The sequence below is a fragment of the Stenella coeruleoalba genome (assembly GCF_951394435.1).
Source record: "Stenella coeruleoalba genome assembly, chromosome: 19".
NCBI classification, from domain to species: domain Eukaryota; kingdom Metazoa; phylum Chordata; class Mammalia; order Artiodactyla; family Delphinidae; genus Stenella; species Stenella coeruleoalba.
In genome coordinates, this window is record NC_137165.1 from 53038988 (window position 1) to 53165233 (window position 126246).

At 48.0% G+C, this 126246-nt stretch overlaps 6 protein-coding genes across 23 annotated transcripts; 4 read left to right on the forward strand and 2 right to left on the reverse strand.

Moving 5' to 3' along the window:
- Nucleotides 1-4357: 4357 nt before the first annotated feature.
- Nucleotides 4358-42254, reverse strand: MFSD11 (major facilitator superfamily domain containing 11). Of its 6 annotated transcripts, none has more exons than XM_079904587.1 (14): nucleotides 41276-41710; nucleotides 40713-40768; nucleotides 39109-39216; nucleotides 38121-38200; nucleotides 37902-37998; nucleotides 36793-36851; nucleotides 36101-36245; nucleotides 32379-32419; nucleotides 26992-27057; nucleotides 25383-25508; nucleotides 20460-20634; nucleotides 19605-19740; nucleotides 5182-5287; nucleotides 4358-4735 (listed from the first exon to the last, which is right to left on the reverse strand). In XM_079904587.1, exons 1-13 carry the CDS (start codon nucleotides 41369-41371, stop codon nucleotides 5219-5221), a joined length of 1254 nt encoding a protein of 417 aa, XP_079760713.1. In that variant the 5' UTR covers nucleotides 41372-41710; the 3' UTR covers nucleotides 4358-4735; nucleotides 5182-5218. The 6 variants fall into 6 exon arrangements, with proteins under 6 accessions (XP_079760713.1, XP_079760712.1, XP_079760711.1 ...); XM_079904586.1 differs by lacking the exons at nucleotides 4358-4735; nucleotides 5182-5287 and adding exons at nucleotides 17525-18729; nucleotides 41731-42254 and having other exon boundaries at nucleotides 41276-41446; XM_079904585.1 differs by lacking the exons at nucleotides 4358-4735; nucleotides 5182-5287 and adding an exon at nucleotides 17525-18729.
- Nucleotides 42255-42384: 130 nt separating this feature from the next.
- On the forward strand, nucleotides 42385-45674 carry SRSF2 (serine and arginine rich splicing factor 2). Of its 5 annotated transcripts, none has more exons than XR_013825042.1 (4): nucleotides 42385-42958; nucleotides 43175-43485; nucleotides 43764-43867; nucleotides 44498-45674. XR_013825042.1 is itself a non-coding variant. In XM_079904592.1 (3 exons), exons 1-2 carry the CDS (start codon nucleotides 42597-42599, stop codon nucleotides 43476-43478), a joined length of 666 nt encoding a protein of 221 aa, XP_079760718.1. In that variant the 5' UTR covers nucleotides 42385-42596; the 3' UTR covers nucleotides 43479-43485; nucleotides 43764-45674. The 5 variants fall into 5 exon arrangements, 2 of the variants coding, with proteins under 2 accessions (XP_079760718.1, XP_079760717.1); XR_013825043.1 differs by having other exon boundaries at nucleotides 42386-42958; nucleotides 43175-43867; nucleotides 44498-44606; nucleotides 45114-45674; XR_013825044.1 differs by lacking the exon at nucleotides 43764-43867 and having other exon boundaries at nucleotides 42387-42958; nucleotides 44498-44606; nucleotides 45114-45674.
- Nucleotides 45675-45828: 154 nt separating this feature from the next.
- METTL23 (methyltransferase 23, arginine) lies at nucleotides 45829-51562 on the reverse strand. Of its 3 annotated transcripts, none has more exons than XM_079904595.1 (5): nucleotides 51187-51562; nucleotides 47769-47856; nucleotides 46505-46742; nucleotides 46335-46419; nucleotides 45829-46175 (listed from the first exon to the last, which is right to left on the reverse strand). In XM_079904595.1, the coding sequence occupies exons 1-5, from the start codon at nucleotides 51270-51272 to the stop codon at nucleotides 46010-46012; spliced, it is 663 nt and encodes a 220-aa protein (XP_079760721.1). In that variant the 5' UTR covers nucleotides 51273-51562; the 3' UTR covers nucleotides 45829-46009. The 3 variants fall into 3 exon arrangements, with proteins under 3 accessions (XP_079760721.1, XP_079760719.1, XP_079760720.1); XM_079904593.1 differs by having other exon boundaries at nucleotides 47752-47856; XM_079904594.1 differs by lacking the exon at nucleotides 51187-51562 and having other exon boundaries at nucleotides 47752-47999.
- A 128-nt stretch (nucleotides 51563-51690) lies between these two features.
- JMJD6 (jumonji domain containing 6, arginine demethylase and lysine hydroxylase) lies at nucleotides 51691-61870 on the forward strand. 5 transcript variants are annotated; one of them, XR_013825055.1, is made up of 7 exons: nucleotides 51691-52075; nucleotides 52590-52978; nucleotides 53431-53717; nucleotides 54601-54736; nucleotides 55204-55297; nucleotides 56004-56142; nucleotides 56927-56937. XR_013825055.1 is itself a non-coding variant. In XM_079904696.1 (7 exons), exons 1-7 carry the CDS (start codon nucleotides 51947-51949, stop codon nucleotides 58687-58689), a joined length of 1224 nt encoding a protein of 407 aa, XP_079760822.1. In that variant the 5' UTR covers nucleotides 51691-51946; the 3' UTR covers nucleotides 58690-61870. The 5 variants fall into 5 exon arrangements, 4 of the variants coding, with proteins under 4 accessions (XP_079760822.1, XP_079760821.1, XP_079760824.1 ...); XM_079904696.1 differs by lacking the exon at nucleotides 55204-55297 and adding an exon at nucleotides 58674-61870 and having other exon boundaries at nucleotides 56927-57054; XM_079904695.1 differs by lacking the exon at nucleotides 55204-55297 and adding an exon at nucleotides 58463-58514 and having other exon boundaries at nucleotides 56927-57054.
- A 1561-nt stretch (nucleotides 61871-63431) lies between these two features.
- MXRA7 (matrix remodeling associated 7) lies at nucleotides 63432-93938 on the forward strand. Of its 3 annotated transcripts, XM_079904297.1 has the most exons (5): nucleotides 63433-63816; nucleotides 79490-79547; nucleotides 84118-84214; nucleotides 85296-85376; nucleotides 88965-90582. In XM_079904297.1, the coding sequence occupies exons 1-4, from the start codon at nucleotides 63490-63492 to the stop codon at nucleotides 85327-85329; spliced, it is 516 nt and encodes a 171-aa protein (XP_079760423.1). In that variant the 5' UTR covers nucleotides 63433-63489; the 3' UTR covers nucleotides 85330-85376; nucleotides 88965-90582. The 3 variants fall into 3 exon arrangements, with proteins under 3 accessions (XP_079760422.1, XP_079760423.1, XP_079760424.1); XM_079904296.1 differs by lacking the exons at nucleotides 85296-85376; nucleotides 88965-90582 and adding an exon at nucleotides 91938-93938 and having other exon boundaries at nucleotides 63432-63816; XM_079904298.1 differs by lacking the exon at nucleotides 85296-85376 and having other exon boundaries at nucleotides 63436-63816; nucleotides 88965-90559.
- Nucleotides 93939-112241: 18303 nt separating this feature from the next.
- On the forward strand, nucleotides 112242-114234 carry ST6GALNAC1 (ST6 N-acetylgalactosaminide alpha-2,6-sialyltransferase 1; the record flags this gene model as incomplete). Its single annotated transcript, XM_079905241.1, is given in 9 exon segments — nucleotides 112242-112310; nucleotides 112728-112772; nucleotides 112776-112785; nucleotides 112788-112819; nucleotides 113331-113496; nucleotides 113659-113690; nucleotides 113692-113823; nucleotides 113827-113834; nucleotides 114054-114234. Coding segments are annotated over 9 exon segments (675 nt in total).
- Nucleotides 114235-126246: the final 12012 nt, after the last annotated feature.

The window sequence follows — 126246 nt, forward strand, 5'->3', positions numbered from 1 at the left end:
TTTTTTTTTTGTGGTACGCGGGCCTCTCACTGTGTGGCCTCTCCCGTTGCGGAGCACAGGCTCCGGACGCGCAGGCTCAGCGGCCATGGCTCACGGGCCCAGCCGCTCCGCGGCATGTGGGATCTTCCCGGACCGGGGCACGAACCCGTGTCCCCTGCATCGGCAGGCTCAACCACTGCGCCACCAGGGAAGCCCACGTTGAAATATTTTTAATCTCGTTTTTCTTTGCATGGAATGAAAGTCACTCTGCCGCCCTACAGGCCATTTTTAATCTCTTCACCCCCGGTGGCACTGGTGAACAGTGCGATGAGACCTTCCTGCAGCAGGCTCTATCATTTTCTCCGTTTTCGAGCATAAGTGTTAATGCTTGCAGACTCTACTGCGTTTAAATTGGCTTTACTGTGGATACCATGACGCTTCCAATAACACAGAGAGACAAGTGGTGAGAAATCTGTATGGAGGAGCATAATATTGGAGAGAGAGACAAATGAGATGGAGTCAGCAAGAGCTGGGACCCACAGGCCCACTTTACCCACTTAGCATCTCAGACCTGTGCTTCAATTTCAGAGGCACATGGGATATTTAAACAATTTACTCCCTCCTAGAGGCTTCTGAGATCTTCCTAACCCACTCTCCTCACCTGGTAATAAATATCCCAAACACTACTGGAACTTCAGTAAACCCAGGCTGCACAATGGGACACATTCCCTATGTCCCGATAAAGCAATGCTTCCACAAGCTGCTCCGATGCACTAACTAAATTCTCTTCGACTGGATCAAAGAAAAAAGATGCCATATGCTCTTAATTCAGTTTGGAGAATTCTAGTTAATCCAAGTGTTGCAGGCAGGGGGACCCCTTCCAGGGCCCGAGAGTGGGTTCTTGTCTAACACTCGGAAATGAATTGTGCGAGGAGACACACGTGCTGACAAAGCAAGAGACTTTATTGGGAAGGGGCGCCTGGGCGGAGAGCAGGAGGGTAAGGGAACCCAGGAGAACTGCTCTGCCACGTGGCTCGCAGTCTCGGGTTTTATGGTAATGAAGTTAGTTTCCGGGTTGTCTCTGGCCAATCATCTTGCTTGGCCCATAGTCTGACTCAGAGTCCTTCCTGGTGGCACATGCATCACTCAGCCAAGATGGATTCCAGCCAGAAGGATTCTGGGAGGTTGGTAGGACATATGGACTGGAGTCTCCTCTCTCCTTTTTTTTTTTTTTTTTTTTTTGCGGTACACAGGCCTCTCACTGTTGTGGCCTCTCCCGTTGTGGAGCCTGTGCTCCGGACGTGCAGGCTCAGCATCCATGGCTCACGGGCTCAGCTGCTCTGCAGCATGTGGGATCTTCCCAGACCGGGGCACGAACCCGTGTCCCCTGCATTGGCAGGCGGACTCTCAACCACTGCGCCACCAGGGAAGCCCTCCCTATAGATTTTAAAGTCAACCTGTCGATTTCCCCACACACAAAAAAATTCAGCTGGGATTTTGTTAGAGATTGCATTGATTTTATAATCAATGAGGTGAGAATTACCGTTTGACAATACTGAGTCTTCCAGTTCATGACCATGGAACTTCCCTCCATTTATTTAGAACTTTAATTTCTCTCAGCAATGCTTTGTACTTTCCAGCAAACAAAAATTGCATTTTTTGGTTAAATCTATTACTAAATATTTTATTCCTTTTGATGCTATTGTGAATGGAATTGTATTAATTTTATTTGCAGATTGCTCAGTACTAGTATATAGAAATACAATTGATTTCTGTATGTTGAGCTTGTGTCTTGCCACTTTGCTTAACCTGTTAGTTCTAGTAGGTTTGTGTGTGTATATTCTTGGGATTATTTACATACAAGAGATCATGTCATCTGTGATTGACAGTTTTATTTTTTATCAATCTGGATGACTTTTTTTTTTTTGTCTTACTACAGAAGTGGCGAAAGTGTACGTTTTGCCTTTCTTTTGCTCCTGATCTGAGGGAAAGAACATTCATTTTTTCACCACTAAGCACGTTAGCTGTGGGCTTTTCCATAGATGCTCCTGTTACGTTGAAGAAGTTCTCTGTTCCTACTTTAATGAGAGGTGTTTATATTTTTGTTTGTTTATTTTTTCTTTTCTTTTTTTTTTTTTTTTTTTTTGCCTTACCACTTGGCTTGCGGGATCTTAGTTCCCCGACCAGGGATCGAACCCGAGGCCCCTGCAGTGAAAGCAAAGAGTCCTAACCACTGGACCACCAGGGAATTCTGTTTGTTTTCAATCATGAATGGTTTTGGATTTTGTGAGGGGCTTTTTCTGTGACGTGAGTGATCATGTAGCTTTGTCCTTAATTCTATTAATATGATGCATTACTGCAGTAGAATAAAAAATATATATATATATACACACACCTGGTCTTTGTCCTGGATTCCTGGCACAGAGCTCCTAAAATCCTTGGAATTTCCTGAGCGCTAGGAGTGTCTTTATTCTTAATGAGTCCCTTTGGACCCTACCTGAGTTTATGCTAATGAGGTGATCCTTGGGGCCCCTAAATAGCTTCAGGATGGGGGCTGGTTGCCAGAGGAACCAAGCATGTAATTAGACAGTTAGAACTTCAGCCCCTGCTCCGGGAGGGGTGAGGAACTGGACATTGAATCAATCACTAATGCCAGTGATTTGATGAACTACGCTTACATAACTAAATCTTTTTTTTTTTTAACAAATTTATTTATTTTTGGCTGCGTTGGGTCTTCGTTGCTGCGCGCAGGCTGTTTCTAGTTGCGGCGAGCGGGGGCTGTTCTTCATCACTGTGTGCAGGCTTCTCATTGCAGTGGCTTCTCTTGTGGCACACAGGCTCTAGACACGCGGGCTTCAGTAGTTGTGGCACGTGGGCTCAGTAGTTGTGGCTCGCGGGCTTAGTTGCTCCGCGGCATGTGGGATCTTCCCGGACCCAGGCTCGAACCCGTGTCCCCTGCATTGGCAGGCGGATTCTTAACCACTGCACCACGAGGGAAGTCCTACATAACTAAATCTTCATAAAAACTCTTGAACAGGGTTCAGGGAGCTTCCATGGCAGTGAACACCTCAATGTGCTGGGAGAGTGGCATATTCAGATGGGACATGGAAGCTCTGTGCCCCAGCCCACCTTGCCCGTGCATCTCTTCCATTCGGCTGTTCCTGAGTTGCATCCTTTATAATAAAGCTGCTAAAGTATGTATAGTGCTTTTCTGATTCTGTGAGTTGTTCTAGAGAATTATCAGATCTGAAGGAGGAATGTGGGAGCCCCTGAATTTGTGGTCAGCCAGCCAGAAGTGCCAGAGCCTTGGGGAGAGCCGAGATTTGTGGCTGTGGCAACAGAACTGAGGGCTGTCTTGTGAGACAGGCTTCAAAGTAAGGGGTCTGTGCTAACTCTGGGTAATTAGTGTCAGAATTGAATTTACTTGTAGGATAACCAGTGGGTGTTGAAGAATAACTGGTGCTGGAAAATGACACAATTATATTAATTGATTTTTGGATGTTAAACCGTGAAAGGAGAATCAAAATTCAGTTGGTATTGCTAAGAGAGCACTCTTAAGTGGAGCCTGGAGACTATTAAGGAAGTGTGACTTATGCACGTCTCAGGCTGGATGGAATGTAACCTTTGACCTGATGGAGTCATCCAGAATGCCTGCCAGAAACTCAAAATACTTATCGGACACTTACCCTAAAATAACTCATGACAGCGTATCTACTAATTAGACCCCTACCCTGAAACAACTTGTGATTCCTTAAGGACAAATATTTTCTGACTCGGTCAGAGTGAATCACAATTCTCGCCAGGCAACCTTTAACAACTTCATGGCTTTTTGTCTTCATAAGTCCCTGACTCCTTCTGTTCCCTGGAACACTCTTTCCGGATTACCCGAATGTGTGTCTCCCGAACTGCAATTCTTTTTTTTTTTTAAATAGATTTATTTATTTTATTTTTGGCTGCTTTGGGCCTTCATTGCTGCATGTGGGCTTTCTCTAGTTGTGGTGAGCAGGGGCTACTCTTTGCTGCGGTGCACGGGCTTCTCATTGTGGTGGCTTCTCTTGTTGCGGAGCACGGACTCTAGGCTAATGGGCTTCAGTAGTTGTGGCTCGCGGGCTCTAGAGTGCAGGCTCAGTAGTTGTGGCACACGGGCTTAGTTGCTCCGCGGCATGTGGGATCTTCCCGGACCAGGGCTTGAACCTGTGTCCCCTGCATTGGCATGCGGATTCTTAACCACTGCACCACCAGGAAAGCCCCCGAACTGCAATTCTTAAGACCCCTCCCCCAAATAAACTCTTTTTTTTTTTTTTTTTTGTGGTACACGGGCCTCTCACTGCTGTGGCCTCTCCCGTTGCGGAGCACAGGCTCTGGACGCACAGGCTCAGCAGCCATGGCTCACCGGCCCAGCCACTCCACGGCATGTGGGATCTTCCCGGACTGGGGCACGAACCCATGTCCCCTGCATCAGCAGGCGGACTCTCAACCACTGCGCCACCGGGGAAGCCCTAAACTCTTTTCTTATTTGCAACCTCCTGCATAAGTTTTTGGATGACAAAACTGATCTTGCATTCCTGGGATAAATCCTGCTGGGTCACGGTGTACCATCCTTTTTATACGTCCGTTTTCTCTGGAGTCAGTTTCCTAATATTTTGGCCTCTATGTTGACTGTGGTTTTCTTTTCTGTGATGTCTTTAACTTTGGTATCAGAGTCATACTGGCCTCATGGAATGAGTTGGAAAGTGTTTCTCTCCTTCTCTATCTTCTGAAAGAATTTGTGAAGGATAAGTATTATTTCTTCTTTAAATATTTGATAAAATTCACCAGTGAAGCCATTTGGGCCTGGATTTGTTTGTGGGGGGAGGGAAGATTTTAAATTACTAATTAAATTTTTTATTTGTTATAGGTCTTTCCAGGTTTCCTATTTCTTCTTGAGTCAGTTTCAGTGTCTTCCTAGAACAGTGTCTTCCTGTCATTTTCACCTGAGTAGTTTAATTCTCTTCCTTTTGAGGTTAACTTTCACTAATATGGAAGGTATTTAATATTGGAAGAGGCAATACTTCCTTATTTATGCTTGCTCACCACTAAATTTAAACTCATAATTCTCACTGGTCGTCGCAGAGCATGACCATACCCATCATCCTGTCATACATTTGAGGTGGGGATGGTATTTATACACGTACAAATGCAGGAGATTCTAAGTATGAGTACCTTCTGCTCTGATGCATAGAACACGTCTCAGGTTCTTTCACTGCAGCCAATCAGTCCGGTAGCATTCGGGGAAGCGTACAGACAGCTGTGCACTGCATTCATTGTTCTGCAGCCAGAAAACAAATCATGATGTCCCCGTAAGCGGCTTTTTCAAACAGGTTATTATGTGTGTGATTTTCTTTCTTAAAAAAAAAGATTACTAGCAGCAACAATCCATTGCGAGCTGGCTATTACCCACAGAGGAGTGACCTGGCCAATTTAAAGACCACAGCACAGAGGAGAAGGCTGTTTAATTGGAGAGAATTTCGTAAAGACCATTTATGGCGTTTTTGGCATTATTAAGGCAATTCTCCCCTCTCTTTGCCAGAATCAGTGATTTCTTACTGGACACATAAGCCAGCTTTTGAACTTTTTACCTCCCTTAAGGATATTACCTCAGCGCGTTGACTCCAAGAAAAGCCTTTTAGCCAGATATTTATTAAAAAGAGCAAACAAAACTTAAGGCTACAAGAGTGGCTAGAAAAGCAAGAAGGAAAGCAAGAAAATTCATGGAGGAAGATTTTGGTGATTTTTAAGCTTTGGACAGACAGGTTTGAGGTGGGATAAGTTTATACCAAAATTTAGGCCACAGAGGTGTGGTTGTGTGCTCTAATTGGAAATGATGAAGACTTTTATATTCTGTATCTGTGTTCTAGGTTTTAAGTATTCTCTGAGGTTCCTTCCATGTCCAAACCTTAAGATCTCAGGGCTGCCTGTCTGAATCTATTATGTTTTCATATTTTCAGAATCATAACAGAGCAATAATTATTTACTTGCTACCTACTTCCCAAGGGTCACCATGTAGCTCAGATCTATACTGGTTGTGATATAATAAAAAATATAGGGCTTCCCTGGTGGTGCAGTGGTTAAGAATCTGCCTACCAATGCAGGGGACACGGGTTCGAGCCCTGGTCCAGGAAGATCCCACATGCCGCGGAGCAACTAAGTCCATGCATCACAACTACTGAGCCTGCGCTCTAGAGCCCACGAGCCACAACTACTGAGCCTGCGTGCTACAACTACTGAAGCCTGCGCGCCTACAGCCCGTGCTCCACAACAAGAGAAACCACCGCAAGGAGAAGCCCACGCACCGCAACGAAGAGTAGCCCCCGCTCGCTGCAACTAGAGAAAGCCCGCATGCAGCAACGTAGACCCAACACAGCCAAAAAATAAAATAAATACATAAAGATATAGAAAAAATAATAATAATAATCATGCCCTGTATTGGGCTCTTCACTTTTTTGCTAGTTTCAATGATTACACAGATCCAGAAAGGAGTAAGATGATAGAGCTGATCTCTCAGGAAGGAAAACTGACTGTATACCAAACACAATCTACCTTATCCTGCAAAATTATGGGACAGGCCAAAAAAAATGGACAAAGAGCGTGGCCATCAAGCCATCAGCCACGGCAGACATCCCATGGCGCAGGGGAACTGAGGGGAACTCAGGATGGAGAACTCAGGGGAACTCAGGATGGAGATAAACAGGATACTGGCCCAGATAGTTAAGGTGCACATCAAAGGAAAAGTTGCAGTAAGCCCCAGACTCTTGCATCTTCCCAGACAGAGAAAAGTGCTAAATTCATTAACTTGAGACATCTGGTTTTCTTAATTAACAGTAATCTTTTGATGTTCTGACTACCTGCGTTTTTTTGCAAAAACTCCTCTGTATCCTGGCTCCTCCCTGACCTCTTCAGAACCATCCCTCAGTTCTATCTGAGAGGCTGCATCCCAGGCTTAAGACCTGAGAAAGTCCACCAAATAAAACATAATTCTCAACTTTTAGGTTGTACATTTTTTTTTCAGTCAACACTAAGTCAAAGTGAAATGGAGCGGGACCCTGCAGGGCCCTTCTGGGTACAAAGGCCTTTCTGTGTCCCCCGTTTCTTATTTGTAGAAAAAGACTTTAGTCTCCTGGGCCTTTCCGGAGTTCCAAAGAGCAGATTCAAGCATCTACTAATTAGGGAAGTGAGGAAATGCAGGAATAAAGGAAAAGCAGTCATGAAACAATAGCTCAGGGGTTTCCCTGGTGGCGCAGTGGTTAAGAATCTGCCTGCCAATGCAGGGGACACAGGTTCGAGCCCTGGTCCTGGAAGATCCCACATGCCGCGGAGCAACTAAGCCCGTGTGCCACAACTACTGAGCCTGCGCTCTAGAGCCCGCGAGCCACAACTACTGAAGCCCGCACACCACAGTTACTGAAGCCTGCGGCCTAGAGCCCGTGCTCCACGACGAGAAGCCACCGCAATGAGAAGTCCACACACCACAATGAAGAGTAGCCCCCGCTCGCTGCAACTAGAGAAAGCCCACACGCAGCAACGAAGACCCAATGCAGCCAAAAATGAATGAATGAATGAATTTAAAAGATAAATAAAGTTCTGGACACAAAACAAATCATTTCCTGCAGAGTCGGGCACACACAGCATGGTTATAGGTGCAACCAGCTGCAGGAGCAGACCCACTTGCAGGAGACCCAGCCCAGACCCCCAGCGTGGCTCTCTCTGTCAGCAGCATTTATCCGACAGTCCCCTTACCCAGCACAACACACTGACTGAAAAGATTTACTGGCTCCTCTCTTATTTGAATGGTTGTAACCACACAAAATTAGAGGGAAAAAAAAAAATCTGCTTTTTCCCTCCCAGTGTCTGTGAGATGAGTCATCCAAAGACTCTGCTTTTCAGTTCACGTGACAGTTATCCCAAAAGATCCCTTTTAAAATGTGAAATAGAATGAAACCAATTTTAAAAAGAAGTCAAACAGGCTTAGAATATAAACAAAGAAGACTGAAGAACTGGGAATATCTGACAATGTTTTAAGTAAGAAAAGAAAAAAGGAAGACCAATGAATTGAAATGAAGTCAAAAAAGAAATGCCCAAATGAGCCTCTTTTGGATGTGACGTCTCTAAAATGGCAATCAGGTTTTCCTTTAAATTACCCATCTCAGTTCACACAGAATTAGGGCAGAACTACTCGCGATAAAAACATCAAACCTTCCAGATTTAATAGCAGTTCAGAAAACCAACAGTCACAACCAGATGCACCAGGGAAGAGCTGATGGCATATTCAGACCATTTGTACACAAAGTTGAAAATAGTCTCAAGTTTGAAAGCCACTGTGAAACGTAGTTTCTTGGCTTACCAGATTAACAAAAATATACTTCGTAATGTACTTAGTAATTAAAATTTAGTATGTTATGGATCAACAAAAAGAAATCACACTCAAGAGAGTGACAAGATAAGCCATGGGCTGGGAGAAAATATTTGCAAAAGGTACATCTGATAAAGGACTGTTATCCAAAATATAAAAAGAATAAGGAATTTAATAGACACCTCACCAATGAAGGTATACAGATGGCAAATAAGCACATAAAAAGATACTCCACATCATATGTCATCAAGGAAATGCAACTGTGAAATAAAATTTATATTTTATGGCAAGACAAGAAAAATTTAAACACAAAAAATTTCCTCTGCCCTTGGGCCTCCTCTCTCCCCACTACTTTGCATTGTGTATCTGCATTAGGCATCGAGCAAACCTCCCCCAGCAGCAGAAATACCTGCTCGATAAAAAAAAAAAAAAAAGCAGCATTCTCCTAGCATCAACAAGGCAATTCCTTAAAAGATAACATTCCGTCTTTATCTTGTAAGAGGCCACATGACCCACCGCCATGATGACGCTCAGATCTGGATTGTGTAAACTGTCAACAATACGTCATTAAATGTACAGCTGTCTTGTCTCAAAAAACTCATATACCTGTGCCTTGACTTCTAACAGGCAATTTTTCTCAGAGCTTTCTGAGATGCTCTTCCCGGGTTTTATAAAATCTTCAAATTTGGCTTAAATAAAATTTTCCATTTTCTTTCTTAGATTGACTAATTTTTTGTTGACATAACTTAAAACAATGAGATACCAATACACACCTATTAAAATGACCCGAATCTGGAACACTGACGACACCAAATGCTGGCTAGGACATGAAGAAGAGGAGCTCTCTCATTCATTGCTGGCGGGAAGGCAAATGGCAGGGCTGCTGTGGAAGATGGTTTGGCAGCTTCTTGCAAAACTAAGCATACTCTTACCATACGATGCAGCAATTGTGCTCTTTGGTAATTATCCGAGGGAAATGAAACTTATGTCCACACAAAACCTTGCACACAGATGTTTATAGCACCTTTATTCATAATTGTCAAAACCCGGAAGCAACCAAGATGTCCTTCAACTGGTGAATGGATAAACTGTGTACATCCTGTTAAAAGGTAAACTAAGGCATATTAAAATTTTTAAACGTTTGGGCAAACATCGATTCGAATCAGGCAGCATCCAATCTAGCAGATAGAAAGGAGGTCTGAGGAGCTGTACAAAATGAAAGACTTGGGAATTCCCTGGTGGTCCAGTGGTTAGGACTAGGCACTTTCACTGCTGAGGGTTCAGGTTCAATCCCTGGTTGGGGAACTAAGATCCCACAAGCCATGTGGCATGGCCAAAAAAAGTCTGCTTTTAAAAAATTCAATAAAATAAAAAGTTTCTAAAGAAACAAACAAAAAAATAAATCACACAAAATTTCAAGAGTCAGACTATTTCCACGGACATTTCCTTATTTCTTTTTTATAATTTTTTTTAATTTTTTATTATTTTTTTTCATTTCCTTATTTCTTAAGAAAATATAGACAATTCTTTTCTTAAGAAGTATGAGTTATAAGTTGTTTAACTGTGTTTTACTTGCTGGAAACCAAACCAAAAGAAGCCAACCAAACAAGCCAAAGTAGTTATGTTAATAAGACATTTTGACTAATTATGTAATGAGACATTACATTTTAATGAGACATTAACTTTTCAAATCTAATTATCTTTTTTTAATTAAAATTTTTTGAAGTATAGTTGATTTACAATGTATTTTTTTGTTTTTTGTTTTTTTAATTTATTTAGTTTTGGCTGCATTGGGTCTTCATTGCTGCGCACGGGCTTTCTCTAGTTGCGGCGAGCAGGGTCTAGTCTTCATTGCGGTGCGTGGGCTTCTCATTGTGGTGGCTTCTCTTGTTGCAGAGCACGGGCTCTAGGTGCGTGGGCTTCAGTAGTTGTGGCACATGGGCTCAGTAGTTGTAGCTCACGGGCTCTAAAGCGTAGGCTCAGTAGTTGTGGCGCACGGGTGCTCCAAGACATGTGGGATCTTCCCAGACCAGGGCTCAAACCCGTGTCCCCTGCATTGGCAGGTGGATTCTTAACCACTGCACCACAAGGGAAGCCCCTACAATGTTATATTAGTTTCTGGTGTACAGCAAAGTGATTCAGTTATACATATATAATTCTTTTTTATATTCTTTTCCATCGTGGTTTATTACAAGATATTGCATATAGTTCCCTATGCTATACAGTAGGACCTTGTTGTTAATCTTTTTTTTTTTTTTTGGCTGGTGCAGCTTGCAGGATCTTGGTTCCCCAGCCAGGGATCGAACCTGGTCCCCTGCAGTGAAACTGCCAAGTCCTAACCACTGGACCACCAGGGAATTCCCATGTTTATCTATTTTATATATAGTAATTTGTATCTGCTAATCCCAAACTCCTAATTTATCCCTCCCTCACCCCCTTTCCCCTTTGGTAACCATAAATTTGTTTTCTATGTCTGTGAGTCTGTTTCTGGTTTGTAAATAAGTTCACTTGTGTCATATATATATATTTTTTTAAATTATTTTTGGCTGCGTTGGGTCTTCGTTGTTGCACGCGGGCTTTCTCTAGTTGCAGCGAGCGGGGGTTACTCTTTATTGTCGTGCGTGGGCTTCTCATTGCGGTGGCTTCTCTTGTTGCAGAGCATGGGCTCTAGGCACACGGGCTTCAGTAGTTGTGGCTCGTGGGCTCAGTAGTTGTGGCTCGTGGGCTCTAGAGTATAGGCTCAGGAATTGCGGCACACGGGCTTTGCTGCTCCGCGGCATGTGGGATCTTCCCAGACCAGGGCTCGAACCCTTGTCCCCTGCATTGGCAGGCGGATTCTTAACCACTGCGCCACCAGGGAAGTCCTTTGTGTCATATTTTAGATTCCACATATAAGTGATATCATATGGTATTTGCCTTTCTCTGACTTACTTCACTTAGTATGATAATCTCTAGGTCCATCTATGTTGCTGCAAATGGCTTTATTTCATTCTTTTTTATGGCTGAGTAGTAATCCACTGTGTGCGTGTGCGTGTGTGTGTGTGTGTGTGTGTGTGTGTGTGTATTTATATGTATATATACCATATCTTCTTTACCCAGTCATCTGTTGATGGACATTTAGGTTGCTTCCGTGTCTTAGCTGTAGTAAGTAGTGCGGCTATGAACACTGGGGTGCATGTAATCTTTTCGAATTAAAGTTTTCTCCAGATATATGCCCAGGAGTGGGATTGCTGGATCATACAGCAACTCTATTTTTAGTTTTTTTTAAGGAAACTCCATCCTGTTCTCCATAGTGGCTGCACGAATTAACACTCCCACCAACAGTGTAGGAGGGTTTCCTTTTCTCCAGGCCCTCTCCAGCTGTTCTTTATCAAATCTGTCTCCTAATCAATAGCCATAATCCATATTCATAATAATTTCACTGCTGATTATAAAACAAAGGCTCACAGTATCACATTTATCCCCTCATATGGCTGGAATTTGATCCAGTCTTCCCAAGACTTCTATTTTCTTGAAAGACCAGAAGTAACAGAAGTGGGGGACTTCCCTGGTGGCGCGGTGGTTAAGACTCCACGCTCCCCACGCAGGGGGCCCAGGTTCAATCCCTGGTCAGGGAACTAGATCCTACATGCATGCCACAGTTAAAGAGTTCACATGCCACGACTAAGGAGCCCTCCTGCCACAAGTAAGATCCAGAGCAACCAAATAATTAAGTATTTATTTTTAAAAAAAGTAACAGAAGTGGACACTTAGGCCATATTGTAAAGAATGTTTGCTTTCAATTAGTCTCTCAATTTGAGAAAACAAGGATATACACATATTCTATTTAGATGACTTAATTCACCTAAAATTTCATAAAATTCGTTCCAAGAACAGCAATGACAGTTTCTAGAATCACTTGCTATCCTGGTCTTTGACACTGGTACAGGAGTCACACCTAACAACAGGGGTTTCGGAAATACCATCATCCTTGAGAACAATTCTAAGATTCCCTGATACAAAGCACCCCAGGGAAGCCTCAGAACACGCGAAACTGGAGATTCCCATCTGTGAAAGTCACATACATCTAGCTCACAAGAACAAGCCAGAACAGTTCCAAGGATTGTGGCCCTGAAGGAAAAGCCTGACAACGATAAACCCAGGGCTAGTTCACTTCAAGGCCTCTCCCTCTATAGGATTCTCTGTGCCATTGGTGATGCAGAAGAAATATTCTAACCTTGTTTGTAAGATGCTCCTTTAACACTGCCTTGGCCTTGTGCATGAAAGGGTAAGTACAGCAGGCAGGGTTGATCATCGGTTCTAGCCAACAGTTAACGGGCAAGAGTATCTCACCGTGTCTAGACTGTGCAAAAAAATGCGGTTTGTGCTGAATAATTGCCTGCTTTCTCTCTGCAAGTCTAGAATCTTGGTAAATGCCAGGCAGAGGGTGCCTGCCACCAGCCCCTGTAAAACCCTTGGGTGCTGTGTCTTTAGTGGGCTTTCCTGGATAGAAACATCCCACACGTGCTGCTGCATCTTCAGTGCTGGGGCAAGAGGAAGCTCCAGGTGACCCCTCAGGGAAGGGAGGGAGCATAGGGTAGCCTTGCACCTGGATTCCTCTAGACTCCCCCGGGTCTTTGTCCCTGATGACCTGGTTGTATATCCTCACCATGTCACTGTAGTGAACCCTAGCTGGGAGTACCCTGATTCCTGCTAGCAAATCTTTCAATTTAGGAGAAGTCCTGGGGTCCCCTGAGACATACCATGCAGCGCCACAAAATTTTATTGTTATTTTTAAGTGGTAAAATACATGAAAATTTTATCCATAAAATTTACCACCTTAACCATTTTTAAGTGTACGGTTCAGTGGCATTAAGTACGTTTACATTGTTGTGCGACCATCACCACCATCTCCAGAACTTTCATCCTCCAAAACTGACACTCTACTCCCACTAAACAATACCTCTGTTTCCCCCCAGCCCCCCAGGCCCTGGCAACCACCATTCTACTTTCTGTCTCTATGAGTTTGGCTCTTCTAGGGATCTCACATAAGTGAAATCATACAGTATTTGTCCTTTTGTGACGGGCTGATTTCACTTAGCATAATGTCCTCAAGGCTCATCCATGTTGTAGTGTTATCGAACCAAGTCCGGCCAAACAATACCAAAACGCTGGAGTTTGGAGCAGAGAAAGGAGACGGGTGAATCATGCCTTAAAACACTCCCAACTTGGGAGTTCCCTGGCAGTCCAGTGGTTAGGACTCGGCGCTTTCACTGCGGTGGCCCAGGTTGGATCCCTGGTCAAGGAACTAAGATGCTGCAAGCCGTGTGGGGCGGGCAAAAACAAACAAACAAAGAAAACCACCACCCCAACTCCCAAAAAGCTTTCAGCAAAGCCCTTTTACAGGAAAGGTGAGGGAGGGGCGTGGTTAGTTGTTGCAGACTTCTTGGTGTCAGATCCTTTGTTCCTGAGGCCAGGGCATGGTCAGATCACAGGTTCCTGTAACCCTCCACCAAAACAAATGTTATTCTCTGTTCTGACGAGAAAGGGCAAGGTCCCAAGGCTCAACTTTCACCCTCTGAGATCCAGGCCCTGGCTAAAAGTAGGGGGTCCCTGCACAGGCCGGTCACCCTGCTTGGGAGCGTTCGTCCAGCACCCCAGTCTGGGTCCTCCCGCCAGTGCCCAGGCCCGGCTGAGAAGGCAAATCTGGTAGTGCCCTCGGGACCAGGTCCCCAGACCCTGCCCAGCCGTCATCACTGAGGGAGCCAGGGGCCCAGGACCAGCCGGACTCAGGCTTCTCATTTAAACTGGAGGGGATCCGTTGTATAGGATCGATAGGAATACATGTTGTAGCAAATACCCATCAGGTGAAGTCCCAGGTCACAAACAATTGCCCTTGAGAATAGCCCCAGCCACAGAAGTGGACCTGAAGTAATGATGTGCAGTGTCCTTGCAACTGAACCCTGACCTCTGGCCACCTCCTAGCGGGAGACAACGGATCTAAGCTGGACCAATTTTTGAAACTTGAACTGAGAGACTGAAGCTGGTTGAAGCTGTTACCTTTTTTTTTTTCTGGTGCGGCTTGCGGGATCTCAGTTCCCCAACCAGAGATCCAACCTGGGCCACTGCAGTGAAAGCGCCAAGTCCTAACCACTGGACCACCAGGGAATTCCCTGAAGCTGTTACCTTAATGGCAATGTCCACATACTCCAGGTGCTGAGGCCTCCATGGTCTGTGACCCATGGAGACTGCCGCCGCCATCAGGTTGCCGAGGGAGGGATGGGGAGAGGTTCGCTGCTGCTTCAAGGCCTGGTCCCAGCCAGCGGGCAGCCGAGGGGAGGGCTCTGGAGCTCTGTGGGACACAGCCCTCAGCCCGTCCTCAGGCCCCCACCTCACCCGCCCATCCCAAGGCCGGAGGGCCCCAGGGAGAAGGCCTCCATCAGCTCTCATTGTACTCTCCGCTCGAGGACCCCAACGAGGCTGACTGAGCGGGACCTCTAACCCTGGTCTCGCACTCAGGGTCTCGCGTTAACTGCCGCGTGCTAAGCGTGCGGCGGCTCTGCCCCCATTAAATAGCATGCAGGATACTATTGTATGTATGGACCACACCTTGTTTACCCATTCATCCACTGATGGACACTTGGGCCGTTGTGAATAATGCTGCTACCAGCAAGATTGTACAAATCTCTCTTCAAGTCCCTGCTTTCATTCTTTGGGGTACACATCCAAACATGGAATTGATGGATCATACGGTGATTCTAGTGTTAGCTTTTTTTTTCCATAAAGGCTGCACCATTTTATCTTCCTACCTCCCAAGGATTCCAATTTCTCTATATCCTCACCAACACTTTTTTTTCTGTTTCATTGGCAACTTTTCTGTATTCTGAGAACTTAAAAATTTCCAAGGGATTTTTCTGTATTAAATCAACAACCAACCAACCAGCCAAAACTCCCAGAGGAAAGAAACCCTCGGGATAAAGAGCCAAAGCCTAGGTTCTGAGGTTTCCAAGCCTTTGGGTATGGGAAGAAAATAGGGCGTGGGAGGGGAACCTCTTCACACAGACAGAAACATCTGTGACTCAGTAAAGGCTGCGCAAGGGCTAAGCCAAATTTCCATACACACCGTATGAAATTTGTAGCAAAAGAGCGGCACACCCATATTTACACACACACACACCCATGTGAGACAAAGCGAAGACTTTTACTTACCTAGAGGCATGAAGATAGATTATTTGACAGAGTCCATAAGATGAGCATAAAAATTAAACTCTTTATTTCATCATATTCCATTTTAAACTCAAATAATGATGCAAATTTAAAAGATGAGCTTACTGTTACCAGTCAAATAAAGAGCTCACCAAGGTCAACACTATTTATAGGCACAAAAACTGAGTAAAAAACAAAACCAAACCCTCAAAACACAAAATGTGAGTACAGAACATAACGTGAATACCATCACACACAGCAGGGGAGGGAGGCAGCCCAGAAGTTGTGTTTCTGACCCACTTACCTCACTCCATTTCATTTCCCTTTTGACAAGTTACCAGGAATCCTAGCAGTGGAGATGAGAGGCTACAGCTGCCTTGGGTGGATGTACTCAGCGGCATTAACAGAGGCTATTTAACCTCTGCCGCCTAGTTTTGCAGATCCATCAGGGGCAAAGGGAGCCCGAGCCTGGGAGAATGAGCGACACGGGAGTGCAGGACCCAGTTCCCAGCTGACACGTGAGACAGGCAGCCTTGTGAGACGGTGCTGGGGATCCACTACTGGTCCTACTCACTCCCTGGTGTAACCCCCGCCCCCTCCCTTGAGTGTGGCCAGGAACTAGTGACTTGCATCTAGTAAAGAGAATACAGCAGAAGTGAGGAGATGTCACTTTCAAGATTAAGTTATAAAAGATGGTGACTTCTGGCCTGCTGGCACCTGCCTTTGGCTTTCCTCACTTGCTTTCTTTGTTGAGGACAGCTGCCTGAGGACAACCGTGAGAAACTAAGACCCTTAGTCCAACAGGCTGCGAGGAACTGCCTCCTGTCCAGGACCACACGAGTGAGCTGAGAAGCAGGTCCTCCCCCCGGGGGGCACCCGGCCAACACCTTGACCTCAGCCTCGTGACAGACCCTGAGCTGGAGGACTTGGCTCAGCCACGCCCAGATTCCAGACCCACAGAAACTGTGAGAAAATACATAGGCGCTGTTTTAAGTGGCTAAGTTCTGGGGTGATGTGTCATATGGTGGTGATAGAAAACTAACACAACTGGGTAAACAATGATGTGCTTAAGGAGATAATAAAATCATTTGTTATTAATTCTGAAATAGCATTTACAAATTATTTATATAAAATCAACTAACAACTGAGTTTATCTCAACTTCAAGAAAGAAAACCAAAACTTTACAACTTGGGGCAAAAGAGTTTAGTGTTGCATACAAATGAAACTTCTCTAAGGGTCCCAGCTAACTACAGAGCTTTCCGACCCCCTGCAATTGTCATCAAGTCTGAACATCACACTCCATAAAATTTCTAAGCTGGCTTTTAAAAACAATGGAAAACAAAATATTCTATGTCTTCTTGGTTAAATTTACTTTGCCATAAAAGTCTTCATTTGTACAGTTAAGCATGACTTTCAAAAGTGAGCTTTCCCACTTATATGAAATGTCCACGATAGGCAAATCCACAGAGATAGAAAGTAGATGAGTAACTGCCAGTGCCAGGCCAGAGAACGGGGAATGACTACTAACAGGCACGGGGCTTCTTTTTGGGATGATGAAAATGTTCGGAAAAGATAATGGTGACAGGGGCTTCCCTGGTGGCGCAGTGGTTGGGAGTCCACCTGCCGATGCAGGGGACACGGGTTCGTGCCCCGGTCCGGGAAGATCCCACATGCCGCAGAGCGGCTAGGCCCGTGAGCCATGGCCGCTGAGCCTGCGCGTCCGGAGCCTGTGCTCCGCAACGGGAGAGGCCACAACAGTGAGAGGCCCGCGTACCACCAAAAAAAAAAAAAAAAAAAAAAAAAAAGATAATGGTGACAGTTGTACAACCTTGTGACTGTACTAAAAAAACACTAAATTGTATACTTTACAATGGTGAATTTTATGGTGTCTGAACTATACCTCAATTAAAATAATTGTTTTAAGCTCTTATGGATTAAAGTTAACATTTCCGGGCTTCCCCGGTGGCGCAGTGGTTGAGAGTCCGCCTGCCGATGCAGGGAACACGGGTTCGTGCCCCGGTCCGGGAAGATCCCACATGCCGCAGAGCAGCTGGGCCCGTGAGCCATGGCCGCTGAGCCTGTGCGTCCGGAGCCTGTGCTCCGCAACAGGAGAGGCCATGGCAGTGAGAGGCCCGTATACAGCAAAAAAAAAAAAAAAGTTAACATTTCCATTTAAACATCTCCCCAGATAGTTACATTCCATTCCCAGACACACTTATGGAATGGTGTCTGCTGTAAAAAGATATATAAGTGACGGCAGCCTGCCACCATAGCTTAGACCTCACTACATGTTTTGGGGTTTTTTTTTTTAATGCGTTGCATCCTCCAGGAAAATTACTAGCAAAATCCTCCCCCAGTAAGTGTGTTTTTGTTCATCTACAAATGTTAGACTCCTGTTTTTAAAACTTAAGACAATTTTTACCCCATTTCATAATACTTGATTAGCGCCCCCCCTTGCTATGAACTACAAGGTAAGAAAACTTTATCAAACAAAAACATTTAAAGAGAAAGAATGTGCAAATCTTTTCAAAGATTCCATTTCAGCATCACATGATTTATTTAAATGTCATTCCCAGACACGTGTGGGGTGGCATATGCTCCCTTTTATTACATAGTAACACATACGCCATACCCAGCAGGAGTCTTTATATGACGTATGGCCTAGTAGTTTCAATCAAAGCACGATCGTTCAAAGAGAACAGGGGGAGAAGAAAACACCTACACGTTTATAACATGATCAAAAGGAACGCGAGACAGATGAACTGAAAAAACAACATCTTTGAACAATCATAATCGACAGTACAAGTCTCCCTTATTCCACTAGTTTTAAACAACTAACATCTGTAAACTTGAATACCAACTCTGGCAGATTTAGCAGTCTTAAATCTCTGATTTTCCATCCTAAACATCCTCCAATGTACTGTGAAGATGAGAGCGGGCCTCCTCCACCGAGCCCTACCGCCCAGCCGAGCTGTCTGAAGAGGCAGCCTCCTCTCGTGCGCACCCTTCATCAAATACTTCGGTAGTCAGAGCCCCGGGCTACAATGGCAGCAGCTTCCCACTCCACAGTGAAGAAGGAAACAGTTCCAAAAAACCCAAACATCACCATGACCAGGAGTTGCCAATGAAGGAGAAGGTAGTTACTGTAGAAAAATGCCACGGCTGCGCAAATGGACTAAAAATAAACAAGACAAAACAGATCACAAAATGCACACAGGTGACCCAGCCGCTCCACAAAGAGCCCCACCGCTCTCTGACCCAAGGCTTCCTGTGCCTTGCACGGCTCCCTGCTCTTTCTGCATCTACACGGCACTTCCTTGGTCACTAGCTCACAAACATGCACCACAAACTCCTGCTGAGAGCTGGGAACAATCAAGTAAGCTACTGTTTAAAATGGTATTTTGTAAAAAACAGGAGTTATAAAATAATGTGCATGAACAGTGTGAAACACTCCTGTTACATGTGTGTACTATGAGTTCTGGTATCTAAGGAAGTCTGAGCCACAGAGAGACCAGAACATAAAATCTCTTATACAAGTGATGCGGCAAAAAAGATCACACTACTCATTGCTTCCTAACTCTAATCACAAATGCTTTTTTTTTTTTTTTTTTGCGGTACGCAGGCCTCTCACTATTGTGGCCTCTCCCGTTGCGGAGCACAGGCTCCGGACGCGCAGGCTCAGCGGCCATGGGTCATGGGCCCAGCCGCTCTGCGGCATGTGGGATCCTCCCGGACCGGGGCACAAACCCGCGTCCCCTGCATCGGCAGGCGGACTCTCAACCACTGCACCACCAGGGAAGCCCTATTATTTATTTTATTTTTTATTTTTGGCCGCGCCATGCAGCATGTGGGACCTTAGTTCCTTGACCAGGGATCAAACCTGCGCCCCCTGCAGTGGAAGTGCAGAGTCTTAACCACTGGACCTCCAGGGAAGTCCCATAAATCCTTTTAAAGGTTGTCCTTGACTTTCATTTAAGAAATATTAAGAAAACAAAGTTTGCTAAAAAAAAAATAGACCCTGCTTTAAACACAATCTGAAGAAGAGGTTACCTGCACAAATTTAAAGACTGCAAAAGCCGGTGCACTGTCTTCAGAATAGAGAAAACCTAGAATACTAAGCAGCTGGGTGTTGAAGCAGCTGTCTCCAAGCCCCAACAGGAAGCTGCAGAAGATGGCAACTTCTTTGCTGAATAAAACAAAATTAATTTAGAGTGAGCGTTAACAATATTTGTTAGAGTTGATTAAAATGTAGAAACAACTCACCCACAAAAGCATTTTACTTTCAAGTTTTAAACACTATGAAACAAGTATGAATAAATACTGGAATTTACAAAGTCAGAATTTATGCTCAAACGCACTCACCTTCGCAGTCTAGCAAACTCTGGTCTACTAACTATTGGGGAAGCAAACACTGTGTTTGGGGCAGAGCTGCTCTTGGACTGTGGATCTAGACATAAACACTCACATCTACAATGACTCTGAGAGTTGAGTGCAAAAAAATGACACCCTCAAAGCTCCTGTGGACACTGTGAGAGAACAGGGTGGCCGGCTCAGCTGGCAGATCACCCCTCGCTCCTCATTGCTCTTCCTCGGGGCCCAAATTTCTAGACATTTCACTGATTGAAAGGCAGAGATATAAAGTTCAAATCAGATACTTATGTGCTCCTTCACAGGTCAAGAAAAAGATTTAGTGGGGAGAAAGGTTAAAACCAGCAATTAGAAAAATACCTTGGGATTCTCTATGGATTCCTATTTAAACTCATTCTGGCTTCATTAACACTTGACAGATGACCTTTTAAAGATAACAGACTTGCAGAAAAGGATTAACTGCTCCATTCTAAATTCCTAGCCATCCTCTACCTCCCACTCTTCCTTAAATTACTAGAAAAAGGAGAGTCACTGTACCTGGGTTTGATGTAAGCACTGCTATCAGTTCCTTCAACAGGAGCAATAGGGGCATCCCCCGGCATGTTGAGAAATATTAAATAAAAAGCTATAAAATGCACCAGGATGCCCAACAGCACAACTGGATTCCTACCAAAACGATTATTCTTGCTCAGCAGGCCAAAGAGGCTTCCACCTATAAAATGAATGAAGTAGAGAACAGAAAAACCCAAGGCCAAGTTACTATATCAAAATCTTAGTTCTTTGAAAAAATAAATTAAACGGACAAAACAATAGCTAATTTAATCAAAAAAGAGAGAAAGAAAGAAGGCACAAATATAGAAAGTAAGAAATAACTGTTGAAACAGAGTTATTAACAGAGCCCCGGGCTACAATGGCAGCAGCTTCCCACTCCACAGTGAAGAAGGAAACAGTTCCAAAAAACCCAAACATCACCATGACCAGGAGTTGCCAATGAAGAAGAAGGTAGTTACTGTAGAAAAATGCCACGGCTGCGCAAATGGACTAAAAATAAACAAGACAAAACAGATCACAAAATGCACACAGGTGACCCACTCCCCCACATGCCAAAAAAAGTACCAGAAATATGACACAATGGTTTTGAAGACGCGACAAAGGGCAGTGATCTTTGAGAGTCAGGAAACAAATGAGGTGAGGCCCACACCTGCCCCAGCTGACTGAGAGGCTGTGGGCTGCAGGGAGGGAGAGGGAGGAGAGGAGGGAAGGCAGGTGGAGGCCCGCAGCCTCTCTGAGTTGAGGAGACAGAGCTGAGAGTCTGGGGAGATAAGGTGCCTGAGTCCCCAAGACAGAGTATAAGAAAGGACAGCTGATCAGCACAGGATGTGAGTAAATGAGCAGAGGCCTGGAAAGAAACTTCCAAGAGGATTAGAGGTGTTAGTGCCCTGCCCTGGGCAGGGAAGAGTGCCTGGCCCCACCAGCCAGACTGGAAATCTTATTATTCACGGGCACTGGGTGTACACAGAAGCGTCTTCCATCAGGGGTGAGGGATAATTAGCCCTAGTCTGAGCAGTGCCCTGATCCCGTCCAACAAATTTTAAAAGCAAGACCTAAAAAAAATCACACTGTTTCCAAGTAAATGAACCACATCCAAGAACAAAGCTCAAGAACGTTAACAGGAATATAAAGAACATCCTGCACCCAACAAGGTACGGTTCACAATGGCTCGTATCCACAACACTACCAGGCATGCAAAGAGACAGGAAGACAGGACCCATCGTAAGCAGACAAATCAGTCAAACACAGAGTTAGCACATGGCCCAGCAATTCTAGTGCTGGGTTTACATGCAAGAGAAATGAAAACGTAAGCTCACACAAAAAGTATACACCAATGTTCACAGCAGCGTTATTCATAATGGCCAAAAAGCGAAAACAGGGCTTCCCTGGTGGCGCAGTGGTTGAGAGTCTGCCTGCCGATGCAGGGGACGCGGGTTCGTGCCCTGGTCCGGGAAGATCCCACATGCCGCGGAGCGACTGGGCCTGTGAGCCATGGCTGCTGAGCCTGCGCGTCCGGAGCCTGTGCTCCGCAACGGGAGAGGCCACAACAGTGAGAGGCCTGCGTACCGCAAAAAAAAAAAAAAAAAAGCAAAAACCACCCAGATGTCTGTGACATGATAAATGGATAAATAAAATGTAGTAGATCCATACAACTAAATATTATTTGATAATAAAAAGGAATGAAGTAAAAAATAAATAAAGAAAAAGAAATGAAGTACTGATACATGCTACACCATGGGAAAATCTTGAAAACATTGTCCTAAGTGAAAGAAGCCAGACACAAGAAATTATATATATTGTATGATTCCATTTACACAAGATGTCCAGAATAAACAAATCTATAGAGAAAGTAGATTAGCAGTTTCCTGGAGAAGGGTGATGACAATGTTCTATAATTAGATTGCAGTGATGGCGGTACAACCCTGTGAATATACTAAAAAACACTCATCTGTATACTTTAAACGGGTGAACTACACGTCCTGTGAATTATGTCTCGATAAAGTTGTAAAGGATAAAACAACACTACCCCAGAGCTGTTGCAGATGTTAGAATGAGCAAAGACATTAAAACAAGTTCTGTAACTGTATTAACATGTTTACACACACACACACACACACGCACACACACACACGTGCCAGGTGTTGGCAATAAATTAGGGGAGGGGTACCGGTGCCCTGCTAGGAACCGGGCCCCACAGCAGGAGGGGAGCAGCAGGCCAGCCGCTTCTTCCATATTTACAGCCGCTCCCCATAGCTCGCATTACTGCCTGAGCTCCGCCTCTTGTCAGGTCAGCAGCAGCATTAGATTCTCATAGGAGCATGAGCCCTACTGTGAACTGTGCATTCGAGGGATCTGGGTCGCATGCTCCTTTTGAGAATCTAATGCCTGATGATCTGAGGGGGAGCTGAGGCGGTGATGCTAGCGCTGGGGAGTGGCTGCAAATACAGGTTATCATTAGCAGAGAGGTTTGTCTGCACAGAGACCATAATAAACCAGTTGCTTGAAGACTCATATCAAAACCCTATCAGTGGGGCTTCCCTGGTGGCACAGTGGTTAAGAATCCACCTACCAATGCAGGGGACATGGGTTCGAGCCCTGGTCTGGGAAGATCCCACATGCCGCGGAGCAAGTAGGCCCGTGAGCCACAACTACTGAGCCTGCACGTCTGGAGCTTGTGCTCCGCAACAACAGAGGCCGCGACAGTGAGAGGCCCGCGCACCGCGATGAAGAGTGGCCCCCACTCGCCGCAACTAGAGAAAGCCCATGCACAGAAATGAAGACCCAACACAGCCAAAAATAAATAAATAAATAAATAATGAGTTAGGATTTGAACAAGACACCTGGCCAAAAAAGATATACAGATAGTAAAAATCATACAAAAATATCATATACTATTAGGGAATTACAAATTAAAATCATACCACAGCACACCTATTAGGATTGCTAAACTCCAAAAATATGACAATATCAATTGCTAAAAAAAAAAAAAACCCTATCAGTGAGTGCCACGTGACAATTAAGCTGCATCTTATGGAGTAGACTGGACATAAGCAACACATGTCAGGTGCCACTGTCTCCCATCACCCCCAACGGGACCATCGAGTTGCAGGAAAACAAGCTCAGGGCTCCCATTGATTCTGCATTATGGTGAGTTGTATAATTATTTCATCATATATTACAATGTAATAATAATGGAAATAAAGTGCACAGTAAATGTAATGTGCTTGAGTTATCCCGAAACCATGCCCCCCGCCCCCATCCATGGAAAAACTGTCTTCCATGAAACTGTTCTTGGTGCCAAAAAGGTTGGGGACTGCTGAATTAGGGAACAAAAATACACCCAAGTCTGCTTTCTCCATAGTGCTTATCACTGTCTGACATTCTAAGTTTCCAATGTTTTTTATTGTCTGTGTTCTTCCCCAAGAATATAAGCTCCATGTTTTGTTCATACAATGGATTCCCAACAAATACGTGCTGAATTGGTAAGTTCCTCATATGTGACACAACACCCAATATACTGCAAGTACTGAACGGATCATTGCTGAATAAGGAATACCTGGTGGTATAATAAAAGAGATTTGGTCTTTGCCTTGTCCTCTCCTCCTCTCCACTTTCCAGCATGGAGCTCTTAAAACCCTAGGAATTTCTCAGTGAAAGGAATGTCTCTAGTTATCTTAACTAATCCCTTCCAATGACACCAGAGTTTATGATGATGAGGTGATCCTTGAGGGGGTATGGAGGTGGCCCTAGATAGTCAGGATGGGGGGGCTGGTTGTCAGAAGGACCCAGCCTTGATTAGAGGGTTGGAACTTTCAGCCCCACCCCCCAATCTCAGGGGAGGGGAGAGGGGGTAGAAGCTGAGTCTAATCACCAATGGTGGATGATTTAATCAACCATGTGACATAATGAGATCTCCCTAAATCCCTACAAAACAGGTTTGGGAAAGCTTCCTGGTGATGACTGCATCCACATGACGGGAGGGTACCACACCCAGCCTCCATCGGGACAGAGCTTCCTACACTAGGGGCCCTTCTGGACTTTGCCCTATGTACCTCTTCATCCGGCTGTTCGTTTGCATCCTTTATAATAAACTTTAACAGTAAGTATAGCATTTTCCAGGGGTGTGGTGGGAACCCTTGAATGTGTAGCCAAGCTGGACAGAAGGGAAGATAGCCTGGGACCCAGGACTTAATGACTGATGTCTCAAGTGAGGCTGGTCTTGCAGGACTACACCCTTGAACTTGTGGAGTCCGATGCTAACTCTAGGAGTGTCAGAATTGAACTGTATTGTCGCACATCCAACTGGTGTCAGAGATTCAGAGAATAAGAAATTCAGGAATTCTAAAGATGCAGATGTAGAGAATGGACTTGAGGACATGGGGAGTGGGAAGGGTAAGCTGGGACAAAGTGAGAGAGTGGCATGGACATATATACACTACCAAATGTAAAACAGATAGCTAGTGGGAAGCAGCCGCATAGCACAGGGAGATCAGCTCAGTGCTTTGTGACCACCTAGAGGGGTGGGATAGGGAGGGTGGGAGAGACACAAGAGGGAGGAGATATGGGGATATATGTATAGCTGATTCACTCTGCTATAAAGCAGAAACTAACACACTAAAAAATAAAAAATAAATTTAAAAAAATTCAGGAATTCTAATACACCTTCCCTAAGTATTTTAAGAGGAAAAGCTGGGAGAGACCATGTTTTCTTACTTATGGTTTTGTCTTGAATTATTTGGCAAATGTTTTGTAATTTAGTTTTAGAACAGTGATAACAACAAAAAAAACAAAGACATACCCATTTGTATAAAAGCAAGGAAACAGAAATTCAAGGATAGAGAGGTGAAGTACATTTAAAATTTCTGTAACAAACTGATTTAGTGCAAAAACTTTTTTTCTTAAACCAACCTAAAATTTCTCCAATGCCAATGAAAATGCCAGAAAGTCCAATGAGGCTTTTCTCTTCTGTTCCAAATTTATTTATAGCGCCGATACAGGTTCCATATACACCAGAGAAGAAAGTCAATTCCAGACCTTCAGAAAAAAATGAGATTTAAATTACAGTTGTCCCTAGGTATAAAACTCCATAGATACTCAAGTCCCATAGTCAGCCCTCCATATCCAAGACTCTGCAGCCTCAGATGCAACCAACCATGGATTGGGAAGCGCTGGATTTAGTATTGAAAAAAATGCACAGTCTCCCTTTCCTGGTTTTTCTTCGTGACTAGTAGTATTTGAGCTATACACGCATAAAACAAAATGCACACAGGCTGAAATGCTACTCCCCAAGCACAGCATAATTTTACGTGACCTAACTGATGACATGGAACTAGCCACAAGACGGCAGTTGTCACACATTTCAGATAAAAGCATACAACTCAAATAAGCGAAGACACCCTTATGTTAAAAATGGTCACTCTGTGCGCAGACAGGGGATGAACAGAGAACATAATTAACATAAACTTGTAACAGTGAAACTAAAGTGCTCATTATCCTTATTAATAGCTTCCCAAGGGAACAGGGATATACATTTGTAAGACCAATACCTACTATCCACTTTTGCTTAAAGTCAAAAGTTTTAATTAAACACACTGTCCTAGGAAAAGAAATTCCAAAAATTCGGGTAGAAAATTAGAGCAAATGAGTAGAAAACCTGATTCCTTAACGCTACAAAACCTTAACTGAATTCTGAGGATGTTTAATATTTATTCTGTTTGACCTAAAAATAAGACGTTTATACCGATGAGGCACATACAGTTGAACCTTGGACAACACGGGTTTGAACGGGTTTGAACTACAGGATCCACAGCTAGTTCAATCAGCAGATAAGGAAGCACGGACACAAAGGGTGGACTAAAGTTATATGAAGATTTTAACTGCGGGGGAGGTCAGCACCCCTAATCCATCCCTTCACTGTTCAAGGGTCAACTGTAACAGCAAAAGTAATCATTGACACATTAGAGCAATTTTTACAAGGAAACTGATTTCCTTAAGACCTAAGAGTATTCCACCTATTATCACATCACATTATCACTGTAAGCCACAGAACTCATTCCATTTCATTAAAAATTATCTTAATTCACGCCAAGTTACACAGATTTACTCATGATTATTTTCTGTAGTGTTCTATTTTGCCCTAAAATCACTGGTTGGGATGAACCAGGCCTCCCAGTTTTCAAACTCTTGTGTAGAATCATCCCACACTGAATTTGGGCTGGCCCTATGATTTGCTTTCACCAGTGTGGGAGGGGGTCACATAGCTGGCTGAGACACAAGGAGAAATCTGAGACCCAGCTAGCATCAGACCCGTTCAGACATGCAAATGAAACTTCCTTGGAAGTTTTAGCCTCAGCCACCCTGTAACAGCAGCCACAAGAGACCCCGAGACCATCAGAAAAACCATTTAGCCGAGACCAGTCAATGCACAGAATTGTGAGAAAGTAACACAGTTGCTGTTTTCAACCCTTACTGTAATTATGCAGCCACAGAAAACCAAAACCATAATTAATCCCATTACCTGTATAAGCAGTTGTAATGCTAAGAAGGAGCATCTCCTTGGTGACACATAACTTAAGCGACTTTTCTATAAAAAAGGGAAAAAAAATTTAGGAGTACTTAACTACATTTTAATCAATCAAACAAAACTTATAAAACATTCATTCAACCAAAACACCTCTTGTCAATAATGCCAATAAACAAATACATTGGGACAGAGGTTAATGATTCAGATTCAAATGGTTAAGGTATGAACTAAATCTGCCCTATAAAAAAAATGTTGATTTCAACTGTGTAAATACAGTCTAGAGTTGTGCTTTCTCTAACACATTCTCCAGCTCTCATGAAAACAAACAAAACATGAAACAGAGAAAAGAAATAGAACCAAACAGAACAACAGAATATTCCAACAGACTTGATTAAAGGCTAGGCTATTAAGAGAGCCAGCAGTTGGCAAAGTGCTGACTTCCCTAAGGAACTGTCACAGGGCAGCTTTAACACTGGACTCTAGGTCAGAATCAGCAGCGGAGCTCTTTGACCACCAGAAGCTGGGATGCTGCCTCCTGAGATTCTCTCTCTGGATCTGAGGACTGAAACTTCAGTTCTGCCTATTTGTTTCTGATCCCCTTAATGTTTATTTTTATGTTGTTCAACTTAGTTGAAATCTGCAATGGAAAATGCATTTCTAAAAACTGCACATTTTAACTTTCTTGAACCTGCTCACATTTCATAATTTAAGGCCACTTATCTAGGATCCTACTAATAGCAGATCCAGATTTTTTAAAAAGGTGGCGGGGGAAAACAAAACCAAAATCCACCCCAAATCAGAACCAGCCTGGAAATAAATGAAAGCTCTCCAGTCTCACAGAGACATTATTTGGTGCGGCCAGCTCTGCAGCAGGAGCGCTCAGGCCTCAGTTAGCCCTGGAGGCGGTGGTGTGGCCCCTACAGCTCACCCTTGGCCTGAGGATCCAGATTTTAGTTCCTATTCAACGGATGACCAGGAAACGCACATAAATCACACTCTGTCCTGAATTTCTCCATATACAAAAGAAGATAGTTTTTTTTTCTTCTTCAATTTCACGAAAATAAAGTGAAACTAAACGCAATATATTCACCAATCATTTTCACATACTTCCAGAAAAAAAATACATGATCAACAAAGTTTAAAACAATATTTTTAATTAAAAACATTACATTAGCAAAGCATATCTGCTTTTGACTAATCAGAAGATTTAGGTAACGAAAAGAAATTTTAAAACATAATCTAGTATGATCCTATAATGGTGAATTCACATCATTATACATTTGTCCAAACCCATAAAATGTACACCACCAAGAGTGAACCCTAATGTATGTAATCTATGGCCTCTAGGTGATAATGATGTGTCACTGTAGGTCCACTGATTGTAATAAATGTACCACTATGGTGAGGGACAATGATAATGGGGAAGGTTATGTGCGGGTGAGGGCAGGGCATATATGGGAAATCTCTGTATCTTCTTCTCAATTTTGCTGTGAACCTAAAATTTCTCTGAAAAATTGTTTATCAAAAAAAAAAAAAACCAATATAATCTATTTGCAGAAACCAACAAACTGATCCTAAAATTCATATGCAAATTCAAGGGACCAATAATAGCCAAAACAATCCTGAAAAAGAACAAAGCTGAAAATTCATGCTTTCCAATTTCAGAATTTACAATAATCAACACAGCATTGTACTGGCATAAGGACAGACATATATCTAGAAATAAACTCTTACATTCACAGTCAATTGATTTTCAACAAGGGTGCCAACACAATTCAATGGGAGAAAGAATAGCCTTTCCAGCAAATGGTGCTAGGACAACTGATCTCCACGTGCAAAAGAATGAAGCTGGACTCCTACATCCCAACATCCATAAAAATTAACTCAAAATGGGGCTTCCCTGGTGGCGCAGTGGTTGAGAGGCCGCCTGCCGATGCAGGGGACACGGGTTCGCGCCCCGGTCTGGGAAGATCCCACATGCCGCAGAGCGGCTGGGCCCGTGAGCCATGGCCGCTGAGCCTGCGTGTCCGCAGCCTGTGCTCCGCAACGGGAGAGGCCACAATACTGAGAGGCCCGCGTACCGCAAAAACAAACAAAACAAACAAACAAACAAAAAATTAACTCAAAATGGATCACAGACCAAAATGTAAAAGCTAAAACTATAAAAGTCTTAGAAAAAAATACAGGAGTAAATCTTTGTGACCTGGAGTTAGGCAAAGCCTTCTAGGACACCAAAAGCACACACAACAAAAGATAAAATAGCTAAATCAGACTTCATCAAAAATTTAAACTTCTGTGATTCAAGAGATACCATCAAGAAAATGAAAAATCAACCCAGAGTCGGGGAACTAAGATCCCATGAGCAGCATGGCGTGGCCAAAATAATTTTTTTTTTTTAACTTAATTTTGGCCACACGCACAGGGGCTGCACCTGGGCCATGGCAGTGAAAGCACCAAATCCTAACCACTAGACCACCAGGGAACTCCCTGAATAGGTTATTGATTGTGGTGACAGTTGCACAACTCTGTGAATATACTAAACACCACTGAATTATACACTTTCAATGGGTGAACTGTATACTACTATGAACCACATCTCAATGAAGTTATTCTATTAAGGAAAATAATCTAACACCTTAATGGGTCTCTTCCCAGACTCTCTATGCTTTTTTTATTAAAAAGAAATTCCACTATTTATACTATTTCATAATTTATTTTCACATAACAAACATTTTCTAATATTCGTAGTGATCATTTTAATGGCTACAGTAATCTGTTGGATAGATGGCTTGTAGCTGAATATTTAAATTATTTCCATTTCTCACTAATATAAACAGTAGTTAAATCTTGGCCAAAATTCTTAATTATTTCCTGAGGATAATCCTATTAGTGGAATTGCTGGGGTAAAAGTATAAACATTTTTAAGGCTTTTGATACTTACTGACAAATCACAGAAAGTAATACAAGTGTATATTTTTAGCGTTGTGGTCTTACGCATGTACCTATGCCCCATATACTGAGAATTATTTTTTATCTTTTGAAATTTGATAGAAAACTTAATTTGCATTTCTTATACTTAGCTTATAATAATTCTCCTTTGTTTATAAAATAAATATTTTCTACTGGGGTGTTTATGCTTTTCTTATTGGTTCATAACTATCATATACTGTAAATATTTTCCCTGCCATTTTAACTCATTAGATTTTGAGAGACTGAAATTTTATATTTTAGGTAACCAAAGAGCATTTTTTTTTAATTTAATATTATTTTTAAATTTTATTTATTTATTAATTTATTTCTCTTTGGCTGCATTGGGTCTTCGTTGCTGTGCGCGGGCTTTCTCTAGTTGCGGCGAGCGAGGTCTACTCTTCGTTGTGGTGCGCAGGCTTCTCATTGCGGTGGCTTCTCTTGTTGCAGAGCACGGGCTCAAGGCGTGCAAGCTTCAATAGTTGTGGCTCACGGGCTCTAGAGCACAGGCTCAGTAGTTGTGGTGCATGGGCTTAGTTGCTCCCGTGGCATGTGGGATCTTCCCGGACCAGGGCTCGAACCTGTGTCCCCTGCATTCACAGGCGCATTCTTAACCACTGCACCACCAGGTAAGTCCCCCAAAGAGCATTCTTTTCCCTGTTTGACAGACCTGCGTGAAGGGCTTTCCTCTACCAAATTAATTTCTTACGGTTACTATTATGGCTTCATTTTTTTTTTTTTTTGCGGTACGCGGGCCTCTCACTGTTGTGGCCTCTCCCGCCGCGGAGCACAGGCTCCAGACGCGCAGGCTCAGCAGCCATGGCTTACGGGCCCAGCCGCTCCGCGGCATGTGGGATCTTCCCGGACCGGGCACGAACCCGTGTCCCCTGCATCGGCAGGCGGACTCTCAACCACTGCGCCACCAGGGAAGCCCTATGGCTTCATTTTTACATTTAATCTACCTGGAATGTTAGTGTAAGACTCCATTTTTTCCCATGCAGTCAACTGTCTGGCCTTGCTTTTCTAAGACTACTTTACCGTATTCCGAATTCCATTGTGGGTCTAGACTTCAGTTCCACTGCTCTTTGTATTCCAATGTTTTCAAATGGATGCATAACAGGTTTTGATATTTATTAGGGAAAGTTCTTTTTAAAAATTATATTGGCTATTGACAGACGTTTATTCTTCCAGGTGAACTTTAGGAACCTTTCATCAGGACCAAAAAATAGATTTAAGAAAATTTTATTGCAATTTTCTAGAATCGCATTACACATATACATTCAACTGAGGAATGAAGCGCCTTCTAGATAAGCGAGAACCCTTTCTGTACAATACCTACCACGGCACCAACTGAAGGAAAGTCACGATTAAATAATAAATGAACCACCGGCTCACAGACAGAAAAGCTTGGACATTCCTTTTCCTTTCTCTCTTTGCCTTCGGCTTCCTTGCCACCTCATAACGTCACACTGCTCCCTAGCTGCCAGGAATCGTCACGTAAATTTAAATGTTCTTGCCCTATAGCACCTCATATGTCTTGTCCTTTTTGGCCGCTGCCTTCTTTCTCTCCATTCAAACCTGACAGCCCAGTTTCTTATTACTACTGAACCCTACACCAAGTAACCAACCAGCTCTGTGATAAAAGGCGTGAGGCCCTAACTGTGTTAGTGTCTCATTTTACAGAGGAGTTGAGGCAAAGTTTGTACAACTGCCTAGGAAGGACATCCTGAAACTGGTTAATATCAAGAGACATCCAGAGAGGGGTTCAGTAATAGAGCAGGGAGGCTGGACGAACCATCCCATAAGCCTGAAGGCCATCAGCCTCCCTCTGCCTGACTCCATGTTCACCAAAGAAGCCAACGTGGCTTTCTAAGCCTCTGATAACAAGAAAGGAATGCCCTGTTTGACCCTGGGTAAACGATTTCTCTAAGCCTCAGTTTTCTCTTCTGTAAAATGGAGATAATAATACGTGTGTGTTATATGATACTCACAGAACTGTCGTGAGAACAAAACAACATAAAGCACATCGAGAGGTTTAGTCAGGAAGAACCCTCAACAGATGAGCGTGATTGGCCTTACACGCTACTGGGTCACCCAAGCTCCTGCGTGGCTCTGAGGAGTGACAAGCGATGCACGAAGAAATGGTCTGTGTCCTCACTTCCTCGGGTAAACTCCTAACCTCAGGCCCCCCTCACACACGTGCTCAGGTAGGGCACGGAATTACCCTCCATCCCTCACATCCCCCACGTTACAGAGATACTTACTGAGAAGACTAGCATATTTCAGAGCGGCATACCTGGAAGCATGAAAATACTGGGGTATCATCAATCCAAAGTTACCAGGGAAAGGGGGAAAGGCAAATGCTGAAGTTGTTCCTGAACAGTTCCTGCATTTCAGACACAGAAAATACTTACTAAATGCATCTACTGCCTTTGTCATATTGTTCTGGGCAGACCTGAAAAGATAAAAAGAGAAAAGTTTTTCCCCTGAAAATGGAGAAAGAGAACAAGAATACTATCACATTTTCACTTAAATCTGTAAAAGCGCTGTCCTCTACGTGGTCTGGCAAACACTTTCAGTGGCCTCAACGCTCCCTGCTCCAGGGTGTCCCATCACGACCCAGGTCCTTGCTTCAGAGAACGATGTGGTTAAAGCGCCACCGTGGAGCACGATTCCCTCACATTAAATTTAGGGCACGGAGTCCTGCATGTCTTTTTCACAAATGATACTTCAGGCAGGACAGAAATCTCCTCTACGCTGTTTCCAAACTGTAAAAACAATTTGTGAGGGCTCAATCTTCCACCACTCCAACTATGTAAGAACTACTCGGTGGTTCTTCAGTGTTAGAACTCTTGAAAAGCATCGCCATCGTTGGCGGTAGGGGGTTGGGTGCGATGTCATCTATGGGTTAAAAACATGGGCTTTGAGGCTGAGGCCTGCTTTGCCACTTATTAGTTGTGTGGTTTTAGACAAGTGACTTCATTTCTCTAACTTTCATTTCCTCATTTATAAAACAGGGACACTATCACTTACCTGTGAGAATTAATTGAGATAAAGTAACTTAAGTGTAATTATTTACAAGATTAGGGTAAGAAAGTTTTTAAGAAATTACATTTCTTACCCTACCAGCCAAGTCTACTCCTCTTAGATCTTTAAAGGATATCATTTACAAACAAACAAACCGAAAATAACAAGAACAGCAAAAAAAAAAACCTAAAGGAGATCTAGTTGACTTAAATAAATAAATTACTAACACAAAAATGGTAGTATCTTCTAACCAACAGGAAAACGTTTTCCCCCACCATAAAAGCTCATGCCTTCCCTGGAAGCAAATACTATGTGAATGCCATTTAATGACAGTTCCCTCATCTAGTACTTGGGCAGGATCAGGTGTGGCTTATACTATTTCACACTCAAGGCCCCAAATAAGTAGAAACTGATTTGTACTCTACAGACTATTAAAATATAATCAACTCAGCTACTATCAGCTGCAAATCATTCAAAGTGGATTCCACAAAGTGGAATCCTTTAAAATCAGATCCTACTTATTTCCTCAATGGCTTCTAATCACACCAAGAAGAAAATCCAAACTCCTGCTGTATCCTTATGTAATCAACTCTCTGTCTGCTGCACTACTCTCACAGTGCACTCCTACTTGCACTGTGAGAGGCCCAGGCGCCTCTGGCATTCCTGGTGCCCACCACACTCCTTTCCACCCCTGGCATCTGCTGCAATGGCCATCAGTAGATCTTCACACCTTTTCACCTCCCAGCTCTCCACCACCTCCCCCTTTCTCACTGCCTTGTAGCACTTACTCTGCTATTTTCTTATGGGGTATCGTCTACCAGCCCCTCTACAATTAAGTTACATAAAAACAGGGAATTCTCTGTCTTGTTCGTTACTCCTTCCCTCCCCTTTAGAAGATGGCTGGCACATGGTGCTATTTACAGAATAAAGACACAAGTTTCAAGTTTGGAAGACAATTCAGAAACAGAGAATGCTAAAAAAGGCTAAGTGGTACCCCTCAGCATTGCACCTTATGACAGTTACATGACCCCTTGTCTATCAGAAAAGTTCCTTGAAAACAGGGACAGGTTGTATTTGTCTTCACAGTACCAACACCTAACATTTGCTGACTGAATGGGTGTTTAATTTTTGTTGAATCTGTGGCATTCATCTTCACAGACCCCTTCTCCAATATCCATTGGTTTGTGCTTAAAAAAACATGTATGTGGTACATATACACATTAACGTTCGTATACTTATATAAACATGTCTTTTTTGCTCTGAACAGTGCAAATTTTGAATGCTTAATGATCCTATGACTGGAGAATTTTATGCCCTTTTTGGGCTTTAAAAAGGCAGCACAGAAAGTTCGATGCAAAATTTTTAACAATAGGTAAAATGCTTATAAGGCAAGCTTCATAATTTTATCAATTCACAAAGCAGAACAAGAGTGGCGAAGATTTCTCATTCCCCTTTCTTCAAATCTAGATGATAACCTGCAGAGAAATCATCTGTGATGTTTCAAACAGTTTTAGTTATAATTGAAATAGGTCCCTGCTTCCGGTGGCAGCGTCTGGGGAAGGGGAGGAAGGAGCCATGTCTTGCCTCGAACGTGGCAAGAAGCAGCCCCTGAAGCAGCCCAAGGACCAGGACAAGGAGATGGATGAGGAAGATAAGACATTTAAGCAGAAACAGAGAGAGGAGGCCTCAGAGAAGGGCCCCTGGCCAGAGGTGGAATTAAGAAATATGGCCAAAAGTAAGCTGTTCTTTGTGCCTGAGGCAATGATGGTCCTTAATTCCATTCCTGTTTAACCATCTGGATTTCCCAGTCATAACATCTGTTGCCACCTACAGCTAGAATGAAGTGCTGTTTGGGAGCCTATTGTACATTTAAAAATAAACTTTTGTTGGGACTTCCCTGGCAGTCCAGTGGTTAAGCCTCCGTGCTTCCACAGCACGGGGCGCGGGTTCCATCCCTGGTCGGGGAACTAAGATCCTGTGTGCCATGCAGCTCAGCCAAAACAAAACAACAACAACAACAAAAAGTTTTGTTAAAAAAAAAGAAAAGAAAAGAAATATGCTCAAGGTAATTCACAATTTTTAGAAAAACAGGACTGTGTAATTGTTTCCCAGTAAGGACTACATTGGGGAAAACTACCTGCACAGGTTACTGCAAAATCCAGAGCATGGGGCTTCCCTGGTGGCGCAGTGGTTGAGAGTCCGCCTGCCGATGCAGGGGACACGGGATCGTGCCCCGGTCCGGGAAGATCCCACATTCCGCAGAGCGGCTGGGCCTGGGACCCATGGCCGCTGAGCCTGCGCGTCCGGAGCCTGTGCTCCGCAACAGGAGAGGCCACAACACTGAGAGGCCCACATGCCGCAAAAGAAAAAAAAAAAAAAAAATCCAGAGCATGGGTGTAACCACAGCTCATCTGTAACGTCTGCTGATGGCCCTGCCACTCACTTGTACCACATGATGGGAAAATTTTAGGGCTGGATCCAAGAAATAGTAACTGAGGACTGTTTGCTATATAACTTTTTTTTTTTTTTTTGCGGTACACGGGCCTCTCACTGTTGTGGCCTCTCCTGTTGCGGAGCACAGGCTCCAGACGCGCAGGCTCAGCGGCCACGGCTCACGGGCCCAGCCGCTCCGTGGCATGTGGGATCTTCCCGGACCGGGGCACGAACCCGCGTCCCCTGCATCGGCAGGCGGACCCTCAACCACTGCGCCACCAGGGAAGCCCTGTTTTCTATATAACTTTATGAGCCTATATCCTCACACATTAAAACACAGGAAATGTCTGCTGAATTGAATGAGGAAACTGAGGCCTAGAGAAACTCAGGGGAACATTGCTACTGTCCACGGTCACACAGCTGGTGACCTGGGATTAGACTTAAATCCCCCACAAACCTTTTCACTATCTTCCCCGCCTCTGTCTACCTTCCTTTCCCTTCCTCCTCCCTGGCAGCTCCCCTTTATCTTCTTTCTCTGCTTATTTGCTTTAAAACTTGTCCCTCATTTCTGCCCAGCACTGGATTATCAGTTAGGGCTATAAAAGGCTGGTAATTCCTAGACTAGACCTACTCAAAATATAGTTTAAAATAGAAAGGAATGTTTCCAACTTCTTACTCGTTGACATCCAGGTCCTGGTCATCAGAAGATTCATCTTCTCCCAGGACATTTTCGGAATCTGGTTTCCGAATGAGAAAGAAGAGAACTGTCCCCACAAGGCTAATCACTGTCAGGGCGATAAACACTGTTCTTCGGTCACTCTCTAGGGAGAAAAACAAAGACGAAAGTAGATAGTACTGGTCATACAAACAATTCCAGAGTTAGCATTATGTTCAGTTCTATGTTTGTTTATAACCATCAACACACTTTGTCATTAAATCTTACTTTACTGCATCAGTAAAAACCTAGGACAAGGAGAAAAATAGGATACATCCCCCTTTGTCTTTCAGTCAGAGAAATACTAATAAGCCGAAAGAAAAACAGCACAAGAACTTAATCTTATTCTTTTAATCAAAGAAGGGAACAGACAAAACAACTGAATTAAAAAGTCTTCTGACAACTGACTAGTCTCCTCACACAGAGCATAACCTTCTCCCGCACTTTGAGATGCTGCCTGAAGTGCAGTCATAAACTGTAGTCTTAGTATAATAACATAATCCAAGGGAAAAGATGACTAAAAGCTAAAATGTGAGAGGACTGAGGGTACCACGGTTCACTAGAACAATGTGAACAAAGCAATATGGGGCATTTCCGTGGAACAGCTATTTTGCGCTGAACTTACTGAATGAGGCACAGTGAATAAGACAAACCTGATATGTGAGTTTTCCCTTGCCAAGCAAAATATATGTAGAGATTTCCAAAGAACAAGCTGGGGGAAGAAAAGGAGGGAGAGGATGTTGGGAAGTTATTTTCATATTTATGGGTTTTGAAATAATTTTTCCATTACCTGTAAAAGAAGAGAAAGAGAGGCCTACATGATTAAAGAAGTTATCTACCTGCCCTAAGTCATTGAAAACATCAACTTCACCTTCTTTCTGAAAAACTCAACTGAGCCAGATGGAACTGTCTCCTTCCCCATGAGAGAAGCCTGATTCAGACTGTCCTCCAAAGACCTGACTCACTGTGAAACATGCGACTTATTGAAGGTCTGGAAATGACTCCTTGGAAACAAGTTTACCCTTCCTCTAAAATCCTATATTTTAAAGAATTGGTGAAAAAAAAATCCATGATTTAGTTATCTGCATCTAATGAGATACTTTATTTAGTATTTTCCTAGGGAAGAAATCATTCACTTACACTCCAGTTTCAGAATATACAATCTCTTAAAACAACATCTGCATTTGTTAAGTCTTATCATGGCCAAAATTTTAGGCGTTTAGGATTCATGAGGGTAAATCGTCAGGACAGATTCCATGACAGAATGACTGTTGTTGCTTTTTACTTAGGAAATATATAATATGCTGTATCATTATAGAGTTAGTCTCACTTTAGAAATTTAACTGTTAACAGCTACCAGGTGGCATAGCTGGGTGGGAAGGACATGGCCTTTGGAATCCAGATGATTGGATCAGTTAACTTTTAACTAAGCCTTTGTTATCTCATCTGTAGAATGGAGCTAATACCTTCTTATTGCAGGGGGTTGTGAGGATTATTGAAATTCAAGAGCCCAGTAGTACCTAAAGTATAGCAGGTGCTAAATACATTATGGTTAATATTATTTTCCATTTACGAGTCATAAATTCCAATGAGGTAGGTCCATGCATTTGTAAGTAATCCCATAAAATTTTAAATCTCCATCACAAGTACCTAGGAACTTAACTCATGAAACAAGAAGATCTGAGTTTTCAACACAACCAGGGTCTAAAAAATGGTGTGACAAAAAAAATTATAGGAACGATTGAGCCATAAGAATTATTACCTGGATTGTAGGAGTGCCCAGAAAATGCCACTGTTTCTCCCAATAGTGTGCTCATCTGAATTTATTGTCAGGCAGTTTCCTTGTGCTGTCCAAAGTACTAAAATTCAAATCAAAAGTTTATCAAGGGAATGAAATCATTTAGCTTTATATACTAAACATATAAATAATATTCTTAGATAAGACCTGGAAAATAGGGAAAATGAACATCAAAATACTTACCAGCAGCTGCAATTCCAATGAAAACAGAGGCTGTGTAGAAGGACCACGGGAAAGGCTGGATAAAAACGGCAATGTACATGCTAAAATATAACAGGTCAACGTATTATAGTCAAACAATACCTGAAACAGAATGCCAATTATGCCTTCTAGGAATCAATTCTGAGGGATCTCTTCTTTTAAAATTCAGACTGTAGGACTTCCTTGGTGGCACAGTGTTTAAGAATCTGCCTGCCAATGCTGGGGACACGGGTTCAAGCCCTAGTCCAGGAAGATCCCACATGCCGCGGAGCAACTAAGCCCGCGAGCCACAACTACTGAGCCCATGCACTGCAATTACTGAAGCCTGCACGCCTAGAGCCCGTGCTCCGCAACAAGAGAAGCCACCGTGATGCGAAGCCCGTGCACCACAATGAAGAGTAGCCTCTGCTCGCCACAACTAGAGAAAGTCTGCGTGCAGCAAGGAAGACCCAACGCAGCCAAAAAAAAAGAAAAGAAAAAAATTCAACCTGTAAAGGGCTTCTCTGGTACTGGCAAAAAGGGGACAAATGTGACCTATCCATTTCTTAACGTACTATTTCAAATTTGTGAACTGAGACATTGAATAAAGGTCTGCAATTGGCCTCTGCCAACAGCTCAGTACATAGTGGGACTGCAGTTCTATAGCCCAGAAGAAAAGTTCAGTTATTTCGTTTTAATTCCCATTAGTCAACTTGATACAAAATAAGATTACTTCATGAGTTCTTTTCAACTCTTGTAGAGAAAGGTTTTTGGATGCTATTTTTATTGGTGGTAAAATGAAAGCAAATATACACAAATTCCATCACATTAAAACAATGGTGTCCCTGAGCATCAAGTAGAGAACCAAATCCCTGAAATACTTCCTATAATCTATTCAATCCGAGTCAGCAAGTTCTTGTTAAAAGTTTACTGTGTGCTTGAAAGAAGCTGAAGGTGTTCTCATTAAATGAAAGAAAATTGGACTACTCACCTGTAAAATAAACCACTAGCAAACATAGAGAGCTGAGGTCCTACAATGGCAACCACTGACGGCGTAATCAAATTTGAAGCAGAGAACACTCCATAAATAATTGCCATGCTGCACACACAACACACAAAAGGAAAAAACAACTCTTGAAAGACTGTCAAAAGATCACTTTTTCAAACCCACTTAGTCTATAGTTTGTTTTGCAATAAGCACTCATATTCTTTAATCAGGATTTATAATTATATCCTTACACTGAATGTCATATTAAAGTTTTCACTTGTACAAAACACTGAAGTCTTGTCAAATGTTTCTTTGAATCAGTCTGCCTTAGACAATATGGTTTTTAATGTACCAGTAAATTATAATAGCAGCTAACACAGCTCTATGAAAAACGTATCATTATCCTCATTTTATAGAAAAGAGAACTGAAACACAGAGGGGTGAGTAACGTGTCAAAAGTCCAGCCTCATAGCTGGTCAGTGGTGGAGCCAGAATCCCATCCCTGGTAATCTGACTCCAGAGGCCCTAGTCAACCAATCTGCCCTACAAATTTAGCCTACAACTCCTGGCAACAGCATGAAATTTCACTGCTATAAATAATCACATAGTTAAAACTTGCTTAAACCAGAATTTATTTAACTCAACCTAACGGTCTCACTTGAACATTATTCAGCTACTGTAGACCTGGCCCCAGTATATATGTCTTGTGGCAAAGTGTGACTAAAATCATTTCAAGAGTCATTTATAAGCCACTATTTATAAAACCAAGTCAATTATTCTTTGGCTTTTATGAATCTCTCAAATATCAAATGTTCTTTCATTTGTTCTTTACAGTATACATGAAGACAAAACATTACAAAAAATTGTGGTATTATTATTAATCACTTCAAAAAATGGACATTAGCATTCTTTTACTCTCAATTATCATATATAAGGTCAGATTTAGGTTAGGTAACACAGAGCCAAATAAGAACATTTGGGGAGGAAGCGGGTAAGGGGTTGGCCGCAATCTAGTATTTAACCATACAGAAAGTAAGAAATCTGTAAGTGTTTACATACAGGTATGTATTACATTCCCAACTTCAACCACAACGTACTAGTGACTTATGAAGATCTTTTCATTTCATTTTCTCCACCTGTAAAATTGGCCCTAAACACCTTAACAAAAAGCTAAAAACTCCTGATGACAATATATTAATAATTACGAAATCACAAAAACAGGAAGACCAAATATTTCGAGAGTCATATAAAACATCCTCTGTTTAGGATTTGGAAGATGTAATTATGACAATACCTGAGTGCTTATTAAATGCCAGCCACTGTGCCAAGCGCTTTACACGCATTGATCTGAGCAAGGAAACTGGGCTCATAGAAGCAATTTCCTAAGATATCGCAGTAATTAAGTTTTGAAGCCAGTATTTCAAACCCAGTGTCTAATTCTATATGAAACCTAAACTCATCACCTTCATCCTATTATGTTCTCCTAACTAGTCTAGATAAAGGAAAAAAATCAGTAATAATCTAATTACAATACGTTGTCTGTGATTTTGATGAAATTAAGCAACATCTGTGATATACAAAGTAAAACCAATCATACAGTACAATACCTGGTATAGCCACTGCCGTGAAAATCTGTGCTATTTAAGCTCCTGATGACAGTTTGCTGTGTGGAAGATAAAACTAATCAATGAAAACCTTTTGTAATTGCCCTCACCCCAGAAAGTCGCTCTCCAAATACTTGGAATAGAGTAAAAATTCAAGATGCCGAATACTTAATACTGAAATTCTAACACGAGAGAAGAGAACGGACTACAGAACAGAAGGCAAACCATTGAGGGGCGTGTGGGGGCGGGGTGGGGAAGGGTGAAGACCATCTGAAACTAGGCCTTAGGTTTAGTCCCTCAACTCTCCAAGTACTAATGTAGTCCTTAATATAAATAAAAAATATAAATGGGTCAGCATACAAACCCCAAATCAAGTAAGAGAAATAAACGACCCCAACAAGAAACGTCTGCCACATGAAATCAAACCTAATCATGGAAAACGAGGAAGCGTAGGTGACAAAATAAAAGGTGCGACTTAAGCGCATTATTAGACATAACGTTGATTATCATTTTTGGAATGCATTATGATAAGCACTTCAAAGGAAGGAGATCAAATTCCAACTCACCGCTACATTTCCACAAGTTTGAAAGGCGGTGAACATAAACATAAAGGCAATTCCTAAAATAATGATGTTGAAAAGCTTTTTAGATTCCGGGGACATTTTGGCTTAACTCTGCCAAAAGGTCGGCAGCAGCAGAGGGCAGTCAGCTCTCCTCGGGGGGAACCCACTGCAATCCTGGGAGAAGAAATGAGATGGTGAGAGGAGGCGGCAAATCCAGGAGCGGGGCAGCCAAGGTGTCAACTTCCAGGTCTTGGAGTGGAATCCCGGGCTTAGGGTGAAGTTCTCCCCACGGGTACAGTTAGGACATTCCTAGGACACGATCCGAGTAGGGAAGAGCCCAACACCCGGAGAAACGCCAAGAACGTTGTAGCTGCAACTTAAGGGGCCCGAGAGGGGGATTAGGGCCAAGGGCCAGAGGCAGCGGCCAGCACGGCCCCGCCCTCCCTGCCCTGACTCACCGCAGGTCAGGCGACCCGGTCACCTGACCGCAGCCGCGGCGCCGGCCGCTGGGCCTGCTGGGGAATGTAGTCCTGGGCGACCCGGGACGTGCAAGCGCGCCGCTAGGGCTCCCTCACCCGCTCCGGGGGAGCGGGGCCGACCTCGTGGGCTCTGGCAAGGGTGGGGTTGCTAAAAAGCGGAACGCAGCGAAGGAGACAGGAACTGCGGAAGGGGGCCTGGAGACGCGGTCTGAGGAGGCCGCAAACACAGACGGGCAAGGTGAAGGAGTACGCCCCCCGACAGAGGCGGGGCGGACGTCCGAGCCGAAAACCTGCGTGGAGCTTAGAAATTGGCATGAAAAGAAGGCGGAGCCCAGTAGGGGAGCACCTCCCTTTCCTGCCGTCACAGCGCGCTTCGCAGCCGGAAGGAGCGTTTCGCGGGCTTTCCAACTGCCGGCAAATCCCGCTCCCCCTCCCATCGGCAGTGACTGCGCGCTTTTCGACCCGCCCGCGGGGCTCTGCGCAGGCGCGCCGGACAAGGGCGGGGCGCGCGGCAGGGACGTTACGGGGCGGGGCGAGACGAGCCAATCAGAGGTTTCATTTCCGGGTGGCGCGGGCGCCATTTTGTGAGGAGGGATATAAACGGGCACTGGAGCCGGCCGCCGGCCCAGTTGCTTCTCTGGTGGAGCCAGGTGCGTAGCGCTTTATCAGTTGTCCTAGTCAGGCCTTTCCAAACGTTTCCACGCGGAAACCAACCGCCAGGGGAGAGGCGCGGCGTCGAGCCGAGCTAGGCTGACGAGACCGCCGCCGCAGCCAAGCGCGCGAGCCCGCCGGGGCGTTAGTCCGTCGGCGCGCAGTCACGGGCCCCGGCCCGACTCTTCAGAGCCATGAGTTACGGCCGCCCGCCTCCCGATGTGGAGGGCATGACCTCCCTCAAGGTGGACAACCTGACCTACCGCACCTCGCCAGACACCCTGAGGCGCGTGTTCGAGAAGTACGGACGCGTCGGCGACGTGTACATCCCGCGGGACCGCTACACCAAGGAGTCCCGCGGCTTTGCCTTCGTCCGCTTCCACGACAAGCGCGACGCTGAGGACGCCATGGACGCCATGGACGGGGCCGTGCTGGACGGCCGCGAGTTGCGGGTGCAGATGGCGCGCTACGGCCGCCCCCCGGACTCGCACCATAGCCGCCGGGGACCCCCGCCCCGCAGGTACGGGGGCGGTGGCTACGGACGTCGGAGCCGCAGGTAAGCGGGTGGGCGTCGCGGCCGGGGTTCCGGGAGGGCTGGGTGACTCACAAAGGCCTGCCGGGGACACGTGGTGGCGGCCGGGCAGAGCCGGCGAGCCGCGAGAGGGCGGGGGCCCTCTTCTCGCGACCAGGGAAATGGCGTCTGGCGGCGAGATAATGGCGGGCGGGCGGGCGGGGCCGCGGAACCCTAACGCGCCGCTGTCCCTGCCCGCAGCCCTAGGCGGCGTCGCCGCAGCCGATCCCGGAGTCGGAGCCGGTCCAGGTCCCGGAGTCGATCTCGCTACAGCCGCTCCAAGTCTCGGTCCCGTACTCGGTCAAGATCGCGATCAACCTCCAAGTCCAGATCGGCGCGAAGGTCCAAGTCGAAGTCCTCGTCTGTCTCCAGATCTCGCTCGCGGTCCAGGTCCAGGTCTAGGTCCAGGAGTCCTCCGCCCGTGTCCAAGAGGGAATCCAAGTCCAGGTCGCGATCCAAGAGTCCTCCCAAGTCTCCTGAAGAGGAAGGAGCGGTGTCCTCTTAAGCAAATGGTAATGTCTGCGGGGCTCCGAGACTCATGGCCCGAATTCAGAAATGGGGTTTGGAGTAGTTGTTTTGATCCGATTAATATAAAAGTGACTCCTCATGTTAGGAGTGCTGCTCTGAGCTAACTCAGCTTTGGGAGTAAAACTGAAGAGAGGGGTCTGCAGAAAGGATGTGTATGAAGCTTAGATAATAATGGCTGTTTCGTAAACTGTTTTGAGACCTATTAATGAAAATGACTATTTCTTGCTGTTTTTATCCAACGTCTGCATTTTCCCCTTTAAAGCTGCGGTCTCCTGTTTGATAAAAGAATATTGGCCAGTATTGCAGATTTTAACTGATTTGGCTGATCCTCCAGGGACCAGTTTCTGTGGGCGTGTATTGGAGCAGGTTTGTCTTTAAATGTTAAAGATGCACTATCCTCTTAGAGAAAACAATCAGTTCAACTATTGTTGTGCTGACTCTGGGACTTCATATTCTAATGGATGTGGCGCAAACGAATTGCAAAAACGAAGCAATGAACTTTTGGAACCAAAAGTTTACAGGTATTGATTGCACTGGGTGGGGAAAGGATAGTGTGTCTTTAACTCTCAAATTGTTTGGTCCTATTTTTTAAAAGGAAAGGGCCCTAAGTAGCTCAGATGTTAAAGCATTCTGAAATGCCAAATGTGTTTCATTTGAACACTAAAAACTTAAAATGTAGACTAATTGTCTGATCTCGAGTTGCTTTTGTTTGGATACAGCCCTCTTTTTTTTTCTTTTCTTTTTTCCCCCCTTACCATTTTTCACTTGGGTTATTTGGCCAAGAATACATAAACACAAACTTCTAATGCTGATGGTAGCCTTTGTGAAATTTTCCTAATTGGGCCTTTAAAAAACTGATTAGTGGCTGGTTGGAACCTTTCTGTAACCTACTGGTTTCACCAGACCCTTAGTAAGTACTGAAATTAAAACCATGTGCACCTTTGGTGATTTCATAATAATGGAAGGTAAACTGAACTTATTTTTTTTCAAACCTAGATGTGTCGACAAGCAACATAAAGGAAGACTTGGGGGAAAAGGACCCACGTACTCAGTAGTACTCAGTCCACTGAAGAGTCCTTGGAACAAGCAACTGGCTATTGAAAAGGTTATTTTGTAACATTTTGTCTAACTTTTTACTTGTTTTAAGCTTTGCCTCAGGTGGCAAACTCATTTTATGTGCCATTTTGTTGCTGTTATTCAAATTTCTTGTAATTTAGTGAGGTGAACGACTTCAGATTTCATTATTGGCTTGGATATTTGAGGTAAAATTTCCTTTTTGTTTATATAGTGCTGACTTTTTTTGTTTGAAATTAAACAGATTGGTAACCTAATTTGTGGCCTCCTGACTTTTAAGGAAACGTGTGCAGCCATTACACACAGCCTAAAGCTGTCAAGAGATTGACTCAACATTGCCTTCATACCTTAAAATTAAAAACCTACGAAAGTTGGTGTAAATTGTTTGTATATGTTATTTACCTTCAGGTCTAAATGGTAAACTGAACCCAAATTTGTATAAAGACTTTTCAGGTGAAAAGACTTGATTTTTTTTAAAAAAAGGATTGTTTACCAAACACAATTCTAATCTCTTCTCTTATGTATTTTTGTGCACTAGGCGCAGTTGTGTAGCAGTTGAGTAATGCTGGTTAGCTGTTAAGGTGGCGTGTTGCAGTGCAGAGTGCTTGGCTGTTTCCTGTTTTCTCCTGATTGCTCCTGTGTAAAGATGCCTTGTCGTGCAGAAACAAATGGCTGTCCAGTTTATTAAAATGCCTGACAACTGCACTTCCAGTCACCCGGGCCTTGCATATAAATAACGGAGCATACAGTGAGCACATCTAGCGATGATAAATACACCTTTTTTTTTCTTCCTCTCCCCCCCCCCCCAAAAAAATGGTAAATCCGATCATCTTCATGTATGAACTTAAAATGTGGAAAATGTTAAGGAAACAAATGGTTTGTAACTTTGTAAGTACTTATAACATGGTGTATCTTTTTGCTCATGAATATTCTGTACTATAACCATTGTTTCTGTAGTTTAATTAAAACGTTTTCTTGGTGTTAGCTTTTCTCAGAATATGTCTTGGTCTTTTTTCCCCCGTTTATTTGAAAGACCTGTGCAATTATCTTGTGAATGTTACTGACTGTATAGAATTAAAATGAAATGTTTAGTAGTTGATTTTTTTCCCCCTAAGTTATAAAGTGGAAATGCCAGTTAAGTACCTACTATCCTCAATGCTCTAAGGTAGCACTTTGTTAAGGTTTTGAGTAACCCTCTTCTCATAACCTAATTTATGCCCTATTTTAATGACTTAGGAACAATCGAAGTTCTCTTTCTTATAGGAGTTTTAATTTTTGTTTTAATGGTTATGTGACCCATCACAATCTAAAGTCAACCGATCTGACCATCTTCAGATCCACTGTACTCAAGCTGAAGTGGTCTGAGTCACACAGTTGGCTTGCCAGGTTGCTAATCAGTATTGACATTGTCCCAAAACAGCTTTTAGGTATAATTCAGAGACTGTCCTTTGCAAAGGAAATGACCAGCATTTCAACAGTATGTCTTCCTGGAAGGGCAGATTCTGCTATATCTTCTTTGTCTGCACCAAAAGACTCCAGAGGAATGTGGACACATTTCATGTCCCACTTGTAGAGCAAAGCTTCAAGTGACCAGTCAGCACTGAAAAAAATAAATTATTTTTAAAAAACCAAGCTTTTCCTGTTTTGCTTTAGATATATTGTCATTATATCCTTAAACTACACACTGAATGAGTAGAGTAGTAAGGCTTGGGTTAACTTTTAATAAAATTGGGAGTAAAGCAGGATTGTTCAGGCTTACCTTCTTACCTGGTAAGTAGACCACAATTGGACCTTGGGGTTCTTCTGCATCAAAAAGTAAACTGTAGTTAAAATGTCTTCAAAGTCTGGGAAGAAAAAACTTCTTAATAGACTTTAATTCCATTGTATCTCTGACTAAATTTACTACTGAGAAGAGCAAAAAAGGTTTACCTTCTGGTTCAAAGAACACATCGGATGCAAGAATAATGTCTTGCGGTGGTAGAGCCAGAAGATCCCGAGATACATGACCCCATGTGAGTCCCACAACATGCACCTGAGGCAGGTTATTCATTTGGCAGCTTTGCCGACAGATCTCTAGACAGTGAGGCAGCTCTGAACTGTCTGACAGTGTTACTTCAGCACCGCATTTTGCAGCCATAATTCCTGGAAGGCTCACTCCAGCTCCAATCTAATGACAAGGTTAAAGGTTTTGCTTAGAACTGCAAAGAATTAATGATCTTGGCAAATGATTTCTCATTTCTTGCTTGCATTGGTCAATGTGTAAAGATAGTTTGCCATATCTATAAAACATGCCATAATTTAACACTGCTTTACTATGTGGCACTTCCTCCAGATTTGTCATGGCAGTTCTAATTGGGTCAAAGGAGTTACAGCCCATTTCAACATTTTAAAGGGCCCTCAATTCTGACAACCCTTAAACAGGGGTTTGAACTGTGAGGGTCTGTGATCTATAAGAAGCTAATTATAAAGGACACCAGCTCTCTAAAAGCTCAGTGGGTGATGTGGATACACAACCAGCCATTCAGTTGTTACTACCAATTATAAATAGCCTTCATGTGACTAAAACCTGACAGGTCTGCAACATGACTTTCTTATATTTAACGGGATTTTCCAGTTGGGTCTTGAGAGCAGTAAGGAGCTTAAACATACTAAGGAATAATACCAAGGAGTGCCTTCATAAATATTACTATTTGCATCAGTTGAAACACACGCTTCCTGTTTGAGGATGGGCATAGAGATTCCTGACCCTTACCGAATTGCTGACAATCATCACTACTTTGGGCCAGAAGTAAGCACCAAATGCCTTCATTTCAGTTACATGGTTTTGCAAAAGTTAAGAGATGTTCTTAAGCTTCTGTATTTAGTCTTTGGGTTTAAGCATAGTATTTCTGCTGTAAGCCTTCAGCAGTTGAGCCAGATGGAGTGGTGAGAAAGCATGGGATACATTTTAAGACTAAAAGGCTAGACAGTAAATATTAGTGTTTGTGGACCACATATGGTCTCTGGTGCATACTTTCTTTTTAAACACTTTTAAAAACATTTCTTAGCTCACCTGCCTCACAAGCTGGCCAGATCATCCCTAACTTAAAAAATACCTAACAAAACCCAATAACCAGCATATAGACTTAAATTGGAAAATAATCTAGGATTTTCGCAAACCTCAAGGGCACTTGTACCTCTAAGACAGCCTTTCCTGGCAGAGATCCTCTGTGAAACCACAGGTACTGGGCCAGGACCACAGCACAGGGCCAAACATACATTCCATATTGAAGATGCAGGACCTGAAAAGAATTTTTTTGTATGCCATAAATAACTCATGCTGGAAGTCAGAATATTTATACAGGGCTTCCCTGGTGGCGCAGTGGTTAAGAATCCGCCTGCCAGGGCTAGGGGACACGGGTTCGAGCCCTGGTCCAGGAAGATCCCACATGCTGTGGAGCAACTAAGCCTGTGCACCACAACTACCGAGCTTGCGTGCTGCAACTACTGAAGCCCACAAGCCTAGAGCCCGTGCTCCGCAACAAGAAGTCACCGCAATGAGAAGCCCGAGCACCGCAACAAAGAGTAGCCCCCACTTGCCGCAACTAGAGAAAGCCCGTGCGCAGCAATGAAGACCCAATGCGGCCAAAAATAAATTTGTTTTTTAAAAAAATATTTATACAGCAATTACTGAGCGCTTGGCACTGGCATCCATTACAAAAACAACAGTTCCCTCTCTCCAGTTTGCATCCTATGGTGGGGGGAGCGTCGGGGTATAAAATTGCAATACCATGTGATAGGCATTCTTCATACCTTCATTTACTCAACAAGAGTTTATCCAGGGCCTGAGTGGCTTAGTGGCTATTATAGGCTGAGGATGTAACTCTCTTGGAATATGAACTACATACACATATATTTATCTCCTACTGGGGAGAGACAAGCAACAAGTAAGCAAGTGGGTATTTTTGGTTGCAACAAGCACAATACAACAGGGTAATTAATGTGAGAGAAATGGGAGTGGGCAGTGACCACAAGGGGTCTGCTCGAGATGGGGAGAGAATGATTCAGGCAAAGGCCCTGAAGCAGGAACTGAAAAACCTCTCACTGGGCACAGAGAGCCCTGGCAGTGTGGGCCTGCAGGCTGGAGGCAGGGCTGCGCAGTACAAGCACAGGTCAGAGGCAAGGCAGAGGCCAGACTTGTGAGGTCTTGTAGGGCACGGGAAGCTTTGCTTTTATTTAAGTGCAGTGAGAAAATAACTGGAGGATTTTAAGCACAGGCATAACCTGGTAATGCTAAGGAGGAACAGTGGGGTTCTAGGATGACATCCTAGAAGAGGTTTGAGTGAGAGCTGAATCCTGCAGTTAGGAAGGTAGGCAACTTACAAAGCCTTTGGGGAGGCACTGAATGATGAGAGCATGGTATTTAGGGAGGCAAGGTAACATAGCCCAGGACTCCGGAATGAGACTGCCTGAGTTCAAACTTGAGATCTATAATTTACTAGCTGTGTGACCTCACTCAAGTTATTTAAGCTGTCTGTGCTTCAGTTTCCTCAACTGCAAAATACTATCTTCATAGAAAGGTTAGGAAGATTCGATGAAAACTACCTAGTACAAAGGAAGTATACAAAGTTAGCGATTGCTAAACTGCAAAATCGCAAGACTTTGTTTGCTAGAGCAAAGGGTGCCCCTCCTGGGGAGGTAGGAAAGGAGGCTGAAGAGGTAAAAATATCAAAGGTGAAGGAACTGAAGGTCTGAACCTAATCATTCAATACACTCAACAAAAATATTGGTGCCTAAAATATGCTAGGCATGATTAAAATGCCTGCCCTGCTGGATTTTACCAGGAGTACAATGAAGGATTTCTGACCTGAGGAGTGAGTTATGCAGATTTAGGTGTTAAAAAAAAAAAGTGTATCTGTTTTCACAAGGCCTATCTTCACCCACTCCCTAAATTTGGGAAGAAATCCAAAGGAGGTCGGGAGGGCTTTCCTGGCAGTCCAGTGGTTAAGACTCCACACTTCCACTGCAAGGGGCACGGGTTGGATCCTTGGTCGGGGAACTAAGATCCCATACACCGCGTGGCGCAGCAAAAAAAAATCCAAAGGGGTATTTCAACGTGCAGGCATTTAGAAACTGCCAGAAATGGGTTCCACTCCAGCCTTCAACTCCTTTTAAGCTGTTTCTCATATTTAAACTGCTACTGCCAATACCTACACCACCAGCTGCTGTTACACATGAAAAGATGCTCAACATCATTAATCATTAGAGAAATGCAAATCAAAACTACAATGAGGTATCACTTCACACTGGTCAGAATGGCCGTAATCAAAAAATCTACAAACAATAAATGCTGGAGAGGGTATGAACAAAAAGGAACCCTCTTGCACTGTTGGTGGGAATGTAAATTGATACAGCCACTATGGAGAACAGTATAAGGAGGTTCCTTAAAAAGGAGGTTCCTTAAGGAGGTTCCTTAAAAAACTAAAAACAGAACACTACCATATGACCCTGCAATCCCACTACTGGGCATATACATACCCTGAGAAAACCATAATTCAAAAAAAGTCACGTACCACAATGTTCATTGCAGCACTATTTACAATAGCCACGACATGGAATCAACCTAAGTGTCCATCAACAGATAAATGGATAAAGAAGATGTGGCACATATATACAATGGAATATTACTCAGCCATAAAAAGAAATGAAATTGAGTTATTTGTAGTGAGGTGGATAGACCTAGAGCCTGTCATACAGAGTGAAGTAAGTCAGAAAGAGAAAAACAAATACCTTATGCTAACACATATATATGGAATCTAAAAAGAAAAAGAAAAAGGTTCTGATGAACCTAGGGACAGGACAGGAATAAAGCCACAGATGTGGAGAATGGACTTGAGGACACGGGGAGGGGTAAGTGTAAGCTGGGACGAAGTGAGAGAATAGCATTGTCATATATACACTACCAAATGTAAAATAGCTAGTGGTAAGCAGCCGCATAGCACACGAAGGTCAGCTCTGTGCTTTGCGACCACCTAGAGGAGTGGGAAAAGGAGGGTGGGAGGGAGACGCAAGAGGGAGGGGATATGGGGATATACGTATGCACATAGCTGATTCACTTTGTTATACAGCAGAAGCTAACACAACATTGTAAAGCAAGTAAACTCCAACAAAGATGTTTTAAAAAATGAAACACTGCAATGTGAAAGTGCTTTGAAAAACTGGAGGTATATAAAATATAATTGCTCTTGAGAGAGTTCGGGGTCAGCCATGAGCTGAAAGGAAGCAATGCCAGCCTGAGAAACTTTATTTGGTTAGTGAGGGTTGGAAATCCCTTCCCCCCGCCCCCAGAAACTGAATTAAGAAGCCCTTCAACAAGATGAAAAAAATATTAGGTGTCAAGAATGCCACTTTTCTGGCAAGAAATATTAGGTATGGAAAGGTCTCCTTCCTAGCAGGGTCTTCAAATTTCTTACTGAAGGACATTTAATCTGCCAAACAGCTTCGTACCAAACCGTTTCGCTCTGTGGTCCAGCCTAAGGCGGGAAGCCGCGGACCCCCCTCCCTATAGCCCCTGGTCGGCCGAGAACCGCTCCAGCCCCAATGCGCTTCCCGGCGGGTGCCTCCGCACGCACCTGCGGGACGCGGACCTCCAGCACGGCCCCCTCAGCTCCCAGGCCCGGCTCCTCCGAGAACCGAAAACGCTTGGCCCGGACCACATGCCCTCGGAGACCACGCTCGGTCGGAGGGGAGTCGGTGGCCCCCCGGCAGGCCGGGAGCAGGGGAGGGCGCCGGGTCGCCAGGCTGCCAAGCTGCACGCGCGGGAGCTCTCAGACCGGCTCGGGCCGTCTCCCCGGCGCCACGTCGGGTCGCTACTACCCGACGGCAAAAGGGGGTAAGCACCCCTCGGGCGACGAAATGGCCACGAGGCGAGAACAGACCCGAAACCCGGCCAACGAGACACAGAAGACAGGACTCCCCAACTCTGAGGTTGGCGGAAGTCAGCCACGAAAGAACTGCTGGCCGCCGGAAGTGACGCGAACCGCAAGGTGGTGCGGGAGAGGCGGGGCCGCAGCAAGGTGGTGCCTCGAGCGTCTTGACCTTCCCAACATGGCGGAGACCCGGCGTGTGTGAGGGCGGACCCCAGAGGCTCGGAGGCCAATGGCTTATCGCAAGAGGCCGTAGCGGGCGGGGAAGACGGCCGACGCAGGCCCAACCCGAGGCTCGGGAGGTGGTTAGGGAGTGAATTTTCTGGAAGGCGACTTTAAAGGCGCCGGGCTGGAGCGAAGGACGTTTTGGTGCTGCCGCCGCCGCCCGGGTCGGGGAGGGGACGCACTGGTGGCAGGAAGCGAGCTGCGCCAGGGTCGTCGCGGAACCAGCTGGTGACCCTGCAGGATGAACCACAAGAGCAAGAAGCGGATCCGCGAGGCCAAGCGGAGTGCGCGGCCGGAGCTGAAGGACTCGCTGGACTGGATCCGGCACAACTACTACGAGAGCTTCTCGCTGAACCCGGCGGCCGTGGCGGTGAGCGGGCCGCGATCGCGGGCCGGGCGGGGCACGGGCATCCCCGGGAGCTGCGCACCTCTACCGGGGCCGGGGTCCGCGACCAGCATGGCCCCTGGAGTTACGATGGGCTCGCCCGCACCCCGCGGAGGTCGAGGTCATCGGGGCCCGGATCCCAGGGTGGGCCTCCTTCTATGCGCCGCAAACGCGCCTGCCGAGGCAGCTGGAGTCCCACGCCCCTGACGCCCTTCACGAGGCCTGTCACCCCTGCATCCCTTTAGGCGGCGGGGCCCTAGGGACCCCGGCTGTCAAAAGCCACGAGTGGAAGACGCGAAGCCCCCCTTCCCTGATGCGGTGGCGCTCGGTGCGCAGTGCCCGAACACACGCAGGTCCTTTTCCCTCCCTAAGAGGAGCCGGAAATAGAATCTGGCTCCTTGGGTATGTGATTGCTAACTGGCCTTGGGGGACACCCTTAACTGCCGCCGGACTTTTTTTTTTTTTCTTTAATGCGATAGGTCTTTTCTGATTCCCTCAGGACAATGTGGAAAGGGCAGACGCCTTACAGTTGTCGGTGGGTGAATTTGTGGAACGTTACGAAAGACCGTACAAGCCCGTGGTTCTGCTGAATGCCCAAGAGGGCTGGTCCGCGCAGGAGAAATGGACTCTGGAGCGCCTCAAAAGGAAATACCGGAACCAGAAATTCAAGTGTGGTGAGGATAACGACGGCTATTCCGTGAAGATGAAGATGAAATACTACATCGAGTACATGGAGAGCACCCGAGATGACAGCCCCCTTTACATCTTTGACAGCAGCTATGGGGAACACCCCAAAAGAAGGAAACTTTTGGAAGACTACAAGGTGCCCAAGTTCTTCACCGATGACCTTTTCCAGTATGCGGGGGAGAAGCGCAGGCCCCCTTACAGGTAAATACTGGGCAGTGGTGTGGTTATAATCTTGTCTACAGCAGCAGGAGCAGCTGAGCTCAGTCAGCTAATCTGTTTCCAAAACAGTGAGTGGTTCTCTTTGGCTGCACTTGGGACTTACTTAGAGGGCTTCTGGTGTCTGCCCAGGGCCTCCTGCCTGGGCATCAGGATTTCTGAAAGCTCCCCAGGTGATTCAAACGTGCAACCAAAGTTGAACCAGTGATCTCTAAGGGATGTTTTAATAGTTCAAGTCCAGCAGTAAGACATGTTGGTGATTTTTCCTTTTTCTGTTAGGGGTCAGTCCATGCACAATTTCCTCAGCGTTTCTGCGTACCAGAATGTGTGTAGTCTTTGAAATAATGATAACATGTTGGTGTAAAATTAAAGCTTCTTTTGTGGTGTGTACGTGTGGTCAAATTGCACTTCATATCTTGGATGTTTCCATCCTTTAGGTGGTTTGTGATGGGGCCACCACGCTCTGGAACCGGAATTCACATCGACCCCCTGGGAACCAGTGCCTGGAATGCCTTAGTCCAGGGCCACAAGCGCTGGTGCCTGTTCCCTACCAGCACCCCCAGGGAACTCATCAAGGTGACCCGAGAAGAAGGAGGGAACCAGCAAGATGAAGCTATTACTTGGTTTAATATCATCTATCCCCGGACACAGCTTCCAACCTGGCCACCCGAATTCAAACCCCTGGAAATCTTACAAAAACCAGGAGAGACTGTCTTTGTACCAGGTACAGATGAACTGAAAGTATATTCTTTGAATTCAGTAATTTGTAATTTTGGAACACAACTATATAGGGAGAGTCAAAGAAATCCCTCTGCACACTGGCTCTGGGTGAACTGACTGGTTCCCGCCTCTGACCGTGATGTGTTGCTGTGTGGTCACATGCTCAGGGGGGCTGCTGTCCACGTTTCTTGTAACCTGAATGTATAATGACTGTTGATAAACGTCCTGTATGTAGAGAGCCTATTCATTTTTATTCCTAGTAGATACTTAGTGTCTTTGTTTATTGAATACGTTCAGTGACTTGTGCTTAATTTCTATAAATGGGGTTTTTGATCAGTGTAGCGCTGGGTGGATTGAGTCAGGAAAGAGTGACTTAGGAGCCAAGAGGCAGGAAATCCTACACCTGAAAACTACACTTTGTTTTGATAGGTTGAGTGTGGGAAGTAAGGGTGTTCAAGATGGGCATCTCCATCTAGAAACTGAAGAACTTGCTCCCTTTACAGTTCTGGTCACAGCTTTGGATTAACAGGGCTTGACACGTTTACTCTGTAAAAGGGCCAGAGAACAGATATTTTAGGCACTGCAGGCTGGGTAGTCTCTGTTGTAACTGCTCAGCTCCGCCCAAGTGGCAGGAAAGCAGCCACGTACAATCCATACACGAACAGGTGCAGCCACGCTCCAGGAAAACTTTACCCAAACAGGTCATTGGTGAGCGCTGCCCTCAGGAGGAGCATTTACCGCTCTGGGTCCTGTGTCTCTCAAGCTGTCCCTTGTGGACAGGAATCCCCAGGTTCTGAAGTTTGTGTTGTTTGTTATGTGAAGTTTACGTCATGGCGCGATCGCGTGTAGAACCAATCCTGTTTAACTGTTTACTTGTTGGATTTCAGGAGGCTGGTGGCACGTCGTCCTCAACCTTGACACCACCATTGCCATTACCCAGAATTTTGCCAGCAGCACCAACTTCCCTGTTGTCTGGCACAAGACGGTAAGAGGGAGGCCAAAGTTATCGAGGAAATGGTATAGGTGAGAGACTTTTTTTTTTCTTATTTTTGCTTTGTTCCAACTTCTACCCCAGAGATAAAATGGAAAGAGTCCACTGGGGTCTTAACATGTGCTGATTTTAGACGGGCCTGGGAGAAGCCGGGGCCGCAAAACCTCACGGGGAGAGGAGAGTGGGTCCAAGGTCAGGGCTAGTTCTCAGGGTATTTGCCAGCCTTGAGGTGACAGGGTAAGACTGCATGTTTGATTGAAGCCACTCGGTCAAAACATGGTCACAATTGGGATTGTTCCTCATTTTCTGTTTTGTTTTTGGTTTGGTTTGGTTTGGTTTCCCAAAGCTAGCACCAGCAAAGGAAGCCGTTTTGTTTGGGTTTTATTTTGGTTATTTCTTTTTCTTACCGCAAAGCATTATTCCCATTTAAACTTATGACCTTCAGTTCTTGTGAGCGAGGTGACTGCCCTGGAGACTTAGCTCCTCTGTTTATCCACAGAACAGATACAGCACGGGCAGCGGCAGTGCAAGCCACCCCCAGCCACCCCGTGCCACTGTGTCCCAACCCTGACCTGGAGGGACCAGCTCTCGGGGTAAGAGAGGGATTCTGGCTTGTTCAGTGCTCAACCTCCCTGCTGAGAGGGCCAGCAAGGGTGGTGGCTTTGTTCTCCCCAGACTCTCGGGCATCTGAGGCCCACTGACTCTGTCCCGCAGGCCGCCGCGTGCTGCCGTTTGGTCACGCTGAAGGCCGTCCTGAACAGCAGGTCTTTTGTCCCTGGCTGCAGTGGCCGCCAGAATAGGTTCCAAGGGGAGGGCTGCCTGCTGCCCCGACAGTCCCGTTCAGCTTCAGCTTCCAGCGAGGGGGGACCCTCTCTGTTGCTTGATACTTCTTGTCTCTTACAAACCAATGTAACCAAGCCCAGCTCCCATCATTAAGTACTGTGCTGTGGAAAGGAGAGGTTAACAAACAACAGCTAGGAAAGGTTCAGGAAAAACGACGAGCGAGAGAGATTGTTTCTCCCGAGGGGAAAACTAAGACTAACTCGAGGAAGACTTGCCTCACGTCTCAGCAGCACGTCTGTCTCGTCTGCACAGCGGGTAGCGAGTTGTGTGTGGCTAGTTTTCCTTTCAGGAAAGCCTGAGCAGCATGGGGGGTTTCGTCCCCAGCCTGTGGATCCGCGTGTCCTCAGCATCGTACAGGCGCGTCTAGGAGAGACAGGGCTCAGCTCTGAGTCTGGGGTACTGCGTGTGGGCGTCGCTGCCTGTCCCAGCACTGAGGACCCGGGTCTTGTCTCTCAGGATCTTGAGGCAGGAGCACCCTGAGTTGGCGGTGCTGGCTGACTCCGTCGACCTGCAGGAGTCCACGGGGATCGCCTCCGACAGCTCCAGCGACTCGTCCAGCTCCTCCAGCTCCAGCTCGTCCGACTCGGACTCAGAGGTGAGTCCGTGCTCGCGGCCCGGGCCTCCGGGGCTGGTCGCCCTGAAAACCAGCTGTGACCTTCCCACCTCCTACCCGGGAGGGAGGACGCTGGGAACGTGTTTCGCTTTCTTCCAAGAACTGCAGCTGCCCACGTTCTCGCCGTGGGGTGAATTTTGCCCATTTTACAGCTGTGCACATACTAGTGAATCATTACAATCATCTCTAGAGGTGAGAGGAGTGTCTGGGGATTCTGTAAATGACCCGGGACCACACAGCTAGCGGACACTGGTGTCGGGATTCCACCTCCAAGAATTCTCCAAACTCAAAGCCCACGTTAGGAATCTCCCCCGTGGATAGTAAATTATAAGCCTAGAAACTCAGCAAATTCAGTCACCTTGTTTAAGCTAACACAACACTGGTAAGAGCATCGGTGCTTTTAGCAGATGAAATGCTTGTCTCATGACTGTGTGATCCACTGATCCTGCCTCCTCTTTGGAGGAGGCCGTGTGTTTTATGAGTGTTAAGTGCTGTGCAGTGAAATTCCACGATGCCATCGCAAAGTGCTGGCTCTCACACAGTCTTAGAGGTGGATCTTGATTTCAAACAAACACCCCTTCTGTTAGAGAACACTGGAGGGACCCTTGGGGTCTGAGGAGACGGACATCCCGACTGTGTCCTAAATGGCCCTTTTGCCTCAGGGAGGCGTGGACAGTATCGTGCTGTCTCCTGAGGGCCGAGGTTCGTTTAGCGAAGAACTGGGCTGTATCCGACCGAACCCCTGTTTTTCTCCTCCCGTGTCCAGTGCGAGTCCGGCTCTGAAGGCGAGGGGACGATGCACCGCAGGAAGAAGAGGAGGACGTGCAGCGCAGTGGGAAACGGGGACACCACCTCCCAGGACGACTGTGTGAGCAAAGAGCGCAGCTCCTCCAGGTGACCGCGCGTGGCTGTCGTCTGTGTGCAAGGACGTGCCTGCAGCCTGCGGCAGGGCCCTGGGGGGCAGCCTTGTGGATCCTGCAGACCTGGGAGGGCCAGCGAAAGCCAGGGAATGAGGATGCTCTGGGGGTGGGAGTCCCGCCACTTAGCATTTGCTACAGTAGCTTTTTTCTCCGCTACCCGTGCAAGTGAACGTGGCTTGTTTTATGCATAAGGGCGAGAATCTACGTGGATGGTGCCAAGGGAACCCTTTACATTATTTAATAATAAAAGTTAAATTCATTTTATATCTTGGGAACTTTTTTCCTGGAGAATACCAGAGTATCCCCTTGTTGCTTTTCTTGTCATGATCTTGGGAGAAGATAGTGTTTCCGCTGGTGGGTGCCCTTGATGGGGAAGTGATAGTTACCGCAGTAAAGGAAGAGAATGCTGAGAAATTACCCCATATCTTCTGAGGAGCCTGAGGCGTGGCCTCCTGCTTTTTCTCCCAGTTTGCCACTGCTGCTTTGAGTGCTTGCAGATTCCTTATAAAATCTTAATCATGTCTCCAATGGGTTTTGGTTTTTGTTTTAAACCCTATAGGATCTAAATAAATTAAAACTTGAGATAAAAATCCATAAGCTAATCTTTTTGCAAGCACCTGCTCTGGTGCTGGGCACACAACAGGCTCCCACTGAAGCTTGGTGACTCTGCGCACATCCAGGGTCTTTAAGCCCCAGAACGCTGTTGTCCATGTGCTGCTAGTTGAAGTGTCAACTATAGATAGCATTAAGAGGTGAGGTTTTGGACTTCCCTGGCGGTCCAGTGGTTAAGACTCCGAGCTTCCAATGCAGGGGGCACGAGTTCGATCCCTGGTTGGGGAACTTCCACATGCCGCCCGACAAGGCCCACCAAAAAAAAAAAAAAGACGTGAGGTTTCAAGGAAGATAGTGAAATACTGAAGCCTGTGGGATTCTGTCTAAAGTCCCTGACTGCTGCAGCTGACATTCCTGTTATGTTCTTTGTATCTCCAGGCAGCCTAGCGCTTGCTTAAATGTGATGAACAGGACCTACGTTCCTTTCTGTCGTCTTTTCCTCATTCTCTGGGGTCTGGCTGGAATTCCGTGGGGGAAATTCGGGTGTCTTAATCAAGTGGATTTATCAGACTAGATGGTGCATTTCTCAACCCGAGTTGTCCTTTTCCCAGGCATACTTAGATTTCTCTTCTTGCTTTTTTAAGTTTTTTCTATATTGTAGACTTATATCTGCCCTTGGGGTGTGACTTTGTAAGAAAAGTTTTTAGAGAAAGCCCTGCCATTACATCAACCTGGGGTCCTGGGGGTCCTGCTTTTAACGTATCCTTCCAGCTTTGCCGCAGCTGTGCTGTCTACATGCTGATTACAGGCAGTTGTACTTTCCTTGGCAGGATTAGGGACACTTGTGGAGGCCGTGCTCACCCCTGAGCAGAAGCTCTCCCCTGAAGTGGCTCCCACGTGAGCTGTTGGCGGCCACCCAACTCAGTTTTCCTGTCTTCTGCTCCTACCTTCTCCTTTGTCTTCTTTGAATTTGGATAATCCTCTCTGGCCCAAGCTCCCGTCTCCGGTCAAATGCTGTTTTTTTCTGCTTACTGAAACTAGATTGTCAAGAAGTTAAAAAACTCTGCATGCTTAGTGAAGCACCGAAGGCCTCCGTGATGTCGCGTGAGAAGGTGCTGTGCTTCTCCTTTAAAACCAAGCTGGTCGACTGCAAGGCTGGAGGGTTGTGATCCTTTGAATGCCTTGTTGCATCTGTTGCCTCGCTGGTGTTGGTGAGGAACTCCCGCCGTCCACGTGGCCGGCTGCACGCAAGCGGAGACGCCGAGAGTGGTGAGCGGTGAGTTCTGTGTGAAGCGATTACGTGTAAGAAGGACCACGAGTGTGCCGCCTTCCTGTGTGCCGTCATCCGTCCAGAAACGCATTCGGTGGCAGTAACCCGGCCACTCACCACTGCCTAGTGCTATCTTAGGATTCGTTACTTTTTCTCCACAATGAGAGAGGCTGTTAGAGTCCAGGGATAATTTTGTCATCACAGAACTTAAATTATAAACAGGGCCAAGTTCTTGAAAGATTTGTCGCCATCATTCCCGCCACGTGATCCATAAGTCAGAAGCTCTCACTCTGTAAGAGGGTTCATGATAGTGTCCCCACTTCTTGGACCTGCAGACATAAGGTGGGGATCGTGTTACGTGCTGGGAATAAATGCAGAGGCGGTGCCTCTGGCCTTTGGGAGCTGTTTAGGCTTCTAACTAACTCTGGTAGGGACTGCCCAGCGGGTTCCATCTCCTGCCCTGTCAGTTCACCTGCTCGCCTTCATCTGTCCCTAAATTCACCCTAAGAGGGGGTTGTTGTTTCACAGGGCGTGCCCCTGTGAAAAGCATTTTCTGGGCTGGAATGAGGAAGGGAAGGGCTCGGGTAGCTTGGGGCCGAGGAGCTTCACTGGTGCAGAGGTGTGTGGGCAGGTGGCTGGAGCTGTGTGGTGTTGTCTCTCAAAAGCCTCCCTTCAAGCGGGTGTGATCAGGGAACTCCTGGTCGCTTCTTCGCCACATGTTCCACATTTGATAGACCAGTTATCACTTCCTGACTCTCTGGGTTGGTCGTGTGGCTTTTACTCTAGAAGGCTGGTCCCCTATTTTGTCTTCGTCGTTTTCTGCATTCTGAAATGCCAACCAAAACACGCGTCTGGGTTGGATGGGACGTCTGCTCACTTCCTAACATCGCTCTACCTGCCACTCCCCCTCCCTGGCCCTCTGGCTCCAGTGTCTGTGGTTGTGAGCAGATCCAAACCCTGAGAGATTTTATTCATATTTGAATGGCATTCCTCCTCGTTTTTAAAAAACTTTTCTTGACATCTTCAAAATGCTTTTTTCCTTTTCCCAGTGTTGCTACCGGGCTGTCACACTCACTCCCTTTCCTCTAAAATCCATACCAACTGCGCCTCCCTCCACTTCGGTTTAAAGGATGAAACCACCAAACAGGCTTCTTGCCACCAGGGGGCGTGGTGGGATGCATTTGCAGCAGCAGGGATGGTAAAGTGGAAGTTTGGTTTGAGAGACTAGCCACCCAGTTTTACTTCCCCAGATGCCAAAAGTGATTCCTGTTTGAAAAACAATACCCAGATATAAGGGATCCAGCCCGTCTGACAGGCCCGCAGTCACCTCTCCTGAAAGTGCCTGGGTAGCACGGATTACATTTGGGTCTCGCCGCCCCACACGAATGACTGTGGGACACTCTTTCGTTGTCTTAGCCAGGCCAGAGATTCAGAAGCCCCCCTTTTACTGTCACGGTGGGCCAGGCAAACACACCACCGTGGAAGCAAAGCAGGGCTGAGGTGGGGAAACAGAAAGCAGTGGAGTGTGGCTGGGTGATCACCGTGAGGTAGGAAGCAGGAACCAAGGGTCCATCTGTTCTAAAGTTAACCTTTTCTACCCACCTGGCGTGAGCTACTCCTTTGAGTGGTGTCAAGGATAGTAAGGAGAAAGATACAACATTAAACTCTTTTTAGAGATTATTTTCTGAGACGACAGCAGATCTTAAAACCGACAAGCTGTGTCCTGGAAGAAAGGATCCGGACTAATAACTACTGTAGAGGAGGAGTGGGGTGGGCGAGACAAGAGCGGGGGACCCAGGACATCAGGAGGCCTCTGGGTCTTTGGGGATGAGGGAGGTGCCAAAGGCTTTACCATCAGCCCAAGGTGGTCAGTGCTGCACACAGGGGCCTCTGGGGTCAGTAGTGCTGTTGAGGGTGATGCCTTTGAGGGGAGAGCCACCAAAAGCAGGGACATTATTCACGTTTTGCTCTCGCTTGCAGATGCCCATTTGTTAATTATTAAAACAGTCAACAACTGTTTCAGCACCAGGCACTGTTCTAGGTGCTGTAGACGCCACAGTGATAAACGCAGCTCCCTGACCTCGTGGAGCTTCACAGACAGTGAAGTTGGCTGTTGTTCACAAGGGCCACGGGTCAGAGAGGGTAGAGCCGTGCACGTCCATCTCCGTGACCAGAAAAGCAAGTTCAGTCCTTACTAAATGCAAGTTTATGAGATCTTCATAAAAGAACATAATTATAATTATAGCTGTATTTTTAACTTAGGACGCAGCTTCTTTGTGAATCAGCTAAAGGTATTTAAACAAAGGATCAGCAAGAAGGTTGCTGGTGCGAGTGCTTCACACATTTATTAGAGTTTCCGCCTTGATAGGCGTTAGGACTCCAGAAAAGAGTGTGGGGTGGAACCGGGGTTTTGCAGTAAATGTTGTAGAAACCACTGTCTAGGAAGTAGGCGTATAAGCATGCAGCTGTAGGTTTCTTGAACTGTATGTAGCATTTCCACAAATAAGTCGTTCCTGCTGTGTACTGGGTCCCGCTGATGGTTCCATGTGGAGTCTGGTTTCTCCTCATACTCCACCCCTCCCCGGCTTCTGTCGTGATGTTACACGGATGTTACATTGTATGCAGCAAAACTGCAGAGGTGGCTTTCAACTTTGTCTCATGATTCAAGTTCAAAAACTTGGAGCACCTGGCCCCATCCTCTGCTCTCCCGGGAGCAGGAGAACTGGCCCCACCTGCCTGCTGTCTCCGCGGGGACTGGACACTACAGAGGAACTGGGACTGTCTGCTGAGAGCCTGGTGCCTCCTCCGGGGTCACGTAGAGCACCCTGAGCGCCTCCTAGTTCTGCTTGGGTCTTACCCGTGGGGTCCGCCACCAAATGCCGGTGGGGCCGCAACTGGATTGGCATTTTTAACTTTTCACTGGGATGAAACTTGTTCATCATTTTAAATAAAGCAACTTGATTTGGGGTTGGGTTGTTCGCATTGTCTTGTCCTTGTTTTCATTCTTAGTCATCTGAAAGTCAATAAAGTGTACTGAGTTTGTCTGCACGATAGGACCTCTTAGATATACACTTGATCTTGAACAACTCAGGGTTTAGGGGTAACAACCCTCCCTACACACAGTGGAAAATTCAAGAAAAACATATAGTCAGCCCTCTGTATCTGTGGTTCTGGTTTCTGCAGCCAGCCTCAGATTGTGTAGTACCACAGTACGCGTTTATTGAAAATAACCCGCATCTAAGTGGACCCATGCACTTCAAACCCATGTTGTTCAAGGGTCAACTGTATATTTTAAAACAAGGTGGACAGGTGACAAAAATAAGGCCCAAACACTTTGGCTGAAAGTGCCCCCTGGTCAAAAGCCAGTAGCCAAGAGATAAACCTCGCTCCACATTTTATAGCTGTGGGGCATTTTTCATCAACTGCGACTAAAATTCCTTTTGCATGTCCCCCCAGTACTATGTGATGCAGCAGGATTAAGCTCACCCTGTGTGGCGCAGCCAAAGAAAAAAGAAGCAATAAGCAGTTCTTCAAAAAAAAAAAGAAGAGGCACTCACTCCTTCCAGCATCTTGGCTTACATCAGATATCACTGTACGTTTTCTAAAAACGTATTAAATGCATCCTAAACAAAAACCGGAACCCTGGTTTTTCAATATTAGGCCTGTGTTTGGCATGATACCTTACAAACTTTGTCCACCCCTTGTTTTTTAAAAATAACTAGAGCAGGGTTTGGGAGTGGTAGGAAATGAAGTTTTCAGTTACAGTGCATTTGTCTCCAGCATACACTGTTCAGTGACAGAGCCCTGGAAGGGTCTGGAGAAACAAAAACAGTAGGCTGCTTTTCCCTCATTCCACCCTCCTACATTCCAGAGTTATGAGAAGAAGAAAGACAGTAGGGGAAATAGAGTTGGCCCACGGCACCTGGTGCTGAATTCCTGAAGCCCGTCTTTGGGGGCAGCCTCCATACCCTGAGGCCTGTGTGGAAGGCCGCTGGGTCCAGACCGGGAAGGGGCCTTCACCGGCCAGCACCTGGAAACGTCCTCTTTGTGAAAACGTATCAAAGCAACCCCAAGGAGTAAAAGCAGCTGGTGACGTGTCTATAAAGTGGCTAAAAGTAAGCAGAGTTGGTGTTTTCATTGTCTTACAGGCAGTCCAGAGCTACCGTCTAGTGAACCCTCCTGTCTTTACTTGGCCCTTAGCATCCCCCAGCTAGCAATTCCAAAGTGCTCTAAGATGACCTGCTCGGGTCTAAAATGATGCCCAAAGGGCCCCGGAGTACTGGGTATTTCAAACTGCTTTTCAAAAGGATCCTAAGCCCAAAGCGTCGGGCCTGCCCAGGCAGGGAGGGCTCGGCCCTTCTCGGGCCTCAGGAGCACTTCCCAAGGGGCCAGGGCTCTGGTCCCCAGCAGCTTGAGTCACCCCCCCCCGCCACCCCCCACCCCCCACCCCCCACCCCGGGTCCTGGGAGGTCGGGGGCGGGCAGAGGGCGGGGCGCGGCGGGGGCTCCGCCCCGAGGCGGGGCGCGGCGCGGCGCGGCACGCTCCCTCGGGGTCCCAGCGGGCGGGCACTCGGGCGGCCGCAGCGCGATGGAGGCGCCGGCGGAGCTGCTGGCCGCGCTGCCCGCGCTGGCCACCGCGCTGGCGCTGCTGCTTGCCTGGCTGCTGGTGAGGCGCGGGGCGGCCGCGAGCCCCGACCCCCCGGAGCCCGCGCCCCCGGAGTCCGCACCCCCGGCCGAGGCCAGCGGGACGCCCGCGCCGCTCGACCCCTGCGCGGCGGAGCCGGCAGCCGCGCCCGAGGGGCCGGGGGAACCCAAGCCGCCAGACGAGCCCACGCCGCCGGACGAGTCCGCGCCGCCGGAAGAGTCCGCGGCGGCGCCGGCGGAGGCGGAGGAGCAGGCCGCCGAGGAGAGGCAGGTACGGACCCGCCCTCCCGGGCTCCCCTTCCCACTCTGGGGCCAGGCACCCTCCGCGGCTCGGCGCCCCCTGGCGCCCCCGGCAGAGCCGAGAACCTGGCCCCCAGTCTTGAGCCGGGCTGCCTCAGGGAGGGCAGGAGCCCGCGGACGGCAGGAAGGGAAGGTCCCGGCGTGCAGATTCAACGCCCTCCCCCCCGAAGTGTCGCCGAGCCTGTCGGAGTTGTGTTTTGTCGCCTGGCTGGCTTTCCTCTTCTTGGCCTCTCCTCCCCCGGCACGGGTCATACCCCACTCCCCACCCCTCACCCTCCAGCCCACGGGTTCCCAAATCCACGTGCATGTGGCTTGTTTCAAGGGCTGCAATGACAGTTGTCTTGATAGTGGAAAATATAATACTTAAAGAAAAGAAAGAAAAAAAGGAAAGCTGCCTTTTCTTTTTAGGCTAATTTGAAATCCAGATTCCTGAGTCATTTATGTGTGATACCCATTGGGTGGGACTGAAAGAAAGGCACCGGACAATTGCAATCCTTTTTATTGCCGTTTCCAAACTGCACGGTGCTTTGCACACTCCCCCAGGGGCTGCAGATCAGTCGGGCCAGTGTGCAGTGAGGAAACAGGATAAGGCCCTCCTGCGGCACAGCTGAGCCCCCCCAAAGCCGCCCTCCTGCTTCTGCAGTCCAGCAGCTCTGTCCTGAGCCCGCGGCCGCCGTCTTGCTTCAGGATATCCAGATGGGCGTCTGATGGCTTGTGGGCACTCCTCTGCCCAGCCCGATACACTTTTTCCAATGTATCTCTTTAGATTGGAAGCCTAGTTGCCAGGCGCCTTCCCAGGACTTCAGCGCCCTTGGCCCTTCCAGGCCACCAGCAAGGGTCCAGAGCCTGATCAGAAGGCCTTGTTCTGACTCCTGAGGTCCCTTTCTTGGAAGGGAGGATGGCCAGGACGGTCAAAACTGTGAGCAAGCTGCTTTGGTGCGTTGTGAGCACGTCTGCAGCGCCCACTCTGAATTTTGCTGGACACAATGGTTTATACTGGAGAGAATCCTTGCAGGGAGGAGGAGGCAGCGAGGCTGGGCGGAGGCATTTCTCTTTGCTGAGTAATTGTTCCAGACCCCCTGTGAGCAGGCGCTTTGCTTGACAAGAGGGTGACTAATTGTGTCATTAGAGTGTATTCTGACCAGGCTGAGGAGAGCTGCTGTATTCATCCCAGGGAGCACCGAGGCCCTGTGGTTCTTGCTGACCTCACCTGTGGTGATGGCAGGTGGGGTTTGGACGTGTGCTGATGTGTTAGGTTTGCTCCCATATTTAGGATTCTCTTGGGAACAGGGGAGGTATAGGGGCTGTTCCCAGGCTGCCACTTGCTCTCAGTCAGCCCTGCTCCTAGAGTTAACACAGTGGCCCCTTTTCACCCAGAGGCAGCTTCTGGACTGAAGTTTAAAATGTTCTGTAGGGAATTCCCTGGTGGTCCAGTGGTTAAGACTCCACGCTCCCACTGCAGGGGGCCCAGGTTCGATCCCTGGTCGGGGAACTAAAATCCCGCATGCCACATGTCGTGGCCAAAAATAAATGAATAAATAAATAAAATGTCCTTTAGTGGTGCTCAGTCATCTCGATCCTCTGGGTTACAGCACTTCTGAAAGAACTTTCTACAAGGCCTCTAGGCTCTCGGCAGTATGATATCTATGTAAGGGGTTTAGCGGTTCTTTAAAAAGCAGCCCTGGTTTGCCTCTGGCTGGGAGAAAGCAGGTCCTGTGAGGGCGAGTGGGGGCTTCGAAGGACAAGGCACCTTACGGAGGCTAGTGTGGTGGACACAGCCTCGGAGCTGGTGTGATGCCAGAGCAGATGACTGGGACCGTTGAGGCTTGTGCGTCCCTCCTTCCTCTCCACGGCCTGTCCTGACGTGATCCACCCAACGGGAGAATTAAGTTTAAGTCCACTTCCTCCTTTGGAGGTCTCGCCCTCCCCTTTTGGGTTCAGGCCTCCAGCCCTCTCTGAGCTTGCAAGCCCACGTCGACTCCAGCTGTGCACAAGGCCCTGGGCCAGGTGCTGGGGGACACAAATATCCACTGTTACCCACTCCCCCGCCTTCCCGGTGGTGGCATTACCCCGAAAGGAGCTGCTAGCAACTGTCTGGAAACGGACTTGGGCATTTTCGAGAGCAGGTCCCACTGCTTTCTTCTGATGAACACACTGCCCAATCCTGGAGAGCAGACCGGAAGGCCCACTGGGGAAAAATAACTCAAGTCTGGGTTTGGGAAAGCAGCAGGGACGCCCTCAGCTAGCCTCTCCCTAAGTGAGCAGCAGCAGTGGGAGTGGAGGGGGGGCAGCCCCAGCTGCTGAGAGCGGGAAGGCACAGCCCCAGCCCCGGGAGAGTGGCGCTTAACTCACCTCTCCCCTCCCCCCTGCATTTTCCATTCTAATCCAATCGCCTCCCTTCTTGGCGAGGCCTGGGAGGCCTGGGGCAGCTGCTGCCCACCCTCACAAAGCTGATTATTGAGAAGGACCCAGAGCCCAGGGAAGCAGCCTTCCGCTGCGGCTGTGGGCCATGGGGAAGCGGCCCCTCGGCGCAGGAGAACCAAGTCGCATGAAGGGCCTCCGTGGGCTGGGAGGCTGAACTGGGACTGAAGAAATGCGGGCAGAGCAGCCCGGGCAGGGAGGCCGAGCAGAGGGCAGAGTTGTATTGTGAAACCTCTTGTCATTTCTCTCTGAGGGATTAGTGTGGGAGCGGGCAGGGGAGGGGGTGGGCATGCCCCACCCTCACAAAGAATTATGGAGAACAGCGTCAAGAACAGGAGCTGGTCCCTTTTAAGCCCAGGAAACGGTGCTTTTTGGGTGCTGAGGTATAGGTTAGGATTTTAGGATTTGCAGGCCTCTTACCTAATGGAGATGTGGTTTCCAGCAAGGCTGTATTGTAGGATACCAAACAGTGGTCATGGGCAAAGGGTCAAGTGTCGTTCAATAGTACTAGAGTCAAATCGCTCTGTCTGTGCCAGGACTCAGGCATCCTGGTGCTCGGGCCCTCAGTCTACTCAGAAACGGAGTAGGGACTTCCTATAAGGCAGCTGGCCAATGTCACAGGCAGGGAGACTGTTCGAGATTGAAGGAGACCAAAGAGACAGGAAAGACAAATGAAATGCCTGATCATTGATTGGATTCTGGATTTGGGGTCGGGGGGTGGAGCGGGGGTGTGGGGAGCTATAAAGAATATTTGGGGGACTTCCCAGGTGGTCCAGTGGTTAAGACTTCGCCTTCCAATGCAGGGGGTGCAGGTTCCATCCCTTGTCGGGGAGCTAAGATCCCACATACCTGGAGGCCAAAACACCAAAACATAAAACAGGAGCAATATTGTAACAAACTTAATAAGACTTAAAAAAAAAAAAAAGAATATTTTGGAGATAACTGGATCATGTGTCAAATGAATGGTTTATTAGATCATTTTATTGTATCAACGCGCACTTTCTTGAGTGTGATGCCGGCGTTGTGATCATGTAGAAAAATGTCCTTGTTCTTAGGAAGGTGCATGCTGAAACGTTCAGGGATAAACATGTCATGATTCACATAGTCCCACACACAGATCATGGGTGTGTATGGAGAGAGAGTACAAAGATGGATGGAAAAATGTTAAGGATTGGTGAATCTAGGTGAAAGGGTGTATGAGTGTTCATTGTATTATTCTGTCAACTTCTCTGTAGGCTTGGAATTTTCCAACATACAATGTCAGGAAAAAGGAACCCAGTGAGGAATTTCTCAGGAAACGGCTTGGTTTTTCGGGCACTCTAGGGGTGCTGGTCTGATTGAGCTGCAGAGCCTCCTCTGTCTGTCCTCGCCATGCAGCTGGGCCCTGGTTCACCTTTTCTGAAGTTATCTTGCTGTTAGGTCCATCTTGTCACCAGCCTTGTCACCGCAGGCCTGCCCCCCGGGAGCTGCAGAGCCCCTAGCCCTCCCAGAATGATCAAGAAGCAGGTAAATCCCATCCCCCATCATGTGTCTTGAGCTTCATTTATTTTTTTTTCTTTATTGTATTTTATTTTCATTTTTTTCTTTTTCATGTCCTGACCTTCGTGGTGTCAGCATGACTCCACTTTTCTGTTCTCTTAACAGAAGCCAGTTTAGTGGAGGCTAACAGATACCTGGCAGGTGTTCATACCACTTTGAGTCCGCTCGGCCTGCTATAACAAAGTACTGTAGATTGACTGGTTGAAACAACAGACATTTATTTCTCCCAGTTCTGGAGGCTGAGAGTCCAAGATCAAGGTACTGGCGGATTCGGTTCCTGGTGAGAACCCACTTCCCAGCCAGCTGACAGCTGCCTTTTTGCTGTGTCCTCACACAGCACAGAGGACACTCTGGTGTCTTCCTCTTCTTATGAGGGCCCTAACCTCATCATGGGGGCCCCCACTGTCATGACCTCATTAAGCCTAATTGCCTCCCCTAGGTCCCACCTCCAAGTACCATCACATTGGGGGTTCAGCATATAGGTTCTGGGGGATACAAGCAGTCTGTATCAGATCTAGTGGTTTTCTAGGGGGGTGGGAAACAGAAGTAATCCAAATGTCCATTAATTAGGACGTTAGATTAGTAAGCAAATCGGTAGAAATAAGTAAGGAAAAAAGCCGAACACAAAACAGGAATTATGTCTTCACATCATCGCAATGACGTACATCAACTAAACAAGATGACGCAGAGGGCTGGAAGCAGAGTTCAACGTTTAGAGCTGCAAGAGGGTATGTTTTGTAAAGTTCTTTAAGCTCATAATTATTTTTTCATATGAGAAAGAAGTTGGGGCTTTCCTAATAGCTAAATTTCGTTCATCCTTTCAGAGATAGAGTCTTGTTTGCACATAGAAAATGTAGCTGTCAGAGTTTTTCTACTTAGTGGGAAGACGTAAACTCCCAAAGAACGTGTTTAAGAAGAAAGCTGTCTGCCTTCAGAGAGTTAGAAATAAAACGCTGAGCGTGTTCACTTTTAGACAGTTTCTTTTTTGTAGTCTTTTCCTTCCCAGACCATCGGCCCAAACCACAGCGTGGGAGGGGTGAGACCAACTTAGACCCTTGGTGGACGTTCTTTTTGAGAAATGCCAAGTCCCTGGTAGCCAGAGCGTTTCTGGAACAACCTGAGGCAGAGCGCCCTGGGTTTGCCCCTGTTAAGGACAGATAAATGGAAGAGGGGCCAGAAACCCCTCCTCCTGTCGGGCCCTGACGCACAGACAGAGCTGCTGGCTGCCATTCCGATTGCCTGCTGCCTGATAAGAACCAAAGACGGAAGCCTGGGATGCTAATAGCAATCATTCCTTCTCTCTTGCCGGGGAGGTGGGCACATAGGTCACCTTCTCCTGGCCAAGGTGGCTAAAGAACAGCTAATGAGATTAACCAGCCTGAAGGAGACCCAGTGCAAGAATTCCTGGAACTTGCTTATCTGGTATTTTTGCCTCTGAATAGCCTTAGGACTTGGGGAAGTCACTTAACCTTGTAGATTTCCCATCTACAAAATGAAGGGGTTGAACTAAAATGATGTCTGAACGTCTGGAACAATCTGGGATTGTCTGCTTTCTAGTCATCAGCTCCTTTCACGGCCTGGGTAGAGGGTGTGTGTGCGCCTGCGCACATGTGCGTTTTTTTTCTTTGTGTGTTTGTTTTGGCTGTGTTGGGTCTTCGTAGCTGCGCGTGGGCTTCTCTGGTTGCGGCGAGTGGGGGCTACTCTTCGTTTCGGTGCACGGGCTTATCATTGTGGTGGCTTCTCTTGTTGCGGAGCACGGGCTCTAGGCTTGTGGGCTTCAGTAGTTGTGGCACGCGGGCTCAGTAGTTGTGGCTCGTGGGCCCTAGAGCGCAGGCTCGGTAGTTGTGGCACATGGGCTTAGTTGCTCCGCGGCATGTAGGATCTTCCCGGACCAGGGATAGAAGCTGTGTCCCCTGCACTGGCAGGTGGATTCTTAACCACTGTGCCGCCAGGGAGGTCCGTGCTCGTGTTTAATATTTCCAAGTTAGAAATCCTGGCAGACATTGCTAACCCTCTGGGCAGTCTGGTTGAGACAACCCTGGGCTTGGTCTCAGCAAGGGCCTAATTCTGTGACCTTGGTATTAATACTCTTTCTCCCGGCCAGATTCTTCCTTGCTGAAGGCTCAGTGTCTGAGGTCAATCTCAAGACAAGAAAATACCTCTGGCCCAGTGGCCTCCTATGAAGGTCTGTAAACCTGCTCCAGGGTCAGACCATTCTTTGTCTTTATTCCTCGTGATCTAAAGCTGGTTTCCCTTCCTCGGGTGGAGGCCGAGATCTTAAGGAGATATTAAATGCTGGCCCCCTACATTCTGTATTGCCCTTGGAGTTAGTCATGGTCAAAATTCTTAAGTCCTGGCTTTCCCCAACACAATGATTTCACTTCTTCTGACCCTCTCAGATCTGATTTGGTCAGTCCCTTAGTTTTCTTCCCCGTCCTTGACCTTCTCTGTTAATCCCGAAATGCAGAGACTAGAATTCAACCACTGACGGAGGGTCTGGTAGATGCCTGATTGCTGCTTCAGGGTATTTTTTTTTAAATGAAGCTTTTGATGTCCTCTAAATCCGATTTATAGGAACAGTGCCAAAACCTGTTAATCTGATAGGATTGACTCCGGCAGGCTGCTGTCTGAGCCAGACAGAGTGTGTTTGGGGCTTGGGAACGTGCCCCGATTGGGATCTGAGGTCAGAGTCTGGGATGGTCCCTTTGGTCTGGACGTTTGGACACACCGCCCTACGGGCTGGCTCCTCATGCCCTGGGGCAGTGTGCAGCTCCTAAACCTCTCCCTCTCCCTCTCCCCAGCCCTGACCCCTTGAGTCAGTGGCTGAGCAGGTCCTCCCTCTCCTGTGCTCTTTGCTGAAGAAGCTCCTGCCCATAATATCAAGCGGAGCACTGACATCAGGGCCTGGACCACCACCGCCACCTCCCAGAATACACTGGCCACGATCGGCCTCCTGGTCTGTGGTTGATGGTGCCCAAATGTATATGCCCAGCCCAGCACCGTCCCAGCTGCCTCCCAGACACCTCCCGTCTGTTGTCTAATGAGCACCGCAGACAGTCATGTCTCATAAGGGGGCCTCATTTCTGTCCCGCTGGCACGCCCTGCGCCTCCTCCCCAAGCCCAGTGACATTCATCCCACTCAGAGTCTAGCACCCCTCCCACAGCTGCTCAGACCAAGAGCCCACGTGTCTTCCTGGTTTCTTCCTTTCCCTCTCCGGCCACCCCCCACCCCCGCAGTCACTCCATCAGCCAGTCCTGTCACCCGTGTCTCCAGAAGGCCTCCTGCCTGCTGCCACGTCTGCCCATCTTCCTGGCCACTGCTCCTGTCCAAGGCTCAGCCGGCTGTTCGGTAACCTCCCCAGCGGTCTCCCTGCCTCCAGTGTGTACCCCACCCAAGCCCCACCCCGCAACCAGCAACCAGCGTGCTGGTGCTGTCCGCTGTCCGTAACGTAGAAACCTCATCTCCTGTTCTGCTTACAGCCCCCAGTGGCTTCCATCGCTCACAGAATAAACTCCGGGCTCTTACCAGGGCCCCTGAGGCCCAGCAGGACCCTGGCCCTCTGCCTCTTCTCCCAGCTGCCCCGCCCCCTCCGCTCAGTGCACACACACACACACACACACACACAGGCCAGGCCTGGCGCTGCCCCTCCCTTGCCTGGCAGACTCTCCCCAGCCTAGATCTTCACAGATTGCTCATCCTCCCCTTTCAAGTCTCTGTGTCCTTGGCCACCTTGGCGGATATAAATTCCCCCCAGTACATCGTCCCATCCGGCTGGCTTCCTTCTCAGCACTCAGTACGGGCTGAGATCATCTTTTATTTTAGCCTGCATTGTCTGCCGCAGTGCAGTGTCAGCCCGTGAGAACAGGGTCCTTGCGTGCCACGTTCATGGCCACGTCCCCAGCTCCTACAACAGGCCCGGCGGACAAGCGGCTCCCAGAAAGAACTTGCTGAATGAATAAGCTGCAATGACAACAAAAAGGAAAGAAAACTCTGTGGGTTCCTGCCGAAAGGCAAGTGCTGCCTCCTCGTAGGACTGCCCTGGGCAGCAGGGGTCTTATTTCTCTTCACGCCCAGCCTCTAGCCCAGGACCTTGCGTGTCGCCTGCCTGCAGTGCATCCCTAGAGCTGTGTATTGTGCCCCAGAGAGGCAGACGGCTCTGTAAGGTAGTCATCCCCCCAACGTGAGACGTGTTCAAACAGACTGGATAACCGGCAATTCATCAAAGGTTTTATCAACTGGAGTTTGGTACTGGGTAGAAGCCATGTTAGATCAGTGGCTTTCTAACATTTTTTAATGCCCCGGATACCTTTTTCCCTCTTTAATCCTACACGGGAGGAAGCCCAGTGCACAGAGGAAAAGAGGAGCTGCTCTGGGTGAGGGTCTCCGCCCCTCTGCCCTTCCCCCTCCTCCTCGCAGTGGTCCCCGCAGCCCCTCCACTCGGCTCCAGGGCTCTGCCGACCGCGGGTAGAATAATAACATGAGTTCAAGACCGTCCAGGTCAGATCCTGTGATCTCAGAGGACCGCATCCAGACAGAGGAAGGAGAGGGGCTCTGGGGTGAACAGCCGAGGACAGATCCTGTGCCCGAGGCTGTGGTCCCAAGGATGACCCCACGTTCCAGCCCGCCCCCGCACCCCATGGCACGTGTGGTGGGTGGGAGAGGACGGCACTTGCCAGAAAGCCCTTAGAGACTGACCTCCCTGAGTCTGGAAGCGGGAGAGCTTCGAAAGCCAGGGGTTGTTTGGATTGAACGTGGCAACCGTCATTATGGGGCTTTGGCAGGAAGAGCGTCATGAAGTCGGCATTTTAAGCTGTCCTCAGAGCAGATGACTGGAGGAGAGTGGAGTCGAGGACACCGTGCCTGTGAAGGCACTGAGTGACTGAGACAGGAGTGGGGAGAATGAGGGGGTGGATCCCAGACGGCTCTCAGAGGCGGGGAGAGTCTAGAAGCCAGAATAGAAAGGAAACAGCAGGAAATTCCCTGGCGGTCCAGTGGTTAGGGCTCCACACTTCACTGCAGGGGGCTCGGGTTCACTCCTTGGTCAGGGACCTGAGATCCCACATGCCGTGTGGCATGGACAAAAGAAAGAAAAAAGAATCAACATTCCCAAGCCGTGATAAAGTGTCAAGATGCTGTGACGGCAGGGATAAAATGGACACGTGGAGGAGGCCAGCTTGGGACAAGAAGACTTCAGTTTCTCGTCACGGGGCACATGCCCTGTCCAGCTGCACGCGTGGATTTAGAGAGCTGGCCTGAGCGGCCTCAGCCTGCAGCGAGGGTGGCTGAGTTGTTCTGATGGAGCGGGCAGAGAGAGCGGCCTGGTCATGACCTCTGCTGGCCCATCCTCCCCACCCAGAGTCGGCGCCCCGGGGACTGGCGCCGGCTCTGCTCTCTCTGCTCGCCCCACAGCCGACGTCCCCCTCTGAATGCGGAGGATGAACAGCCTGACTGCCTGATGGAATCCTTCTGGAAGGAGTGCCAACCATGTCCCGCCCGCTCCCGCTGGAGTGGGAGCCTGGAAGCAGCCCTTGCGCCAGGAAACCCTCTCCGGAGAAGGAGGGGTCAGTGGGCCCGACCCAGGCTGCGGGGCGGCGCATGGGGGATGCTGCTGAGGCCCCCGGAGAGCTCTGTTATCTCTGTCGTTGCCGCCTACGCGGGGAGGGAGGGACAGGCCGGCCTCCCCCTCTGCCTGCCTGGGGGAGCCGTGGTCCTCCCTGTCTGAAACCAGTCCGGACTGACTGGGGGGCAGGGGCGTTGGTGCAGCCACAGGTGGCTGGTCACAGGGTCCAACAGACCCTATTTGCAGGACTCCAGGGCAGACCCATCTCATTAGGCAGACGGACAGACAGACAGAGAGCTATCTCCCTGTCTCTGTCTCCCCCCATCTCTGCTGTACTTCAGCCTGTGTCTCGGGCCTGCATCAGCCAGGGCAGCCGTAAATGGTGATGTGCTGCCTGTCAGCTATGCATGTGGCCCCTGGGGGCTCTGAGAAGCCTCCTTCCAAGCCCCTGTGGGCCCTGCAGCCCCCTCCCATCCCCTCCGCCACCCATCCCGTCTTGGCCTCTGGGGGACTCCGGTCTTGGGCTCCTGGCCTTGGCGAGGCTGTCAGGAGGCCCTCCCTCCACCTGCCTCCATCGGTGGAAAAGCTGAATTAGAAAAGTAGCCCAGAACGTGTGAAGTTAGAACGAGTCTCTAACCTGCTGAGACGCTGGTCACTGAGCTGACCGGGGAGGGGTCTCAGTCCCGCGCCTGCTCTGGGGACCAGCCAGGATGACACCAGCTGTCAGTCTCAGAGGCTGTCACCAATTCACAGTTTTCATTACATTGATTTACTTTCATTTGCACTTGGGGCTGCCATAACAAAGTACCACAGGCTGGGTGGCTTCAACAACAGGAATGTATTTTCTCCAGAACCGTGAGGTCGAGGTGTCGGGGGTCTGGTCCCTCCTGAGGCCTCTCTCCTCGGTTGCACGTGCTGCCTTCTTGCTGGGTCCTCACGTGGTTTCTCCTCTGTGTGCAAGCTTCCCTGCTGTCTCTCCGCGTGTCCACATTTCCTCTTATAAGGACACCAGTCAGATTGGATTAGGACCCACCCTAATAACCTGACTGAACTTACCTCTTTGTAGACCCTCTCTCCAGATACAGTCATAGTCTGGAGTACTGAGGGTTCAGACCTCAACATATGAATTTGGGGAAGGACACAATGCAGCCCTTAAGGCATGGGTACCATGCAGCATTCTCAGGACCAAGGGCACGGACCAGAAATCAACAGTGGTGATGGCCTCTCGTGAGATCTGCAGTCAGCGCTCTGAGCAGCTGCTGGGTGCATCCGGCCTCCAGGCCCGGTCCTGGCCGAGCTGTGGGGCACGGCTGCCCCACCAGCCACAGGAGAGCAAGCCCCAGAGTGGGACTCAGGCCCTGAGAGCCCTGAGGAGTCGCCTTGGGCCTTCGAGACTCATTCGGCAAAGACAGAGCTGAGGGCCCAATTCCTTTAGCCTCTCAGTTCAGGCCCTTACATCTCTCACCTGTGCTTTGAACCTTCCTGCCTCCTGTCTCGCCAGTGCATCCCCACGAACTGCTCCCAAACGCAGCTCTCATCCTGTTTCTCCGCACTTTGAAGCTTCGGTGGCTCCTCAGGGCCTTGTGCTCTATAAGCTCTCTAGTCCGGGCCCTGCATTCCTGGCCTCCCACCCCGCCCTGCAGTCACACCAAACTCCAAGGAGTCACTGGAAAAGCCGGGAGGTTCCAGGCCTGGCCAGCTCTTCTTAGACCCAGCTCAGGATTCTCGTCCCTTCCAAGGCCTCCCCTGCGCCCCTCAGGCTCAGCTGAGCTCCCCTCCTGAGGGCCCCCCACCATCGTGTTGCTTGAATGCATAAGGTATGTACCTGCCAAAGCAGAACTTAAAGATGGGATGTGCTACGAGCAGGTACGCAGGTAAAATCCTTTATCTTTTGGCCGCACTCTGCAGCTTGCGGGATCTTAGTTCCCCGACCAGGGATGGAACCTGGGCCCCAGCAGTGAGAGCGCCAAGCCCTAACCACTGGAACGCCAGGGAGTTTCCAGTAAAGTCCTTACTGACTGCTCTTCCAGACAAAGGCTTCGACAGAGCATTTTGCACACGGTCGGTCTCCCTTTATTCTTCTCCTTTGCTGTCGTGCACACAGCTCACCATCTTGAAGCAAAGAGCACTGGACTGAGGCCAAAGAGTCCCAGCCTCCAGAAGGGCTTCCATCCTGGTCTCAGTCGCTCTTACGCATTTTTTATAAAATAAGGGCAAAATGCAATGAAGAGTGATTTTTAAACTTTTTCTTTTTTTAAATAATGGAAGGCTTCCCATTATTATGATGTTGTCTAGAAGACCAGTAAGTAACCCAGGTAAACGTGAGGCCTTGGGCCCCACCCTGGAGCGGGCCCCCCTACCCACCCCCACTGCTGTGCAGCTGGTATTTGACAGAGGCAAGAGCCTCCTGGCAGAGCATGAGATGTTCTGGGCTTGTGGAGTGGGATGTGAGTGGACGGTGTCTGTGGTGTGGACTCTGGCTGTCGGTGACAGAAACTGGGTTCAGGTGAGCTTTCGCAGAACCAGGATTTGAGTCGCTCACATACTGGGGAGGCAGGGGTGGAACAGCCAGGGACTCCCGACCCCGGCGACCCTGGGCAGCTCCCGAGCTCCCGGTCCCTTGTGCCCAAGCAGAAGTTGGGCCCAGGGTCACATCCGCCTGCCCTGCCCATTGTGGTGTGTGGGGGGGGTCTGACTGCCCGACTGGCAGTTCCCACCAGGACCACAGGCTTCAAAGGGCATCTTCTGAAAGAAGGGGGTTTCTGTGCAGACAGAAAACAGTAAATGGCCGATTCAGCAATGTTTTCCAAACTTCATTAAGTCTCAAATAAGAAATCTGTTTATTTGAATTGCACCGCTGTCTATAAAGTCACAGAAGTTTTATAAAACGGTATCTACAGCAACCACACACACCACTATTTATCTTTAATTTCGTATTGGGATACAGGGCCGCCCCTGAAGTCTTAGTGTAGTTTTAAGTCTTAATAACTGAAGAAGTGTAAATGCTACAAACCTACAAAATACATCAGTTGAGTATTTACTTATTTAAATTCCTTTTATACTTAGTTTCCTGACATTTGAACGCTGTGTTTTTCATTTTAAGTCTTTGTGAGTGTTGGAATCTGGACGGACAAGCAGCTAGAGGAGTCCTCTCCTGTGGGCACCTCAGATACCTGGTCGACCTCCCTTGAGGTCATGTCCAGACTGTCACGTGTGCCTCCAATCCTCATAAGATCACAAGGCTGGACTCACAAAGGCAATCCCTTTAGTCACGGACCATCCGCCCATGAATGGTTTTCCAAAGTCTGAAAATCAGCTAGAGCCCCTAGCCGGGGGTATTATATGAATCTGGATAAGAAACGTCAACATATTTACAATGTAGATAACTAACCTTTCAAGCGACATTTTTTGGTATGTTGGGAGCATTTATGCTTCTGAAGTTATTAAATCTTAAAATCACACTAAGACGTTGGCTGCACAACTTTTAAATACTAGTAGCAACCTCTAAATTGCTTTCGTGACTCACCAATGGGTCATAACCAGTTTTAAAAGTACCACACTTCAAAAGTCAAGTGCAAAATCCAAATGTAGACCAGCCTCTCCCCAGGGGGGTGCTGGCAGGTCAACTGACGCCGTGTCTCTTTGGGATAAAGAGGTCTGCCTTGGTCCTTGAATTTACCATCCTGGGTGGCAATTACCTGGGTCTATGTCTTTCCTGCCGGACTGTGAGCTCCTTCACGAAGGGGCTGTGCTTGCTTTTTTGTTGTTTTTCCTTTAGCCTTTGCGTCCCTCGACATAGTAGGAGAACTGGCCTACTCTCTAGTCTTGACCTTGGGCTTATTTCTGGGCTCCAGCCCTGATTAGATTAATCTGTTTTTCTTTCTGTGTTTTTTTCTCTTTCTTTTTTTAAAGAAAAATATACATAGTAGCCCCAAGCTCACTGTTCAGAGATCCCTGTGTTCAGAGATCCCTGCATTTTAAAAATGCAATTCATGCCTATTATTAGAAAATCCAAATTATACTGAAATGTGTAAGATGGAGAGGAAAGGCCGCCCCCAACCAGCTCCTCTCCCCAAAGGCGGTCGCTGTTATCGGTGTCTTGAGTGTCCTTCTAGAAAACGTTTTCTCCGCATTTATGAGCGTGTATGTGCGCTTCTGTTTTGACGTGCACACCAAGAATGTTGCACTCTCCACCCTGTGCTGCTTCTTGCTTCTCCCTTTGGTCATGTATCTCAATGCGCTTTTCACATCGGTACGTAGGGTCGCCTCCCTTTTAAATTTTTTTTTTTTTTAATTTTTAAAATTTTTATTTTTCTGGCTGTGCCACGCGGCATGTGGGATCTTAGTTCCCTGACCGGGGATCGAACCCGTGCCCCCTGCAGTGGAAGCGTGGAGTCCTAACCACTGGACCGCCAGGGAAGTCCCCAGTCGCCTCCTTTTTAAGGCAGTGTTGCACAGTGTATGCGTGCACTGTAATATATTTAAGGTGTTAATATTTTGGTGAACGTACCGGCCAAACTGTTTAACCATCATATACGTAACTCTGCTGTATTTAACTCCGTGGATGAACATTTAGTTGTTCCCAGTTTTGTCTTGTTCTCCCCTGCACCCAGAGTCCTCGTATAAAAACCCAGATAGATGGTTTTCCAGCCCAGAGCAGATCCCTAGAACTGGGTTTGCTGAGTCAAAGGGGTGTCTCCGTTGTCCCCCAAAGAGGCCTGCCTTCCCCTGCAGCCACAAAGACGCTCTGCTGGGCAAAATCCCGGAGGCGTCTGGACACCCGAGCCCCAGGTGCTGGCCAGCGCTCAGGGCAGCGTGCCTCACATCGGATGGCGCGGAGCCTGATGCAAACTGCTAAGTGGAGAAGCGCCAGCTCCTGCCTCCGGCCCTGCTCCGCCCGGCCGCATCTTGTGGGGTCCAGCGAGAGAGAAAGTCACGAGAGGACCTTTGGGTTTTTGCCACTTACGACCGGCTCTTGGGCTTTGTGCAAACTTTGCCTCCCAGCTGAGCTCTCTCTGCTTTGTTGGGGCGCCTGCCTGCCTGGCTTGCTGAGGCTGCAAACCGCTGGACCCCCGGGCCGGGAGCCTGAAGGCCTGGGTTTGGATTAGTCCACCGGCCCCCGTGGGGCAGCTCATTCACCTCTGGGCTCGCCTCTCCTAAACCTGCCGGCTCTGCCTTGTCTGCCGCTGGGCTTCCTCGGGCCGCAGGTCCCCTGGCCCTTCAGTCCCTCAGAGCCCCGGCACCCGCACCTCCCTGTCATCCTCCAACATTCCTGCAAGTTGAAGTCACTCCTGCCTTACACAAGGCCATCCCGGGACATTCCTTCCAGCCTTCTGTTTATTTTGTCCGTGTGCGTGGGAGAGAACCAGGCTGAGGGAGGTGGAGCTCCCATTTTGGGAAAATGGAGCCTGAAATGGTCAGGGATGGAAACAATGTTAAAGGAAGCAGAGATGGAGCCTATGACCACAAACGCAGCTTCTCTGTGACACCCAGCCCAGCCCGGACCCCAGAGCACCCGCCAGCTTTCCTCTCATGCCTTTTGTTCTACTCACTATAGCCAGGAGTGGGAGTCACCCAGTCCACTTACCGAAGTGGCACCCACCACTTGACCAGCACCCACCTGGAAAAGGCAAAGGGACCGAGGTGCAAAGGTCAAAAATTCAGGCACTGACGTCCCTGTTTCCTTTTTGGCTTGTGTGTTTTGTCCGCACCGCATGGCTTGCGGGATCTTAGTTCCCTGACCAGGGCTTGAATCTGAGCCCACGGCAGTGAAAGCGCCGAGTCCTAACCACTGGACCACCAGGGAGTTCCCGCTGATGTCCCTGTTTCCACCTGCTGTTGACCGTGGCCCCCACTCAGGACCTCCTGGCCACGCTCAAAGGACAGCGCGGGTGCTGTGAGTGGTCAGGCTGGCCCTGGGCGGTCCCTTCCTCTCCCCGCGACGTCCTGTCCACCAATGCCCCCTCTCCCCGAGGCGGTCACCCGCTTCCGGTCCCCAAGCACATCTATCCTAAGAGCAGACCCAGGGGTCAGGTTGCTTTGACCGAGGGGTCAAACCCTGAATGACAGTATCAAACATGTAAATCAGGTGCGCGAGCACTGAGCCCTCCCCTTGTCTTGCAGGAAAAGGAGCTGGATGGCGTGGAGGGCCCACCTCTGGCAGGGCCTGAGGAAGACGACGGTGAGTGAGACCCGTGCACCGCTGCCCGCTGAGGCCGCCCGGATCGTGTCTGGCTGTGGAGGCTAGGCTGTGCCACGGCCCTTTGGATTCCCCAGCTGAGGATTTGAGTGGCAGGGGGAGGGGAGAGGATGGAGGGGGAGAGGATAGAGGAGAGGGGCTGCGAAGCCGTGTCTGCCGCAACCCAGAGGACACAGGCTGGAGCCCACTCCTCTCTGACCCCCTGCCTTCCTGCACCCATCTCCCTGACCACCTATGTGGCAGGCGGGATCTTAGTTCCCTGACCAGGGATCTAACCTGAATCAGTGCCCCCTGCAGTGGAAGCCTGGAGTCTTAACCACTGGACCACCAGGGAAGTCCCTGCTTTGCTCTTTTGGCCTTTACTTTTCCATTTATACAATGTGAGTTGTCTCCAAATACAGGTGGCCCGTCACTGACCTTCTGTTTCCTGCAGTGCCTCTTAACTCCTTTCTCATCCCCTATTTGTACATTTCACATTTCTCTCCACATATCTCGGACCTATTTTATGGAGACCAAAGCCACTTACTGGGCCGCCTCCCAGGGTTCTGTAGGTTAAAGTCCCCCAGAGAGGAAACGCCTGATTCCGAAGCAGCTCCAGCTGACCAGCGTGGCCATCAGGTTCCAGGCAGCTAGGGGAAGAGAGAGGGAGTGACCGGGAGCATTGAGCAATTTTGACTTGACCGGGTAGAAGACAGTGTGTTTGCTGTGGCCACCCACGGGGACCAGTGCCCCAGACAGACAGACAGGACCAGACACGGTGTGGGGCTTCTGCTGGTTCTGTCATGTTTTATTTCTTTAAAGGAAAAAAAAAAAAAAAGAAGCTGAAGCAAAAATAGCAAAATGTCAACATTTGTCAAATCTGTATGGCAAGTACACGGAGGACTTATTACTTGCTGTACTTTTGTGTACGTTCGAAATATTTCATGTTTTTTTAAAAAGGGAGTCTGTTGCTGTGATTTTAAGCCAACAGCTGGCAGGAGCCCTGGAAAGAGAAGGTTGCAGGAATGCAGTAACCAAGGCTGGTGTGGGCCAGGCAGGCAGGGCTGGGCTGGGGGGATGGGGGTTGGGGAAGCTTCCCCTGAGGCCCAGCAGGGATGGGCCTTCAGTTTCTATCAATAGAGCCTTAGAGGAAGAGGGAGGGGCAGGAGGCTGCAGGGGGGCGGGGGGGGGGGGGGGGGTTGGGTGGGGTGGACATCAACCCCTTGCCAGGGGCTCTCCCTCCAGCTGTTGACTCCCCAGATCCTCTGCAGGAACCGTGGGCCTGGGGTCTGTCCCTGCCACGTTATTGGATCCCAGTGGTGATTTGGGGACACAGGAGGCAAGCGCCAAGGCTGCTGGAGGCCCCTGGGCCAGCACAAGGGGAGGCTCAGCAGACCCCTCTTCTGAAACCCTGTCAGACCCCATAGATGTGCAGCCCCACACCCAGCCGTGGACAGTGTCTCCAGGCCCTCCGTCCTTATCTGACTGCTGCTCCTGGACCTTGCCCATCCACCAGCCGCCTCCTCCCAGCCTTGACAAGGCGGAGGCAGGAGAGATTTAGGGCCCCAGCTGTCAGCAGAAAACGTGAGAGGCCCCCAGCCCCTCTGCAGTGAGCCGCTCGGTGTCTGCTAAGGTGCCTTCCCTGAGCGGCTGGGTGGACTCAGAAGGCTGCACGAGGAAGTCCCCCCTCCCAGGGGGCTCCCACGCTGAACCCTCCTGGTCTAGCAAAATTGGACGCTGCCGTGGATCCCTCGTCGCACCATATGTGATTAAGTGAAAGCCTTTTCAAGTGGTTCGTTCCCTCTGGCTCGAAGCAGCATAGTCAGAGCGGCCCCACAGATTGAAACCTTGAGTAGTACCCAGCTGGCAGCATGTTTTATGTCTTATTTTTCTAAAACATAGCAACACAATGACCTTGAAGTCGAAGTTAATCCGTCTTCTTTGTCCGTTGCCTCTTTCTGAGGTCCAGAAGCCAGCATGGTTGTGAGCTCACTCTGAGACTAGCTCCGTGTGATTCTGCCCCATGGCAGGTTCTTCCCTGACAACCAAACACCCAGGCCCCTCAAACGGCGGCCCCAAATTACTCAGCAGAGTTCCCAGATGCCCGGACACCGCAGCCCAAGCCCTGAGCCTTCAGAAGCTCCTGATGCTGCGGGCCCTTTGCTCAGCAGCCTGAGCTGAGCTCAGCCTGGAGGGAAGAGAAGCTGATGGGAGCGGGGGGTCGGGGGGAGTCATCTGTCTGCGCTGAGCCCCAGCTCACCAGGAGGAAGCGCCAAGGCCTGCCCTGGCAGCCTGGCTTCTCACCCCGTGTCCTCCTGTCCCCTTGCTTCCTGCCCCCCCCCCAACTGGCTTCCTTGCTATGCTGGCTCTGTCTCCCCAGACCTGCAGCATCACCTGTAAAGCCCCTCCTGACACCCCCACCCCCTGCTTAAACTTCCAAGCAGCCCCCTCCCTGCCTCTTTCTCCCCTCCTGCTGTCCTTTTTTGAAGAGCTCTCAGGACCTACTGCAAACTCTGTATTTTATTTTATTTTACTTATTTATTTTATAAGATTTTTTAACATGGACCTTTTTTAAGTCTTTTTTTGGGCCACGAGGCATGTGGGATCTCAGCTCCCCGACCAGGGATCACACCTGCACCCCCTGCAATGGAAAGCGAAGTCTTAACTACTGGACCCTGAGGGAAGTCCCAAACTCTGTATGTTAATTACTCATCTTTGCTTGCTGTATGTTTTCTTCTCTGCTAAGTCCCCAGCACCGAGCAGAGTGCTCGCTAAGTATTTGCTGAATGAATGAAGAGCGAATTAATCCTGGTATAAACACGGTAACTGCTTCCTAAGGCAAGGGCTCAGCCCTGGCGGCCAGATTCTCCTGCAAAGTCAGGCTGTGGTGAGAGCAAACACCACCCCAGCTACAATGCCTGGGTTCTGAGTTTGCATCCAGAACCTTCGTTTATCCCAGAGAGAACTCGAATCTCAGAGGCTGCAGCCTTTTCCTCCCTGGAGCCCACATCAGCCTGTCTGATCACTCGGGACAGCTGCCAGCTGGAGGAGGTCCGGGTGGCCCCGGGGCAGGATGTGGAGGTGTTTGAGATCCCTCACTGGAGTGACATAGAACAGAAGTGAAAAAGAATACATCCATGTGGGAGGGTGATTTGCTGGTCTATAGAACAGAAGTGAAAAAGAATACATCCATGTGGGAGGGTGATTTGCTGGTCTTGCATTTCCCATACTCAATTCTTTATACATTAACTGAAATTAGATAAGACAGGCACTGAGCCTCTATCCCCAAGGCTGACCGGAGACCATCTACCCTCCACCTGCTGGGCTGAAGGACCACATAAGGGCATTGCTTCCTAAGGGAACTCTTTCCACCTGGACACTCAGCCAGGGGAATGCTCTAGAGCTCTTTCCTTTTCTGCCCTTGCAGCCTTCACCTGTACATGCTGCCTTCTCTGGCCTGGCTTCCCTACATAATACGTCCCTGTTTTCCTCTGTCCACACCCCCTGGTGTGCCTTCTTCAGACCTCTAGAGCTGCCCTTTCATTAGTTCCAAGGCAGCTACGGGGTCTGCTCTGGGACTGGCAAACCCATTCAGCAATAAGTACTGGGGTTTTTTGGTTTGGTTTTTTCGGTTTTTTGGTTTTTGACCACGCCACGTGGCTTGCAGGATCTTAGTTCCCTGAGCAGGGATTGAACCCCGCCCTCGGCAGTGAAAGCCCTGAGTCCTAACCACTGGACCGCCAGGGAATTCCCTAAGTGCTGGTTTTAATGACCGATTTGAACACCGTGAGAACAGGCCGCATCATTCCCAGGTCCCATTGTGGGCTGGATGCGTTGTTTCCGATTTTTAATAACTGGTTGCGAGGAGGGGCATAGAGAGAAGGGGCCTGCCGACATGATGCCCCTGGACGGCAGGGCGGGCACCCCCAAGCCCGGGAGACCCGAGGACCTTGGCAGGAGGGTCGGGGGTCCCTGCAGCCTTCTGGACCTGGGACCCGAGGAGAGGCAGGGAACCCAGCGCCTTAGCACAGGCTGCTTCCCAGAGATAAGGGCCCTCCAACTGTGTAATTAGCACAGCAGTCATGGGGAAGTGGGGGGGGGGGTCAGGCTGAGGGGGAGAAAAGCCTTGTGGGCGGCTGCTGGGCCAGAGCGCTTGCTGGAGAGGGGCCCACAGGCAGCTCTGGACGGCTCAACCTGGTCTTGGAAGGGAACCGGCCTTTGGTGGATGGAACTCAATAGCATGGGTGGGGGTGGGGCGGCGATGCTCGCTTCACTCCAGCTGCCTCATCCCCGGTTCAAGTTCCCAAAAGAGTTCCTAAGCGGAAGTGGTGTGGGGGGAGGACCTGCCGGGCCCAGGGGAGGGTGAGCCGATGTTGTGGGCGTCCAGCGCTCTCTGAGGCTTAGGTGAGCTGGCCCGGGGTGGGCGTGGGGCCCATCTGCCCCTATTTGAAGCGGGGGCGCCCTCTCTGGCCCAGGTGGTTCTCTGGAAACCCTTCTTTGGAAGGGAAAGGGGCCTGAAGTTGCAGGCGGGCCCAGCACCCTAACTGGCTCTTACTGTGTGTCCTCTCTACAGGGGGAGAGGCCTTCTCCTTCAAATACAGCCCCGGGAAGCTGAGGGGAAACCAGTACAGGAAGATGATGACCAAGGAGGAACTGGAGGAGGAACAGAGGTAGGCCGCCCACCCTCTTCGGGGTCGCTCAGCTTTCTCTGGTACCGGTACCGCCGTGAGCCCCCTTCGTCGCAGGCGGGAGAGGAGGAGGGCCTCCTGTAAGCTTCGCCAGCCCCGCATTCTTCCGTTTCCATTTTAGGGGTTTCTCCCCCCGTCCTGGCAATAGTCGGCCAGGCTCGATTTCCCCCGTCAGTCCCCTTGGGGCCCTCGGGAGGAGCGTGTGACGGTGATGGGGGGAGGGTGGCCGAGCCCCTTCTTGCACCCCACCCCTCCCCCGCCAAAAGGGAAAAAGCAGATGCCTGGGAAGAGCCTGGAGCAGATCCGCCCGTTCACTTACACGGAGGGTTCATGACAAAACCAATCCATCACTGCAGGACGCAGCATGATTCTTCCTGCTCATCCACTTGGCCACCAACCCCCCTCAGCACCCCCAAACCCCCCAGCCCAGGGCCAGCAGTCATTTGTTATCTGTTCTGCTCCACGGAGCTCTGAGGCAGTTGCAGCCACGCAGCTCCTCATTTTTTCGAATTGGGCTCTTGCCCCGCCAGCCCCCAGCCGGGCACCCATGCACACCCCTGGGCTTCCCTCCTAAGGAGCGGTGGGGACAAGCCATGGGGGAGAACCAGTGGTCTGACACGGGCCAGCCCGTGGCCTGGGGTCCTCTGGTTTAAGCACAGAGCTAAATGGGGGCCTGTGTTTTCTGAGCCCAGCAACCCAGAGGGGCTGGGGGATCACCTCCTACTTCCTAGCTAGTGTAAGCTGGGTTCCCCGACTTCCTAGCTAGTGTAAGCTGGGTTCTAGGGTCAGGAATGGAGGCTTTAGTATTCCAGGATGCAGATCTCAACTACCCTTTCATTATCACCAAGCCCACCCTGTACCCCTCAAGTCAGAAGGCCCTGTGCCCACGAGAACCCCCTTTCCCTTTCTGGAGCCGCCGCCGGTCCTTCCAAACCTGGCCTGGAAGGCTCTTCACCGGGGGCGGAGGGGTGGCAGGGTGAGCCCAGCCTGGGGAAGCCCCCCACTCCTCGGTGCCCAGCTGCTGCCTCTGGGTGTGATCCGGTTTGCTGCCTTTATATTTCAGGATTGAGCTGACCTCTGACCTCACTTCCCTGTAGCAAGTTCCTTAGGTCCTGAGCCACAAATATCCTTGCAAATCCTTTTGGTAAGGAGACTGACTTCTTAGATTAGTGATGCCTCCCTCATCCTGTCTGTTACTGTGTCCCCATCACGACTGAATGTGGTCCAAACCTCTCCTCCTCCGCTGCCTTCATAACCAATTAATTCATTTCTGTGCACCCGGGCCTGCTCATTCTTCTCCAGCGCAGGGCTCCTGGGTGAACAGGCTCCCTTCCCAGGGCTGCAGGGTTCTTGGAGGCCCAGTTAACGCAAGTCCCTCCTGGGCCTAATGGGCCAGCTGGTTGGAGGGCCAGCGCCCCCTTGTGAGGCTGGGGGGGGAACTGTCTTCCGCTGGACTGCGTGGTGTCACGCCCGCAGCTTTCATCTTTCCCTGAGAAGGTAGAACGGTGCCCGGCAGAAACCCTGTGCCCCCAAGTTGTGGGTGAGGCAGGGTGTTATGATCAGAGCAAGGGCTGGTGGACTGCAGCCCTGTTTTTGTAAATCCAGTGTGACTGGAACAGGGCTGCGGTCACTGTTTTTCTGTGGTCTGTGGCAGCTTTTCCACCGCAGTGGCTGAGTTGCGTAGTTGCAGAGGGACCACATGGCCCACAAAGCTGAAAAGGGTCAGTACGTGGCCCCTTCCAGAAAAGGTGTGCAGCCCCAGAGATAAGGATGGAGGGGGCTTGACGTGCCTGTGGCCCCTCGAAGGGCCCTGTGGACAGAGGCTGTGACCGGGACCCTGGCCCTATTCTGTGTGCTCTGCAGAGATGAGGGGCCATTAGAGTAGGAGAGGCCAGTTAGCCGACTCAGTGGCAGGGCTCAGGCCGGGGTCAGGCTGCCACCGTCCCTGGGTTCAGTGCTGGGACCTCGGGGAGGGAAAGTCCTTCCTCCGTCGTGTTCAGACAGCAGGCTCTGCGTTGTCCAGGGGGGGGTCTTTCCCTACTGGATCTTTGGGGGTCTCTAGATGAGTGGTTCACGCTGAGCTGTTCTGCGGGGTCGAGACTGCCCAAGCGCTGCTCTTGGGGTGAGGGTTTCTCACCTCCTCACCTGCAGGCTTGGTTATCACAATCGTGCTTGAGCTGAGGAGGGACTGGTGGACTTCATGGTGAACACGGTCCTCCCAGGGTGGGGCTGGAGTTCATGTTCACTCTCATCACTGCCCCTCCCAGCATGCTCCTGTGGCTGTCCGACACGTCTGCCTGTGAGGTCCGCTTGCTCCCTCCTGCCCCTGCACGTGGTCAGCCCACTCAGCACTGCATGGGGCCCCCGACACCCACCCCTCTCGCATGTTCCCCGCATGGTGATGCTTGGGGTTGCAGAGGCTGGCAAGCGTGGCTTTGCGTTTTCATCTGCAGCACGGTAGTTCCAGTGGGGACCGGGAAAGCGGACGGGTGTGAGACAGCTCTGGTCCCAGCTGCGTCTAGGAAACTGCCTTTGGGATTGTCAGTATGAAAAATACTGTCAAACCACTAAAACCACAGGCCAGTGAAAAGTGTGTGCCCTTCCCTGCCTGTCAGATTCTTCTGGACCAAACTCTGCTTGCTTCTAATTCCCTTCCTGGCATTCAGCGTCCGCGTCAAGTTGCAAGCTGGTTAAAAGCCCATGCTGCAAACCCCTGACTTTAAATTCTTTACCTCGGCCCGCACAGCAGTATCTAGACCCTAAATCTTTAGTAGTCACAAGACCCAGAGTTCCTCAGAAGCTGCAGTTCACAGGTTTTCAGGGCATAGCACTTGGTACGCAGGACCCAGAGAAAGAGACCCCAAATTCGTTCCTCCACGTGGTTAATGACTGGGCGTTCCTGTCCTTGGAGCAGCTCACAGATGAGATTCCTTCTGCCCAAGGGGCAGAAAGTGTAAGGCTTGTAATTCCAGACATGCTGCTTAAGAAAGTCCCTGCTTCCTCACCGCCTGCCCACCTCCTGCTGGGTCTCCCGTGGGGCTGGAGCTCACAGGCTCCCTCAGCACTGCCTCTGCCGGGATGGGGGTGCCCCTGCGTTCCCCCCGCAGCTTTTCTGGGAGGTGCCGTATCCAGCCTCAGCGTGGCTGGGACACTGGGCTTGCAGGTTATGACTGCTCCCCGCGGCAAGATGCCACCCCCTCACCCCCAGGGCCGGTGAAGCTGGTGAGCTTGGCTGACGTCTAGCTCGGCAGCAAAAAGAAGAGGCACCATCGGCTACTCCTTTCCTTGTACACCGTCCCTTCTTCCCATCTTCTGGTCCAGCGGAAAAGTGGAACCCAGGAGGTAGACTAGGTTGGTTCTGATAGTGAGGACCCAGGACCCCAGCACCCATTCCATTCTGAAGGTCCCCAGGACTGGCCTGCCGCTTTTGGAAGTGGACACCACTCTAGTGGATGGTGTTTTGAAATGCATAACTGGCAAGGGTGAATGGCTATTCTTCCTGCTTTCTGCCCTCTGACGGGTCCACAAACCATCCACCAGTGTGAATTTCTAGGAACACGTGCTGACTCACCTCCACATGAGGGCGCCAGAGGGATAAAACTGAATCCCACCGGTTTCCCTCAGCGCTCACCTGGGTAAACCAGCGCTTCTGCATGTCCCTTGCAAAAGGTGGGCACACCATTTGTGTCATCTGGGGAGCACATGTCCTTGGAAGCCACTGTCCCCAGAAGGGACAAAACCTACCCAGCAAGGATAAGAAATAATCTATGGTGAGAGGACCAGCCCAGAGCGGCCACAAAGCTGAGGGTCTGACCCCCGCAGTCTGACCTACCTAAGTATCTGTGGCACCCTACCTGCCCACCGACCTACATGTGGACCCCGTGCCCAACAGCACACCTGTGGGACCCTCCCTGCCCAACTACCTAATTGAGGACCCTCCGTGTTAAACTGCACAAGTGGGCCCCAAGCTGCCCAGCTACCTAGCTGAGGATGCTCCCTGTCTAACTACCCATGTGTGGGACCCGACTTGCTCAGCCACCTACATGTGGGACCCAAACTGCCCATATACCAACATGTGGTACCCTCCCTGCCCAGCTACCTACTGTGGGACCCTCCCTGCCCAGCTACCTAATTGAGGACCCTCCCTGCCTAACCACCCACATGTGAGACTCGAGCTGCCCAAATACCTGTAAGTGGGACCCTCCCTGCCAACCACCTACAGGTGGGCTTCAACCTGCTCAACTACCCGCATGGGCACCCGAACTGCCCAGATAACTAAATGAGAGACGTGCCCTGCCCAAGTATTTACTCTGGGACCCTACCTGCCCAACTACCTAAAGTCTGACACTCCCTGCCTAACTACCTCCAGGGGGACCCTGCCTGTTAAACTATGTACAGGTGGGCCCTGACCTGCCCAGCTACCTAAAGTCTGACACTCCCTGCCTAACTACCTCCAGTGGGACCCTGCCTGTTAAACTACGTACAGGTGGCCCCTGACCTGCCCCTGTAGGCCTTGCAGACTTGGAACGGGGTCTCGGGCTGGCTTCGGTTAGTGGGCTCTCCTGCAGCAGGTGATGAGAGGCAAACTCCCCTGGGTCTGGATCCCAGCGTCTGGGCTGGCTTCTGCAATTCCAGACGTTCCCCTTCCTCACCCCGTTTCCCCCTTTCCTGCAGTACTTGTAAGATGGCATGAGTGAAATAAATTATCTTTTCTCCTTATTTCTCTTTACAGAACCGAGGAATAATGAAGTTATCCTTAGCCTCCTCCTAAAGGCTTTTCCTTTTGGCATCTTAAAACTTGAGAGATAAAGTGGAATCCCCAGAGAGGAGCCAGCAGGCTCCTGGGGCGCATTTTCCCACATAAATCTGCCAGGACTAGGCCCCCATCCAGGACTTTCCTTGGCTGGGAGGATCCCGAATGCCCGTGGCGCTCCCCTGTAGAGGCGTTCCTCCCTGTTTGCCTGGATTGCTTTGTTAAGCTGAAGGGTTTTCCTGGACTTTTATTTTCCTTATCACTCAACCTTCCTGCCCACACACGCTCTGCACCTGAGATATCACCAATGTCAGCAATGCCATCATTTTTAAATCGGTGTAGTTACATTCCAGCCCTCCTGCTTTTCATCACCAGAGCCAAACCAGGAAAGACTTTGAGGTGTGATGGACAAATGAGGGAGCGCTGCCTGTGCTCGCTGCCTGGTCGACTGCCCTCCTTCCCCTTGGGGCCCGCTCCCCTGTCTTCGGCTGGCTCGGCTGTGGGGGCGAGAGCCCAATGATTGATCAGTGGGCAGCAAAGAACCAGAACCAGCTGTTGACTTCCTCTTGCCCTTACCCTCCGTTGAGAGCAGGCTCGGATCCAGCCCGCTTGTTGCTAAGAGGCCTTTTCATTGATGTTCCTACCAGCTCAGCGGAATGTCCACCTTCGCTTTCGCAGAAGCAATAATGATAGTGTTCGCTTAAAACAGCTGTCTCGATTCTGCCTTTTCCTAGGTTTCATAGATGAGCTAGAACTTCTTCAGATAATCAGATCAGTCCCAGATTCATTTCTTGGAATTTTATATTTGACAATATTTATACTATACCAAACTAATCTGTAGTTTTTAGATGTGTTGGTTAAAACATTTTTTGAAAGCAGTAAGTTGATAGAAAAAAATTTTTTTCTCCTCTATTTAGTGGAAGGCCAGGAAATGTCCACTGTCAGCCTAGGGCATGGTACATTCCCAGGGACCTTCTCCTCTGGGTCTAATACCTTAGGTTCACGGGTTTAGGACAGAACAGGCAACAAAGCAACAGCCACACAGAGCCATGTAGCCTGACCCACACAGCAGTAGCAACAGCAATGGCCTTGTCCAGGCCGGGGTCTGACTGAAAAACAGGTGACTCCTTCCAGGTTATTAAGTTTGTCTGGACACTTTCTGAACGTGGCTTGTAGGCGCCAAGGCTCACATACTCCCGATGGCTGGGATCTGTGTATTCAGCCTGTGTTCGGTCCAATAAACTTTGAGTAGATGGTCTTGATTACTGTGTGTTTATTTCAGTTTTGCTTTGTTTTTAAAAAATCATCTTTTTGAACCCATTAAAATTTGAGCGCTCTCTCAATTTGTGCCTGTTACTCTCCAGCGGAGTGCGAAGTCCTAGGCCCACCCTCTTTATGCGAGCGCCACGGCCATTAAGAGACGCACAAGAGGATTTGTGTTCCTTTGGGGGGATGCCCACTCATACACCTGGATTGTGATTCCTTCCAAAGAGCTAAACACACAGCCTGTCAGTTCACAGTACTCCTTTCTTCAGGTGGTGGGGTATCACGTACTTCTCACAGGCTCCTTCTCCTCCGGACAGGAAAGCAGACTGTAGAAATAACTTTCCCGGCGTGACTAAGAGAGGCTTGGATTTGGGACTTCGGTATTTCAGCTTCTAGATGCTGCTGTAGTCAGAAAACCAACTGTTAGCTGTTTGGGAGATACGGGGTTATTGCAGAAGGAATATGTTAGGACAAGCGTAAGACCAGACATCGATCGGATCCCCCTGTAGACAGGGTTGGGGTGCTGGTTGGACAGTGCTGTGCCCTGCAGGGCCAGGGGTCAGAGGCTGTGCTGAAGCTCTGCCTCCTGGTGGGTCTGCAGGGACCAGAGCAGACCCTGCCATTTGGTTTATGTCCTCTGAAGGTGGCCCGTGCCGAGCCAGTAGGGCGGTGTGGAGGGGGGAACCGCAGAAGCCTGAAACCGAACGGGGAGCCCATGCCAGCACACAGCGCCCAGCCTCGCTGATGAGCACAGCACAACAGAACAAACAAGAAGCAAACCGTGGCTGCAGAGTCTCACCCCACCCTTTCATGTTTGCACTCATGGGAGGTGTCCCGTGCTGATCAGATGGTGTGGCCCAGCTGCAGAGAGAACATCACTCCCAGCATCCCCCCGGCCCCCCAGCCCGTGTGTGGTGAACATAAGGCCGATCTCCAGCCAGGCCTGTTCCCTGGTAAAAGGGCCAGGGCCCCTGCTGGCTATAAGGTGTCTTTGTGCAAACTGGAAAGAGGCGCCCCTTCCTCTGGGCAGCGAGACCCCACACCCACCCTTGCCCCTGGGCCAAGCACCCTGTGCACACATCTGTATGCTCCCGTTTCCCAGCCAACTGTGTTTCTTCCTCCTCCACTTTTGGCTCATCCCTCTAAACGAAGGCTGTTTCTAACATGTCTCTTCATAGGCTCTCTAGCCGCCTAATGGAGCACCTCTGCTTCCTCGTGGCCTCCCGGGGAGGTGTGTAGTCAACATTAAAGAGAGGCCTGGGAATTCCCCGGCGGTCCAGTGGTTAGGACTCCGAGCTCTCAACTACCGAGGAGCCGGGTTCGATCTCTGGTCCGGGAACTAAGATCCTGCAGGCCGTGCGGCATGACCGAAAAAAAAGGGAGGCCCAGGGGAAACTGTAGCACCGAGAACCTGAATGATAACTTGGGATCCCCAGATCTCCAGGGTAAACCCAAGACTTGGAACCCCAGTTTGTAGAAGTCTCAAGTTAAGTTTTTTTAGACCAAATCAGCTCCTGTGTTAAGAGTGGGTTTTGTTTTAGTTTCATTTTCTTCTTATTCTGGAAAGCAAAGCAGTAATACCGGAGTGAGGAGTGTCCCGACTCCACGGGATGTGCATGGCCTCTCTCTCTCTCTCTCCCCTGGTTTGGGAGCATCTTTTTCCTCTTTATCCTTTCTTCTTGACAGAGTTCAGAAAGAACAGCTGGCTGCCATCTTCAAGCTCATGAAGGACAACAAGGAGACGTTTGGCGAGATGTCGGACGGCGACGTGCAGGACCAGCTCCGGCTCTACGACATGTAGGCGCCTCCACCCGTCAAGACGCCGCCACGGCGGGGCCGTGACTCTGCCCCAGCCCAGGACCGGAGCCCGTGCCACTGTCAGACTTTTGTAGGCTTCAGTTTGTCTCATATACATAGATGTAGAGGTAGATCATATACAGAGTTGCTCAGTTCTTGCAATTGAGGTATCATGTCACAGGAATCAGGACTGTTGTCTTCAGAGAAGAAAAATCCCTGACTTGCTTGGCTTCTGCCTGCTGGTGAGCTTCCAGCTGTCACATGGGCTCCCCTCCGAGGCTGTCCTCTGATCCAAATTCGACCTTCCGTGCAGACCCTGAGCAGGCAGCGGCCCAGAAGGGCTGGCTCGAAGCCTCAGCAGCCCCAGCACGTGGTGTTGAAAGGATTCAGGGGTGCTGTGGGATGGGTATCAGGTCCCACTGCCTGAGCATCCAGTCTAATAACACTACACCTTCTTCTTCCTTAGAAGGATTTCTGGACACTTCTGTAACGGTATGGAAGCAAGCGGTAGGGGAGCATCCCTAAAAAGCAAAAAGCCTGATTCAAAGGCTCACCTTCGATCCTGGACCAAAGCAACAGTATCAGAGTTAAGACCCTCTAAGTTTCTCTTATAATTAAGACTTCTATGAGTGCTCATCACACACCTAGACCTGTGCTAGACGCTGTCAATGGAAATAAAATACACAACACAGTCCTACCTTTAGCGAGATTAAAGTCGTGTAGAGGGGAATTCCCTGGTGGTCCAGTGGCTAGGACTCGGCGCTTTCACTGCTGACCCTGGTCGGGAAACTAAGAAGCTGCGAGCCGTGGCGCAGCCAAAAATAAATAAATACATAAAAATAAAGTCCTTTGGAGAAGCCAGGCATGTGTGCAGGAAAAGAGAACCTCACAAGTCAGCATTCAATAAAATGCCAAAATGACCTCACAGAGAGAGGCTGGGCCACCTTAGCACATCAGTAAAGTTCAGTGAGTCAGTGAGTGCATGACGACGGAAATAACAGCGATTCTTCCGTTCTGCCCAGGTCCTGTATCTGATCACCCCACTGGCAGAAAAATTCATAGCAATCTGAATTTAGGAGGGTACGCTAAAGGGACAACCTAAGAAAGTTCTTGAGAATATTTTTTATTTGCTGAAATAAAACTAAACACGAAATTAAAAGAAGCAGTGGCGTTTTACGTACCACAATTTAATAATTATCACGGGATCACAGTGAACCTTCTTTTATCCTCTCTTGCTTGTTAGGGTTTTTCCCAGGCCTCCCCCGCATCACTGTAACTGCTTTTGCTTCTTTGCTGGCAATCCATAGCAGGAGGGTCTGATCTGTGTGTCTGTTGTTATATCCAAATGTCAGTTCCTTTTTCTTTTTTTAAAAAATATTTTTATCTTTTTTGTTACTGCTTTTTAAAAATGTTTTGATTTAAGTATTGTTTGTTCTCTCTCTCAGGTCCCAAGGACCCCCCTGGGTTGTTTTTTATCTCCCTGCCCCCTAAATGCATGTCAGCAGAACTTGCACTGCCCTGTAGCCACTTTATATCTCTTTCTTCACCTCCTTCTTCCAGTCCTTCTTCTCTGATTATACCAAACAAACAGAAATGACTCGTGGGTACGTGAGTCAAAATTCTCATGGCTATGGGAAAAGTAAACTGAAGGAACTTTCGTATACTTGGTTCAGCTAAGATGTTCCAACTGCAAAGAACTGAAAGCTCCAACTCAATTGTCTTAAACAAAAGGAGAATTAGGGCACGGGAGGAGTCCAAAGGCAGAATGCCTGTAGGTCCATTAGGGTCAGGGCCCAAGCTACATTTCTCTTAACTTGGTCTTCCTTGCACTGTGGGCTTTGTCACAGACCAGCTCTCCTCATGGTTGCAAGATGGCTGCAGGAGTTCAGATATCACATCAAGGAGCAGGAAAAGGGCCATCTCTTCTTTGTGTCCTAGGAGTGAGGGAACCAATTCAGGTGCACCCTCCCCTTTTGGGTCCCAATTGGCCAGAATGTCATGTGTCCATGCCTTCACCAATCACTAGCAAGGAGATGGGACCACCATGGTTGGCTGAGGTGCCTGGGGCTGGGGCCGGCATCCCCTGAACACTTAGCCATCCAGAGGAGGGGGCCACTGGACCTCACTGGGGCTCTGTGAGAAAGGGGTGGGAGGGATGGGTACTGGGTAGACAGGACCTGTCACCTGGTGGGGACTTGGAAGCCAGGGTCTGGAGTGCCCAGAATATGTGTCACTCTTCCTGGGTGGTGGTTCTGTTGCCCAGGTTCTGGGCCTCTGATGCTTTGTGGAAGCACTGCTGGCTTGCTACAATTTTTGGGCGGCTCTGATGCCATTTCCAGATAAGCTCCATCTTCTGTTTATATGATTTCTGTCACTTCATCTGCTTCACTGGCACACCAGTTGCCAGAAGAGTCCTCTTAAAACAAAACCCATTTCCAACTGACACCCATATGTCCCACCAGATCTCAGTATTGCTACTAGTCAGGAAAATCAAAGCACCTTCGAAAAGATGTACCTGCAGACTCAGAATTTGTTCTAAGTTCCCGGGAGTCAATGCGAGAACTTAACAGATGACCATAAGATAACAGCCTACCCTGCAAGCTGAAAGCAAAAGGAAACATTTGTTTGTTCATAAGTGTCGGGAGGACGAAAAATCGATACCATCTGGGCCACTGCATCGTCCTTAACAGAGAACCTTGTCAAATTTTGGATTTTTGTCAATTTGACAGGTCAAAAATGTTAGCTCAGTGAAACTTTAATTTGCATTTTTCTTACTATGTAAAAGTTTGCACAACCATTCAAATATTTATGTGCTCCTTGCATTTTTTTTCCCCCTGTAAAGTGCCCGTTCCTGTCTTTTCCTGTTTTCTATTGACCACCGAACATTTAATCTCAGGTTTAATTCACCGAACAGCACCCATTTCCGATTATCTGGCCATAATTTGGGGTACAGCACCCGTCATCCTCAAGCCCTGATCCTGAGTTGAGAAGGGAACCTAGATAATTCCAGGGAAAGCTCACCAAATTCAGGAGCCTTAGTGGAAGTCAAAACACCAACAAAAGTACAGCTCCGTCTGCAGTACGATTTCAACCAAGTGTTAATTGCCTACTTTATATACTCTGAAGAACCACGCACCCGCAGATGGGGCCAATCATTCTCCACGGCCAATATCCTTAGCGGCGCCTCAGTGGTTCAAGCATCTGCCAATCTACTGCGAAGGCGGAACTCTTGATTACCATTGGGTACCGCATCCTCCCATCGCTCCCCGCCTCCACCCGAGCCCGCTTCCCTCTGAGGTGGGAATTCCGGATGTCCGGTCGCGTCCAGACAGGTTTCCTCAGTGATTGACAAGAGCCTTTGTCCAATAAGGAGTGCAGGCTGGCTCATCCCGCCCACACGCGGTCTTGCTTAGATCCTCCACGGCGGAGGCCGCCGGGGACTGGTTAGGGGCGGGCCTCTCGGCCGGGTGGGAGCCCCCAGGGCTTTCTTGGAGCCCAGCCACTGCCGGCTGCCAGCCCCTCTGGGCTCAAGTTAAAAGATCCCTCCTCGAACCGAGTTCCCGGCCGCGTCGGGGTGCGGCCTGGCTGTCTTGACTGGGGCCACCTCTTACTTCCCTATCGAGGCCAGGTTCCCACAGGTTAGCAAACAGCAAAGCCTGAGCCGCGCACCGAGCTAGACCCAAGATATGAAGACGAATTCGAGCCGGTCCCTTCACCCCAGGAGCCCACCACCACCACTACCTTCCCCCCAGCCCTCCCCAAGCCCGCCCTAGACTCCCAGACCACTGTCCCACCTCCGAATCCAACACACCCCCAAACCCCCCTGTTATTCACGTTCCCGTTATCCCCGCGCCCAAGGCAAAATCCAGGAGATCCTTCTGATCAGGCAACTGCACGCACCCATATATTCTCACCAAGGTGTCTTTGGCATTAGGCTGACCTTCAAGAAGGTGCAAGGAGAAATGAGTCACACTTTCCCACCTGTGCTCACCGTTTCACGTTATGCCCAAGGCGCTTAAGCTAAGGTTTGCCAAAGCAGCTGCTGAATAAGTGTGAAGATCAAGTTGGACTCACCACCTGGCCGGAGTGATCAAATTGTTTCCATTCCGACACCCAAATCCGGCCCACTGGAGGCTCCACAGCCTTAGAGGTTTCCCACCAACATCGAGTCTTTGGGCCTGATGGTGGCCTGGGTCCTCTACAAATGAAAAAGAGAGCCATGCCCCAGAGTAGGTTGGGTCATCAGGGGTTACTGAACTGTTAAAAACCATCCGTCTGCAATCAGGGTTTTTTTGGTAAATTTCATTTCTCTCATCTCTTTATGTACCTTAATTGCTTTTTGTTGAGCGCTCCAGCAGGGGACAGGTTATATTGACAGGTTGTCAGTTATTTAGCTTCTTCAAAGGTTGATCATATTCACCTCAGAACTGTGTTAGGCAGTGTCTTTGGTTCCCTTGTAATCAGCTTCAATGATACTGCAAGTTGAGTTTCAGGAGAGGAGACAGCTGGCAAGGGGAATGAAATTAAGAAAATTGTTCCAGGAAGAAAAGGTTTAATGAAGGAAATGGGAGCAAAGGGACAAAACACATAGGATTCAGATTTGAATATTGAGTGGTGTGAATTGGCACATTTACCCTTTCAGACATTTATTGAGTCTGTCTTCAAGCAAAAACGCTATGCTGGATGATGTAATGCAAAATGCCTAGGTGAGAGGAAGGTTCACTAACTTTTTGGAGCAAGTGCTAAAGGCAGAGAACTGTGTGCCTTGCCAACGCTCTCTCATGAATCTTCACAACAACTCTGGGAAGGACATAACGTTCTCCTTCTACAGAAGAAGAAAACAAGATTCAAAAAATACTGATGATCCAATTTAAAAGAAAACGAGCAAAGGATCTTAATAGACTTTTCTGCAAAGAAGACATACAAATGGCCAATAAGCACATGAAAAGATGTTCAGCAGGCAAATGAAATGTAAATCAAAACCACATGGAGGGCCTCCCTGGTGGCGCAGTGGTTGAGAGTCCGCCTGCCGATGCAGGGGACACGGGTTCGTGCCCCGGTCCGGGAAGATCCCACATGCCGCGGAGCGGCTAGGCCCGTGAGCCATGGCCGCTGAGCCTGTGTGTCCGGAGCCCGTGCTCCGCAACGGGAGAGGCCCCAACAGTGAGAGGCCCACGTACCGCAAAAAAAAAACACATGGAGACACCACTTCAGGATCACTAGAATGGCCATAATAAAAAAGACAATAACAAGTGTTGGTGAGAATGTGGGAAAATTGGAAGAGTCACACACTCTTGATGGGAATGTACAATGGTGCAGCTGCTTTGGAAAACAATGGCAGTTCCTCCGAATATTAAACAAAGAATTGCCATGTGACTCAACAGTTCTACTTCTAGGTATAAACCTGAGGAAATGAAAACATACACCCGTGCTCACCACAAAAAGAAATGGTGATTATGTGACATGATGGAGGCGGAAATCATTTTGCAATATATGTGTATGAAATTAATCCATTGTACACCTTAAACTTATACAATGTTATACGTCAATTATAGCTCAATAAAACTGAAGAAAAACAAAAAACGTGTCCACAGAAAAACTTACAAATGAACGTTCATGGCAACATTACTCATAAGAGCTGAAAGGTGGAAACAAGCCAAACATCCATCAGCTGAAGAACGGACCAATAAAATGCGGTAAATCGATACAACGGAACATTACTGAGCAATAAAAAGGAATGAAGTAGTTACATGCTACCACATGGATGAATGCTGAAACTATTACACTAAGTGAAAAAAGCCAGATACAGGACCTCCCTGGCGGTCCAGTGGTTAAGCCTCCAAGCTCCCAATGCAGGGGGCACAGGTTCGATCCCTGATCGGGGAAGATCCCACATACCGCATGGTGTGGCAAAAAAAAAAAAAAAAAAAAAAAAGCCAGATACAAAAGACCACATATTGTATCATTCCGTTTATATGAAATGTCCGTTTATATGAAATTTATAGACACAGAAAGTAGATTAGTGGTTGCCTAGGGCTGGGGGTTGGGTGGCAGGGAAGAGGATTGACTGCTAACGGGTACAGGGTATTTAGGGGAAGGAATGAAAGCATTCAAAATTGATCATGATGGACTTCCCTGGCGGTCCAGTGGTTAAGACTCTGTGCTTCCAATGCAGGGGGCGCGGGTTCAATCCCTGGTCGGGGAACTAAGATCCCACATGCCACATGGTGTGGCCAGAAAACCCCGAAAAACAGAAAAAAACTGGTCATGATAATGTTTGCACAACTCTGTGAATATACTAAAAACCATTGAATTGACTGCTTCAAATAGAGGAATGGTATGGTATATGAATTATACCTCAACAAACCTGAAATATATATAGTTCTTGATTCTGATATACACAGGTTTTGCTTTTGGTTGTGTCTGGTGGCATTCCAGTCCAAGTGGCAACATGAGCACGTATTGTGGACGCCTCAGTAATATTTTGATTTTTTTTTTTTAATCTGTAACCATGAGGGAAAAAAAGACATGCCTTGGGTGTGTAACAACACAACTAATGTTTACTGTGAGCTTGTGCCTGGCTCTGTGACGAGAACTTGATGTTCTGTGTGATAGTCCTTATGAGAAAAGTGCTGTGTGGCAGTTTGGGCCCCCGGGAAACCAAATCCGAAGTGGAGATCTGCACAGAAGAGGCTCATTAGGGAGTGCTCCTGGGATCAGCACCCGAGGGAGGAAGGGAAGGGGCAGGACTGGGTCGAGGGAGAAATTGGATCCGACAGAGTCTCAATAGAGACTGAAGCAGACCCTGTGGGGAGTTTTGAAGATGGGATGGCCCTTCAGAGCCTATGGGGTGTGAGGACCAAGCCTTAATACAACCTTGTGCATCGGCCGGTGGATGCTAGCTGCTCCCCGGGGAAGATGCTGGCTGTTCTCCCCAGTGAAGCAGCTCACCAAAGGGGCTGACAGTGGGGGAAATAGCCTTCATTCCTGATGGGGAATCTGGGTGGCACGTCAAAGCATCCATCATGATTATTATCTGAATATTACAGATAAGAAAATTGAAACCTAGAGAGGCTAAGTAACTAGCCCAATGTGACAGGTGAGTATGTCGCAGGAGGCATTCAAATCTGAGATTTGGAGGAGGCTGGCTGCAGAGCTGAGGGCTTTTACCTAAACTGCCTCTGCCCTGAGGAACTTTGAGAAGCTAGGATGGAGAAGAGAACCACAGCCGTGTACTGCAGAGGACTGCTCCCTCCAGAGGCGCTGCGCAGCCAGGAGTGGTGAGTTCCTGGAGCAAGGGCCCCTCTGGGGCCACCAGTAGGGTGGCTTGTTAGAAAACTGCAGGATTCTCCACCCCACGCTCCTCTGGTCCAGCCCCAAAGCGCCAAGCTCCCCTCCCCAAGAAGACATGCTATCGAGCCACCTTCTGCTTCTGACTCCTCCCTCCCACCCACCTGGCAACCCCCCAGCCCATAATGCAAACAGAGACCACATTAAAAATGAACAGGGAGTCTCATATCAGGGAGATGAGCAGGCAACCGAGTAAACGGGAAGCTAGAATGAGACTGCCATCGCCTCGTTTTCCATAAATAATATACATATCAGACACCAAAGATGGGGTCAGGCAAAGGAGATCATCTCTGCGAACGTTGGAATTATTGTTTTTCACTTACACGCGGTATCAGTCAGAGCTCCTCCTAGTAATAGAAACCAATTCCAGCGGATTCAAGAGGAAGAGGGATATAGTTAAAAGAAACTGGAGCTTAGATCACCAGGAGGCCTGGAGAACCAGAACTGGTCCCTCGAGGACAGTGATGCTTCTGGCACCCAAACCTTGCAGCTGGCTTCACCGACCCTCTTGGCCAAGGACCCTCTGTTAGCTCCTGCCGGCTGCCCCAGGACTCTGTTGTGTTCAGACACCTCCTCAAGCACCTTCCACAGTCTCTTCTCTTTGGACTCAGCCCTTAGGGCACTCTGGAAGTGCAGGGAAGCTCTCAACCAGTGGGATGCAGGCGTGTTGGATAAATGCCCCAGGCTGCCATCCTTGGGGCCCTCCTGCATGGTCCCCAGCAGGTGTGAGCCTGGTTGCTCACAGAGGAAACAGTTCAACAACGCTCCCTTCACTAGCTTTTCCTCCTTCCCTATCTCAGCATCTCACACTCGACTCCTTCACTCCTGCTTCCTGGGGACACTTCGCAAATAAACTCCCTGCACTCAAGTCCCGACTCAGGCTCTGCTCTCTGGGGAGCACAAGCTGAGACACACACACGTACTAAAAGTACCAAAAAAGGCCTGGTTACAACCACATTCATGACAGATAGGGAAGAATGGAGAAGAATGGAATTAGGAAGGGGGACAAAGAGGATTTTAACTTAAATCACCATAAAGTTTGTCTGTTTCTACAAAATACATATATCACTGAAGCAAAAATGAAAACATAAGGACATTTTTAAACGTTGGGTATTACCACCTCCCACCCCTTAAGGAGGGCTATTATCCAAAAAAACCCCCCATAGAAAAACAGAAATGAGGGACTTCCCTGGTGGTCCAGTGGTTAAGAATCCGCCTTCCAATGCAGGAGACGTCGGTTCGATCCTTGGACGGGGAACTAAGATCCCACATACCGCAGGGCAACTAAGCCCGTGCGCTGCAACTACTGAGCCTGTGTGCTGCAACTAGAGAGAAGCCCGAGTGCTGCAACGAAGGGCCTGTGCACCGCAACTAAAGATCCTGCACTAAGACCTGATGCAGCCAAAAATAAATAAATAAATATTTTAAAAAGAAAGAAAGACAGATAAACAGAAAAGAACAAGTGTTGGTGAGAACTGGAGAAATTGGAACCTTTGTGCATTCCCTGTGCAGCCTCAGTAGTTGTGGCTCACGAGCTCTAGCGCACAGGCTCAGTAGTTGTGGCGCCTGGGCTTAGTTGCTCCGCGACATGTGGGATCTTCCCGGACCAGGGCTCAAACCCGTATCCCCTGCATTGGTAGGCAGATTCTCAACCACTGCGCCACCAGGGAAGTCCCAGTGCCACGTTTAGTGGTGCCAGGATTGGCCAGAGGAGTCACGTGGTGTCAGCCTGATCCCTCCAGGATCCCGCCTCATGGTTTTAGCATTCACTGATGAGCATTGCCTTAGGGTTTGCTAAGATGGTGGTTTTCTAATTCTATTATTCCTCCTGCACTTATTACTGGAATTCTGTAAAGAACTTTCCTTTACCAGTTCTATGATTTCACTAAAATAGTTTGAATAGGAAAGAAAATTTTTTACCTCGACTCCTGTGAGCCTTTTTTCCCTTTGGTAATTTTTTAAATTTTGAAATAATGTTTGACTTACAGAATTGTTACAAGAATAGGATAAAGAACTCTCATATAGACCCTTCATCCAGATTCCCCAGTTGTTTGCATTTCATCCCTTTTGCTGACTCATTTTCTCTTTCATATATACAACTTTTAACTATTGGAGAGTGAAGTGCACACATAATGCTCCCTTACCTACAAATACAATGGTGTGTATTTCCTAAGAACAAGGACAGACTCTTAAATAATCATGAACAATGGTTGATGTCAGAAAATTAACATTGATACAATGCTATTATTTAATCTATGACCTTATTCATGGTTTGCCAGTTGTCCCAACAAATCTTTTATTTAAAAAAAAAATCTATTCCAGGATCAAGGCCAGGATTCAGCATTGCATTTCATCTCTTTTTTCTTTAGTCTCCCCCAGTCTGGAATGGCTTCTAAGTCTCCTGGTCTTTCATAACCTTGACATTTTTGAAGAGTACAGACCAGTTATTTAGTAGATTCTGTGAACTTCTAACGCGATTAGTCTTTGATAGCTTCCTTGCTTTCTGGCATAACAAGATGTCCCAAGTTCATCTGTACCTTCCCTATTCCCTATCCTAAAGGCCATTTCTCTAAAGATCCCTGGATTCTTTCAGTGGGAAACAGGACATAGAGATGGGAACTGAATTCTGATGACACTGTTAATGGGGACGAGGCATGAGTGAGGGTAATGGGAAGGTGAGCAGTGCCCGCTGAAGCAGGGCTGGCCCCCCAGCTGTGCCCCAGACCGCTCGTCTGGGGGAACAGCATTTTCAGGCTGGCCCTTGTGGACCAGTTTTTCTGACTGGGAGAATCAGGGGGAACGTATGGTCCTTCTGCACTGGCGTGGCTTTGGGTACGGTTCACCCAGTATAATCCCTGAGTTGTTTTCCTACTCCTTTTTCATTTTATGACTTGTGAGAGTTACTTGTCTTTTCTTTTTCTTTCTTTTTTTTTTTTTTTTTTGCGGTACGCAAGCATGTGGGATCTTCCCGGAGTTCGTGCCCCTGCATCGGCAGGCGGACTCTCAAATCACTGCGCCACCAGGGAAGCCCTACTTGTCTTTTCTTAGCTAACATTATTGATTTATTGGAGGTGCAAATGCAGAACTGGGACATCAGGAGGCTGTCAAGGAAGGGTTAGAACACCTGTATAAACATTAGGTGACTGAGCAAAGCAGAACTGCAGCCATAAATACACACAGAGGCACAGAGGAGTCGATTTGCCCCAGGCCGGCCAGCCCGCCTGTGCATCTCTGGAGGCCACTGTTCTCAGCAGAGTCCTTCCCGTTGTGCTTAGACGGGCTCCTGACTCATTGGGAATATGGCTGTTCTGCTACCAGCAATCCTGTCTCTTGTTCTTATGAATTATCTAAAAGAACAAACTTCTTCAGTGATACGCAGTCCTGGGTCCTGGGTTCCTACCATTCCACTGTCCCAGGGGCCACAGCTCCCAGGGAAACGGGAAGGCTGAAGTAAAGGGACAAGAAGAGGTCACCTGCCTACCCTTGGGATGCTAATGAGACTGCACGTTTGTCTTATATGTTTTCCATAATGAAGGGCAGCAGGAAATGCTCCAGGGTTGTCTCAGGACAGAACAGCAAGTGTCAGAGAGAAGGGAGATTGGGGGCATCAAAGGAGCAGGGGGTGGGGGTGGGCTGGGGGGAGGCTGGGGGGCAGAAACTGTGGTCCAGACGAGAATCTAAGTGCAGCCATTTCATTGAGCCTCAACTCAGTTCTCTATTTTCTAAGCACCACTTCCCACCATTCTAGGCTAACTGCCTTTCCTGTCCCTTGCAATGTCTTGGGCAGGTTCAGACACTTTAGGCTGTTAAGACTCAGGCCAGCTCTGTTTCAAACTTCACTTGCACACGTGACTCACAGCTTCAACAGCTCCTCTCCCCGAACAAGCTGGGGCACTGACCCTGGTTGCTGGGAGAATGCGGGAGACTGCGGGTGGGTGTGGTCTGGTTCTGTGATACCTCCCACTCCCTCTCTTTTCAAGGCCTAACTTCTTAGCTTCCCTGGTGTAGAGAGCAACAAATGGAAATGGAAACCGCTGGGGTGGGAATTAAGGGGGAACAGATCCCTTAATTTAACCTGCTGTGTGTCCAAGACAGGGAGGGCCCCAGGTCTGGCTGGGTTTAGTTCTACCTACTACTCCTCGTCTCTGATGATAGGGTGGACTCTGCATAGATGCAAAGATTACATAAGACATGTAATAAGTGTTACTGATCAAATCTTGGTAGGGTACGTGTGAGTGCAGAGGACAGAAAGGTCAATTCTAATTGGGGTGTAGAGGGACTTAACCTGCTTTAGTTTCATAAACAACCCAAGAACCAGTGGATTCCAGAAGCTTTAGGAGCCCTATCTGATACAAGAGCTTCATCTAGTACATGAATGATGGTACAGGGCAAGACTGTTTCAGACACAGTATGAATGACTTATTCATGAAGATGACTCCCACTTGGTTTCTCCTGCCTTTAGTGGTTTCTGAACTTGTATGCTGGTGAAAGTTCTGGGAGATGAACAGAGCTGACATGGAACATTCCTCTTCTACACTTAAAAGTAGTGAGCCACTCAACTGCCAAGACATGGAAACAACCTCAATGTCCATCAACAGGTGAATGGATAAAGAAGATGTGGTGTATATATACACAATGGAATACTACGCAGCAATAAAAAAGAATGAAATAGTGCCATTTGCAGCAACATGGATGGACTTAGAGATTATCATACTAAGTGAAGTAAGTCAGAAATGAAAAACAAAAAACAAACAAACAAAAGAAATGAAAAACAAATACCATATGATCACTTATGTGTGGAATCTAAAAAAAAGACACAAATGAACCTATCTACAAAACAGAAACAGACTCACAGACATAGGGAACAGACTTGTGGTTGCCAGCGGGGTCGTGGGGGTGGAGGAGGGATGGATTGGGAGTTTGGGGTTAGCAGATGCAAAGTATTACACTGTATATAGGATGGATAAACAGCAAGGTCCTACTGTATAGCTCAGGGAGCCACATTCAATATCCTGTGATAAACCATAATGGAAAAGAATATAAAAAAGAATGTGTATATATATATATATATATATATATATATATATATAACTTAATCACTTTGCCGTACAGCAGAAACTAACACAACATTGTAAATCAACTATACGTTAATTTAAAAAAAAGAGACAGAGAGAAAGACAGGGCACACACGATTGAGAGATTGGGAGATAATGGGAATAAAAAGTGAATTGGAAAAACGAAAAAGTAGTGAGCCACTGAACATCACAGATATTTGCAGAGCTAGTTGGGACCTCAGAAGGCATCTGGTCAACCAGTTCATGTTCCAGATGATGACGTTAAGGTTCGGCTAAGCCCTGGGGCCATCCAGTGTGGTGGTGCAGGTGCCCAGGCTCCCTGGGTTCAAATCCTGGCTGTGCTACTTCCTAGCTGAATGATCTTGGGCAAATTACTGTGTATTCATTTTCTTTATCTGTAAATGGGGGCTTTAACTACCAACTTCATGGGGTCGTGTGAAAGGAAAATCAAAACGGAGTTGGTATTGCCAAGAGCACTGAAATGGAGGCCAGTGAAGAAGTGTGACTTATGCATATCTCAGCCCGGATGGAATCTGAACTCGGATCACTTCTTGTCTTAACATAGGCATCCAGATATCTGCCCAATATTCCAGAAACTCAAGATACTTATTGGATCCTTACTTGAAAATAAGTCCATTGGAAAAAAAATTTATAAGAAAATGAATCTGTATCTGAAGGGTGACATCAGTAATTAAGCTTGAGAAATTAACTAGATATTGTTAATATATTTGACAAATGAACAGCAGGGTTTTGAATTATAAAAGAAAAGAAATCTGCGCTGAGGTTGAAAAGTATACTGCTGATGTTTGGGGAATTTTTTTTTAAATAAATTTATTTATTTTTGGCTGCGTTGGGTCTTCATTGTTGGGTCTTCATTGCTGCGCGCGAGTAGGTAGCCCCTGCTCTCCACAGCTAGAGAAAAGCTCACATGCAGCAACGAAGACCCAATGCAGCCAAAAGTAAATAAATAATAAATAAATAAATTTATTTTTTTTAAAAAAAGACAGTAGGTTCAAGTCCCTATCTGAGTTGTGTGGTTTCATAACCAATAACGAGTGATTTGTCCAAAGTTATACAGCTACATAGTGGCAGGGTGTGATGAGGGAGAAGGGAAGGGGGATGAACTGCACCGCAGAAGAAGCCTGCTTCCTGTCGAAACCGCTGATGCCCTGTTAGAGCCATGAGCTGCAGAAAAACAGCTTTCCCAACCTGAGAAGCGGGGGAGGACAGCCCAAGAATCAAAGGACTTTCATTTCCAAAGACACCTGAAGGTCATTCTTATTGTATGACTTGGCCGACAGTTGCCTTTATTGGTGGCAACTGTGCAATTAGGTGATAAAGGTCTCCATTGTAAAGCAGCCACATACGATGTGTAATTAAACGTGCATTTCTGAGAACCAAAGCCAGGCTAAAACTTAAAAACAAAACACAATAAATCTTCCTTTAGATGCGGAGAAAAGATTCCATTAACTTCTTGTTTCTGAACAGCCTACTGCTCAGAGAGAGGGGCAGTGCTCTAAAATAAACACCAACACTCCTACCAAACGGCCAAAAACAAGCAAGAGCAAATGACACATCCAGGTGGAGCTTGAATTCCGGGAGCAGGTGGATCTCAACTGGTAAGAATGAGCTCCTGGCCTGGAAGGAAGTGCTGTCAATTTTAATTCTATGTGTGAGTCAATGCCACAAGCATGAAAGAAACTGTGTGTAATTAGTTTGCTTCTTTGCAGAGAGCTGTTTAAATGGAGTATTCTACTGGGAAGCGGTTATGTAAAGGACGATGCAGCACAAAGGACCCAGGTGGGAAACTGGAAAAAAAACCTCTGATCTGGGTAGTGTCCTCTCTACCCCTTTGCCTGCTTTGTCAGGCGCCGGGCACAGTCAAAGCCCCGCCCCCTGGTCGCCAGCAGCAGGTGTTGCTGCGCAACATTCCTATTAGCATTTCCTTATTCTGCTGGCCCTGAGCTTGTGATTTTTTTGACATCGAAAAAATAGCTCCTCAGGATTTGTTTCCCAAAGCTTTACTTCACTTCCACCTTTTTTTTTTTCTTTTGGCCACGCCCCTCAGCGTGCAGGATCTTAGTTCCCTGACCAGGGATTGAACCCAGGCCCTCAGCAGTGAAAGCACAGAGTCTTAACCACTGGACCACCAGGGAACTCCCCACTTCCACCTTTTACAAGAAGCTTGAGATGTGTGAGAGAGGTTGTCCTGGAGAAAAAATCAGAGCCGTGGAAGAAGGACGGACGTGTTCTCTAATGACCACGTGACACTCATCGTACCGCAGTTGGGGGCTCCAGCCAAACAAGGAAAAGAAACACACATGCTTATCGCCACAAGTGCTGTGTTTAGCAGACCCTCGGGTTATATGGCGCAAACCTGAAGGAATTCAACTTCCTTCAATCATCCTCAACTTCCTGGAGCCCCCACCATCCCCCCCCACCCCCGCCCGGCCAAACCTGGGGGCTGAGTCTCCCCCCAGCAGCCCCACGGCACTTTAGAACTCTCTCCAGCTCAAGACCTCCTGTGGCTTCTCATCACAATTAGAATAAAGCGCATACTCTGGTTTTCTAGGGTAAGGGCAAATACAAGGAAAGAATAAGAGGCTTAATTCTCCTGTTGAAAGTAAGGGAAGAGATGTCCTTCCCCCTTCCTTTTCTTAGAGCATTTACTTTAGAAAACCTGAACGTTCTTTCCCTGTCTCTTTGAAATGTATGTGAATCTGTTTAAGCTAAAGAATCCTCTCGCCAGATCTGGGAATGTCTTTCTCAAGGACTTGGGAAGCCTCCCTTTGAAATGCCACCATCAAGGACGGGAGCACCCCACCTCCCAGCTTCTCCGGGAGCTCAGGAGTCTACGCCTATTTCCCTTTGGATAAAGCCAAGTAGGGAACCCAGATGGCCTCCCCAACCACCAAGGGAAGTTAGGATGAGTGCTGTGACACAGGAGGCTGCGTAGCCCTCTTACTTGAGGACCAGTCACTGTTTCTCTCGCGAACGTGTTTGCGATAAGTTGTATCCGTTTGGTTCTAGAAAAGGGCGGGATGTCTTCCTGTCTTTGCCCCCTCTTAGCGGATTGCCTATGATGCACGTCAAATTCTGGTTTAATGCTTATTCAACAATGAAATTGTTTTCTTTCTCTTCTGCGTTTGTGGAGAGATTTTCTGGGTCGGGAGGAGATTTTGGTTTTAGCTGCCCTTCCCCCTCCTTCCCTTTGTACTCAGCTCCAGCCACCCTGGCCTTGCTATGCATCTTAAAAAGCGCTGAGCGTGCTTCTGACTCAGGACCCTGTATTTTTGTTCTTCTGGCTCGGCCCAGTTTCTGCCCATAGATTTCTCGTGACTTGCTTCCTTCTTTTACCTGGTCATTCCTCAGAGAGCCTGTCCCTGATCACAGCTCTCAACGCCCTTCATTTTTCCTCACAGCACTGATCACTATCTGTTCATTGACTCTAGTCTCTGCTGTAGGAGGTTAACCTGCTGAGGTCAGGACTTGGTCTGTGTTGCTCATCACTGTACCTGCCGCATCGAAGGTGCTTGATGTAGAGGAAATACAGTTAAAAATAAGTCTCCTGGGAATTCCCTGGTGGTCCAGTGGTTAAGACTCCGTGCTCCCAATGCAGGGGGCCCGGGTTCGATCCCTGGTCGGGGAACTAAGATCCTACAAGCCACACGGTACGGCTAAAAAAAAAAAAGTCTCCTGCCAACCCTGAAAACCTCTCCACAAGGCACCTTCAACACAACAATTTTTAACATTGCAGGTGTCCTGCAATTTGGCCATTAATTTTCAACCCTTCCTCTCTGGGTACTGGTGGAAATCTGCGCTAGATGTGGCCAGGGTAGAGTTTTTCTGCTTGAGTCTCATCCTCCGCCTTCCTGGTGCTGCCTTTTGTGGGTCTGTGTCCCATGTTATTCTGTGGGTCTCGCTGGCCACGACGGGAACAAGGCATGGGGAACCTTTCTGCACTCATGCTGGTTAGACCCCCCTCTCCTGTGTGCCTCCAGTGGACTCCCGTGTCTTCTGACACACGGTCACACACCAGTTTACAGTTCCCACCCCAGGAGTCCAGCATATAGTAACTTCTCAATAAATGTCAAGTAAATGAATTCACCAGCAAAAACTTTGATCTTGTGTCATGTTGCTTTTAGCTGGCACTTGTCACCATGACGGTGGGCCAAGGTGTACATCTACCTTTCCCTCAGACAGTAATTCCTCCAAAAGGAGAGGCAGTGGGATGGTAGATGACCTCCCAGGCCCTGAGGAACGGTAAGCTGTGATCTTAGAAAATGAGCTAGGGTTCTATTGTTGATACTGGAGACTTAAGAGAATAAGAAATTCCGTAGTTGTGCCCAGAGACCGAAGAAGTGTCATCACACAAGCCTGTCAGGGTCTGCCTGGCCCTTCAGAAGACAAGAGGGCTCGCAACAGGCCATCCGATCCAGATTCAGTGTCCAAGACGAGCACAGCTGCTGAGTGTGACCAACCGGGAAACAGAACATTCTGTGTGGGAGAAAGGCTAGAGCGCCAGCTTAATATTGAATCCTTGCCTAGGGCACCCTTAGTCATCGACTCCTTCATTAAACAACAAAGATCCATGAATTAAAGTTCTATTGTTTTTCCTTTTTTACCAAACGATATTATTTTTGCCTTTGTGTTCGTGTGAGAAACCTCTAAAAAATGGATATGTCAGTTGAGCCTGTTACAAAGAAAAACCAGAGGCATTCTAGCTAGAAAAAAAGGAAAGTTTGGCCAAAAGAGAGTATAGAATAATATCACCTTGAGACACAGACAAGAGCCCCTTCCCTGGATCCTGCACTTCAGAAGGCCCCATATCACCAACATAGAAGTACAAACTTAAAGACCAACGAGCACCTATGTCACTTGGATCTGGTGCTCATAGCTGCCACAGCACGACCACGACCCATAACCATCAACATACACTTTTTTTTTTTCTAAACAATGAGTTTATTTTTTATTTTATGTATTTATTTATTTATTTTTGGCTGCATCGGGTTGTAGTTGTGGCACGTGGGATCTTTCATTGCAGCGCACGGGCTTCTCTCTCTAGTTGTGGCATGCGGGCTCTCTAGCTGTAGCTTGTGTGCTCAGTAGTTGTGGTGCGTGGGCTTAGCTGTCCTGCGGCATGTGGGATCTTAGTTCCCTGACCAAGGATTGAACCCGCATCCCCTGTGTTGGAAGGCGAATTCTTAACCCCTGGACCACCAGGGAAGTCCCCAACATACACTTTTATGACTAACACTGGTCAGGCCCCAGAGAGGCTTCCCTACATCCTTTGCCCTATGTCTTCAAAATCCAAGGCGACAGCGCCTGGATGCTGTGAAGATCTGTGGGTTCTTCAGATATAAGCACATTTGGGGGAAACAATTAAAAGGGGTGGTAGCCCCATGACAGTAGTAGAAACCAGCACAGTAGCAGACCAGCCAGGAGTTTAACAGAGAGAACCAGGGAAAGAGACAGCCAAGAAGAGATTTCCCAGGATCCCACTCACCCCTGGGGCGTCCAGAAGGTGGGTGCGTGTGCTAGGCTGCACCCATGCAGGAGCAGTCAGAGCAGGATACAGAGCAGATTTGAGAGCACTCTCTGCACCACACAGATCCATCAGCAAAGAGCAGGAGCCCTACTGGATCAAGGGACTGAAGCACAAATTCTGACCAAATGCCGGCTGAACAGTGAGCTGCTGTGCCCCAGGGTGACTCCTGAGATTCGCACCCAAATAAAATCACACTCGTCCTCGGTGGTCTGGAAGACTGTGCAGATGCCCGAGGCTGCACCCCCTCAGAGGGAATGGCCATGGGGCAAAACTGTGAACTCCCAAACTGTGAAAGCTGTCTCCTAGCTACACACCTACATCCAATAGTTGAGAAATAAAAATATAACTGGTTAAGGGGGCTTAAGCACAACTTTTGACCAATAAGTGGCTATGCTGACCTGGGGTGATCTGTAGGAAATCAGGTTAAAAGATTTTTTTTAAAATTTTTTAAGAAAAAGAAAAATCTGAGCGGAGACATCAGCAGATGCATCTCTACACACAAACCGGGAAGCTGACTTCACAGAATCAGTTAAGAATTAAACAAATAAACCAGTGTCCAGGGGCTTCCCTGGTGGCGCAGTGGTTGAGCCTGCCGATGCAGGGGACACGGGTTCGTGCCCCGGTCCGGGAAGATCCCACATGCCGCGGAGCGGCTGGGCCCGTGAGCCATGGCCGCTGAGCCTGCGCGTCCGGAGCCTGTGCTCCTCAATGGGAGAGGCCACAACAGTGAGAGGCCCGCGTACCGCAAAAAGAATAAAATAAAATAAAATAAAAATAAACCAGTGTCCAAACAAACAACAGTTACAACAATAAGGCTCAGAGCAGGAGGAGATTCAGTATATAGTGTTGCCACAATATATCATCTAAAATGTCCAATTTTCAACAACAGCAAAAAAACTTTAAGACATGCAAAGAATCAGGAATGTGTGATTCACACACATGGAAAAAAATGAGGCAATATACACTGCTTTTGAAGAGGTCCAAAAGTTGAACACATTTGAGAAAGACTTCAAGGCAGCAGTTATAAGTATGCGTTAATAACCAAAGGAAGGGCTTCCTTGGTGGCTCAGTGGTTGAGAGTCCGCCTGCCGATGCAGGGGACACAGTCGTGCCCCAGTCCGGGAAGATCCCACATGCCACGGAGCGGCTGGGCCCGTGAGCCATGGCCGCTGAGCCTGCGCGTCCGGAGCCTGTGCTCCGCAACGGGAGAGGCCACAGCAGTGAGAGGCCCGCGTACCGAAAAAAAAAAAAAAAAATCAAGGTTGACAGCTATGGTCTTAACAGGAATGCGTCTTTCCCTGTGGACAAAGTTACCTTTGTTACCTATGCTTTATTTTTTTTTAAAAAAGGTCCACTGGGCTGGGGCTTCCCTGGTGGCGCAGTGGTTGAGAATCCGCCCCCCAATGCAGGAGACACGGGTTCAAGACCTTGTCCGGGAAGATCCCACATGCCACGGAGCAACTAAGCCCATGCACCACAACTACTGAGCCTGCACTCTAGAGCCCGCGAGCCACAACTACTGAAGCCCACGTGCCTAGAGCCCGTGCTCCACAACGAGACAATCCACCGCAATGAGAAGCCCACGCACCGCAACGAAGAGTAGCCCCCGTTCGTCGCAACTAGAGAAAGCCCGCGCGCAGCAACAAAGACCCAACACAGCCAAAAATAATAAATAAGTAATAAAATAAATAAATTTATTTTAAAAAAAAGGTCCACTGAATCATACAGATATGAGATGACAGGACTAGTTCACACAAACTCATTCTTAGACTCACAATTGGGAATGTAGCAGATGCTAGGAGCCACAAAGGTGCAAACATGGAGAGCTGGGGGTGAGCAGTTCATTTCTGCCCTTGGCAACCAGTTCCACCTCCCCAAACTCCGTGCCACCACTAAAGGTTCTTTATTGGTCAGAGTAAGTTTCCAGACCCATGGCCAACAAGTGCAGCTTAGTTTTGGGTAGTGGATGCTGAGGGCTCGTCCCTCGTCTCTCCTGGAGACTGGTTTGATGTCCACTTGAGACACAAAGATAGATACTAGATATGTTTCTCAAGTCCCTACAGCCTTCAGCCTTCATCCAAAGTCATCTCTGTCTCTAGGAATCAGCATCGAGAGAACATTAAGGAAAGGTCTCCAGAGTTGCTGCAAAAGGCTACGTCCCAGGCACCCACCTACTGGAAGCAGGACAACCACCCACGTGGAGTCAGTGAGGGGACCAGCATGCGGGACACACCGCCCGAGGCCACAGCCAACACAGCTGGAGAGGGCAGAGGAGCGGAGGCTGGCAAGGCCAGTGCCAAAGGAGCCAGGCAGAGCACCAGCACAGCCAGGACGGCAGCAACAGAGACATAGGCGAGCAAGGACGCCGTGGGGGACACACTGCCCCTGAGAGCTCAAGTCGAGGGGGTGGCCTCTGGCTGGACGGAGGCGCCGTCGCTGAACAGTCAGGACCCGAGGACGACCAAAGGGTCAGGGGACCAGAGCGCGAGGCCAACGGCCAAAAGGATGGTGCCCACGAAGCTGCAGGGCAACGCAGCCGCCACAGCAAGGACACCCCTTCCAGAAAATCAGGCTGGGGTGCAGACCCCTGCGGGAGCGGGGCCAACGGGAAAGGAGTCAGAGGAACCACCAGAGAGACTGTCCCACCCAAGGACAGAACCCAGGCCACCTGTGTCCTCAGCCCCTCTCCAGAGCCCCACCACCCAGAGAGGCCAGAGATTGCGGGCCGCCAACTTCAAGTCTGAGCCGCACTGAGATTTTGAGGAAAATACAGCCTGGAGGTGAGCGGCCTCCAGACGGGGAGTTTTTCCTGCCCCCCACCTCCCCGAGGCCCCACCTTCCCTTCCTTCCCAGGCTCCCATCCTAAGCTCTGCCTCGGCTACGGCCCTTAGAGAAACAGCCGGGGCCCACAGCGCTGGGAAGGGAGCCTTCAGAGCATGGATGTTCACACACGTCATGGCAACCACGCACAGCCCTTGGACCCACAGCATGTTCACAGACTGGTCCACTCCTCTCACACATAGGAAGGTACATTTGCCTTGAGGGCTGAGGACCACTGGTTCCCTGGGAGCCCTCCTGACCACAGTGGGCTGGGACGATCGATGGCGAGGGGGGCGCCAGAAGGCCCTGGGAACAGGATGAAAGGGGTAGCAGAGACCGACGCCTTCCCAGCTTTGAGGCCTGCTTTCTGCCCCTGCCCCACCCCACCCCCGCCCAACCAGCCCCTGCCCCACCCCACCCCCACCCAGCCAGCCCTTGGCCATGGCCTTCCTGGGCCTCTCCCTGCCTGACCCATCCTCCTGCATGTAGACCTGCCCTGACTCAGTGAAGATCAAAGCCTCCAAGTCACCCCGGCTCCAGAATCTCTTTCTGCCCAACGTCACCCTCTTCCTGGACTCCAGACACTTCGACCAGAGCGAGTGGGGTCGCCTGGAGCACTTCGCTCCACCCTTCGGCTTCATGGAGCTCAATTTCTGTGAGTCCTCGGCCCCAGGGGCCGGGGTGTGTGCTAGGCCCCAGCAGAGGACCATGCTTTTTGTGTCTGGTCCGCCTCTTCCCTGGGGGCCACCGGCCCTGGGAGAAATGCCACTGGATCCCTGGCCCTTCCAGGGCTCTGAATGGAGTCGCCTCCTTGCAGTGGTGCAGAAGGTCGTGCCCTGCTTCCCCCCACCCGGCGCCCCAGCAGCAGCTGCTCCTGGCCAGCCTCCCTGCTGGGAGCTCCCGGTGCATCACCTGTGCCGTGGTGGGCAACGGGGGCATCCTGAACAACTCCCAAGTGGGCCCAGAGATAGACGGCCATGACTAATTGTTCCGGTGAGCTCCCCTCCCCGGCCCCCTCCCACCCCCTCTCCTGCAGAGCTGGGCTCTTCTGAGAGATCTGAGAGGGTGTTCCGTGCCTGTATCTGGAAGGCGGGGTTCCTGGGCTCTCCAGAGAGTTTCTGTAAATCAGTGCTGTCTCCCGGTTTCTCCTTCCTTTCCATGCATCCCCCTTCCGCACGCACGTGTTCTGTCTGATTTTGTCTTTCCATCTAGACTGAGTGGAGCTGTCATTAAGGGCTACGAACAGGATGTGGGTACTCGGACGTCCTTCTACGGCTTTACTGCCTTCTCCCTGGCCCAGTCACTCCTTATACTGGGCAATCGGGGTTTCCAGCATGTGCCTCTGGGAAAGGCGAGCAGAGAGGAATCGGCCTGGCCGCGCACACCGCAATGAAGAGTAGCCCCCACTCGCCGCACCTAGAGAAAGCCCGTGTGCAGCAATGAAGACCCAACACACCCAAAAATAAATAAATAGAAATTTTAGAAATATAAAAATAAAAGTCCTGTACACCTGAAACTAACACAGCGTTGTAAATCAACTGTACTTAAATTTTTTTAATGCTAAAAATAAATAATAAATTGCAAAAATATATATAAAGGTGTTTTTTTGGGGGAGAGGTGGTCCCAGAACATTTTTCTTAATGTTCTAATAGAATCTCCATGAAAGGACTCATAACCATTTGGTTAAAGTTCCCCTCCCTCCCATCCCGCCTTCTACTTCAGTGATGACACCTGGGGTGTTCAGCTTGCTCTCTGGTGTGCAATCGTCCTAAACTGGCCGTCCTCTTCGGGCTAATGAGAACTTAGCATTTCCTCAGCAAGCAGGCCAGGAGTCTAGGATCTGAGATGTGATAAGAAAACTGCTTCCACATTTGTGGACAAGGGCTGGACAAATGGCACAGCATGAGCCCCCTATGGAAACCGAGGGAGGAAGTGCCACTGTTGCTGGGGCCCCCAGATGTCAGCAGCAGCTTCACCCCAAAGACAGGGCCTAGGAACAACCCAGCTCCCTGGGGAGCTGTCCTCCAGGTCTGCCACATTCTGAAGGCTTAAAAAAATGACCACATATTTGTTCATGATTTTATGGATCAACAACTGGGGCTGGGCTCAGCTCCCTTCTCCTGTGGTCTGGGGTCACCCATGCAGCTGCAGGCCTCCAGAGGCTGCACTGGAGCTGGATGGTCCAAGATGGCCTCACACTTCTGTCTGGTTCATGCTGGTTCTCAGCTGGGAGCTTCCATCCTCCTCTCTGAGGCCTCTCATTCTCCAGGGGCCTAGCCTGAGCTCCTGGACGTGGCGGCAGACGGTTCCAAGAACACAGGAGCAGAAGCTACAAGGCCACTTGAGGCCGACTGTCAGAAGGCACACACTGTCACTTTGGCCACATTCTAGTGGCTGAAGAAAGTCCAAGGCCAGCCCAGAGTTAAGGGGTGGGGAAACAGCCTTGACCTCTTGTTGGGAGGAGTGTGTACACTCAAGGCAGTTGAGGGTGGGAGGACTTGTTGCAGCATATCCGCCAGCAACACACCTGGTGACACCAGGCTTTCATGTGTAGCACTCCTATCACACCATCGGATGCCTGGTAGCGTGGGCAGATACAGCATTTCACCAAAAAGAGCCCCATCTTTCTCGTGGTCCAGTGTCTGTCCCTGACATGTCACTTTTCAGTCTACACAGGACTAAAACAGCTAACATCTATATAGTGCTTCCTACATTTCCGGAACTGTTGAAGGCACATTTAATGAGAGTAGCAATTCTTATGAAGTTGGTACTGTGATCATTCCCATGTTACAGATGAGGAAACTGAGGCATAGTGACTTAAGGAACTTGTCCCAGCTCACAGTCAGTAAACAGTGGAGCTGAGACTGTGGGCTTTGCAATCCACCCTCTTGAGCATCCCACTCTACTGCCTTTTGAGGGTCTGCCTTGGAGGTATCTAGAGGTATCTTCTGCCTTGGCATTCCTCTCTCCTTCCTTGTCTAATCCGAGGGGGCCAAGTCCAGTGATTTGGAGGGGGATGGTGGCTGGAGCTCATATCCCTGCCCCTCTCTCTCCCCGACTGCAGCAGCCAGGGAGGCCAGCAGACAAGGCTTGGCGTGAACATCTGAGCTCCAGGGTTCACTGGGGAAGGAGGCAGTGAGGACTTGATTTGTTTTGATGAGGTGGGCGACTGTCAACAGGGACCAGCAGCAAAGAGGAGACCTTGCCTGATCTTGTGCTCTGGGGAAAGCACAGGTACGTGAGGTTCCCCACGAGGACTCAGCCAGAGCAGACGGGAGGGTGGGGCAGGTCTGTGCAGTTCTGGGTACCAACTGAAGGCCACTGGCTAGCACTTCCCTCACCATATACCCCTGTGCACACACACACAATTTCAATTATGTCCTCTTTTTTTGATCCCAGCTCTCAGTGCTCTCAGGTATAAAGTCAAGTCCAAATAGGTGGTCATGTGACTTGTCACATGAGCTGAGCCTGTGTCCAACTTCGATCTTGCCACTGGAACTGTCCACTGGGGACAACACCACTGTGTCACTCCCACCAGGTATCTGCCAGAACTCCAATGGGCTTTCATCATGTACAAGAAATCCTTGTAAATTTCTGCATCACTTACAAGAAATCCATGTTTATCCCTGCATCTCCCAATTGGCCCAGGTGGAGCATCCAGGGGGCAGAAGCTTCTCCACCTGAACGTGTGCTCTGGCTGCCGGCCGGCAGGGAGAGGACTGACTGTCCTTCAGCTCCCATGGTGGGAAGGAGACCCTTCCCTCTGTTTACTTGACAACTGCAAAACAATCAGGTGTTTGGATTCTAGATAGCTGAGTATAAGGCAAATTTCCATTACATATGAATTTTATTGTTTTCCACTCAGTATTAGCCGAATCGATTTGTGTGGTTGTTTTCAAGACTTTTTTTTTGGCCATGCCATGCACCTTGGGGGATCTTAATTCCCTGACCAGGGATTGAACCCGGGCCCACGGCAGTGAAAGCACAGAGTTCTAACCACTGGACCGCCAGGGAATTCCCAAGACTTTATTTTCTTAGAGCAGTTTTAGGCTCACAGCAACACTGGGAGGAAGGCACAGTGATTTTCCATAGATCTGCTGCCCCTACACATGCACAGCCTCCACCATTACCAGCATCCCCACAAGAGCAGTACATTTGTTGATGAAACAGATTCGTTTTTACATTAAGAAAATTGGTTTCAGGACTTCCCTGGTGGCACTGCGGTTAAGAATCTGCCTGCCAATGCAGGGGACATGGGTTTGATCCCTGGCCCGGGAAGATCCCACATGCCGCGGAGCAACTAAGCCCGTGCGCCACAGCTACGGAGCCTGCGCTCTAGAGTCCGCGAGCCACAACTACTGAGCCCACGTGCCACAACTACTGAAGCCCGCACGCCTAGAGCCCATACTCCGCAACAAGAGAAGCCACCGCAATGAGAAGCCTGCGCACCGCAACAAAGAGTAGCCCCCGCTCGCCGCAACTAGAGAAAGCCCGCACGCAGAAACGAAGACCCAATGCAGCCAAAAATAAATAAATAATTTTTTAAAAAAAGAAAAAGAAAATTGGTTTCAGATTTGCGGATTCAAAACGTAATGGACACTTTTACCAATGACTGTATTTTCTACAGATGAGCAGATTTCAATTGTGAATTCGCAAAGGACCAGTTCCTGCATTTGGACCTGTGTACATGCCATAGTAATGCTCAACTAAATACAAGTATACTAAGGGGTGGCTAGTGTTAAAAGAGAACCAAAGGGAAGAAGAGGGGCTGCTCCCACCCCTGCTCCTGTGGGAACTGGCACTTTATCTCTTCAACTGAGAAATATAAACACAAAATTGAAGTCCATCTACAACCCAAGTGAGAATTTTCTAGTGCATTGCTTTATGCTGAACATTACACAGTAGGTTAGCAAATTTGAATACCACAAAGTTTACAGACTAGTAAAGCAACTTTGACACAATTTAAATTTCTCCAGGAACTCGGGCTGCACATGAAGACTTTGAAGTGTCCCCCACTACGATCATAAATTATTACTGTAAATTCTCTATGGTATTTTGATAGCTTTTATGATATTTAGAGTATAGATAAATGGGAACATATTTTGTTCTGAGTTGTATATAAATTTGGATAGATAGGAAAGAATAAACACAGATCATAAGACAGAAAGGGAAAGGAAGTATGTACTTGGTGTGTATCCACTAAAACACAGACATACATTCACACCGTAATCATACACCATTTCAAGGATACCTCAGTCCACGGTATTAGCTAGCATTAAGAATTTCCACGGATGGGACTTCCCTGGTGGTCCAGTGGTTAAGAATCCACCTTCCAATGCAGGGGATGCAGGTTCGATCCCTGGTCAGGAAACTAAGATCCCACATGCCACGGGGCAACTAAGCCCATGCACCGCAACTACTGAGCCCGCGTGCCGCAAACTACAGAGCCCACATGCTCTGGAACCCGCGTGCTGCAACTAGAGAGAAACCCTTGCACCGCAATGAAGATCCTGTGTGCCGCGACTAAGACCCAACACAGCCAAAAATAAAATAAAATAAATAAATTATAAATTTTTAAAAAGAGATCTTGTTGCATAAATATATATTAAAAAAAAAAAGAATTTCCATGGAAACAGTGTAGCAGAGGGATTAAGAGTTCAGACTCTCCTGACTTGTAAGCTGCTCATTCATAGGGTATACCTTGGGAAGCCAAAATGACAAAAAAGGTCAGGGTACTGGAGACAAGGATTTGCGCAGGAAGGAGTCAGAAATCTTCACAGAAATCTGAGTCTATTGGTGAATACAAATTTGAGCCAGTATAGTGCAAGAGTACACAAAGCCAAGCAAAGGAAAACCACCAAAGAAAGAACAACTACTAAGAATCGGGGAGCTGAATGAACCAGAGCTCACACAGCTCAAAAAGTCATGGCCAGCGACGCCAGATGGATACTCGGATCTACAAGAAGACAGCAAGAATTCTGGAAATGATAAACACGTGGGTAAATATTTCATTGCTCAGTGTTTTTGAAAGATGATTATTTAAAGCAAAGACAACAGTGATGAACTATAGGGTGTTTAACACATGTAGAAGCAAAATGTACAATAATATTGGTACAAAGGATGGGAAGGGGAAATGGAAGTATACGGTTTCTACATTATATGTGAAATGGCATGCTGTCATTTAAAAGTAGACTATGATAAACTAAAGATGAATATTGTAAACCTTAGAACGACCATTTTCAAAATAGCCCAAAGAAATACAGCCAATAAGGCAATAGAGGAGATAAAATAGAATAGGAAAGAAAAAAAATGAATGAAGAATACATGAAACTAATAGAAAACATACAATGATACAGTGGGCATAAACACGATCATATCAATAATTATATTACAGATAAATGTACTAAATACTCTAAAAGACAGAGATTGACAGGCTGGACAAAAAAGCAAGACCAACCATATATGTGGTCTTATGTTTATAAGAGATGCACATTAAATATAAAAACAAAGATATATTAAAAGAATGAAAAAAGTTAACCATGCAAGCACTAGTAATAAAAAAGCTGGAGTGGCTATACCAAACAAAATAGACCTCAGGACAAGGAATATACTCAGAAACAGTGCGTCAAATAACAGAGTTTCAAACTACGTGAAACAAGAAGTGACAAAACTGGGGACTTCCCTGGTGGCGCAGTGGATAGGACTCTGCGCTCCCAATGCAGAGTGCCTGGGTTCAATCCCTAGTCAGGGAATTAGATCCCACATGCATGCCGCAACTAAGAGTTCACATGCCACAACTAAGGAGCCTGCCCACCACAACTAAGACCCAGCACAACCAAATAAATAAATAAATATTAAAAAAAAAAAAGAACTGACAAAACTGAAAAGAGAAACAGACAAATTCAAACCTGTTTTGGAAATAAGTCAGACCCTTTCTTCTAAGGCTAAACATACACCTTCCATATGACATAGCAATTCCACCTCTAGATATTGACCCAAGAGAAATAAAATTTGCACACAAAAAGGTTGGTACAACAATGTTCATAGCGGATGTACTCATAGTACATATCAGCCAGAAACTGGAAACAACCTCAATGTCCATCAGTAAGAGAATGGATAAACAATGTGTGGTATATTCATACAATGGAACTATAAATACTTACAAGCTAAGGGAACAAACTGCTAATGCACATAATCACAAAGAATACAGACTGTGTGATTCTGACCGTGTGTTTAGAACAATCTAAACTTAATTTATACTGAACGAAAGCAGCATAGTGGTTGTGTCTAGAGGCAATGGCAGATTGATTGGATGGATAATGGAAATGTCTACATTTTGATCGGGTGTGGGTTACATGAGCAGATGCAATTTCAGAATCCATTGAACTGTATACTAAAATATATGTATTTCAGGGCTTCCCTCGTGGCACAGTGGTTAAGAACCTGCTTGCAAATGCAGGGGACACAGGTTTGATCCCTGGGCCGAGAAGATCCCACATGCTGTGGAGCAACTAAGCCCATGTGCTGCACTACTGAGCCTGCAACACACAACTACTGAAGCCCGCTTGCCTAGAGCCCGCGCTCTGCAACAAGAGGAGCCACCGCAATGAGAAGTCCACGCACCGCAACGAAGAGTAGCCCTCGCTCGCCATAACTAGAGAAAGCCCGCATGCAGCAACGAAGACCCAACGCAGCCAAAAATAAATAAATAAATAAAATAAATATATTTTAAAAAAAGATAGCAAATGGATTCAATTTGGATTCCAAACTAATAAAAAACAAAATCACGGTGAACAGTGTTAAGCATCATAAACAGAAAAATAATAAATCACTGTGATTTATTTTGGGAATAGTTAATTCATTATAATAAACACAATATTATGGAAGCACAATTGAGATTAATGACGAAATCACTTTAAGTTTCATAATTTTAACATTTTTGTTTCCTATTGTTACCGAGACCAATTATAATTGTGCAAAATTTTATCAACTGCACTGTCATACAAATAGGCAAATTATCTATTGTCAAAACTAGTTTCTCATTTCTGACAAAATAACATTTATTTTTTCAAGAACCTGACATTTTCAAGAGATTGAAAAAAAAAACCTTCCCATTAAGAGGTCTATAGAGAAGAATGTAAAAAAAAGAAACGTTTTACATCTTGAAAAGCATTAGGCACTAATTGTTTGAATCACAAACGCTAATCCGTATTCTGACTGATCCAGAACATCCCAGATGATATTCAGAATTTTGTCATCAGCTGTATTTTCTTTTTGTAAGCTCAGTTTCTACTCAGCTTCAATTCAGTGCATAAATCTGTCTCCTTATAAATTCTTGAAATACAACTGGAACAATTTTCATCATGGCTTTTTTTCATAAAATAATTAATCATCTAAAAATGGATTTGATTGAAATGACAAAACTAGCTTCTGATGCATAACTAGAACATCTGATAAATTTTGATTAGGAACTTGCTTAAATTCATGTCATTTCAGATACTGAAAAATAATTGATTTTAGTAAAAAAAATTTTTTTTACAGAGATGCTTATAAAAATTCTTTCAGAACGTAGAGTACTTGAAGTTTGATCTCTCGGTTCTGTAAAACTTAATCTTAGGTGAAACATATGTATTTATGCTCAGGATTTTAATTCAATTGATGACATATTTCTAAGATATCTAATGAAGTAAATTTCACATGTAGACAAAAGAAAAAAATTAACTTTTTATTATGGAAAATTTCAAACATATACAAAAGTAGAAAGAATAGTGTTATGAACTCCTACTATGCAGCTCATATTAATAATAATTACTATAAGTCCTAATACAACATAACATAAACTCATAGCCAATCTTGTTTCATCTGTAGTCCCCATCCCCTCCCCACTTATAGCCCACACTTGATTATTTTAAGCAAATCCCATGCATCATATTGTTTCATCTGTAGATATTTCAGTATGTATTACTAAGAGGTAAGAACTCTTTAAAATAATGTTATCACACCTAAAAAATTTAACAGTTCCTTAGATTCACCAAATATCCAGTTTGTATTCAAATTTCCCTGACTCAAACAATAGAATTGTAAGATAACGTATCAACAGAAAAGCAATTGCAGGGGATAAACTTCCAGCATGACAGCCGAAGGAACTCTACAGACCCACTATGCAGTGAAACTGGTGAAAAGTATAAAAAGATGATCACTTGAAGTATCTGGAAACGGTCTTAAGGATATACAGCAAATGAAGAAACATCTATTCAAGGAAATCTACTAAAAGTTGATAAGAGTCTTTGAGCCAAAATTGCGTCCTCTTTCCCTACTCCCAGCCCAGTGGAGACAAAAACTCCACTCTAGATTGTCACAGCCAAGCGCACAGGGCTCCCTCTCCCATCAGTTCCTGCTCAGAGGGCTTGCTTTCTGGGAGGAGCAATACATCAGCATTTCTCATCCTGCCCCAGCTACCTGTTGCTGATGCTAAGTTCTGGGCAAGTGTGACCCAGAGGTGGGACTCCCTTCTGCTCAGCCCCCAGTCATGGAATGGGGGCTCCACCTCGGGCATTGTGTCACTGAGGATACTGGGCCCTTGGTCATCCCTGCCCCGGCTATAAAGTGGAGGTTCCATGCCAGGAGAGGCAAGCAGAGAAGACCTGAGGCTACTGCCTCTCTTCTGCCACATGGTCAACTCCTAAACAGGGGTATCAGGCAGAGAGAAACACATCACTGTCCCCACCCCCAGCTGGAGTCCAGGCTCAGAGATTTTGCCTAGGGATAGAAGCAGGCTATAAAACAGACAGGTCTAATCTCTTCCCAAAGGAACTGACTTCATTTGCAACAGAGAGTGAAGAAGTTCAAGCCTAAGGATCCTCTCAAAAAAGGAGGTTGTGGTGAAAGGCAACTGGGAGGAGATTGGTAGAGTCCATGAAGATACAGGCTAAAGTGTAAGCCAGCTAGTTTGCAGGAGAGAACCAGGGAGGGAAACAGCAGACACCAACCTCAGGAGCTACTCCTTCAAAGGAGCCTGAGCCTGTAGACCAGTTTATGTCCCAGGGCATTTTTGTAAGCGATAGATCAACACCTGTCAATTAATGGATCTTGACAGCTGGGTGTGGTCAGGGAAAGAGGGGAAGAGAGTCTAGCCAGTCAGTGCAGTCCCAGGGTGACTGTGGACAGACCCTGAACTGCACACTCCTGCGGAGCCACAACAGAGCTTTAACACTTCAGGGGAGTGAGGGTGGAGGCCTCACTAAAATAAGCCAGCCAGTCACTGAACAAACAAGCAAGTAACAATAAGCCTGGGGCCAGGAGGTGGGGGTGGGAACCAGCACCGAGTTGCTACAATATATTATCTAAAATGTCCAGTTTCCAACAAAAATATATGAGACAAGCAAAGAAGCAGGCGTAAAAAATTAATAAACAGAAACTTCAATTAAATAGAGCCGGGAGATGGAAGAGGGTAGCTCTCATGCCCTGCGAGGGCTGCAGAACCCAACAGGAAGAAGAAAGACTCCTCTTCCTTCCTGGCAAGGACTCAGCCAATGAAAAAGCCATGGAGTAGCCCTCCCAACTCCCTTTTCCCCCTCTATAAAAGCCATCTCCTTCCCTTGCCCTGGGGGACTTGCACATGGTCCATAGTTGCAGACCCTGAATTCCAATTCTCTGCTGATTCCAATTTTTTTTTTAAATTGAAGTGTAGTTGATTTACAATGTTGTGTTAGGTTCAGGTGTACAGCAAAGTGATTCAGTTATATATTGTACATATTGATATCTATATATACATTCTTTTTCAGGTTCTTTTCCATTATCGGTTACTGCAAGATATTGAGTATAGTTCCCTGTGCTATACAGTAGGTCAGATAAAATCATTTTTGCTGGAGAAATATCTGTCCGTCTGCTTGTTTCAGGTCCACACAAGAAAGCATAACTCACATTGGAAAAAGGCAGGAAGCAGGAACCACCTCGTGGGAGTGGCTGGATGCTGGATTTAACAAAGCCTAAAAGTAGCCCTGAGGCGGACTCTTTTTTTTTTTTTTTTCAAATTCAGAGGCAGAGGCAGACACAGCAAGACTAGAACTGGAAAATGTCTGCTCCATTGTCCCACTGGGAATGATGAAGGCCCTGGTAGCCTCACTGGGGACAGTTTCAGTGGTGAAGTAGGTAAAGAAACCAGATTCAGAAAGAAATGGTGACAGCATGGACTTCCCACCAAGGACAAGGATGAAAAGGAAAGGGTAGCTAAGAGGGTCAGCTCAACAGAGGTTTTGTTTGACTTTGTTTTGCTTTGCTTTGCTTTTCAGGATGAGATATTTGGGGACATGTTCAAAGGCCAGGATAAGGACCCTGTAGATAGGGAGGAGATGGCTGCAAAAGCAAGACCAGAAGAGGTGGGAGCACACAGCAGGGAGGCCGGCTTTCCCTGGAGGAGAGCCTGCAGGGATGCAGGTGAAGATGCGTGGGTATGAGTACGTTGGGAGGCCTCAATGGGTGGGGCATATGTTGCACGTGATAGCAGAGGCTCTAACTGCCTATTGTCCTAGACTCTTTCAAGAACGTTAGTAGACAGCAACCGGTCTTGGAAGATACAGATAATGCCCTCCACCTGGACTAGAGGGCAGATTTTTCTTACTTCCAGCATAATTTTTTTTTTTTTTGCTGTATGCGAGCCTCTCACTGTTGCGGCCTCTTCCGTTGCGGAGCACAGGCTCCGGACGCGCAGGCTCAGAGGCCATGGCTCCCGGGCCCAGCCGCTCTGCGGCATGTGGGATCTTCCGGGACCGGGGCACGAACCCGTGTCCCCTGCATCGGCAGGCGGACTCTCAACCACTGCGCCACCAGGGAAGCCCCCCAGCATAATTTTTAATGCCTCCCTCTAGGGCAAGGGCAGGTTTGCTTGCAGCCCACTGTAGAAGATTCTGTTTTTCCTCGTTCAGGGTTCCTCAGCTGTGCTGCAGACCCATTGAGTGTGCAGCAAACCCGTTGTGTGGCACCTCCTAGGTCCCTCTGCCTCACCCTTGTGGGGTCTGAGGGGCAAGGAGGGGCAAGACTTCTCATGAAGTCTATGTTGCTTGCTGTGTCATGAGTAGTCATGTCCTTTGTCTCTGACCCTGTAGTCTCGTTTCTTCTGCCAGTGTCCATAAAACTGTAACAGGCTGACCTGTTAGCCTGAACATAGGGTAAACCCCAGACCCTTCACAGTTCTGGCCAGAGGTGACTTTGTAGTTGAGGGCATGGGAAGTTGAAGCTCCTCTCTCAGAGGTATGGCAGGGAGAAGAGGAGGCTTGAGGAAAGAGGTGACGCTCTGGAATCACCATTGAGCAGGATGGAAGCTGGACAAGTACAAGGAAATGGCTGGTGTGGGGAGCCCAGCTGATGCACGATGTGCACCATTCCACTCTGGAATAAGACACTGGCTAGCAGCTGTCAGCCAGGCCGGGGAGTAGGCAGCATGGGGGAGGGGACACTGCACAGGCAGATCAGAGTGTGAATCCAGGTTGGAGTTCTGCTGGGCGGAAAGCCAGGAAGACAAGAGAATCTGGGTTACCATGAGAGAGTAGCTTTTAGATTATGACTCCCCGGGTCCTGGCTGGATAAGAAAGAAAGCTTCGGGGAGAGGGCTGATCTGTTGGGAGACAGAGGAGGGGTGGAGAGACTGCAAGCTGCAGACAGGAAGGAGAACCCCACATGGTGGGTAGGAGACTCTGGTCTGAGCGGGGTACTGCTTTTTAGGCCCTGGAGGTGGATCCAAATCCTTAACACAGATGGTGGAGGGTCAACCCGACACAGGAGGAGAGCCCTCGCCAACTTGAGGCTGGAGTCCAGGCAGGTGGAAGCTGGACTGTGGTGGGGGCCAAGTTTGTAGGTTTGAAGATGGAAAGTTGAAGACATTACATACAAACCGTCAAGTTGCAAACTTTCAAAGATGCGAACATGCGTTTGCGTGTCCAATCACGTAAGTTAGTTTATGTGTCTGGCGTACATTGTCACGTGCGTGCATCCTCTACAAGTGGTTGTGCTTTTGTGTACTTTACTGTACAGTGCTGTATAGAGTACAGTAGTACAGTATCTTTATTTCAAGCCCAGGATGTCCGGAAGCAAGTGTAAGAGCAGCGGTGATGTAGCTGGTACTACTGTACTTTTCAAGGTACTGTACTGTAGGATTAAAAATGTTTTATTTTTTGTTTGTTTTTTATGTATTATTTGTGTGAAAAGTATTATAAACCCATTACAGTACAGTACTATATAGCTGATTGTGTTAGTTGGGTACCTAGGCTAACTTCGTTGGACTTACGAAACAAACTGGACTTAGAACACACTCTCCGAACAGAACTTGTTTGTATGTAGGTGACTCGTTCGTATGTATGCAACAGTGATTCCCCTTCTTCATGAAGTAGGTGAGGCTGTCACGAGAGAG

Excerpts from the sequence above, each read along its gene's own strand:
- JMJD6 (XM_079904698.1), top strand. The coding sequence starts at position 51,947 with ATGAACCACAAGAGCAAGAAGCGGATCCGCGAGGCCAAGCGGAGTGCG. Across the intron at positions 53,718-54,600 it reads AGAGACTGTCTTTGTACCAG|GAGGCTGGTGGCACGTCGTC; the intron begins GTACAGATGAAC and ends GTTGGATTTCAG. Across the intron at positions 54,699-55,208 it reads CTGTTGTCTGGCACAAGACG|ATACAGCACGGGCAGCGGCA; the intron begins GTAAGAGGGAGG and ends TCCACAGAACAG.
- MXRA7 (XM_079904296.1), top strand. The coding sequence starts at position 63,490 with ATGGAGGCGCCGGCGGAGCTGCTGGCCGCGCTGCCCGCGCTGGCCACC. Across the intron at positions 63,817-79,489 it reads AGGCCGCCGAGGAGAGGCAG|GAAAAGGAGCTGGATGGCGT; the intron begins GTACGGACCCGC and ends CTTGTCTTGCAG. Across the intron at positions 84,215-91,937 it reads GAACTGGAGGAGGAACAGAG|AGTTCAGAAAGAACAGCTGG; the intron begins GTAGGCCGCCCA and ends TCTTCTTGACAG.
- MFSD11 (XM_079904586.1), bottom strand. The coding sequence starts at position 41,371 with ATGTCCCCGGAATCTAAAAAGCTTTTCAACATCATTATTTTAGGAATT. Across the intron at positions 37,999-38,120 it reads CATTGGAATTGCAGCTGCTG|TACTTTGGACAGCACAAGGA; the intron begins GTAAGTATTTTG and ends TTTGAATTTTAG. Across the intron at positions 20,635-25,382 it reads TGGCATTGGAGAAATTTTAG|GTGGAAGCCTCTTTGGCCTG; the intron begins GTTGGTTTAAGA and ends TTCATTTTATAG.
- METTL23 (XM_079904595.1), bottom strand. The coding sequence starts at position 51,272 with ATGTGGTCCGGGCCAAGCGTTTTCGGTTCTCGGAGGAGCCGGGCCTGG. Across the intron at positions 46,420-46,504 it reads TGTGTTCTTTGAACCAGAAG|ACTTTGAAGACATTTTAACT; the intron begins GTAAACCTTTTT and ends TTTTCTTCCCAG. Across the intron at positions 46,176-46,334 it reads TCTACTTACCAGGTAAGAAG|TGCTGACTGGTCACTTGAAG; the intron begins GTAAGCCTGAAC and ends TATTTTTTTCAG.
- SRSF2 (XM_079904592.1), top strand. The coding sequence starts at position 42,597 with ATGAGTTACGGCCGCCCGCCTCCCGATGTGGAGGGCATGACCTCCCTC. Across the intron at positions 42,959-43,174 it reads TACGGACGTCGGAGCCGCAG|CCCTAGGCGGCGTCGCCGCA; the intron begins GTAAGCGGGTGG and ends CCCTGCCCGCAG.